The 144,179-nt window shown below is 37.3% G+C and overlaps 2 protein-coding genes, 1 non-coding gene and 1 pseudogene across 3 annotated transcripts; 2 read left to right on the forward strand and 2 right to left on the reverse strand.

The window, feature by feature from the left end:
• Positions 1-5,367: 5,367 nt before the first annotated feature.
• SLC30A7 (solute carrier family 30 member 7) lies at positions 5,368-98,005 on the reverse strand. Its single transcript, XM_052637549.1, has 11 exons — positions 97,876-98,005; positions 97,556-97,657; positions 82,568-82,681; positions 78,362-78,449; positions 77,594-77,720; positions 68,950-69,093; positions 64,222-64,272; positions 61,157-61,292; positions 20,091-20,181; positions 13,694-13,843; positions 5,368-5,469 (listed from the first exon to the last, which is right to left on the reverse strand). The coding sequence occupies exons 1-11, from the start codon at positions 97,953-97,955 to the stop codon at positions 5,422-5,424; spliced, it is 1,131 nt and encodes a 376-aa protein (XP_052493509.1). The 5' UTR covers positions 97,956-98,005; the 3' UTR covers positions 5,368-5,421.
• On the forward strand, positions 15,605-15,708 carry LOC128045851 (U6 spliceosomal RNA). Its single transcript, XR_008199185.1, has one exon. It is a non-coding gene; the product is annotated as a U6 spliceosomal RNA (small nuclear RNA).
• Positions 98,006-106,143: 8,138 nt separating the features above from the next.
• EXTL2 (exostosin like glycosyltransferase 2) lies at positions 106,144-115,446 on the forward strand. The gene is made up of 4 exons (XM_052638040.1): positions 106,144-106,274; positions 110,767-111,194; positions 111,838-111,908; positions 114,958-115,446. The coding sequence occupies exons 1-4, from the start codon at positions 106,144-106,146 to the stop codon at positions 115,444-115,446; spliced, it is 1,119 nt and encodes a 372-aa protein (XP_052494000.1).
• Positions 115,447-126,469: 11,023 nt separating this feature from the next.
• On the reverse strand, positions 126,470-127,054 carry LOC128045143 (60S ribosomal protein L9-like; annotated as a pseudogene).
• Positions 127,055-144,179: the final 17,125 nt, after the last annotated feature.

Raw genomic sequence — 144,179 nt, forward strand, 5'->3', positions numbered from 1 at the left:
TGACTTTTTAAAAAAAAAGGCCATAGTGAATATAAAGTCACTTATCTGTGCAAAAATGCCAAAAAAAAGTTAAGATGTCTTCTGTAATAAACAGTAAATTACTGGTTTTTCCTTACCTGTGTATCCACTGCTTACTACAGTAGTTACTCACTGGTTAACCAAACATTTACTGAGCATGTAAGTGTAAATTCATGCTAAATTTGGTGATAATAGGATGTATGAGACAAAGACATTCTTTTCTTACAGACTTTCCACCATAATCAAAGTTACAAATATTAAAATTTTCAAACCCATGGGAAGAGTTCACAGTTAAATATTAAGTTTAAGCATAGATTAATACTAATTATGAAATATATTTCTTCCTTTTGAAGAGCTATAAAGTCTATAAAATGTAATGTAAATCAAATTGTACACATCCCTCTCATGCAGTGCAAAATCATCTGTACTTCTTAGAAGACAACTTCCTACCAATTAATTTAATGTCTCTTGGCCAGGAAGTGTTTCTCTTCACTCACACTGGCACTTGACACTTTTAAGCAGTTAACTCTGTATCAAGAAAACATTTTACATTTTTCCAAAAAATGGTCTTAAAAGTGCTTAAAGGGCCTCTGATTGTTCATTTTAGTCTGCAGAGTTTAAGTTAGTAAGGTAGTAAGCGCAGGAGAGGATCCAAAGAAGGAATGAGTCTAAACAAACATATGTGCTGTGCTTAGTCGCTCAGTCGTGTCCAACTCTTCGTGACCCCATGGACTGTAGCCCACCAGGTTCCTCTGTCCATGCGATTTCCCAGGCAAAAATGCTGGAGTGGGTTGCCATTTCCTTCCCCAGGGATCAAACCTGCGTCTCCTGCTTGGCAGGAGGATTTTTTACCACTGAGCCACCTGGGAAGCCTCATGATTTTATAGGAGAGTGTATTTAAGTCTAATATAACTTCCTGGATCTTTAAATCACTATAGGATGACATACAAAAACCAGAGTAGTTGTCACCAAAAAGTACTCGATCTAGAATCAGTGCTCTACTACTGGCCATTCCCCAGTCAGTTCATTTACATGCTCTCAAAACAGCATCCTCATCTGTAAAATGGAGTTATGAATTTCTTCCTCATAAGCATATTAGGAGAATCAGAAGATAAAATACATTTGAAAAGATCTATCAATCAAAATCATGCAACATTCTTTTTTTTTTAATGAAAATATAAGGATTTTACATGTGATAACATGAAAAAGGCCATACAAAGAGCCTGATACATAAACACTTAATAAAAGAGTGTTCTTTCTGTATAATCTGTAGTTATGAAATGGTGAAACATAAAGACACCTTCATCAAAGACACATTGATTTATAGTGAATAAAACTATACTTATCTGCAAATACTTTTTTGGCAGACTTTTTCATTGTCTTGATTCTGTGGCAGAGATCTAGATCATGAAGACTTGTGGGGGATCATGTCTTCAAACAGTCTTCTCTGAGTAACACTTTTACTGAATGTTCTTCGAAGAGTATAATCATTTCCTTTTTTGGGGGCCAAAGTTCTTGCGAATTAAAAAATAATTTGTTTTGAAGACAGTGACAAAAAGAAAAAGTTTAACTTTCTCAAGGTAATGCTTTTAATGAAGAGCTGAATGTTGCAATTTAGCATTTGGGATTCTCTATAAGACTTCAAAATTCTACCCTGTTAAAATTTTTGGTTTGTTCTATACAACATTTAATGCCCAATTTTGTGTGGCTCTGAGAATAATGTTAAGAATTCAAGATCCCTCCAGTGGCTGAAAATTTAAAGTAATAAGAATGAAATGATATGATCTGTGAATTAGCCTGGTTTCTAAAAAGTATCAATTCACAGAACATAAACAAAATAAACTAAGCAGGCCTTAAATTGGATTTAGTCTTGAGCAATAAACAGAAAAATTTACTCACAAGTTAAAAGTATCCAATGGAGAGATGTCACTATTTAAAAAAAAAAAAATCAGGAACTGGTTACACAAGAGTAGAAAAGTAAAAAACAGTAAAAAATTAATTATATCTTTCATAAAGAATACTATGGAAATAATATTCTAAACCTCATAATTAGCTATGAAAAATAACACAGTAAAACTCCATTTATAAAGTGCCTTAATGTACCAAAAATGGAGGTCAGATGTCTTTTATTTAAAAATGCTTTTTCATTTACATAAAAGCAAATATTATTAGATTGGAGACACAGCACAGAAGAGTAGAAAGAACTCTTGACTTGGAGTCAGAAAACCTAGATTCTGGTCTTGACTTTGCCACTATAATTATTTCTGTGACCTTGAGCAAATGACAGCATTTCTGGGCTTCAGTTTTCTCATCTGTAAAATGAGAGGTAGAACAAGACTGCTTCTACGGACAGTCTCCTTGTATGTAAAATTCTAAAATTCTATGTTCAGCGATGAATTATTTTTATTCTTAAGCCCCAGAATTATATGAGGATGCTACCATATTAATAATATCTATTAAACTGATTATTCTGTAGGAGGTTAAAAAAAATTACATAACTCTGATCAACTGCATCTGGAGTCAGTGATTTGGCTGTTTAACAAAGGTGCACAAAAGTCACAGTATTTTGGCTACTGGTGTATACAAACAGGCTTTGAAGAATGCTGGAGCATTCCAGGTTTACGAGAAATGCCAGTTACATCTGTTTCCACTTCCTCACGTCTCTGCAGAAGAGGCTGTGGGATGCATGAGGAACACTGAGCTACAGATAAACTAGATACCGTCATTCAACAAAGCACACAAGGAGCCAGCAAAATACAGGAGCTGTGAATAGGTTAAGCCCTTCATCTCGATCAATATATTCGTAGATGTAAAAACACAAAACTAGGTATATAGTCTAGGTATATTTCTATTTGGGGAAGTTTACTTGGCAAGGTAAACATTCCCTGAGCAATACAAATTTGTTCTCCAGAGTATATTTTGGTTCTTAAAATATTAGCAAAATTATATCAGATTTTTTTCCCCCAAAATTAGCCCAACATTAGAATCCCCAATAGGGACATTCTAAATGTATTTTATAAGAATAGTCAAGTAATATTTCTCAGTGAAATTATCTACTTTAGCAAAACATCTGTGTTAGAACACTGAGAGGACAAAAGTATTTCCTAAGAGTAAGAAAAAAAAATTGTTTTCCTGTTGTACACACAGATTTAAGAACATTTAATTAAATCATAAATGTTAATGCCAATCTGTTAAATGATATGAATTGGATATCTCTTATAACAGGTGCAAAATAAAGAGTTTCATCCTGGTCAAATGTCCTAAAAAAACCACACTCATGCACTTGTGTACTGAGTGTAAAAGTTAAAGTGATGCATATTTTGACAGAAAACTTCACTTGGAATAGAGGACTCAGTGAAAGGCAGAAGTGGATCTTCAGTGTGCACTGGTAAATTTTATAGGCCAATGCAAATATTACCTCTGTATGCAAAGTATCAGTACAGTTTCACATAATTAGTTTTTAAAGGTACACATCAAAGTCCCTGCCTTCATGCAAATCTGTCAGTTTCCACAATATGCCAAAACCTAAAGAATATCTCAGGCTTGGCAGTGGATGCAACTTCCAAGTGACTACTTATACTTACAGTGAAAAAGTAGTACTGTTATCAGGACATTTCCTTTAATATATCCCTCTTGAAACATCTTAACAATTGTTTCAGTTAAAAGCATTCTGTTGACAGGAATTTTTAGCTTCAGAACTGCCTGGCAATATGTAAAAATACTTTGAAAATACTACATAATCTGCAGATAAAGGAGAATATCGATAGTTCATGGCAATCTGCAGTGGTTTAGAAAAGCATAAAGAAAGCAGTCTGTAGTTTACAGTATATTTCATAAATTGTAGGTCAGAAATAGAGCAATAGGTACTCTGAAACTTAAGACAAAATCAACAGTGATTTCTGCCACATCAGTGAAAAAGTGCTTATTACTTATCTTCATTCTAAACATTCATTTCCATCCTGCAGGGTTCCCCCCCAAGAAAATTAAAATATTTTTAAACTTTTCCCTTTCAGTTAAAAGGGAATGTACATTATAAGAAAATGAAGTACAGTGGGAAAATATCTATGCAGATCAATTTCTTCATAAAACATAGAGAATATTTAAGTAGAGTGTTCAAGCACTTATCTCAAATTGCAATTTTATTTTTCAAATAAACAAGAACCTAGAAATCAACTTATTTATGAACTCCCAAGATACTTGTGTTAGGAGTTCTATATTACCACATTTACTCCATAACTTCCAATACTTCAAACTCAGTAAAATGCCACTTTAGGATTCCTGAAAGCAATTGTATTTTTGCAATGCTTGCATAGGAAAACAATTATAGGACTTGGCATTTGAAGAACGAAAAAGCAAAATAACATTGTCACAACCTTTTCTGCTTTCACTCTACATGCTTTTCCCTTTCATTAAGAGAATCTAAAAACAGCAAAGAGATACAGGAAAGTTTATCATAGACACAGTAGCTTTTTAGAAATTTGAAATTTAGCACATGTGATAAGTAAAAACACCTGTCTGTATAACAGAAGCATCTGCAAAGTTTTGAAAACACAGTCCACAAAATAATTTAATATAATAACTGAATTTGATTTAAAAAGCAAAATAACACCTTTTATTTTTTGACGAGAGAGCAATAAAAGGCAAATTTTTCTGTATCTAAACCTATGCTTGGAGTACACAAAAAGACATCTGTAGATGTTACTAACAAGAGTCTTATTTTGTACAGAATACAGAATACCCATTAAAAAAAAAAAACATATACATGACCTTTGATGGAACATTTCTATGCTGGCAAATACATTTTCTGATACAAAGGCACTTTGAAAACCCAATATGGTTTGGTTCATAAGTTTGCAAGGTACAAACAATTTCACAAACATATGATTATATTGAAAAACGTCAACTACTGTGACATTACATATAAAACAGATTTCCATTTCTTATTTTTTTTCCTTTTTTAAAATAACACTGGTTTTGTGGGAATGAAAGCAGTGGTTTCCAGCAGCTTCAGTGAAGACATTCCAGATGATTAGAGACCCACAGTCTGAATTTCTTACTGGCTAGCATGAGGGGTGGGAGTGAGGGCATTTGAAATGAAAAAAAAAAAAGGAAACAATACCGAGAAAACAATACCCTGGAACAAAACTAGAAACCTCAGAAATCAAAATGGTTTGGTAAGAAGAGCACAAAGACAAGACCAGAAGTCCAGGAGAGATCCTCTTACTTCTGACCGCTTAGTTGTAAACTCCCGGCAGAGCACGAACAGTGGACTCTACCTGGTCTACTTGGTGCTGGAGAGTTGTAGTGATGATTTCTCTTTTTAGAAAGCTAGGTACAATGTTTAGGATTGTACAGTACCAGAAAAATTAGGTCCCCCCAAAAAGCATGGTTTCTTTTCACTCATTACATGGCCGCAAAGTCAATCTGTACATAAAGCTGTCTCACTCCGGCCTGAAAAGTTAAAAAAAAATAAATAAATAAGAACATTAAACAAATTATAACAGACTATATATTTCTGAAAAGTAGTAGGAAACTTTTTTTTTCTTTCTTTTTGAAAAAGGGAAGAATTATTTTTCTCTTCTGTCTTTGGGAAAGAATTCCCCATTTTTCATCATAAAGTGCCAATAATTTTATTTTAGAAACAAGTATGTTAATAAGTTATAAAAACAAACAAAAATATTCTCCATATAGCTCTACAAAAGAAAGCTGTGCTACTAATTACATGCCTTGCCCAAGTGAATTTTGGAAAAATGAGGTTACCCATCTACCTGTATTCTCCTAGAGAGAACACCACAGTGATTGACGAGTTGGCTATTAAAATCAGAAGTCAATGCCATCTATATCTTCCTATGATAAATGATTTGTAAACACTGAAATAAGTAAAACCATCTATTAGTTATTGATTCCATTACACATCCATTACAATTTCCTTCAATTTTGGATACAAACTTGCTATTCAAGGACACTGCTCTCAAAATTGCCCCCATCTCTTCTGTATCAATTTTTCTATATTTCCTGTCTACAATTCCTTTACTCTACTCTCTCTTGAACCCGTTTCAACCAAACTTTTGCTGCCAACCACTTCCTCTAAATTGCTCAGACCAGTGCTCAATTCTCAGTCCTCATCTTAGTAACTGGTCTATACAGGGGATCAGTTCCTCCTGCTAAAACACTTTTCCCACTCTTAGCTTCCACAGAATACTCATTGGTTGCCCTTTTACCTCACTTATCAGTCTTTCTCAGTCTCCTTTGCGGGTTCTGCCTCCTGTCTGAACACTAAACACTCAAATACCCAAAGACTCAATCCTCAGATCCCTTCTTTTTTGGTACTTCCCTCTAGATGGTCTTACCCAATATTCAGACTTTCAGTACCATCTAACATTCTCACACTTTTTGTAGGCTGAAACCTACCTACCATCTACTTGACAGTTCTACTTAAGAATGTCTGAAAGCACCGAAACACAGCTAAGCTGATCACTATCTCCTCCCCTCAAACCTGCTGATCAGGTATCTTCTCCAGCTCAATTCCTCCCTCAATGTTGCAACCGCCTTTCTTTCTCTCACTCCCAACCCATTATTAGCAAAACCTGTTTGCCTTACCTGCAAAATAATGAAAATCTAGAGTTTTATCACTTTACGGCACCTCCACTGCTATCCCCTGGCCTGAGTCACTATCATCTCTTATCTGTATTCTGTAATGGCCTGTGAACTAGTTTTCACCCTTTTACCTTTGCACTTCTTTGGTCTGTTTCCATCAGAGCAACCATGGCGCTGTCACTGTATCACTCAAACCAAACAACAGTTTAATCTCCCTTAGTCCTTTGGTCTGAGTCCTTACAGTGGCCTTTAAAGCTCTCCCATGATCTGGTCCCTGATTCCCTCTCTTGTTTTATTTTGTGTTCCTCTCCCTCTGGTCACTCTGTTCCAGCCACAACTGGCCCTTCTGCCTGGAACAATGGTCCTCAAGACTGCCATGTGACATATTCCCTCTCTTGTCACATCTCTACTCAGATGTCAGTAAGGCTTGCCCTGACCACCCCATACCAAATGCAGTCAATTCATTCATCCAACAAATACGTTTTGTGCATCTCTTAGATTCCTGGTACTGTTCTGTCCCCTGGGAATACAATAGCCAACAAAACAGGTATAAAATACCTTGTGTTCAAAGAGTTTATAAGCTATTGGGAACTAGGAAGGAGAGGGAGATGATAAATAATCAAGTATATATAGTATGTCAGATGAGATGATGAGATAGATATCATCTATCTATACATCTATCCATCCATAAAGAAAACAAAACAAAAAAGCTTGGTGCAAGAAATGGTAAATGCTTCAGCACCTCTGGTCTCCCTACTCTGCTCTCCTTATCTTGAACACTTCTCACTTTCTAATATATCATAAAACTTCTTTGCTGTGATACTGTTTATTATCACTCTCCATTGATAATGGACTCTCTCTGAAATAAGATTGTCTATTTTTTCACTGCTGACTCCCAGAACCTCAAGTAGTGCCCATCACACAGTAAGTGATTAACAAACATTTGTTGGATGAACTGAAATTCTACTAATTTCCTTCTTTCAAATAAACAACTTGAAAAACATTTAAGCATACCATCAGTTACAATAAGCACTCTGTCAGTAACACAGAATGAAAAGTAAATTAGAACATTTAAAAGAAAGGAAAATCCAGAGTGGGGGGATACAATAATAATACTAGCTTTTCATAGGAATTTCTGGGCTCCTCAAAGCATTGCTTCCAGCATGGCTTTCTTTCCCTCTAAGCATTCAAGCTGGAGGGCTCTGCCCAACACTATGAATGCCCAAAGAGGCAGGAGCTGCTCTAATGAAATAAAAAGCCCGATAAGACCCTAGTGCCTTTCTAGCACAGAAAACATGTTAGCTTTTTTGTCTCATTAAAAAGGAAAAAAAAAAAATCCTTACTGTCGTAAAGTTAAAGTTCTCTGAAAATGCATTTAATAGCATGTACCTTAAAGAGGTCTGTGGCAGAAAAAAGATAGAACTTAATATCTTATGATTTTAAGCTAAAAACTGAAACAGAATCTCAGATTTTCTAATTTTAGAATTGTGGATAAATATCAATCCTACCTATCTCACAAAACTGTTGTATATTCATCCAGTATTTGACATTTAATAAATCCTTATTACGTAACAGGCACTATTGTAAGAATCATGTGTGAATATATGAGAATGATTCTACATGCTATAAAAAACTTATGATTGATTATATTTGATTTACTCAACCCACATGGACCCAAAATAACTATACTTAGGAAACCCTTTTGCAAATTTCTTGTATATCAAGCTCAAGTTGTTTATCAGTGGTCAAGTTGTGTCTAACTTTTTATTGCCCAAATAAACTGGCTTAATTTCTTTTCAACAAACTTGTTAATGAAAGTTCAATGGACAAAATAAGTTGGTCTCCCATTATTATCTCTGCCACTTTCCTAAATCCTGGCCCAAATACAGTGAAGATGGTAATAAGAAATGAGGTAGCCCAAGGCAATAAAAAAAAGGGGGGGAGAAAAACAAAGAGGCTAGGTAAATTGATCTTTGCATAATTATGAGTTAATTACTCAAGCTGGTATTTTTCCCCTGAGGGACCACTGCTTCATACAAAAGCTGTGTCTAACAGGAAAAGTGATGTGTTTCATCCATCTGGCTGGATGGGCACAGCTTTAAGTCTTCCAGGTTCCCATTTTCCTTTCTCAATTTCCTTCAAAGTAGAGAGAAAAGCGAAATTTTCAAAGACTCCTATAGTATGTCACCTACTTTCTGAACGCAAACTAGGTTTCCTATACAGTTTATTCTCATGACAAATACTCCAGATCAAAACGGTGCTTGGTTCCCTTAAATATTCTACTATTGACATTAGCACTCAGAGGCCTGCTGAGGGTTGTCCTTCAAAAAAGTGAAAACCATAGAATACTTGTATCTAATATCCTGAGAATCATGTACAAACCATAAAAAAAATCAGTTAAAACTTTTTAAAATGGGAAAGACAGTTATTTTTGACACCTATGCTTCTAAGAAAATAACTGTTAATGTGATGTCATAGACTTAGAATATTTGCCATAAATATTCATTGCTGTGGCAAGGAAAATAAATCAGCAATAAAAATTTAGAAAAATAAACAAGACTATGGCTATAGAAGATTACTGATTGTTTGTACTTCTCTCTCAATTCTCAAAAACTACAGAAACTTTCTACTTTAGTTTTTGACTGAATGTATTATATTAATCTTTACCCTATAAAAATGAATTTTTAAAAAACTGCCTTAGTCTTTCATGTGAAAACAAAATCATCTAAGAATTCATGAAATAGTGACTGAATACGATGAAATTACAAGTCATGAACAATCACGTGGGTCTGGACTCCTTTTTCTATAAACTGGGGCTAATAAATACCCCACCTGTCTTGTAAGGATAGACTAATACATTAGGTACCCATCACAGTGCTTGGCATGTGGAGGGCTCTCAATAAGGCTAGCTGCTGATGCTGTTGTTATTTCCACCACCATCAACAAATGAGCATTTAAACCCTGTGGATTAATGAAAAACAACCAATACTTACAAAAGATAACCACCCCCCCCACAAACAGCAAAGGGTGGAAACACAGCTGGCCACCTGGAAGGCTGGATAGCTTTTTCCTCCTTTCTGCTCTCCCCTCCCAGGAGACACAACAAGGTGGGGTGAGGTCTGCTGTCAGAAACACTGAAGGGGTTATGCATGCAGGAGAGTGGTGGAGGCAGGAGATTCTGAATCTTGGGGAACTCTCAACTGGGCTAGTGAGGAGGCTCTTCAGCTTCCTTCTGGGTGTCAGTGTTAACTTCTCTTTTGAGCCTAGAGACTAGAGCATAGAAGGCTGAAGCAGGAAGCTGAGGAGTTAGGACTTAACAGGCAGAAACAGGCCAGAAGAGAAGAAAAAATGGAAAATACCAAAATAGAGGTTCTATTGAAGAGTAAATAACATGCATTAAGTTAAATCATCTTTTCTGCTTTGTGGAGCTGAGAAGGGTTATGAGCCCAAGCATATTCTAGATTTTTCTTCTAACATTATTTCTAAACAAAAGTGTGTCTGAAAAATTAACAGATGATATCAGCCAGTTCAAAACAAGAAACATAAAACGATAAACTGCCTTCCTCATCCAGTTTCCCAAGTCCACATCCTGTTCAAATACTAAATGTAAATAATGTTTTCTAGTTCATCAATTCCCAAAAAATACATCATTTTTAAAAAGTTAGTGCATGCAGTGAGGAGAATGGACTTTTTCAATGTTAACAAAAGCCTTGTAGTTTAAAACGGGATTATCACTTAACTAATAATCCCAAAGAAATATAAGTACTGAAGAGACTTCTACCAATTCTCTTGTGTTATTCTACATTTGTGACAGCAACCCAGTTGCCGTAAGCATTCATGATTAAATGATAACTATGGAAAATGAGAATAAAAATACATGCTTAATGCACAGTTCCAAAGAGTCACAAAGCTTATAGATTTATAAACAAAACAAAAAGCCATAGTTCTCAAATTTAATGTTAACCTCAAAGTTATCTCCATACAAATTTTAACAAGAACAACCTAAAAAAAATTTTTTTTAATCAATTTAAGATCAGCTCTAAGAAAAATACATTAAAGTATTATAGAAGTGCCAGGTATTGAGAAAATTCTTCTTTTGGTCTTTTGGAACTAAGGCCACCAATATTTAAAGTCTTTCTACAAGAAAAGTACTTAAAGCATTAGTGTAACTTTTTTCTAAAAACTGAAGCTAAGTAAAATCTATGATTAAGATATAATTTAAATTTTTTAAAAATGTAAAAAAACTTAAATTTCAATTCACGAATTGAAAATGTTACTGTAAGCCCTAGGATATACTCATAGCATAATGAATATGCGTGATGAGGGCATAAGCAGAAAAGGAAAAAAAAAAAACCCTTCAATTTCACATATTTCAGAACCAAAATAACTATCACACATCAACTTACAATCATTAAATGTGTGGAATCAAAGTTATGAGTAGGGTGACTTTACTCTCCCCACTGGGAAAAATGTGTTGAACCATTTTCACTGCAATCTAAGACAGTCCCTGGTCTCTGCAAGGAATGAAATCAAGTTGGTTTGACCTTAGCTGATAAAAAGGCTTAAATATGTTTTAGAGCTGCAAATTTTCAAAACCAAAATACAGCTTCCAAAACCAAAGAAGCAGCTGAGTAAACTTTCAATTTCAGCCATTTTCAAAGCCAAGATTTCTACGGTTACCAAAAGAACCTCCCTCCACATACTTCAATTACAACTTCAGCACTTCTTAGCACAGACACCACTGCTTGTGCATCTCTAAACCTGTAAGTCACACTCCTTTCTCAGAGGGAGAACTGTGATTTAAGTGCCAAAGTTTTAGGACAGCACGAGGTATTCCAGAGCTGGACAGACGCCCATGCTGTGAGGGTGGAAGGACATGGTATAACTAGGAGAAAATCAATAGACTGACGGAAAGAATCATGATCTAGAAATGGCAGTGGAAAGCAAGGTTGTTGAAGGCTACTGAAGGCTAGCCACGCTCTCCTTTTTGCCTCTGAAAAAGGGAGGAGGTGTGAGGATTCTGACTTACTGTGAAGGTTTTTACATGCTGCATTATGAAACTCATAATAGTATAGATTTCTTACCGCATCTGCTAAGAAAAGACTTGGTTCTTAAAACTCTAGGATAAATAAATGGTACTAGTATATTGTTTTGCAGTAGATAAGTCTTGCTGTTGCCTACGTTATAAGACCATTTCGTTAATTATTCCAAAGGAACATAACCATACATCTCTCTTTTATTAGACAAGAGAAATCATTTAATTTATGCTAAGGTACTGAATTCAAACTGTCCATCTGTCCCTCTCTCTTTCTCTCATTTGTATACGAGGCTTAGAGGGTCTTTAAGGCTTTAGAGAGAAAGCAACAATCGAATTGGACCTTTACATTAGAGTAGGATTTTTGTCTCATACAGATAAGTAGATAGTCTAGTGGGGCTGCAGTATGATGTACAGGCAGTGAATAATAGCAGTAGAGAGGCTGAAAAGTTAATTGGGTCATGCTAGATAGTCTGGGCTTTATGCTGGTGGTAATGAGGAGCCACCGAAATTTTATTTTTTAACTTTTTATTCTGAAAAGACTTAAAGACAAAAGAAGAGCACAATAAATACCTATCTACCCATCACTTATATAAACCAATCACGAACGTTTTGCCATATTTGCTTTTTTCTCTGTATGTGTATTTATTTGTAATCCTTTTCACTTTTGCTGAAGCACTGAAAAGTTAGACATCCTGATGCTCTGCCACTAAAGCCTTTGGCATGTATCTCCTAAGAACATGAGTATTCTTCTAGAGCCACAATACCATATCATACCCAAGAAATTTAACACCTACACAATTATGTGAGCTATTATGTATTTATATTTCAATTTCCTGATTATCCAGCAGTTTCCTTTGTGATGTTTCTCCCCAGTTTAAGGTCCAATCAGGCACCACACACTGCATTTAATTGTGAAAGTGAGTGAAAGTGAGGTCACTCAGTCGTGTCCGACTCTTTGCAACCCCATGGACTGTAGCCTATCAGGCTCCTCCATCCATGGGATTTTCCAGGCAGGAGTGCTAGAGTGGATTGCCATTTCCTTCTCCACTTTAAAGTCTTCACTTTAATTGTGAAGTCCCCTCTAATTTAGAAAAAGCCCCTATAATTCCTTTTATTCCTTTCATGACACTTTTTAAGAATGCAGGGTGACAGGCCTCAAGCTAGGTTTGTCTGGTTGTTTACTAGTGACTGGATTTACATTAACCGTTTCTGACAAGAGTACCACACAGGCCATGTATACTTCCCACTGCATCACATCAGGAGGTTTGGGTCAGTTTTTAAGCACAGATTTTTATGGCATCAGTGGAATCAGTTTCCACATTAGGTTATGTGTTAGATAAATTTGGCAGCAGTGTCAACATCTACATTTTCTGACAAATATTTCCAGCAAACCAGACTCCTCCTCCAAAAAAAAAATCTGTGGTCTCTCTCTCCTCAGATATTCTTGACATGATGTACTTATTTTCCAGTAGGTTCAGAATAACCTAGTAATCACTTTTAGTTTATCAGTTACTATGTCAACTCATGATGGCATAAACATTACCTGATATAATTTGGTTGCAGCCATGAACTGACTAATTCATGATTCCATATATAGAATTAAGAAAAACTCAAGAGCATCTTAAGTCATTAAATCACAAAGAAGGAGTGGTGGCTTTGCTATCAACAAAAATGTTAAGAGAGTTTGCTCTAAGTTAAAGCGACTGACCAGGCATTATTCTTATTCCAAATACTATCTTAGAATTCCTAGCTTCAAATAGCATTTAACATGTCTTATAAGGAGTATACAGTAAGGGAGAATCTACTTTTTCATAAAGGAGCTCAAATCAGCTCAATGATGAATAAACAGGACTATCTTCATTAAGAGTATTCACTAAAGCAAGGATCTCCCAAATTTGACTCTGTGATTGAAAAAATCTTTTATATGTACCCCACAGTATAGAATATATATACTTAATATGTTAAATAGTAAATATTTTTAAAACTAGTAGATACAATAAATTCTTAGACCCTTAAAAGAGGTTAGTAAAAATATCATACCTGAGTAAAAATGTTATGCGTTTGGCTTAAAATCCACCTGGCATCAGCATCAGGTGCTACTACTAATTTCAAGGTCCCAACATAAACATCAGAACATAAGGTCCAGAAATGCTGTTCTTGTAAACTGTAAACTCCTTGCAACTGCTGCACCTAAAATATGAAGAGCAGATATTAACATGACATCAAATATAAGTGGATGCACCTTAAATCATTACACAACACATCAGTAAACATGGATTCTACCCTCTAAGGAAAAACGTGGGCTGGTGGGGTGGGTTCGAACTGATTAAAATACCTATTGAGTACTTACTATGTGCTGGTACTATGACAGGTGTTCAGGAAATATAAATGAACACATATCAAAATTTGTAGGGCATAGATGAGAGAGTGCCTAGGGGAAATTTACATTTTCAAATACAGCTGACTGGAGAACAGTGCAGGGGAAGGGACGCCAGCCTGCCTCTCAGTCAAAAATCTGAGGATGCAACCAACCATGGATCATGTAGTACCATGGTATTTACTACTGAAAAAAAAAAAGATTCCATGTATAAGTAGAACGTGCAGTTCAAACCTGTGCTGTTCAAGAGTCAACCATACATCGATCAGAGGATAAACATAAATACAAAAGAGCTAAGAAATTAGGAAAAGAACAACAAAGTCAACTTAAGAAATAAAAAGGAAAGAAATAAAGGATGGGAAGCAGAAATGTGGAAATGATGGAATTCTCAATGTCAAAACACTACTTCTTTGAAAAAATCAGTGAGCTAGAGAGTCAGTGTTGATACACAGTGGGGGCATATTTTAGACAGGATGAGTCTTCATTGTGTACAACTGTCAGAAACTACAGGATCTTTGCACTCCCAGGACCCAGGAAACTAAATGCCAACATATACCCTTCCCCAGCTCATGTGACAACCAAAAACGGGAGGGATGGCTCTAAGTCTTTCCAGTGGCTCCGTAAGTGTTCCTCACCCTGAGGTTGAGAACCAGTGACAAGACAAACTCTGATGGAGTTAAAAAAGTAAATAAATATGTAATTAAACAAAGTACAAAATGAAAAAGGAAAACTACCAATAATCAATTTAAATAACCATAAAAGGGAATACTATATGAATGCATCAACATACAAGTATACAATATATCACAACCAAGTAGAATCCTACACTTCTCACCATCTCTACTGCTATCAGTCCAGTTAAAGCCACTCTAGTTTGATTAAGCGGTCTCCGTATTGCTAGCCTTGCACCTCTTCATCTAGTCTCAAAATAGGAGCCCAAGTGAGATTCTGTTGCTTTAAGTCAGATGCTTTCATTCTGCTCAAAATCCTCAGTAGATTCCCATCTTACTCTGAATCAAAACCAATGCTTCCACAATAACTCACAGGGACCCATGTGATGTGGCCGCTTGTCATGTACCACATTCATGAGATGATCTCCTCCTCCTCCTCCCCCGCTTGCTTCCTCTTCCCCAGCTATAGCAGCATTCTCACCACTCTGTGAAGAGTCTGAAACACTCCTGTCTCAGGGTTTGCAGCATCCCCTTTGCTTGGAGTGTCCTTCCTTTCACAGTAATGACTGGTCTACTTTATGTGGGCCTTTACTCAAACGCCAACTTCTCAGGAAGCCTTTCTACTGTTATCCCAGATAAAACAACGTTTTCATTTTTACATTTCTCTGCTTTGTTTTACTTTTCAGCAGCTAGTGACACACGCCACATTACTTATGTTATTTATATTGTTTATTGCCTGTCTACTCTGACAGAACTCAAGCTCAATAAGAGCAGGGATTTATTTTTGAGTTTCATGTTTGTATCCTGAACACCTAAAACTATAAGCATCTAAGCCTGGCCTGCAAGTAAGTGCTCAGTAAACAGTATATGTATGTATATAAAATGAATAAACACTCAATTTTGGTGTTTGCTTTGGCAGCACATATACTAAAATTAGAATGATACAGAGATTAACTTGGCCCTCGTCCAAGAATGACATGCAAATTTGTGAAGTGTTCTCAATTTTTGTGGTGATCATTTCACAGTGTACATGTATATCAAAACATCAAATTGTACACTTTAAATATATATAATTTTAATTTATCAATTTTAGCTCACTAAACCTGGAAAAAAATAAATAATAAAATCAGAAAAACAACAAAAAACACAATTTTAAGAAACTAGACAAAAATGAATAAATTTTGGGAAATTATTTCAGAAGATACAGAAAATCCTGTAATATAAGAAAAAAAACCCAGAAAATATGAAAGGACCATTAAAAATTGAAAAGGTAATAAAAGTTCTCTTTCATAAAGCCTCCTCAGCCCTGTCAAGTCCCAGAGGGAAAACTTTCAAGTAACTTAACCTCTTAGTTTTGCCAGAAAATAAAAAAGAGGCGCTACCTCATTTAAGGAAAAATAATCTTGATCCCCAACCAGATAAAGACAGTAACATATAAGCTGAATTCTCTTATGAATTAAGTAAGCTAAATCCAACAGTATATTAAAAAAACAACGTATCATGACTAAGTTAGGTTTATCCCAAGAGGGAAACAATAAACATCAGAAATTCTATTACTGTTATTCTTCAATTAATGAAGCAAACGAGAAAAATCACACAATCATTTTAATAAAAGAATTGCAATTACTTAATAAAATTCAACCCCTATTTATGCTTAGAAGGACACTTCCTTAACTTACTAAAAGCTATCTACCAAAAATGTATAGAAAACACTTATGGAAAAAAACATCAGATGTATTCCATTGAAGATCAGGAAAATCTTTACAAAGATGCCCAAACTATTGCTATTGTTCAGTATCTCTGTAGATAGTAGATCTGGAAGAGATGAACTAAGATCAGAACACAGAAATTAAAAGAGGCTCAATGTAAAAAGATCTTTATAACAATTAGATCAACTTTAAAGAGAAAGAGGTTACTCTGTGAAGAGATTAACCACTGGTTCCTGGAAATGGTCAAGAAGCTGGATGACCAACTAAATGTTGCAGAGGAGATTCTTGCAACAGACAGAAGTCTGGACCAAGGGAATAATAAGATCTTTTCAAATTCTGAGATTCTCTGATTCTTAGGTAATCTATTTGAGATGTTAACTACGAAAAGGTTGAACTTTTTATCAAAATATTTATTTTTATCAGAATCTGATGCATATAGGATTACCTTCTTTCAGCTCCAAGACTCCTGGTGGGAAATTGAGACAATACCTACTGTGCTCATTTAAGAAAAAACAAAACTGCTTTTACTGGGGAAACAGGGCAAGGTGGACTTTCTCTTCCTCTTTCAGGACTCTGATGACAGAGCAGTTTGAAGTTGATATCCTCTACATTTTTCTAAAGAGTATCCTCACGAATGGTGTGCTGCTGCTGCTGCTAAGTTGCTTCAGTCATGTCCAACTCTGTGTGACCCCATAGATGGCAGCCCACCAGGCTCCGCCATCCCCGGGATTCTCCAGGCAAGAACACTGGAGTAGGTTGCCATTTCCTTCCCCAATGCATGAAAGTGAAAAGTGAAGTCGCTCAGTTGTGCCCGACTCTTCGCGACCCCATGGACTGCAGCCTACCAGGCTCCTCCACCCATGGGATTTTCCAGGCAAGAATACTGGAGTGGGGTGCCATTACCTTCTCCCACGAATGGTGTAGTGAAACACCAATGCTAGTGAAACAACATGCTGACTGAAGAGATTTCTCCTACCTCCATAGAAATAGCAGTATAAGTACATTCTTGCAAGTTATTCTAAAGCCTAAGTTAAGGAATGACTCTTACAGAAATTGGCATTAACTTTCCTCAAATTAAAAATGTGCAGAAAGTGTAGTTACAGATGAAAGTCTATGTTGCTCTCCTTGTTCTGACAGTGTGGTGTAACAAAAAGAGCAGGAGCTTCTAAAGCCAGAATTATATGGATTAGAATCCTGATTCAGCCGCTACCATCTGTGATCTTTGAGTTATTTAAATCTTCTGAGCCTCAATTTTACTCAATTTTCCTAAGGAAAGGAATAGGAAACTTAGCCTGTATGGTTAATTTGAAGAACAGAAACAATATATGTACATCACTTAGTATAGGGGCCAGCTTAGAGTAGGCATTCACTAAATTGTCCCTTTCTCTTCCACAATTATGCTGACTGGTCCTCCCTTAAAATCATAAAACCACAAAAGTCAAACGGGCAGCATTTCACTTTCCCTATGTCAGAAAGAACTATTCTACACTTTCTCTTTTTTCCTCTCGTCTTCTCATTTCTCTGTATGATTACACTGCCCTGTAAGTCAAAGAGAAAATAGAGCCACACAGAAAAGCTCTTCTGACTCACCAAATCTACCAGTCAACCCTCATCTATTTCAGCATTCTCTGTCTTCCCTTGTGGGATACAGTACCCCTGGCTCCTAGCTACAATTAATTCCTCCATAACTCTTTGGATCCTATCCCTTCTCACCTTCTCAAGAACTTCATTCCTTCATTAAATTAATCTGCTTCACTACCATATCATCAATTTCTTCCTCTCAGATGGCATGTTCCCATTAGCAACACACATGCTCCCAAGCTGCACTGTGCAATACAGAAGTCACTCGACACACGTGGCTAAAATGCATGAAAATGTAATGAAATCAGAAAACTAGCTGCACTAGCTCAAAATCCTTAAGCTTCAAATGCTCAGCAGCCACAGGTTCCTTGTGACTTCCATACTGGACAAGGTAATTACTGAATACCTCCATTACTGGGGAATGTTCTATGGGATGCTGTTTTAACAAATTCTCTTCCCCTTCTTACTATATCCATAGCCAAGCTTTCAGCTCATTTCTCTACTCCCTTTAACAACACTTCTTAAAAGAAGTGACTGTAACCACTATCTCTACTTCCCCCATTCATTTCCACCCTAATCTACTATATCAAGCTTGCACAAAGTCTACTGAAAATGTTTTTATCAAGGCCATTAATGCCATTCATGATGCCAGTCAATGGTCACTTCTTTGTTTCTATTAGAATTGCCTCACAGAAATATTTGGCACAGTTGATTACTTCCTCCTTCTTCAACTTCTGGGTTTTCCAGCTCCCTTTCTATCTATGCTCTAAATCTTGAGAGTTGAAACTTGAGCTAAAGAATAGAGCGGAATCCTTCCATGGCAATCTCATACAATCCTAATGTTTTAAAGGCTATTTATATGTTGATGAATCAAAACTCCTCCTAGTTCTAATCAGTCCCTAAAATTCCAGATTTGCACATCCAAGCACTTCAGTGACATTTCGCTTGCAAGTATAGTAGGCATTTCAGTCTTAACATATCCAAAACAGAACTCTTGATATGGGAGGATTTTCCACTCTTACACCCCCATCAACCTCAACAAATAGTATTAGGATCTAGCTAGTTGCAGTTCAACACCTTTTCTCCCCTCTCCTAATATAATCTATCTCTCAAAACTTATCCAGAATATCTACTTAGCTCCACTGTCACTGCTACCACTGTAGTCCAAGCCATAACTTTTCAAATTAAATGATAATAGCTTCTTAATTGGTTTCCTTTGCTTTCATTCTTCCTAGTTTATTCTCTAATAGCAAGCAGAATAAGCTTTAATATTTAAGTTCTGTGACACTCTCCCAGCATAAAAGCTTTCTAATGCTCCCCACAGAATCAGAATTAAATCTAAACCTCTTAGTAAGACCAGCACTTCTGTATCATCTGTCCCCTGTCATTCTCTCCAGCCTTTCCAGCCACTTTTCCCTTTATCTATTATGCTTCAGCCACAATGGCTTTTCCTCACTGTTTTTCAAATACACTAAATTAATTCCAGCCATAGAACTTACTGCATTAGCATTTTCCTTTGCTTGGAACACTCTTCTCCAAGATTTTCATGTCTGGCTCCTTCTAATCAACAACATTTCAGCTTCCTTGAATATGACACCCTCAATAAATCTGATGTAGCCATCCATGTCTACCACCTCACTTTGTTTCATTTCTATTATAGTAATCATCACTGGTATTTCCTTATTTATTTCTTGTTTAGTGCCTGCGTTTCCCCACCAGACCATAAATACTTTGATAGACCCTGTCTATCCTGTTTACCATTACACCCCTAGGACCTTAGAAGAATATATGGCATAAAAGATGGGGGGCTCACAAAATATATGTTGAAGAAATGCTTATACCATCTGCTATTCATATTCATATTTTAAAAGAGCTGCTGGATTTCTAGACTAGATGAGGACAATTTCTACCACATTTCTTTAGTGAAGCTCAATATTTTCCAATGATTTTATTCTGGTTTAAGTGGCTTTCATGGTCAGCTTTTAATCTTGGAAGAAATACTAAATTATACACACATGCTACCCATATTTATAAAAGTTGAAACCCCCAACAATTTGGAAACAACTAAAACCCAATGGTTTGGAAGCACTGAAACTTACCCTCTGATAGCACTGAGGTAAAGTATTTTCCAAAAGTGGAGGAGTTCTCTGCATTAATATTCCAACAGACTCTCTTAAGAGAGGAATAACACTATAGAAAAGGAAGACAACAAACTTATTAGAGCCACATTCTGATCACCCCATCCTGCAAGAAAGTAATAATATCCCTCCTGACAGCAGAATATAACAAAGATTTATCAGAATAATATGAGGAAAAAGAATCCAGTCACTGTTCCAAATTTTTCATGGGACAAAAAAGTTATTATTTAAGGTAAAAAGTAGAAGACTTAAATGAAATATATCAGGGTATCAAAAAAGAGTTAAATGAAATATTTCAGTGTATGAAATATTAGTATAATACTAATATTATACTACTGAATAGTACTGGAGCATCTAAAAATCTAAACACAAGCAGTCATTTAACTACCATTTAAAATATGACTTCAAATGGCTAGAATCTTCCAAGATAATCTATAAAGCATATCATGGCCGCCTGGTCCTTAACACTTATCAAACATCTATATGCATTTATCTGAACAGTTCTGTAAAGGAAAATACAAAAAAAAAATTAATACAGTATATTAGGTTCATTCATTCAATGTTTTTCCAATCCAATTATGTATCAATCTTCTTTGATTATTAAAAAAAAAAAGAAGCCTGGATATTACCACATATCTAGTGAACAATCAGCACCTCTAGTGACAGGGCCCTAAAGACTGTATGAATTGATGTAATTAGTCTGTAACTGGTATTTGGAAATTATAGCTTTAGGCTATTTAGATGGTTAAATGCACACAAAACAGTTAATGGTACAGGTGACTCTACTGCAACAGTTTTCTAAACTAGCGACACATCAAATTCACCTTAAGAGTGTGGTTTGTTTTCATTCCTAACATACTGAATGAGAATCTCTGAGGCAAAGGTGAAGTATCAGTATTTTTAGAAAGCCCTCTAGGGGGAGTCCAGTAAGTTACTGAAGTGAGCAGACACTCACTGCTCTAGTGCTTGATGCTGATTGAAAGGCAAGGTCAGGAATAGCTTCATTACACTTAATAGCTGAAGCCAGTGCTTTGTTTTAAACTTATAGAATCTCAATGTTTCTAGAGAAAAACCCCTCCTGATTATAGCTAAAGGTATGTGTGCATGCTCAATGTTGTCCAACTTTTTGCAACTCCATGGACTGTAGCCCTCCAGGCTCCTCAGTCCATGGAATTCTTTAAGCAAGAATACTGGAGTCAGTAGCCATTTCCTACTCTAGGGGATCTTCCCGACCCAGGGATCAAACTTGTGTCTCCTGAATTGGCAGGTGGGCTCTTTACAACTGAACCGCTTAGGAAACCCGAGAAATCCAATAGCTGTAGGAGATAAAGAGAAAACAAAACAAAACAAAACAAAACATACACCTTTTAAGGAAGGTAGAAGGTGAAGTGGGTAACTAAAAAGATTAGTGTTATTTTTGACAGATAGAAAGGAAAGAGAAGATATTAATGATTAGAGGATTAGGGACAATGCTTGTCTTGCTGTTATATTCCCAAGGAGGCCCAGTAAAGTGCAGTTCACAAAGTGGGCCTACAATACTTGTTGGTTAAATGAAAGATAAATGTATCTAGCAATTAGATGTTTTAGAATCTAGATTAAAAAAGGAAAGGCCTCAGAGAAGAAATTAAGAAACTGTTCCCACACTTTGTGTACAGAGAGAAGTAGCTGGGTAAGGAGGGTAAAAGTAGGAACAGAGACAAATAGGAAAATTAAACAGGCACTGAGAGATATTGAGATACTGGGAAGCTGGAGTCCAGGAAAGCAACACCAAGGGCAAGTTTAGAAACCTAAAAGTGTGACGAGAATGGCAGTAATGCATATAAAAGCTCAACATGGACAGGAGTTGACGACACATTCCAGCGAAAATATTCTTCAGTCAGATAGTGATTTGCTAGTCAAAAACAATTAGATGCCACCTTTAATTGCTTCTTCTCCCTTAAAACCTTCATGCTCTAAATCACCAAGTTCTCATGACTTAACCTGCTAAGCATTTCTTGTCTCCACCACCCTCCTTCTTTCTATTACTTACGTCTACAATAATCTCCATATCATTTCACTTGGATTATCAAATAGCCTCCTAAGTGGTCCCTTTGCCTCTAGTCTTATTTTCTTAAGTTCACTGTGACAGGCGGCTTCAAAGATGGATCCCAGAGACCCCTGCCTCCCTAGTGTGCATGCTCTTGTGTCATCCCCTCCCCTTGAGAGTGGTCTGGATCCAGTGACTTGCTCCTAATGCATCAAGTATGCAAAAGTGATGCTTCTAAAGTAAAAGACTCTGGCTTCCATCTTTTCCACCCTCCTTCTTGCTCTCTCGCTTGTTCAAAGCTGCCACACTGTGAGCTGCCCTAGGCAGAGGCCCAAGGCAAGGGGAACTAAGAGATGCTTCTGGAGAGGAAACGGGACCCTCAGTCCAACAGCCCCAAAGAAACTCAATACTGTCAACAACCACTTCAGTGAGACTGGAAGTAGATTCTCCCCCAGACAAGCATTAGCATGACTACAGCCCTGGCTGACACCTTGACTGTCACCGCTTGAGGGAGCCTGAGACAGAGAGCCCAGTTAGCCATGCTCAAGTTCCTGAACCAAGGCAAAGATAATAATGTGTGTCATTTTAGCTATGCTCTTTTTGTGTAAGTTGTTATCTTACCAAGGATAACTAACAGAACCATTCTGTATCAAGCTATTAGGCTAATCTAACTGAAATCAGAATCTGACTCTATACTTCCCTCAAAAAAAAAAAAAAAAAAAGGAAAATCCATTAGCAGCTCTCTACTGACTGGTGTGCTGCAGTCCACGGGGTTGCAAAGAGTCGGACACGACTGAGCGACTGAACTGCCTGGGGAATTAAATGTAAACTCTGGCTTCACCTCCTATCATTCCTGCTTCACATTTTAAGCTCTCTAAAACATAAACCTGCTTGTACTTCACTTTCTGCTGTTTCTTCCTTTCACGCTGTCGCATGCTGTAACCTCTCTAGATGTCCCTAAACTGTCCTTTAATCTGGCTTCTAGTCCTTCTTTAAAATCTCAAGTGTCACCCCTTGTAGGGGATATTCCCTGATCCCAAACTGTCCTCCAAACTCTATGAAGTTCTTCTCTGTGCTCTTACAAAAAATCTGTGATATCTAGAGTAAGGCTGAAGGAAAAATGGTGGAAAGCAACTAGAATTGGGGTTAAGGATTTTGACAGTGAAAGAACAGTGGTTATCCCTTCATTCAACCTGAACAGTAATGTCTGTTGCTATCCACTGTGCTGTTATTAAAAAGGTGAAGGTTCCCTGGAATTACAAAACGGCAAAGAAAAACCTCATAGTAGAATAACAAGGCATAATTCAATTATGACATTCTTCTTTCCTCTCTCCATCCTCATTTCTCAGGAAAAATAAAGGATCCATAACTAAATGCTTTTATACATCTAACTTTAACAATTTTTGTTTTCCTACTTTCCTTATTGTACTTCTCAAGAAATGAGGCATTAAAGTAGTTCCCCCAGAATAACTGTTTGAGAATAAGAAAAAAGTATTTTTTTCACGTGCCCATAAATTTAGCTATTTTGATCATTTCTTCTTCAATCTTTATCTCAAGAAACTGCTAATAATGCCTGGAGATACCTGATGTGGAAAAATCACTCAAGTGTAAATCATACAACCTAGGTTCTAACTCTGCCATTAAACAGCTTTAGACAAATAGTATAACCTTCCAAAACATCCGTTTTCTCATCTATAAAATAAGGGAATAGATTAAATTTCTAGGTAATTTCTTCCATCTTTCTTTTCATTCAGTAAGAAAAAAATGGTCAAAGTACAAGGAATACTAGAGAGAGAATATATTTGGAAATGAAATATAAGTTGCCTTTGTATACTAAAAAGCAACAACATGCCAGTATCATCAACTGAGATATACTTTGCAAACCAATCTAATCCATTACTAATTAGGTAAGTCTGCAAATAGATTTTATTATGCAATCAATACAAATAAGCAATAAGTACTACATGCTTTGCTTGGTATCAGATCTTCTAGAATCAGATGGAATCTTAGTCTAGAGTTGTGGAAATGGAGACTTGGTGCACCAAAGCAACTTGCTTAAGGTTAAAGCTAGTGAATGGGAGAGCTACAATAATAACAGGTCTTCTGACTCCAAAATCAATTTTGAACAGTTCAAGTCTACAAACATTTACTGTTTATTTACCATGTGCCCGGCATGTGCTAGGCACCAGAAATAAAAAGATAAATAATTCACAATGCCTTACTTCAAAGGAACTCAACAGTATTGAAAAAGCCTGTAGAGATCAATGGAAACTACACAACAAACATTTATTGGATTGACCCACCATTTGGAAAAAGATGCACATGAATACAAAACAACTGTAGATTAAAAGCCTGTATCCGTTTTCATTTCCCAGGAACTTCTGGCAAACAGTTTTTTAATTAGTATGTTGATAACTTACTCTTAAACATACCTTTAAAAATAAATAATACATCTTTCCGACTTTCCTGGTGGTGCAGTGGATAAGGATCTGCCTGCCAATGCAGGGAACATAGGTTTGACCCCTGATCCAGGAAGATTCCACATGCTTCAGAGCAACTAAGCCCATGCACCACAACTACTGAGCCTGTGTGCCACAACTACTGAAGCCCATGCACCTAGAGCCTGCGCTCCACAGCAAGAGAAGCCACTACAGAGAAAGCCTACCACAGCTAGAGATAGCCTGCACAAAGGCAACAAAGACCAGGAGCAGCCAAAAGCGAATTAAAAAATAGATGCCCTTCAAAACAATGTGAGGAAGAAAGGAACAGAAGAGAACATGGATTTCACTGTAACAAAAGCCATGCAATATGAGCAGTGATATTACTTAAATAAAATATTATCTTGCAAAAAACTTTTAAAATCTTTGTTTTAGTATACCTAAAGCTAGTTTAAAACTTTCCCCCAAAAGAGCTAAAGCACAATTAATACAAGAGAGTTAAGTCCAATCTAGATTAATCCTTAAGGAAATCACTTTTAAAACAGTAAACACATTTCTTTAATACAGTCTCCTAATAAGTCACCAAATACATGGGGAAACAGTGACAGACTTTATTTTGGGGGGCTCCAAAATCACTGCAGATGGTGACTGCAGCCATGAAATTAAAAGATGCTTACTCCTTGGAAGGAAAGTTATGCCCAACCTAGATAGCATATTCAAAAGCAGAGACATTACTTTGCCAACAAAGGTCCATGTAGTCAAGACTATGGTTTTTCCTGTGGTCATGTATGGATGTGAGAGTTGGACTATGAAGAAGGCTGAGCACCGAAGAACTGATGCTTTTGAACTGTGGTGTTGGAGAAGACCCTTGAGAGTCCCTTGGACTGCAAGAAGATCCAACCAGTCCATTCTAAAGGAGATCAGTCCTGGGTGTTCTTTGGAAGGAATGATACTAAAGCTGAAACTCCAATACTTTGGACACCTGACACAAAGAACTGACTCATTGGAAAAGACTGATGCTGGGAGGGATTGGGGGCAGGAGAAGGGGACGACAGAGGATCAGATGGCTGGGTGGCATCACTGACTCGATGGACATGAGTTTAGGTGAACTCCAGGAGTTGGTGATGGACAGGGAGACCTGGCGTGCTGCAGTCCATGGGGTTGCAAAGAGTTGGACATGACTGAGCGACCGAACTGAACTGAATGTCACCACGAACAACCATCTACAAATTTATCCAAATCTTTGTTCAAATGTTTATGTGTATCATCCATGGTGTTGCCTCTCAAAGTCTGCTACTCTCTTTGTAAAAACAACAACAATGAACAACAACTAGTACTTCTCTTTTTCTCCTAAAATTTACTTTCATATGTGGCCCTTAGTTTGAGGATTCTGGAACTGGTAAAGCTCCATGATCATAGACAACACAATATTAGAATTAACAGAATTTAGAGATCCCCCATTTTAACACAATTCAAAAACCATAATGCAGAGAAATATTTTAATAAAATTAATATTAGAAGCCAGCATCTATTTTAAAATAATTAAATGAAAGCTATAACTGATATAAGACAATAATATATAGAGAGACCAATGAGGTTTTTACTGACTCTGCTACACTATAAAATTTCAAATGGTTGTCTACTTAGGTAGAATTTTAATAAAATGTCTACATTCAAGAGCAGCAAGCATTTCACCAAGGCACATGGAAACATCAGGCTAATTTTCTCCAATAATAATATTAAAATATTGTTAAGAATTTCAGCTGTAGGAGCTATAGCTAGGTCATGAAACTGGGGTGGGGAGAAAAAAGTACTTGCTAAATCAAGTGTGGTGATAAGCAATTTAAAATCAAAGTCAATTTCTATAATAATCTCAAAGGTTATAAAAATGTAAAAGAAACCTGCAGAAACTCTATTTTTGTTTTTTAAAATTGTGTTTAGCTCAGGAGTTTGTGCCCATATTTTTCTGATTAACTAGTGTAATAGGGAATCATAAAACAGATTTTAGCATGGATCTATCTAGCCATAATGAAAGGATATGGGGAAAAAGACAAACTTAGCAAATTCCTGACTGAGCTAAGACTTAGAGCTGCATCCAAACCCAAAAAGTAGGCATCTGGAAACAATTAGAGGTTCACTTCTGGTTGACTAACTCAATTCTAGCTTTAACAATGAAATACCATTTTCCTAGCATATTTAAAAAGAATGACTCATTAGGTACATGAGTTTACCAGTAAAACATGCTAATATTTTTATTCCTCAAAAGCTAAGTCAAATTTACAGTCATATAATCAGAAATTTACAATTAATATGAAAGTGTATATGATCACAGATTAAATAAGCAACAATTAGCTATTACTCTTTATTGCCAGTAACTCTGCAAATGAAAATTTTACTTCAAAAGCATTTAGTGAAAGTCTAACCATTTCAACAGTAAATAAAATTGTCTAGCAATAATTATAAATAAATCAAAGAAAAGGATATACATTATGAAAACTTGAAGAACAATCAGACTAGCAGTAGTCATAATCCTTAATAATAAAGAATTCCAGAGAGCTGAAACCATCATTTAAATCTGAGAACAAATACCTATTAATAATAATTAAAACATAATTACTGATTCAACTTTTTTGAACTGGCTAACGGACTAAGTCTTCCTGCATGTTATCAGTGGTTTTTATAATCCACAAACATAAACACAGCTGTACTTTATAAAAGAGCCTATAAATCTGAAGTATTTTCTAGCATATGTCATATACTCAAAAATGTTTGGTGGACAAAAGAAGCCAAAGAAAATTGACCCTGAAAGCAATGTATTCTACATTTAGGCATGGTGATCCTGTTGATAAGCTGTAAAGATACAGTCATATTTGCACAAATACAATTATTCCACTGTAAAAAACAATTACCTATAAACCCAGAATTTCATAAGCCTAATACAGAACAGAAAACCTAAAACCACAGGGATTGTGATTTACCTTATAATTATACTGAGTTTCTGAAATCTATTGTTTAAATCAGTGCATATTTACAGAATACCTATTTTACTCAATAACAGAGACAGTATGATATCCTAAAACACCCCTAGAACTTGGAGCCAACATCATGAGAAAGTCACTCTTTTCTCTAAAGTTCTGGAACTTAGTTATAACACTTAATGCATCTGGTCTCTGGACCAAAAGCATTTGTAAATAACGTCAAATTAGCAGATAATAATGTCTTTGTTTAAACAAAACTTAATAGTTTCTTTAAGTACTATTAATAAAGTACTTTAAGTACTTTAATAAATTTTTTTCCAATTTGATCCTCACAACAATTTAAGTAGCTTTACGAAAATGTTGGAATAAGAGATACAGACAAGATCATAAGAGCTTATTTAGACCAACTCCCTCATTTTATAGAAGTGAAAACCATCTCAGAGAGATTAAGACAACTTGCTCTTTGTTACATATTGGTAAGCAACAGAACTAGAGGTAATAACTCCACACTGAAGCTTTCTTCTCTACACTGCAGTGTCTCATGAAGTCTGAGTCCTCTGGGGTCAGAGACCAGGTTGTACTCTTTTTATTCCCAGTGCCACGTACAGTGCATGGAACATAATAAGTGCTGGGCACATGTCTGCTGAATGTACAGTCTATTGTAAAATTTCAAACACTAGTGGAAGATTATTAAAATGTCGAACAACCCTTGTTTGATATGGCTTTCAACACTTCACAATAACAGCTAAATAACAAAGCAGTAATAAGGCCCTTAAAAGAATCATTCCCCCAAAAGAATCTCTAATAAACAGAAGCAGAAGTATCTTATCCTCTATTCAAGTACAGGTGACAAAGAATTAATTATACTTAGGCAGGAGCAATCTGCATTCCCAACTCTTAACATCCAACTTGTTATCTTAAGATAAAGGCTTTTCATTCTCTTGAGAAAGAATATTCTCATGAATAAAAAACTAAAATCACACTAACAATATCAATAGAAAATAAAAGTGATAACATATGTATCCAGGAAGCACAAGGTGCAATTAAGTATGAAAAATGAATGAGAAGTCATGCTAATATCCTCTCAAGAGGGAGGGAAATGGGGAGAGACAATGGAATAGAAGTAAGAGGGCAAAGAACACCACAAGATACAGTTTTGAGAGAAGACTGGAATAAATCTTATTATTCGTATTAAATATGGTAACATTTGCATCTAAAAGCGAATGAGAACTGGAGGCACCTCTCTACTGCCTCTGTGACCCACTGAAAGCGGTGGCTACGCTAACATGGACAAAGGCAGGAGATGAAGCTCTTTAAGGAAATCTGCCATTTAAAAAACGGTGAAGAAACAGGACTTTATTTCAAAAACCAGATGAGACGGCAAGAAATATTTATATATTAATACTATAAAAACCAACTTATCATTAAATGGCTTCAGCAATTACAAGTTTTAACTCAAAACAAAAAGGCCTTAAGATCAGTGAGAAAAATTGATCAGGGTGCTGATCAATACCTAGGTTCAATAAGGCTATTAGTAATCTGAGTTAAACTGTGTCTAGCTACTTCCAGGTTAAGCAGTTAACACTTACACAATGCCTGCCAAGAGGCAGGTCTGGTGTAGACTTAGTATATCTTAACTTACTTAGTCCACATATAACAAGTTATGAGGTAAACGTAACTGTCATTTCCACTTTCAAGATTAAAAACTGAGGTTACGTGACTTGCCCAAGGTCACACCGACAAAAGTCGAAACAGGATTTGAACCCAGGCAGCTATGTGCAGAAGTAAACACTCTTAACTGCTCAGTAAGACTTCTTCTAATTAAGTCATCAAGGTGGCTCTGTTAGGGCTACCAAGGCACCTTTACCTAAAGGAGAGCTCTGTCATTAGGAGAAGCTAGCCTTTAAAGTCAATTGAAGGCCTGGATCATAAAAAGAAATTTAAAAGCTCAGGAAAAGATGAACAGTAATAAAAATATGAAAGTCTTCTGCCATCTGAGAGGTGACTGGTACAGTCAAAACTTGAACAGAAGCAAACCCTGACACCTACTTTCTGTTCTGTGCCCATACTCAATGATAACTTTCAAAGTCAGATGTCTGTGGGAAGCAAACCTAACATAGGAAATGAAAAGCAAAGGAAAAAGTACCCTTATTTGCTTATCCAAATTAAACCTAAAATATCACCGTGGGAGTATATTTTTTATTAAATATCTCAAAGTAGATTTCTAATTGCTACACTGCTACACTGGAGGCTGACTACTTTAAAATATTTAGCTGATGAGGTAGGAGTAGAAATCATGTTTTCAAAGAATAAATAAAGCAAGAGAACAGAGTAACTTAAGTGCAGGCTATACCTAGTGGTGGAGAATTTCAAAGTAATTACATGTGAATTAACAATGAACACTGAAAATGTATAATCAAAAGGGAGTAATATTTTTTCTTTTGGTAGGTATAAATTAAGAGTTGAAAAAACTGAATGTACTTTCAACCTTTTAAAATTTACTTTTTTAAAGGCTAAAAATGTCTATGATTCCAAAGCCAAACGTATATTAAACATATAAGTCTCATTTCTAATCCCTTCCTCAGTCTAGAGGTAACTATATTTATTATATTTGTTTTCAATTTGTTCTGTGAACATGCAGATTATATATGCATCTTTCCTTACGGAAAAGATAAAGTGCTACTTTTTAACCTGTCTTATGCTGTACTCTTACATATCAGGTGCTACATATCAAATGCTATTTTGTTTTCTTAACAATATAGCTTGGAAACAATGCCTCATACCAAAGCTAGTGGGGGTGATGGAATTCCTGTTGATCTATTTGAAATCCTAAAAGATGATGCTGTGAAAGTGCTGCACTCAATATGCCAGCAAAGTTGGGAAACTCAGCAATGGCAACAGGACAGGAAAAGGTCAGTTTTCATTCCAGTACCAAAGAAAGGCAATGCCAAAGAATGTTCAAACTACTGCAAACAGCACTCATCTTACAGGCTAGCAACGTAATGCTAAAAATTCTCCAAGCCAGGCTTCAACAATATGTGAACTGTGAACTTCCACACGTTCAAGCTGTATTCAGAAAAGGCAGAGGAACCAGATATCAAATTGCCAACATTCTCTGGATCATTGAAAAAGCAAGAGAGTTCCAGAAAAACAACTACTTCTGCTTTATTGACTATGCCAAAGCCTGACTGTGTGGATCACAGGAAAGTGGAAAATTCTTAAAGAAATGGGAATACCAGACCACCTGACCTGTCTCTTGAGAAATCTGTATGCAGGTCAAGAAGCAACTGGACATGGAACAACAGACTGGTTCCAAGTAGGAAAAGGAGTACATCAAGGCTGTATATTGTCACCCTGCTTGTTTAACTTATATGCAGAGTACACCATGCAAAATGCCAGGCTGGATGAAACACAAGCTGGAATCAAGATTGCTGGGAGAAATATCAATAACCTCAGATACACAGATGACATGACCCTTATGGCAGAAAGCAAAGAAGAACTAAGGAGCCTCTTGACTGAAAGTGAAAGAGGAGAGTGAAAAAGTTGCCTAAAACTCAGCATTCAGAAAACTAAGATCATGACATTCAGTCCAATCACTTCCTGCCAAATAGATGGGGAAACAATGGGGAAAACAGTGAGAGACTTATCTTTGGGCTCTAAAATCACTGCATATTGTGACTGCAGCCATGAAATTAAAAGATGCTTGCTCCTTAGAAGAAAAGCTAGACAGACCTAGACAGCATATTAAAAAGAACACATTACTTTACCAACAAAGGTCCATCTAGTCAAAGCTATGGTTTTTCCAGTAGTCATGTATGCATGTGGGAGTTGGACTATAAAGAAAGCTGAGCACTGAAGAATTGATGCTTTTGAACTGTGGTGTTGGAGAAGACTCGAGAGTCTCTTGGACTGCAAGGAGATCCAACCAGTCCATCCTAAAGGAAATCAGCCATGAATATTCACTGGAAGGACTGATGTTGAAGCTGAAACTCCAAAACTTTAGCCATCTGATGCAAAGGACTGTCTCATTGGAAAAGACCTTGATGCTGAAAAAGACTGAAGGTGGGAGGAGAAGGGGACAGCAGAGGATGAGATGGTTGGATGGTATCATCTACTTGATGAACATGAGTTTGAGCAAGCTCCGGGAGTTGGTGATGGACAGGGAAGCCTGGCGTGCTGCAGTCCATGGGGTCACAAAGAGTTGGACACAACTGAGAGACTGAACTGAACTGAATCATATAGAGATCTTCCTTATTTTTTTTTGTTATAGTAAAAAACATATTACGCTAAATTTAAAAATGTATAATTCAGTAGTGTCAAGTAACACTGTTGTACAAAAGATCTCTAGAACATTTTTCATGTTGCAACACTAAAACTCTTTACCCATTAAACACTAAATTTCCCATCCCTCCTGCTCCTAACCCTTGGCAACATCCTTCTACTGTTTCCATACTTCTGACATACTTTATATATGTCAATATGATTCGACTCATACAATATTTGCTCTTTGGGACTGGCTTATTTAGTTTAGTATAATGTCCTAAGTTTCATGACGAAGTGTATGACAGAATTTCCTTCTTTTTAAAGGCTACATAATATTATACTACATGTATATACCACATTTTCTTTATACATTCATCTGTTGATGGAGATGTGGGTTACTTCTACCTCTTATCTACTGTGAGTAATGCTGCAACGAACATGGGTATTGAATATCTCTTTGCAATCCTCCTCTGAGTTCTTTTGGACATGTACCCAGAAATGGAATTGCTAGGTTATATGATAACTCTACTTTTAACTTTCTGAGGAACACGGATACTAATTTCCACAATGGCTGCACCATTTTACATTCCTTCCAAAAGTAAACAAAGGCTCCAAATTCTCCACATCCTTGCCTACAGGTATTATTTATTCTTTTGATAGGGGACAACCTGATGGGTGGGCTTCCATGGCAGCTCAACTGGTAAAAAATCTACCTGCAATGCAGGAGACCCCAGTTTGATTCCTGGGTCAGGAAGATCCCCTGGACAAGGGATAGGCTACCCACTCCAGTATTCATGGGTTTCCCTGGTGGCTCAGAAGGTAAAGAATCCACCTGCACTGTGGGAGAGAGACCTGGGTTGGGAAGATCCTCTAGAGGAAAACATGGCAACTCACTCTAGTATTCTTGCTTGGAGAATCCCCATGGACTGTAGCCCAGCAGGGTCTGGACAGGACTGAGCAACTAAGCACAGCATGGTATCCTGATGGGTGTAAGGTGATGTCTTGTCATTTGGATTTGCATTTCCCTAGTTATTAGCAACATTGAGCATCTTTTCATGTGCTTATTGGCAGGTATAAATCTTTAGAGAAGTGTCTATTAAAATCCTTTGCTTCTTTTCAAATTGGTTTGTTTTTGTTGTTCAGTTGTAGACCTTCTTATATAGTCTGAATATTAACATCTTACAAGATATACGATTTGCAATTGTTTGCTTCAATTCCATAAACTGACTTTTTTGACAGTTCCAAAAATCACTCTGCCAACTGTTTCTTTTGATGAGCAGAAGTTCTTAAGTTTGGCAAAGTCCAATTTGCCTATTTTTTATTTTGTTGCCTGTCTTCTTTGGTTTCCATCAAAAAAAAAAAAAAAAATCACTCCAAACACCAATATCCTAAAACTTTTCTATGTTTTTGCCTAGGGTTTTAATAGCTTTAGATCATATGTTTAAAGTCTTCAATCCATTTTGAGTTAATTTTTATTGTGGTGTAAAGGTCTAATTTCATTTTTTGCATGTTGATATCCAGTTTTTCCAAAACCATTTGTTGAAAAGACTGCTTTATCCCCATTGTGTAGTCTAGGCACTCTTATCAAAAATCACTTGGCTATATATATGCAAACATTTATTACTGGGCTCTCTATTCATCTTACTGCTCTCCATCTCTGTCTTTATGCCAGGACCACACCATCTCAATCACTGTTGCTTTGTTGTACATTTTGAATTCAGGGACTGGGAGGCCTCCAACTTTGTTCTTCTCTCTCGAGGTTGTTTTGGCTATTCATAGTCTCTTCATATTCCACACAAGTTTTAGGATTTTTTAAAAATCTATTTCTGCAAAAAGATGCCATTAGGATTTTGAATCTGTAGATCACTTTGGGCAGCATATACATTTTAACAATACTAAAGTCTTCTGATCCACAATCATGAACTATTTTTTCATTTATTTTTATCTGCTTTTATTTCTTTTAGCAATATTTTATAGTTTTCAAGGTATACATCTTTCACTTCCTTGGTGGAGTTATTCTTAACTTTTTTATCCTTTCTGGTGCTATGCTAAATGGCATTGTTTTTAAAATTTCTCCTGACTGGCACTTGTTAGTGTTTAAGAATACAACTGGGTTTTGAGTGTTGGATTTACATTTTGCAACTTTGCTGAATTCTTTATTAGTTCTAATAATTTGTATATGTGTGTGTGTAGTCTTTAGGATTTTCTACATGTAAGATCATGTCATGTGTGAACAGGGATAATTTCTTCTGATAATCCCTTGTATTTTAATTAATTTTTAAATTAAAGTATAATTGCTTTACAATGTTGTCTCAGCAGCCAGGACATGGAAGCAACCTAAATGTCCACGAATAGATGAATGAATAGAGGAGATGTGGTACATAAATACAATGGAATATTATTCACCCATAAAAAGGAATGAAATTGGGTCATTTGCAGTGATGTGGATGAACTAGGGTCTGTCAAAGAGAGTGAAGTCAGAAACATAAAAACAAATATCGTATATTAATGCATACATATGGAATTTGGGCTTCTCTTGTGACTCAGCTAGTAAAGAATCACCTGCAATGCAGGAGACCTGGGTTTGATCCCTGGGTTGGGAAGATCTCCTGGAGAAGGGAAAGGCTACCCACTACAGCATTCTGTGCTGGAGAATTTCATGGACTGTACAGTCCATGGGGCTGCAAACAGTCAGACACAACTGAGCAACTTTCACTTCTATATGGAATCTAGAAAATTGGTATTGAAGAACTTAATCTGAGGGAGAGGGTAGGATGAATTGAACAAGGATAATTGTAATTCTTCATTTCCAATTTCAGTGTCCTTTATATATTTTTGTTGTCTGATTGTTCTGGCTACAACATTCAGTATTTTGGTGAATAGCAGTGGGAAAATCTTTTTTTTTTTTTTTCTGGTGTAGGGGGGTGTTAGTTCTTGAAGGTCTTGTAGGTCTTCATAGAATCATTCAACTTCAGCTTCTTCAGTGTTACTCATTGGGGCACAGACTTGGATTACCATGATATTCAATGGTTTGCCTTGGAAACGAACAGAGATCATTCTGTCGTTGTTGAGACTGCATCCAAGTGCTGCATTTCAGACTCTTTTGCTGACCATGACGGCTACTCCATTTTTCCTAAGGGATTCTTGCCCACAGTAGTAGATATAATGGTCATCTGAGTTAAATTCACCCATTCCAGTCCATTTTAGTTCGCTGATTCCGAGAATGTCAACATTCACTCTTCCCATCTCCTGTTTGATCACTTCCAATTTGCCTTGATCCATGGACCTGACATTCCAGGTTCCTATGCAATATTGCTCTTTATAGCATCGGACCTTGCTTTGATCACCAGTCACATTCACAACTGGGTACTGTTTTTGGTTTGGCTCCATCCCTTCATTCTTTCTGGAGTTATTTCTCCACTGATCTCCAGTAGCACATTGGGCACCTACCAACCTGGGGAGTTCCTCTTTCAGTATCTTATCATTTTGCCTTTTCATACTGTTCATGGGGTTCTCAAGGCAAGAATACTGAAGTGGTTTGCCATTTCCTTCTCCAGTGGACCACATTCTGTCAAGTAGGAAGTCAAGAAACACCTGGAGTAACAGGCAAATTTGCCCTTGGAGTACAGAATGAAGCAGGACAAAGGCTAATAGAGTTCTGCCAAGAGAACGCACTGGATATAGCAAATACCCTCTTCCAACAACACAAGAGAAGACTTTACACATGGACATCACCAGATGGTCAACACCAAAATCAGATTGATTATATTCTTTGTAGCCAAAGATGGAGAAGCTCTATACAGTCAGCAAAAACAAGACCGGGAGCTGACTGTGGCCCAGATCATGAACTCCTTATTGCCAAATTCAGACTTAAATTGAAGAAAGTAGGGAAAACCACTAGACCATTCAGGTACCTAAATCAAATCCCTTATGATTATACAGTGGAAGTGAGAAATAGATTTAAGGGACTAGATCTGATAGATAAAGTGCCTGATGAACTATGGACAGAGATTCGTGACATTGTACAGGAGACAGAGATCAAGACCATCCCCATGGAAAAGAAATGCAAAAAAGCAAAATGGATGTCCGAAGAGGCCTTACAAATAGCTGTGAAAAGAAGAAAAGCGAAAAGCAAAGGAGAAAAGGAAAGATATAAGCATCTGAATGCAGGGTTCCAAAGAATAGCAAGGAGAGATAAGAAAGCCTTCCTCAGCGATCAATGGAAAGAAATAGAGGAAAACAACAGAATGGGAAAGATCAGAGATCTCTTCAAGAAAATTAGAGATACCAAGAGAACATTTCATGCAAAGATGGGCTCGATAAAGGACACAAATGGTATGGACCTAACAGAAGCAGAAGATATTAAGAAGAGGTGGCAGGAATACACAGAAGAACTATACAAAACAGACCTTCAGGACCCAGATAATCACGATGGTGTGATCATTCACCTAGAGCCAGACATCCTGGAATGTGAAGTCAAGTGGGCCTTAGAAAGCATCACTACGAACAAAGCTAGTGGAGGTGATGGAATTCCAGTTGAGCTGTTTCAAATCCTGAAAGATGATGCTGTGAAAGTGCTGCACTCAATATGCCAGCACATTTGGAAAACTCAGCAGTGGCCACAGGACTGGAAAAGGTCAGTTTTCATTCCAATTCCAAAGAAAGGCAATGCCAAAGAATGCTCCAACTACCGCACAATTACACTCATCTCACACGCTACTAAAGTAATGCTTAAAATTCTCCAAGCTAGGCTTCAGCAATACCTGAACCGTGAACTTCCTGATGTTCAAGCTGGTTTTAGAAAAGGCAGAGGAACCAGAGATCAAATTGCCAACATCTGCTGCGTCATCAAAAAAACAAGAGAGTTCCAGAAAAACATCTATTTCTGCTTTATTGACTATGCCAAAGCCTTTGACTGTGTGGATCACAAGAAACTGTGGAAAATTCTGAAAGAGATGGGAATACCAGACCACCTGATCTGCCTCTTGAGAAACCTATATGCGGGTCAGGAAGCAACAGTTAGAACTGGACATGGAACAACAGACTGGTTCCAAATAGGAAAAGGAGTACATCAACACTATATATTGTCACCCTGCTTATTTAACTTCTATGCAGAGTACCTCATGAGAAACGCTGGGCTGGAAGAAGCACAAGCTGGAATCAGATTGCCGGGAGAAATCTCAATCACCTCAGATATGCAGATGACACCACCTTTATGGTAAAAAGTGAAGAGGAACTAAAAAGCCTCTTGATGAAAGTGAAAGAGGAGAGTGAAAAAGTTGGTTTAAAACTCAACATTCAGAAAAAGAAGATCATGGTATCCGGTCCCATCACTTCATGGGAAATAGATAGGGAAACAGTAGAAACAGTGTTAGACTTTATTTTTGGGGGTTCCAAAACCACTGCAGATGGTGACTGTAGCCATGAAATTAAAAGATGCTTACTCCTTGGAAGGAAAGTTATGATCTACCTGTATAGCATATTCAAGAGCAGAGACATTACTTTGCCAACAAAGGTCCAACTAGTCAAGGCTATGGTTTTTCCAGTGGTCATGTATGGATGTGAGAGTCGGACTGTGAAGAAAGCTGAGCACCAAAGAATTGATGTTTTTGAACTGTGGTGTTGGAGAAGACTCTTGAGAATCCCTTGGACTGCAAGGAGGTCCAACCAGTCCATCCTAAAGGAGATCAATCCTGGGTGTTCATTGGAAAGACAGATGCTAAAGCTGAAACTCCAATACTTTGGCCACCTCATGCAGAGTTGACTCATTGGAAAAGACCGTGATGCTGGGAGGGATCGGGGGCCAGAAGAGAAGGGGACGATGGAGGGTGACACAGCTGGATGCCATCACCGACTCGATGGACGTGAGTCTGAGTGAACTCCGGAAGTTGGTGATGGACAGGGAGGCCTGGCGTGCTGGGATTCATGGCGTCACAAAGAGTCGGACACAACTGAGAGACTGAACCGACCAAGTGGAAAAATTGGGCATCCTTGCCTTGTTCATGATCTTAGAGGAAAAGTTTTCAGTTTTCCCCAGGTGTAGTTTCTCCTATATGGCTATTATTATGTTGAGGTAATTTCCTTCAATTCTTGGTTTGCTGAGTGTTTTTAATCATGAAAAGGTGTTGACTTTTGTCACTTTTCTGCATTGTTTTGAAATGAATACATCCTTTCTTCCTTCATTCTACTCATGTGGTGTATTATACTGACTGATTTTCATGTGTTGAACCATCCCTATTTTCCAAGTATAAATCTCCCCTAGTCGCAATGTATGATCCTTTTTATGTGCTGAATTTGATTTGCCTAATGTTTTGCTTAGGATTTTTAAGTCAACACTCATCAAGGAGACTGGTCTATAGTTTTCTTGTCATGTCTTATCTGAAATTGGCATCAGGTTAACACTGGCCTCATGAGTTTGGGAGCCTTCTCTTGTCTTCAAATCTTTGGAAGAGCGTGAAAAGAACTGGTGCTAGTATTTCTTTAAATTTTTGGTAGAAATCACCAGTGAAACCATCTGATCATGGTCTTTTCTTTGTTGAAAGGTTTTTCATTACTGCTTTAATCTTCTCACTAGTAGTATCTTTGTTCAGATTTTTAAAATTTCTTCATGATTCAGCCTTGGTAGGTTACATGCTTCTAGAAATTTAGCAATTTCTTATAGGTTATCCAATTTGTCTCCTACAAATCTTTCTATCTCTCTGATATCAGTTGTAACATCTCCTCTTCCTTATTTTAGGTAACTGAGTCTCTTTCTTTTTCTTAGTTGGTTTAGGAAAGTTTTGTCAATTTTCTTGATCTTTTCAAAAAATTAACTCTAGGTTTTGTTGACTTTTTCCTATTATTTTTCTATTCTCTATTTCATCTATCTCTGCTCTAACCTTATTGTTTCCTTCCTTCTCCTGACTCCGAATTTAGTTTGTTCTTCTTTTTCTAGTTCCTTGAGTTGTAAGGTTTAAGGTTAGATTGTTGACTTGAGATCTTTTTATTTTTTTAATGTATGCATTTATAGCTATGAACTTCTCTCTTTGTACTGGTTATGCTGAATTCCATACATTTTGGTATGTTGCGTTTTTCATTTGTCTCCATGTATTTTCTGAATTTTCTTGTGATTTGTTCTTTGACCCATTGGTTGTTACAGAGTATGTTAATTTCCCCATATTTTTAAATGCTCTTGCTTTCCTTTGCTATTGATTTCCAGTTTCTTTCCACTGTGGTCAGAGAAAATATTTCATATAGTTTCAACATTCTACACTGTTAGGACCTCTTTTGTGACACGACGTGTCATACTTTTGGGAGAATGTTCCACATACACTTGAGAAGAATGTGTACTCTGCTGTAGTTAGGTTAGTCCCAACTGGTCTGCAGTGTTCAAGTCTCCTCTTCGCTTACTGAGCCTCTAATGATAGACTGGTTTATTTCCCAGTTGCCCTAAGGTATTGAAGTTTCCTACTATTACTATGTTACCATTATTTCTCCCCACCTCCTCATCAGTGTTCCATTTATATATTCATGAGATCTCATGTTAGCAGCATATGTACTCACAAATGTTGTATCTTCCTGGTGAACTGACCTTTTTATCCTTATCATTTTCTTCTTTCTCTCTTGTGACAGTTTTGGTTGTCTGTTCTGGCTAATATTAAGTATGGCTACCACTGCTCTCTTTAGACTCCTGTTTGTATAAAGTATCTTTTCCTACATTTTCACTTTTAGTCTCGTTGAGTCCTTATATCTATAGTGAATCTCTTGTTGGCAGAATAAAGATGAATCTTGTTTTTTAAAAAAATCCATTCATTCAGCCAGTCAATTCAGCCTTTGAATTGATATGCTTAATCCCTTTACATATAAGGTAAATACTGGCATGAAAGGACTTAATATTATCACTTTGTTCAGTTTTCTATCTTTAGCTTTTTCATCTGTTTCCCCTCTTTTGCTGTCTTCCTTTGTGTTTCACTGATTTTTTTTTGTAGTGATATGTTTTGATTTCCTTCTCATTTCCCTTTGCATGTATTTTATAAATATTTCCTTTGTGGTTATCATTGCATGTGATAAGTTGCTTTTCTCTTTCTGCTTTCAAGATCCTTACTTTATATGTAACCTCTGACAGTTTGATTATGATGTGTCTCAGTGTGGGCTTTTTTATTTTTATATTTATCCTAGTTCAAGTTCTTTACACTTCTTGAGTTTCTATATCCACTTTTCTTCTCAGATGTGGGAAAGTTTCAGCCACAGTTTCTTTAAATAGGTATTCTGCCCCCTTTTTTCTTTACTTTCTGGGACCCACAATCCACAAAACATATGTTATTCTGCTTATCTGTAAACCCTCCAGGATTCACCCCCCAGCTTTTTTTTTTTGCTTCTTTTTTATGTTCTTCTGCCTCAATAGTTTTTGTAAGTCCTGCCTTCAAATTCACTGATTCTATCTTTTGCCTGGTCACATCTGCTCCTGAGGCCCTCCAGTAAAATTTTTAATTTGTTTCTTCGTTTGTTTGGCTCTTGTCCATTTCTGTCTCTTTGATATTCCCATTTTGTTCATGCACCATTTTCCTGATTTTGTTTAGTATCTACCTGTGCTTTTTTAAAATTATCTGAGCATCTTTATGACAGTAATTTTGAATTCTCTACCTGGCAATTCATGTGTCTCCTTTTCTTGAGTCTGGTTTCTGGGTATCTAACTGTTTCCATGATTGGCTGTTTCTTTATATGTCTTATTTTTTATTGTTGGAAAGAATACAAGTGTACATTAGTAAGGGTAGTACATTAGTTGATCTGAAGAATCAGTCAACTCTCCAAACTTTGTGGTCAGATTTCACGCAGGGAGGACTTTCTCTGCATAATTTGGCTGGAGATTCTGAATTCTCAAGTGTTTTCTGGTATGTGCTCTCTCTGAGTTTGCGCATGTAATATCCTATTTGAAAAAGTAGCGGGCTCCTACTCGTGAGCTCCTCCTGGTGTCCATCTGTAATACTGCTGCCTCCTGGACTTGTAGTAAGGCACAGTCCTGGGGTTCCACCTAGTGTCTGTCTGTGGTACTGTATCCCATCTTCCCAGGCAGCTCAGTGGTGAATGCTTGCCCAGCAGATTGGGTTGGCTCCTTGGATAGGGAAGATCCCCTGGAGAAGGGAAATAGCAACCCATTCCAGTATTCTTGCCTGGTAAATACCATAGACAGAGAGCCTGGTGGGCTACAGTCCATGGTGTCAGAGAGAGTCAGACATGATTTAACAACTGAACAGTATCAACAGCAACCTAAGCAGGCACCCATTTTGGTCAGTACTTGAATACAAGCAAGGCAAACCTCTCAGGCAACCCTGCTAAAAGTCAGTTTATATTAAACTCCTTTCCCTGCCCTGGAAGAATATGGGGATTGTGGCCTACTTCCCAAACAGTCTACCACGTGCAGGAAAGTAGTAAGTGCCATGAATTTCCAATCAAGCTTCCATGTGGTTAGATTTCATTAGCCTAGTGTGCAGAAACCTTTTAACTAGTTTGCTCAGTTAAGTCTCCATGGAGGAAAGAGAATCTAGGGCTTCCTATTCTGCCATCTTGCTGATTTTACCCCCCCTTCGTGTGTGTGTGTGTGCGCACGCGTGTGTGTGTGTGTGCGTGCGTGCGTGCGTGCGTGCGCGCGCGCGCTGTTTTGCAACCCCATTTTACTTCCCTGGCTCCCCCTTCGTGTGTGTGTGCATGTGCGCTGTTTGGCAGCCCCATGGACTGTAGCCTGCCAGACTCCTTTATCCACGGGGATTCTTTAGGCAAGAATACTGGAGTGGGTTGCCATACCCTCCTCCAGGGGATGTCCCGAGCCCAGGTCTCTTGCATTTCAGATTCTTTACTGTCTTGAGCCACCAGGGAAGCCCCCCACCCTTTTTTAGGGGATGCAGAGAATTCCCTTACTAATGTACACTTGTATTCTTTCCAACCCAAGCACATAAAGCCACAAAGAATGGCCTTAAAAATAAATCTTAATAGATTTTTGCCAATTTATCTCTAGGATACATTCCCAGAAGTAGGATTGGTTAATCAAAGGTAAACATACATTATGATAGATGTTTGTAAAAGTTTTCTCCACAGAGATAGTACCACTCTCACTTCTATCAGCAATGTATCAGAATACTTATTTTACTATGCCGTGCCAAATATTATGCAAGTTTCTGAATAATTATTCATCTGATTGGAGAGAAGTGACATTACAATGAAGTTTTAGTTTACATTTCTTTTTTTATGAGTGAGGTTAAACTACTTTTACCCATTTAAAAGTCATTGTATTGCTTTTCCTTTGAACTAAATGAATGTTTTTTACTTTTGCTCATTTTTCTTTCAGGCTTTTAAATTTTTAAATTTAATTTTAGGAGCTCTGTCTATATTAGGGAGATTAGTCCTTTATGATCTAAGTGGCAAATATGTATCCCAGTTTATTATGCTTTTTGACCTCCCTCATGGTGCTCTTTTTTCTTTTTCAATGTAACTCAATTCATCAATCTTTTCTCTCACTGATTCTAGGTTTTGAGTCATGGCTATTCCCCTAACACACTCATGCAGTAAAAGTAATTCAGACGTTGAGTTTATGTTTTACTTTTAGAACTCCAATCCATTTGGATTTATCTGGTATAGAGTATGAAGTACAGTTCCAATTTGTCTTTTCCACATGATCCAGTTATTAAAAAAGAGCCCATCTTTCCCCCACTGACTCAAAATGCTGCCTTTATCCCTATAAAATGTCTATCTGCACATAAATCTACTTCTATAATTCTAATCTGCTCCATCTCACTATTTTAATTATAAGGACTTTATATCTTTTCTAAGGTTTTCTTGGCTATTCCTGCTGCTTCTTTGTTTTTCCTTATAGACTTTAAAATCAACTTTTATTACCTCCTCTCTAAAAAAACTTTTTTGACTCTTCAAGAACACCAAGTTGTTGTTGTTGCTGTTGTTCAGTCACCTAAGTCGTGTCCAACTCTTTGTGACCCCATGGACTGCAGCATGCCAGGCCTCCCTGTCCCTCACTACTTCCCAGAGTTTGCCCAAGTTTGTGTTCATTGCATTGGTGATGCCATCCAGCCATCTCATCTTCTGACACCCTCTTCTCCTTCTGCCCTCAATCTTTCCCAGCAACAGGGACTTTTCCAATGAGATATCTGTTCACATCAGATGACCAAGATACTGGAGCTTCAGCTTTAGCATCATTCCTTCCAGTGAATATTCTGGGTTGATCTCCCTTAAGATTGACTGAGTCGATCTCCTTGCTATCCGAGGGACTTTCAGGAGTCCTTCAGCACCACAATTCGAAGGCATCGATTTTTTGGCATCTGCCTTCTTCACAGTCCAGGTCTCGCAACCACTGGGAAGACCATAGCCTTGACTACATGAACCTTTGTCAGCAGAGTGATGTTTCTCTGCTTTTTAATATACTGTCTAGGTTTGTCATCGCTTTCCTGCCAAGAAACAATCATCTTCTGTTTTCACGGCTGCAGTCAGCGTCTGCAGTGATTTTGGAGCCCAAGAAGAGGAAATATCACTTACACCTTTTCCCTTTCTATCTGTCATGCAATAATGGGGCCGGATGCCATGATCTTAGTTTTTTTTAATATTTAGTCTTAAGCCAGCTCTTTCATTCTCCTCCTTCACCCTCATCAAGAGGCTCTTTAGTTCCTCTTAGCTTTCTGCCATTAGAATGGTATTATCTGCATATCTGAGGTTGTTGATGATTCTCCTGCCTATCTTGATTTCAGCTTATAACTCATCCAGCCTGGTATTTCTCATGATGTGCTCAGCATATAGGTTGAACAAACGGTGACAGCAGACAGCCCTGTCTTACTCCTTTCTTGATCTTGAAACAATCAGTTCCATACAGGAAACTGCTCTTCTTGACCTGCATACAGGTTTCTTAGGAGACAGGTAAGATGGTCTGGTATTCCCATCTCTCTAAGAGCTTTCCACAGTTTGTCATGATTCACTCAGTCAAACGCTTTAGCATAGTTGATAAAACAGAGATAGATGCTTTTCTGAAATTCCCTTGCTTCCTCTATAATCCAGCAAATGTTGGCAATTTGATCTCTGGTTCCTCTTCCTTTTCTAAACCCAGCTGGGACAACTGGAAGTTCTTGGTTCACATAATGCTGAAACCTAGCATGCAAGATTTTAAGCCTGACCTTACTAGCATGAGAGATGAATGCTATTGCCTGATGGTTAGCACATTCTTGGTACTACCCTTCTTGGAAACTGGGATGAGGATTGACCTTTTCCAGTCCTGTGGCCACTGCTGGGTCTTCCAGATTTGCTGACATAATGAATGCAAAACCTTGATAGCATCATCCTTTAAGGGTCTGAATAGTTCTGCTGGAATTTTATCGCATCCACTAGCTTTATTAACAGTAGTGTTTCTTACAGCCCACCTACTTCGCACTCCAGAGTGTCTGACTCAGGGAGACTAACCACACCATTGTAGCAATCTGGCTCATTAAGATGTTTTTTATACAGTTCTTCCCTGTATTCTTTCCATCTCTTCTTGATCTCATCAGCTAGGTCTCTACCATTTTTTTCCTTTATTTTGCCCATCTTTGGGTGGAATGCTCCCTTGATATTTCCAATTTTCCTGAAGAGATCTCTAGTCTTTCTCCTTTTGGTGTTTTCTTCTATTATTAAGCACTGTTCATTGTAGGCCTTCTTGTCTCTTCTGGTTATTTGTTGGAACTCTGCATTTAATCTGTTGGTATTTCTATTAGAATTTATAAAATTTATAAATAACATAAGAATTAACATGTTTATAATGTTGCCTCTTCAAAAACACCATAACTGAACAAAAAAAGATTCTGAAGGTCTACCCTGGTGTTTTTCAGAAGTGTTTAAAATTTTTCTCCTACAAGTTTTATACATTTTATCTCTAGATTGTCTTTGTTATTGCTACTGAAAAGGTGTCTTCTCTTTAATTGTATCATTCAACTGGATTTTGCTTATATATATATATATATCCCTGGATTGGAAAGATCTTCTAGAGTAGGATATGGCAACCTACTCCAGTACTCTTGCCTGGAAAATTCCATGGACAGAGGAGCCTGGTGGGCTACAGTCTATGGGGCCACAAAAAGTTACATATGACTGAGCACACACCAAGTGCACTAACTTTGTACATTAATTTTGTATCTGTAACTTTACTAAACTGTCCATTTTTCCACTGATTCTTAGGGGGGTTAAATAAATATATTTTACATCAAAGAATAAGCTCTTCTTCTTAGTTTTTCAGGCTCAAATACTTTATCTTATCTAATGTTATTGGTTTATGATCATTAATACATTATCATACTTGCTCTATTCCTTCTAGTATTTCTAAGACTGTCTACCAGCCTTTCTTAATTAGGATTTCTCCTCTGAACCACTGGACACACAAAATGATTTGAGTGACTATTCTCAATTCCATCAAGTGTAGTACAGGGCTTCCCTGGTGGCTCAGAGGTAAAGCATCTGCCTGCAATGCAGGAGACATGGGTTCAATCCCTGGGTCAGGAAGATCCCCTAGAGAAGGAAATGGCAACCTACTCCAGTATTCTTGCCTGAGAAATCCCATAGACAGAGGAGCCTGGTGAGCTACAGTCTATGGGATCACCAAGAGTCCAACATGACTTAGCAACTAATGACAACATACTTCATATCCAGTACTTTCCCAGATGTGTAGGTGAGAAGTTATTAATAATAATTTGATACAAATGGATACTTCAGGGCATTAGGGAATTCTCTGCAAGAATGCTGCATGAGAAAAGCTGTTAGATCAATCAGTATTTATAAATGCTCTATTGGTTTTACATATAATTAAAAAATACAATTACTATGCATTAATATTCCCATATGTTCAATTTTACAAAATGGATACTTTTTACTTGGGGAACTGTTTACCTTTATCTTAGCCTCCAAAAGTATGGTTCACAAATTATAACCACTTGAAAGACAAACCGCAAAGGAAGTTGTTAGGCAACACCCAAAACCATTCTTGAAAAAAATCCGTAATTTCTCATATATATTAAACTATTTGAAGATATGGTAGATACTTGTTTTTAAAAAATGCTTATTAAATTTAATATAGGCTACAAATAATTACCTATTTAACCACAAGATCAACAGGCTTTATCAAAATTAGTATCTGATCCAAATCCTGTATTCATGTACAATGATAATCATCAGGCTAATCATTCCAAATTTGGAATTTATAAATTTAATTCATTATTGCATAATCTTTCCATTGCAAACCTCAATTTATGCCATTACTTGTCATTTCTAAGGCCTATACCTCAGTTTGGAGAAGGAAATGGCAATCCACTCCAGTACTCTTGCGTGGAGAATCCCATGGAGGGAGGAGCCTGTTAGGCTACAGTCCATGGGGTCACAAAGAGTCGGACACGACTGAGCGACTTCACACACACACACACACGTACCTCAGTTTGCTTCTAAAAGTTGGGCTATTTTTGTTTTCTATATGATAATAAATAAACATATTATTTGAAATACTTTTGCATCTAACAAAAACACATTTTATTTTATTAAATAAGCTTTTCTTTGTATTTACAAATGATTACAGTGAAAGTCACAGAGCACCACGAGATAATAACTTTTGTTAGTTGCAGAAAACTGATTTTGAGAAAAAAAATAAAAAAACAAAAAACTCCAGCAAGGCTTCAAAAATACCACACCAGTAACCAAGCTTTTTTCTGCATCCTGTTTATATATTTTTTCCCATAATGCACAGGTGCCCCTTTTAGTTAAGTGAATCAAGCATAAAGCTACAGATTTATGTAGCTTTTAAATTAATATGGTTCTCTTGGCTAATGGAACTATAAATAATTTTTTTCTTATTCTTTTTTATATTTTTACCAAGTTTATCAACATAACTACTTTCAAAATTTTAAAAAACTACTTCTGAACATGCGATTTCCATTAAATCATCGGTCTCTCCTCTGAACAGCCATAGCATGTTGCTACTCTACCTGAAAACTGGGTATTGCCTGAGGAAAATCTTCCCCACAGCATTTTCTCTTCCATACTTCCTGCACTACCGAGGCTTGTGGGGAGGTAAATGTCCTCCTCACTTATCACTACAACTGTTCCTCCTAAACCCCCCATCACAGTTCCTTTAAGGCCCACACCATCAGATTATTCCACCCTTTCTCTTTCTCTCTTAAGAGTGTGTGCTCAGCTGTGTCCAACTCTTTGCAACCCTCTTTGCAGGCTCCTCTGTCCATGGAATTCTCCAGGCAACAATACTAGAGTAGGTAGCCATTCCCTTCTCCAGGGGATATTCCCAACCCATGAATCGAACCCAGGTCTCCTGCACTTCAGGCAAATACTTTACCATCTGAGCCACCAGGGAACCCCCACCCTCTCCCTCTATCCATCCTAATTAATAGAGATACAATTCTTTATAGCTCTCCTTCAGACACTAAAGAGTTTAGCAACAGGATTATTCTCTTTCCACCTCTATCCTTTTCACTACTCTATTAAACATCCATGTGAACAATGCATTCCAACATTTGGCCTTATATGATGATCCTTTGCTGAATCCACCCCTAAGATCAAACCTAGATCTTAAGATCTCAGTTTCAAGCATCTCACAAACCTTCCTACTTCTGGATTTCTTCCCCTAATCCATCCTCCCTAACACTTCTCAGAACTCCAATCCAGTCCACTCCTATCACTTTTACCTTAAGAATCTATTATTACCTTTAAATCTTAAGTTTCCCACCCTGCCTTGCTCCTTTCTCACTCTGTCAGTACTCATCCAACAAAACCCAAAACCTTTTAAATCCAATTCTCTGCCTACTATGTCCTTTTTACCAAGTAGCTAAACAAGAGTAGGGGGGAAAAAAAATACAACTGCTGGTTGTTTTCACTTTAAATTCATGACCACAAATCTCACAGTGAGATTTAGTGATCTCACAGTGAGACTTTAGTGTTGCCAGCAGTCACACTGCTCTGCTCCCCTTTACAGTAAAGAGCTTTGAAAAGCGGTTGACTACAGTTATACAGATAACTACTACAGTTATCTCTGTTTCTTCTCTGCCAAGCTCTCTTAAAGCTACTCTGATCAGGCTTTTATTTTCATCACTCTTCTGGGCATCTTATCTAAGTTATCAATTATCAGCCCCACAGCATTTAAGAAGATTAATCATTCCTTGTTTACAACACTTTCTCTACATGGCTCCTAAAGCAAGGCATGCTCATGACTTTCTTCCCGCCTCACTGGCCACTCCAGTTTACTCTCCTCTGCTGGAGTTGCCTCCTGTTCCCCATCTCCCCTAGGGCTCAGTCCTCAGGCTTCTTCTCTCTATTTATACTCATTCTCTGGGCAAACTCATCCAATCTCATGGCTTTAAATACCATACACAAATGGAGGACACCCAAATTTCTATCTTCTACCTCACCTCCTTCTCCAAACTCTAGATATACCTACCTGCCACCCCAATGCTGGAAGACTGAAGGCAGGAGGGGAAGGGGATGACAGAGGATGAGATGGTAGGATGGCATCACCAACTCAATGGACATGAATTTGAGAAAACTCCGGGAGTTGGTGATCGACAGGGAAGCCTGGTATGCTGCAGTCCATGGCGTCTCAAAGAGTCGGACACAACTGAGGACTGAACTGAACTGAACCTGCCACTCTCTACCCTGCTCACTGCCCTCCCCTGTCACCGTTCCTCACAAGCCAGCCATGCTCCCATCTCAGTGTGTTTACTTCAAGTTCCCTCTATCTGGAATGTTCTTCTGACTAGTCGCAAGTTCCTCTCCTACAGCATTAAGGTCTCTGCTCAAATGTCACCTCATGCAGACTTTCCAAGTCCTTCTAAAATATAGCCCCTTCGCCTACTTCATAGAATTTATCATCATGTGACATTACATTATCTACCTGCATGTTCATCTGTTTTATTGACTCTACCCTCCTTAGAACGTAAGCTCCACTTCAGTTCAGTTCAGTCACTCAGTCCTATTCAACTCTTTGCAACCCCATGAATTGCAGCATGCCAGGGCTCCCTGTCCATTACCATCTCCCAGAGTTCACTCAAGCTCATGTCCATCGAGTCAGTGATGCCATCCAGCCATCTCATCCTCTGTCATCCCCTTCTCCTCCAGCCCCCAATCCATCCCAACATCAGAGTCTTTTCCAGTAAGTCAACTCTTCACATGAGGTGACCAAAGTACTAGAGTTTCAGCTTTAGCATCATTCCTGCCAAAGAACACCCAGGGCTGATCTCTTTTACAATGGACTGGGTGGATCTCCTTGCAGTCCAAGGGACTCTCAAGAGTCTTCTCCAACACCACAGCTCAAAAGCATCAAGTCTTCAGTGCTCAGCTTTCTTCACAGTCCAACTCTCACATCCATCCATGACCACTAGGGTAAAGTATCTGCTACGTTGTTTACCAACTAGCACAGAGTGGGCACTAAAACATTTGTCAAATGATTTAAAGATAGGGTAAAGCTGTCTGCTTTATCTCCAAGTGGTGGGATTAAGAGGATATTTCAATAGACAAGTTGTACATTTCAGTAACATTTGAGTTTTTTACAATCAACATGTATTACTTTTGCTAACAGAAGAAAAGAACAAGTAAAAGAATAACAAAATGAAAAAGAATCAAATTATATGAATTTGAGACTATGTATTTTTGTAAACTACTGAGGAAAAGTTTTATAAACAGGTCCATAAGGCTTACACAAGGACACATAGGTTTTATAGGTTCATCTCGAAAGCCAACTGTAGTTGATTGGTTGTGGCTGCCTGAAGCAGTACTCCCTGAAGCTAAACTGGGTTCAGCAGAAAAGATGGTGGCTTTCCAGGAAAATGGAAGTGGTAGGAATTGTGGCATTCATGCCACATAAATGGCACTCCATGACTTTATATGTGAACTACTGGGTTGGCCAAAAAGTTCATTCAGGAAAAACGTCTAATGAACTTTTTGGCCAACCCAGTATTTCCAATCCTTTATATTCAGCTGAGTGCTCCCAAGAATTCCATACTTTTACTTGCACCACCTACCTGAGATCTCAAATCAAGCAACAACCAAAACAGAACTTCTGATCAGCAATGCCTTTGAAACAGATAAACTCTTCCTCTAGTTTTCCCTCTTTATCAGTAAAGGCACCTTCATTCACTCAGTTGTTCACATAAAAACTCTAGGAAGTATCCTTAATTTCCCCTCTTTCACTCAACCCTTCACCTAAACATTTGTATCTATGAGCAAATCTTATCAGCTCTAGGCCCAAAGCATTTTCTAACTTTAGCTAGTCTTTCCAACTCCTCAATTATTAGTAGCTTAGACCAAGGAACCCAGGCCTCTTATTTGTTCCACTATATCAGCTTTCTAGCCAATCTGCCTAGGTGCCCTCTTTCCCCCCTTTAATCCTATTACCTTCACAGCAGCCAAAATCTATTTTTTCAAAATCATTTTTAATGATACAAATTGAATAATGTCACCCCTTATGGTTTCCTCCTCCACCTGAAATAAAAATCCAAACTCCTAACCCTGGCTCATTTTCCCAGGCCTGTCTCCCCAACTTTATTTCAAAGCACTCTCCCCTCACTCCCTATGCTTCTGCCATACTGACCTCCTTTCAGTGCTAACATTCTTTTCACTACAGGGCTTTTACACTAGCTGTTCCTTAGGCTAGGGTGCCGTCTTAGACATTTTGACTCAAAACCCTCCCTCTTCTGAAGTCTTCCCTTATGACTCAATCTAAAGTGGTATCTCGAGGGGGCAGTCCTGAGATGGCGGAGAAACAGGACAGGGAGACCACTTTCTCCCCCAACAAATTCACCAAAAGATCATTTGAATGCTGAGCAACTTCCACAAAACAACTTCTGAACACTGGCAGAGGACACCAGGCACCCAGAAAGGCAGCCCATTCTCTTCAAAAGGAGGTAGGACAAAATATAAAAGACAAAAGGAGAGACAAAAGAGTTAGGGACGGAGACCCGTCCCAGGGAGGGAGTCGTGAAGGAGGAGAAGTTTCCAAACATCAGGAAACCCTCTCACCAGCAGATCTGTGGAGGGAGTTTTGGAATCTCAGAGGGCATCATAACCGGGAAGAAAAAAAACACAGAATACGTGCCTAACCGCAACTCCCAGTGGAGAAGTAGCCCAGACACTCGTGTTTGCCACCAGCAAGTGGGGCTGAACAGGGAGGCAATAGTTGCATGCTTAGGGTAAGGACTGGGCCGGAATTCCCTGAGGACAATCTGAGGGTGCTAACAGGAGATAACAACCTAAACGTGGGATAGCCAGAGAAAGAAAAAAAAGAGAGAGCTTTCCGATGAAAAGCTCTAAGGGCTCCAAAATCACTGCAGATGGTGATTGCAGCCATGAAATTAAAAGACGCTTACTCCTTGGAAGAAAAGTTATGACCAACCTAGATAGTATATTCAAAAGTAGAGACATTACTTTGCCGACTAAGGTCCGTCTAGTCAAGGCTATAGTTTTTCCTGTGGTCATGTATGGATGTGAGAGTTGGACTGTGAAGAAAGCTGAGCACAGAAGAATTGATGCTTTTGAACTGTGGTGCTGGAGAAGACTCTTGAGAGTCCCTTGGACTGCAAGGAGATCCAACCAGTCCATTCTGAAGGAGATCAGCCCTGGGATTTCTTTGGAAGGAATGATGCTAAAGCTGAAGCTCCAGTACTTTGGACACCTTATGCAAAGAGTTGACTCACTGGAAAAGACTGGAGAAGGGGACGACTGAGGATGAGATGGCTGAATGGCATCACGGACTCGATGGACGTGAGTCTGAGTGAACTCCGGGAGATGGTGATGGACAGGGAGGCCTGGTGTGCTGCGATTCATGGGGTCGCAAAGAGTCGGACAAGACTGAGTGACTGAACTGAACTGACTGAACTGAAGGCACAGCCTGACCTACTCACAGAACAAAGGATTGAGAGAATACCAAAGAAGAGCTAGCTGCCCATCCTCCTGCTGGAGACAGAGAGGCAGGTGGGCAACAGCCAAAGCCAGTGGGCGAGGGGCAATCTAGGCCCCAGAGATGGCATCCTCCACCAAACTGTAAGCAGACTCCCAGTTGCTAACTAAGTCTTCCTGGGATCTTGGAGGGTTGACCTCTGCCAGGAGGGGCGCAGCCAGAGATCAGCGCCCCAGAGGAAACACAGGGCACACCTGAGATGGCACTCTTACGGCACTCTTATGGCGAACCCGGGAAACCGAGCAGCCAGGACTGGGGAGGTGATTAAGAAGCACAGCCCACCTGTGACAGTGTGCTCGTCAAGCACCTGGTCGCCTGAGCTGCTCGGACCTGGGAAGGGTACAAAACGCACACCTAACCAAGTCTGTGCCTTTGTGGAGTACCCAAGAAGCTGAGCAGCTTAGATCCAGGCAGTGCATGAAACCCAGGGCCAGCTTTGGACAGTACCCCTCCAGAGCAACCTGGAGCCTGAGCAGTGTAGACCGGGAAAGCACACACGACATAAGCTGGGGCAAACGCAATATGGTCCATACACTGCGAGCACTCCTCACACACGCCAGTGATATTTGTAGTGTTCCTCCGTCCCCACAGCACAACTGAATAAGTGAGCTTAAATAAGTTACCACCTTTGCCCCATTGTGTCAGGATGGAAATTAGACACTGAAGAGCTTGCAAACAGAGAAAGAAGAGGGAACTGCTTTGGAAGTGACAGGTACAACAGATTAAAAGCCTGTAGTTAGCAGTGACTAAGCATTGGAAAGGGCCTATAGACCTTGAGAAGAACTATAAGCTGGAACAAGGAACTATGTGAAACTGAACTGACCCCACACTGCCTACAACAGCTCCAGAGAACTCCCTAGATATATTTTTACTACTATCATTTTTTAATTTTTTTTTAATTTTTAAGTTTTAAGTGCTTCTTCCAGCCCAGTGTTTCTCATTATGTACTCTGCATATAAGTTAAATAAGCAGGGTGACAATATACAGCCTTGACGGACTCCTTTTCCTATTTGGAACCAGTCTGTTGTTCCATGTCCAGTTCTAGCTGTTGCTTCCTGACGTGCATATAGGTTTCTCAAGAGGCAGGTCAGGTGGTCTGGTATTCCCATCTCTTTCAGAATTTTCCAGTTTATTGTGATCCACACAGTCAAAGGCTTTGGCATAGTCAATAAAGCAGAAATAGATGTTTTTCTGGAACTCTCTTGCTTTTTCCATCCAGTGCATGTTGGCAATTTGATCTCTGGTTCCTCTGCCTTTTCTAAAACCAGCTTGAACATCTGGAAGTTCATGGTTCACGTATTGCTGAAACCTGGCTTGGAGAATTTTGAGCATTACTCTACTAGCGTGTGAGATGAGTGCAATTGTGCAATAGTTGGAGCATTTTTTGGCATTGCCTTTCTTTGGGATTGGAATGAAAACTGCCCTTTTCCAGTCCTGTGGCCACTGCTGAGTTTTCCAAATGTGCTGGCATATTGAGTGCAGCACTTTCACAGCATCATCTTCCAGGATTTGAAATAGCTCAACTGGAATTCCATCACCTCCACTAGCCATACCTGCACTGAAACCGAGCTCCACTCAAGAGCCAACAAGTTACAGACTAAGACATACCACGCTAATTCTCCAGCAATGCAGGAACATGGCCCTGAGCATTAAAATACCAGCTGCCCAAAGTCACACCAAAAGCACAGACACCACAAAATTCACTACCAGACACTTCATTGCACTCCAGAGAGAAGAGATCCAGCTCCACCAACCAGAACACTAATACAAGCTTCCCTAACCAGGAAACCTTGACAAGCCACTAGTCCAACCTCAGGAAGCAACCTCCACAATAAAGAGAAAGCACAAACTTCCAGCATACAGAAAGGCCACCCCAAACACAGCAATCTAAACAAGATGAAAAGGCAGAGAAATATTCAGCAGGTAAAGGAACATGATAAATGCCCACCAAACCAAACAAAAGAAGAGGAGATAGGGAGTGTACCTGAAAAAGAATTCAGAATAATGATAGTAAAGATATTCCAAAATCCTGAAAACAAAATGGAGTTACAGGTAAATAGAGACAAGAATTGAGAAGATGCGAGAAATGTTTAACAAGGACCTAGAAGAAATACAAAAGAGTCAATCGATAATGAATAATGCAATAACTGAGATCAAAGGCACCCTGGAGGGAACCAACAATAGAGTAATTGAGGCAGAAGATAGAATAAGTTAGGTGGAAGGTAGAATGCTAGAAATAAATGAAGCAGAGAGGAAAAAAGAAAAAAGAATTAAAAGAAATGAGGACAACTCAAGAGACCTCTGGGACAACGTTTTAAATGCCCCAACATCCGAATCACAGGAGTCCCAGAAGAAGACAAAACGAAAGGCCATAGAAAATATTTGAGGAGATAATAGTTGAAAACTTCCCTAAAATGGGGAAGGAAATAGCCTCCCAAGTCCAAGAAACCGAGAGTCCCATACAAGATAAACCCAAGGCTAAACAGCCCAAAACACATATTAATCAAATTAACGAAGATCAAACACAAAGAGCAAATATTAAAAGCAGCAAGGGAAAAGCAACAACACACAAGGGGATTCCCATAATGATAACAGCTGATCTTTCGATAGAACTCTTCAGGCCAGAAGGGAATGGCAGGACATACTTAAAATGATTAAAGAGAAAAACCTACAACAAATATGAAAGAGAAATCAAAAGCTTTACAGACAAGCAAAAGCTGAGAGAATTCAGCACCACCAAACCAGCTCTTCAACAAACGCTAAAGGATAATCTCTAGATGGGAAACACAGAAAAGGTTTATAAACTCGAATCCAAAACAACAAAGTAAATGGCAATAGGATCATACTTATCAATAATTACCTTAAACGTAAATGGGTTGAATGCCTCAACCAAAGGACAAAGACTGGCTGAATGCATACAAAAACAAGACCCCTATATACGCTGTCTACACAAGACCCACCTCAAAACAAGGGACACATACAAACTGAAAGTGAAGGGCTTAAAAAAGATATTTCACGCAAATGAAGACCAAAAGAAAGCAGGAGTAGCAATACTCATATCAGATAAAATAGACTTTGAAATAAAGGCCGTGAAAAGAAAGAAGGACACTACATAACGATCAAAGGATCAATCCAAGAAGATATAACAATTATAAATATATATGCACCCAACATAGGAGTACCACAATATGGAAGGCAAATGCTAACAAGCATGAAAGGGAAAATTAACAGTAACACAACAATAGTGGGAGACTTTAATACCCCACTCACACCTATGGATAGATCAACCAAACAGAAAATTAGCAAGGAAACACAAACTTTAAATGGTACAATGGACCACTTAGACCTAATTGATATCTATACGACATTTCACCCCAAAACAATTAATTTCACCTTTTTCTCAAATGCACATGAAACATTCTCTAGGATAGATCACATCCTGGGCCATAAATTCAGCCTTGATAAATTCGAAAAAACCGAAATCATTTCAAGCATCTTTTCTGATCACAATGTGGTAAGATTAGATGTCACTACAGGAAAAAAATGATTAAAAATACAAACATATGGAGGCTAAACAACATGCTTCTGAATAACCAACAAATCACAGAAGAAATCAAAAAAGAAATCAAAATATGCATAGAAACGAATCAAAATGAAAAAACAACCCAAAACCTATTGGATTCAGTAAAAGCAGTGCTAAGGGGAAGGTTCATAGCAATACAAGCTTACCTCAAGAAACAAGAGAAAAATCAAATAAATAACCTAACTTTACCCCTAAAGCAACTAGAAAAAGAAAAAATGAAGAACCCCAGGGTTAGTAGAAGGAAAGAAATTATAAAAATTAGGGCAGAAATAAATGAAAAATAAACAAAGGAGACTATAGCAAAAATCAACAAAACTAAAAGCTGGTTCTTTGAGAAGATAAATAAAATAGAAAAACCCATGAGTCATTAGCCTGACTAATCAAGAAAAAAAGGGAGAAGAATCAAATCAACAAAATTAGACGTGAAAATGGAGAAATCACAACAGATAACACAGAAATACAAAGGATCACAAGAGACTACTATCAGCAACTATGCCAACAAAATGGACAACTTGGAAGAAATGGACGAATTGTTAGAAAAGTATAACTTACCAAAACTAAACCAGGAAAAAAATAGAAAATCTTAACAGACCCATCATGAGCACAGAAATCGAAACTGTAATCAAAAATCTTCCAACAAATGAAAGCCCAGGACCAGATGGCTTCATAGGTGAATTCTACCAAAATTTAGAGAAGAGCTAACACCTATTCTACTCAAACTCTTCCAGAAAATTGAAGAGGAAGGTAAACTGCCAAACTCATTCTGTGAGGCCACCATCACCGTAATACCAAAACCAGATAAAGATGACACAAAAAAAGAAAACTACAGGCCAATATCACTGATGAACACAGATGAGAAAAATCCTCAACAAAATTCTAGCAAACAGAATCCAACAACATATTAAAAAGATCATACATCATGATCAAGTGGGCTTTATTCCAGGGATGCAAGGATTCTTCAATATTCACAAATCGATCACAGTGATATACTACATTAACAAATTGAAAGATAAAAACATATGATTATATCAATAGACGCAGAGAAAGCCTTTGACAAAATTCAACATCCATTTATGATAAAAATCCTTCAGAAAGTAAGAACAGAAGGAACATACTTCAACATAATAAAAGCCATATATGATAAATCCACAGGAAACATTATCCTCAATGGTGAAAAAATGAAAGTATTTCCCCTAAAGTCAGGAACAAGACAAGGGTGCCCACTCTCACCACTACTATTCAACACAGTTTTGGAAGTTTTAGCCACTGCAATCAGAGAAGAAAAAGGAGTGAAAGGAATCCAGATTGGAAAAGAAATAAGACTCTCACTGCAGATGACATGATCCTCTACACAGAAAACCCTAAAGACACCACCAGAAAATCACTAGAGCTAATCAATGAATACAGTAAAGTTGCAGGATATAAAATTAACACACAGAAATCTCTTGCATTCCTATACACTAACAATGAGAAAACAAAAAGAGAAATTAGGGAAACAATTCCATTCACCACTGCAATGAAAAAAATAAAATACTTAGGAATAAATCTACCTAAAGAAACAAAAGACCTATATATAGAAAACTATAAAGCACTGATGAAAGAAATCAAAGATGACACAAATAGATGGAGAAATATACCATGTTCATGGATCGGAAGACTCAATATAGTGAAAATGAGTATACTACCCAAAGCAATCTATAGATTCAATGCAATCCCTATCAAGCTATCAACAGTATTTTTCAGAGAACTAGAACCAATAATTTCACAATTTGTATAGAAATACAAAAAGCCTCGAATAGCCAAAGCAATCTTGAGAAAGAAGAATGGAACTGGAGGAATCAAACTGATTGATTTCAGACTATAATACAAAGCTACAGTCATCAAGACAGTATGATACTGGCACAAAGACAGAAATATAGATCAATGGAACAAAACAGAAAGTCCAGAGATAAATCCACGCACCTATGGACACCTTATCTTTGACAAAGGAGGCAAGAATATACAATGGAGAAAGAACAATCTCTTTAACAACTGGTGCTGGGAAAACTGGTCAACCACTTGTAAAACAATGAAACTAGAACACTTTCTAACACCATACACAAAAACAAACTCAAAACGGATTAAAGATCTAAACGTAAGAGCAGAAACTATAACACTCCTAGAGGAAAACATAGGCAAAACAGTCTCTGACATAAATAACAGCAGGATCCTCTATGACCCACCTCCCAGAGTAATGGAAATAAAAGCAAAAATAAACAAATGGGACCTAATTAAACTTAAAAGCTTTTGCACAACAAAGGAAACTATAAGCAAGGTGAAAAGACAGCCTCAGAATGGGAGAAAATAACAGCAAACGAAGCAACTGATAAAGAATTAATCTCAAAAATATACAAGCAGCTCATGAAGCTCAATTCCAAAAAATTAAACGACCCAATGAAAAAATGAGCCAAAGAACTAAACACATTTCTCCAAAGAAGACATACAGATGGTTAACAAACACATGAAAAGATGCTCAACATCACTCATTATCATAGAAATACAAATCAAAACCACAATGAGGTACCATCTCACCCTGGTCAGAATGGCTGCTACCAAAAAGTCTACAAACAATAAATGCTGGAGAGGGTGTGGACAAAAGGGAACCCTCTTACACTGCTGGTAGAAATGCAAACTAGTACAGCCACTATGGAGAACAGTGTGGAAATTCCTTAAAAAACTGGAAATAGAACTGCCATATGACGCAGCAATCCCACTGCTGGGCATACACACCGAGGAAACCAGAACTGAAAGAGGCATGTGTACCCCAATGTTCACTGTTTACAACAGCTAGGACATGGAAACAATCTAGATGTCCATTGGCAGATGAATGGATAAGAAAGCTGTGGTACATATACACAATGGAATATTACTCAGCTATTAAAAAGAATGCTTTTGAATCAGTTCTAATGAGGTGGATGAAACTGGAGCCTATTATAGAGTAAAGTAAGTCAGAAAGAAAAACACCAATACTGTATATTAATGCATATATATGGAATTAGAAATATGGTAATGATGACCCCTATATGCAAGACAGCAAAAGAGACCCAGATGTAAAGAACAGACTTTTGGACACTGTGGTAGAAGACAAGGGTGGGATGATTTGAGAGAGAGCACTGAAACACGTATATTACCAAATGTGAAATAGATTGACAGTCCAGGTTCGACAGATGCATGAGACAGGGCACTCAGGGCCGGTGCACTGGGACAACCCTGAGGGATGGGATGGGGAGGGAGGTGGAAGCGGGGTTTAGGATGGGGATACATGTACACCCATGGCTGATTCATGTCAGTGCATGCCAAAAACCACTACAACATTGTAAAGTAATTAGCCTCCAAAAAATAATTAATTTATATTAAAAAAAAAGTGGTATCTCAGTCACTACAACCCCATATTAACTCTCTGCACATAACTGCTTGATACTGGTTTATTGATTCATTTGTGTCTCTCTCTTCTGCTATAATGTAAGATCAAAACAGTAAGTATCTTGTCCTTTCACTACCCTGGTAAGAAGTACTTACTTAATAAATATTTGCTGAAAATAACTTGTATAGCTTTTCAATGTGTTATATTTCAACAACAACAATAAGGTTTTCTTGTCTCGTGTGTGTTTATTTATTTATTTATTCATGGAACAACTGAATGGGACTAGAACTAAGTAAGAATTCCCTATTTAGGATTAGAGAAAGTCATTCTCTGAGACTGGAAAAAACACAAATTAATTTGCATTCAAATCAAAAAATGTATCAAGTTTTACCTGGCACAGTTATGTGCTGACTTTACAACCATGAAAAAAGAGTCTGCCCTCATGGAGCTTAAGGGAGAAAATAAGAGGCTCTCAGTAAATGCTGCAAGAGGAGTAGCAGGTGGTGCTCCAGGTTTACCTAACCCCTCCTGAGATGCAGGGAATCAGGAAAGGCTTCCTCAACGAAGTGCCATTTAAACAGAAAGATCTATGCATTTGTGAGGGTGCATGGGAAGTGAGAAGGGCACTCAATGTAAGGGTAGTTTATTTTGCAGAGAAGAAAGATGAGAAAGCCCCAGAATCCAGAGAGCTTCTAACATGTTTCCAGGGAATTGACAGTTACTTACTATGGCTGGAGAATAGATATAAATTGAGACAGGGTGAGAGAAAGACTGAAGAGATAAATGAATCCCAACATGAAGGCCTACTAAGGAATTCAGACTTTATCCTGAGGGCAAGAAAGCCACGGAAAGATTCAAAGCAAGATAATTTTTCCATGTACCATAATCTTTATTAAAGAAAGATCACTTTGGCCACAGTGTAGAAAATAAATTAGAAGGAAACAGAAAGGCCAACCTCTTCCAAGCAACAAAGGATAGAATTAAGAAATAAGACTGGAGACAAAGAAAAGTTGAGATTAAGATCCAACTCTAAGAAGTATTAGAAGCAACCAACAATTATACCACAAAATAAAATGAACACTGAACATGCAATAAAGAGGAACAGGTATCAGAAACCGAATCTATCAGAAGTTAAGTTTCATAGAATATGTGATATCTAACCTGAAGAACTTTCAAGGACATATAGTAAGATTTCCAAAGATGCAGAAAAGAGATTCAAAGCTTTATAAAAGATTTTTACACAGCAGAGATGCTTCCTAGTACAAATAATTTAAATAAAATTTAAAAATAAGCTGCACGTTTAAAATGTATATCCTATCTTTTATGAAAAAACTTAAAAATCTACATTTATGACTAATTTATGATTATAATTTCATTGTAATTTTTAAAGTCTATTTTATTCAACTACAAGCTCTAAAAATCATCATAAGTCTACCCGCTAACAGGTCTTTGTTATCATTACAAAGACAGCTTTACTAACAGTAAAATCATATGGATAAACTAGACAAAATCAGTCCAATCAAGACATATCTATGTAAATAAGTCAAGACTGGGAAATAAAGGCACAACTGTTCCATTTTTCTGATAAAAATTAAAATAATAAATTGACAGAAATTTAAAAGACAGTACAGAGGTTAAAGCGTCTGCCTCTAATACGGGAGACCTGGGTTCAATCCCTGGGTCGGGAAGATCCCCTGGAGAAGGAAATGGCAACCCACTCCAGTATTCTTGCCTGGAAAATCCCATGGATGGAGGAGCCTGGTGGGCTACAGTCCATGGGGTCGCAAAGAGTCGGACACGACTGAGCTACTTAACTTATCTTCTAGTTCAGACAATACTTATTGAGAATTTATACACAATCACACTTTTATATAAACATTGGTACCATGACAGGCAATAGAGAGCCAAAGAGCTAAAAGACATCCTTCCTCAAGAATTTAAAATCTCGATAGAGAGGAGGACATAAATATACTTCAGTAAGCATTTTTATAAGACTTCTACAACAATAATGTGAATTTATACATTAAAGCTAGTTCTAGAAGAGATTTTAGTATTCTTTTACACTTGATGGTACAAAATGCAGATGTCAAAGGAATAATATTCTAACATTAATACATTTTATATTTCCAATGTTCTACTCAAAAATATAGTGCTGGATTAAAGAAAATTACTACTGATTTGATTTAGAAAAGACCAATCACTAAATACAAAAACGAAATATCAAACCTGGGGTAACACAAAAAAAGTAAAATGAAAACAGAAACAATCTATGTAGAAATCTGTTGAAGACCAAAAAACCCCCAACATAATAATAATTTAGATCTGTAATTTAAGTAAGATGTTTATCACCTCTCATTTTAGTATCTAAAGTAACATACCAACACTTACCTTATAACTATGAGCATGGCTATCAGGATTGAACAAATAGGATCTGCTATCATCAGACCAAAATTCTGCATCATGATGGCAGAGGCAATTACACCAATACTCCCTAGTGTATCTGCTAGAATGTGTAAAAATACACCTAGAAATAAAGCATAATGAGAATCAAAATCATATTTTCTGATCAACTAAAAATGTAAATTTTCCTTAAAACTGTATTATTGGTTTTATATATTAAAAAACTAAATACCAATTTGAAAATCAGTATGAATGCTGATTCACTGTTTAGTAAAGAAGTAATAGTACCTCTGGGAATTAAAATAATCTTTTTTCTTAAAAAGCAGGAGGAGCTAAAATATTTGACTTCTAAGTTATACTTGCTCTTCATGATCCTTAATATTTTGCTATAATATAAATGAAGAAGTGAAGAAATACTTGACTAAAAAAAAAAATCTTGTGCACATTCATTTCTGGTTGAGTCCAGAAGTTAAGCGATAATTTGTTAGGAGAAAACTGGATTAGGCTGAAAGAATCAGTCAAGAAAACACTCTTTATAACTACAAATATATGTACACATAGAGCCCTCTGCTGGTAATCAAAATTATTACCTTTTAAGATTAAGATTTTATTATGGACCATAACTCTACTAATAAACTGGTAAACTAATTATCCTGAAGGTATTGTTAACTAAAGTTACATACTAAACTCAAACCTGATATGAAAGAAAGTAACGGTCTGAATATTTTAAAGAGGATATAAATATATTTTTAACTTATAATAATTAAATATGACATTGAAAGTGAAAGCATTGATCGCTCAGTCGTGTCCGATGCTTTGCAACCCTATAGACTATAGCCCGCCAGGCTCCTCTGTCCATGGGATTTTCCAGGCAAGAATACTGGAGTGGGTTGCCATTTCCTTCTCCAAAAATATTACAATGGTAAGATACTAATACTCTAAGTGCCCATGAATCTATATGTATGAACATTTAATAACTGATACTTGAAAACAATTTAAAAAGTCAAAAAATTCAGTTTAGTATACATATTTAAGAAAATTTTAACTCATGAACAATTACATAGATTAAGAAGCCTTGGGATCACTTTAAGTTTTAAAAATAAAACTTAAGGAAGATACACATATAAGTGGATGAGGGTCCCTAACCTGCAAAAGTCTGAAGTGATATGATAAAGACTTTAAATCTTTATATATTCTTTAATCAATGTTCTGGTAGGATCCAAACTGAAAACAGCTCTAACCACTGAAAGGAAAAGAAAAGAACTCTTTGCTCTTGATTTTCCTTTGAGTGGCAAGTCCCTGGCTACATCTTATTTGCTGACCTAAAAACCAGTTTCATTAGCAAATGTCCTTAACTAGATATGCCCTTCTTACTTTCCAGTAATCTTTTCAAGAAGAAAGTTCCTAAAGAAGAAATCTAAACTAGTATGTTTAACTCATATAAAAGCCAGAAGTCATACTGAAAATGCAGCAAATAACTGACAAATTCAGTAAACTTGGTTTTCACCTGTGAGTATCTATGTGGAAAAGTGTTAGTATCCGGCAGTTATCCTATGGGCTGCTTCAGCCACTATAAGTGGACCCTCAGAAAATATTAGTTAATTTTTACAACAGCTTATATAAAAGATAATTAGGAAGGCAAATCTGACCTCCCTTTCCTCAGTTTGTGATGATTTCCATGACTAAAACTTAACTCTAAGGCTAAATGTACAGTATTACATATGCATGACTACAAGTTATTTCAACAAATGCTGCCCTAAAACAATTCTCTGTATTTCACAATTCTCTATATTTCACAAAAGGAAAATTAGTGACTAGAAGGCACATTTAATCCTCCTGAAATGAGCTCCTCAGGATGAAGGAATACAGTCCCAGGGAAAAAATAAAAAGCAAGAGCTGTATCAAAAAATAGTGGAGAAAATAAAAATAAGCACAGTAGAAATAGGATCACAAGCTAGTGAGAAAGTTGGACTGTGGTCAAAAGTTAACAAAGAGGACCTCCCTGGTAGTCCAGTGGTTAAGAAACTACCTTTCAAAGAAGAGGATGTGGGCTTGATCCCTGGTCTGGAACTAAGTTCCCACATGCCTCCAGGCAACTAAGCCCACACTCCTCAACTAGAGAGCCCAAGTGCCGCAAGGAAAGATCCTGCATGCCACAACTAAGACCCGATGGAGCCAAAAATAAATAAATAAGTATTTTTTAAAATTAATAAAGGCAGGAAGACGGGCAGCTGGAAATTAGGAACTTTGACAATGAAACCTAAATATAAATCCAGAGCCAAAGATCAGTTCACATCCCAAAAAAGAAACTGCCATAGTTCATGGACAAAACAGATTGTCTCTAGCTTGTAAAATTTTGTAATGTATCATTTTACGTAACCTGTAATCTCCTGTTTACGTTTTACCATTTGATGCTTATGTAAATGCGAAAGATCTCCTTTGCATCACATTTTTTTGAAAATATGACATTACTTTTGAGGGCAGTTTTAGGTTCACAGCAAAATAGGTGGTGGCAGATACAGAGATTTCACTTATACCCACTGTTCCAACTCAGGCACAGTCCCTCTCAGTATCAATATCCCCCAACAGAATAGTGCATTTGTTACAAATGATATATCATTATGACCCAAAGTTCATAGTTCATATTTGGATTCACTCTTGGTGTTGGATGCATTACATTTTTAGCACTAAATTTTTCTACAACATAAATTCATACTGAATATTATTTTTAGAAAAATTATTTAATAATTCTACAAAGGCAAACATACTATTATGGTGTTAACGAGAGTCAATGGCATAAGTATATATATTTAAACAGTCTAGTTTCTGAATATTTTAATCTTCTTATTAAATGTTAAGAAAATAGCTCAGTGACAGTTAAAAGAACAACTGCTAACATACCTACTAGTACATATTAAAAAATCAACTAGGAAGGCTAACATTTTAAACACAAATACTATGTTATTCGTTTTTCTTAAAGGAAAACTACAGTTAGCTCAAAACTATGAAGCCAGTTGCATAAAACTGAGAAATACACAAATAGCTTGTCATACCTTGTAAAATCTGTCTACTGGGTCCTGTTGTTTCTTTTAAGGAGGGGCCATCTGTAGAGAGTTAAGTTAAATTATTTTAAAACATGTCTTCAATTCCTGATTCAATTTTTGCAATTCAGAGTACTTTTCATTCAAATGTATCGTGAAGGATGCATGATTACATAGCCACATCAGACCTACAAAATTATTTTTAAAATTTAATATGATAATTAAATGAAGATAGACATAGGAAATTTCAAAATGCATCAATAGTACAGAGTATTTAGGAAATTATTATATTAGGCAATTTGGTTAAAAAAAACAGTAAATTAAAAACATTATGAATTTTCTAATATCCGTAGCATACTTTACAGAGTTTACTACATCAATTTACAGTCAGAAAATTCAGAAAAAAACAAAACTACTCCTTGATATTATCAGAGGACCAAGAAATGAAACCAGGACATTTTCCAGGAAAACTGGACTATGGCAAACAGTTTCCCAATAGCTTCTAGATGAATGCAGAAAGATTTTCATACAGAAGAGATAAAAATACTTTTTCATTTTGCCTTTTTGATGAAGAAATAAAAATATACTGCAATTTTTATACTAAATAGTTGGAACATCACTAATCAACATTAACGTCGAAGCAAAAATACAGGTAAACAATGTAAATGATCAGCAGTATTTGTTGTAAGGGGAGCATCAGGACCACTGATGAGCTTTCTGAATATGACTAACAGAGTCCTAGTTCTTGGCCCACAGTAATGAAGAGTGGACCTACCCTTGTCTACTACAGCTTTGATGGAACACTGTGACAATGCCAGAAGAATTATAAAAGCAGAAGGTTATACAATGATTTTGGTCTAAATGTGGTACTGCTGCATGGGGAGAAAGATGTAGTCATCTTAAAAATCCTGAGAGCTAAAAGTGTAACTGTTCTAAATATCAGGCTCCTGATCAGGGCATGAGATTACTATCTATACACAGTTAGTCCAGAAAAAGACAGTCATTTTTTTTCTTTTCTATTATGGTTTATTATAAAATATTCCTGTGTCATACAGTAGGACCTATTTATTTTATATATAGTAGTTTGTATCTGCTAATCTGCTAGTATTTTAGATTTGTAAGTGATAAATATCATATTGTGTTTATCTTCCTCTTTCTGACTTACCTCAGTTATTATGATAATCCCTAAATCTATTCCTGTTGCTGCAAATGGCATTATTTCATTCTTTCTTATGGCTGAATAGTATTCCACTGTGCATATATACCATATCTTTTTTATCTATTCATCTACTGATAGACATTTAGGTTGCTTCCATGTCTTGGCTATTTGGCTATTGTGCTGTGAATACTGGGGTGCATCTTTTTGAATTAGTTACACTCCAGGAGATGGTAAAGGGACAGGGATGCCTAGCATGCTGCAGTCCATGGGGTCAGAGTCAGACACAACTGCGGGACTGAACAACAACACTCTCCAGATATATGCCCAGGAGTGGGATTGCTAGATCATATGGCGACTCTATTTTAAACAGAACCTCCATACTGTTTTCCATAGTGGCTGCACCAGTTCACATTCCTGCCAGAAATGTAGGAGGGTTCCCTTTTCTCCACATCCTCTCCAGCATTTATTTGTATACTTTTTCATGATGATCATTCTGACTGGTGTTAGGTGGTACCTCACTGTAGTTTTGACTTGCATTTCTCTAATAATTAGAGATGTTAAGCATCTTTTCATGTGCCTATTAGTCATCTGTATATCTTCTTTGGAGAAATGTCTATTTAGACCTTTTGCCCATTTTTTGACTGGGTTGTTTGTTTCTATGTTATTGAGTTGTATGAGCTGTTGGTGTATTTTGGAAATTAAGCCCTTTTCGGTAGCGTCATTTTCAAATACTTCCTTCTAGTCGGTAGGTTGTCTTTTCAGTTTGTTTATGGTTTTCTTTGCTGTGCAAAAGCTTGTAAGTTTGATTAGGTCCCATTTGTTTATTTTTGTCTTTATTTCTATTGCCTTGGGAGTCTGACCTAAGAAAACACTGGTATGATTTATGTCAGAGAATGCTTTGCCTGTGTTCTCTTCTCGGAGTTTTATGGTGTAATGTCCTGTATTGAAGTCTTTAAGCCACTTTGAGTTTAGTTTTATGTATGGTGTGAGAGTGTCATCTAACTCACTGATCTACATGCAGCTGTCCAGTTTTCCCAATATCAGTCACTGAAGAGAGACAACAGTCATTTTTGACATAATTATTTTAAAACATATATTCACCTATACTAATATAACAGTTGTATAAAATAACTCCCACTGATGTAAAATCTGACAATCCTTTTGGATATAAAATTTGTTTTCTGTGGCAGACATTAGCTACCTCCTTACCAGACCCATTTCTTTTTCCTCTCTGATAAACAACTAGATTTCCCAGGCCCCCTGAGTTAGGGATCACCTGAGTTAGGTGGTGTATGTGACTGAGTCGTAAACAAAGAAAATACAAGATGTAAATTATTTCCAGGCTCAGCTCACAGAATATCCTACATGCTCTTCTATATATTCTATCTCCAGCTAGATGCAAAGAATCCAGTGGTGGAATCCAAGGGTTAAGGATCCTAAAGATGGAAAGAGCCTGGATTCCTGAATGGCCATGAGGAACAAAGCCCCTACCCTCTACCCAATCAATCCAAGATATAAACTTTTACTGTCTAAGTCACTAAGATATAAGCACTTAAAACAAACAAAAACCCATCTAACTTCACTCCCAGTGCAGCATTCCAATAAATACAAAGTTCACAGTACTGCATAGTGAGACTATAATGGTTCTTACAGGCAAAATGGAATAATGGCTCTCTTACTTTTGCATCCTCAGACTGTCCTATAAAATACTGAAGGCAGAATAACAGTTAACAGCAGATTTTGAAGTCAGATTCCCTGTTTGAGGCCTGGCATTTCTATTTACTAGTTACTATAATTTCTTTGTGTCTTAAAGTCATTTCCAAATCTTTTCTTTTCCCATAGAAGGGCTAATTTTCAACTATCTAAAAGCTTATCACAGTGTATTCCCAAGAGTATTAGAAAAATTCTAGGACAACAAACAAGGGGTCAATTGTAAATGTTGGTGGCAGTAATTCTAAAGATTGGCTAGCAAATCCTTTTGTAAGTAACACGGTTACTAATTCTTTGCTTCTAATAAAAAGTAGGGATTAGCTAATAAAACTACCAATTAATAGATCATCAAAAATATTTAATGATACACTATGTAACTTCTGGCATATAATTCTGAAGGTAATCAAAGAAATGACAGAAACTGCTACAACAGAATTCCTTCTATTTAAGGTTTCTTAGAACTTACATTATAAAGATGGAAAATAGGAACAGAATTGATGTCAAAACCTATTTTATGCTAATACGTTATTTATTCATAAACTAATTGAGAAAAAGTTTCAATCATCTCATTAAGATATGTATTTCAAATACAATGCTGCTTTTTAATGATTATATATGTATCAAAAATCAAAACATAATTATCTTAATTGACTTTATACGAGTAAAAGCTACAATAATTCCATCTGAATGAAATGTTTAAATGCTGTCTTATGTTCCTAAAAGAAAAGATTTTAATTAATATACCTATTTTATTGCCAAGAAATATTAACAGATGACCAATTAAAGCCTTAACACAAGTATATTCCACTTTATAAAATTCTGGAAAGGAGGCAGAATAGAAATAAAAATTCAAGGAGAAAGGATGTTATAAAATTAACAACTGTTTAAATATTTTTAAATAGGTGACAGTGGGTCTCAAATCACTAAGGTATTTAGAGTCCACTGACTATGTTCAATAAAATAACATGGAAGTTTCATTCTAAAATATAAAGTATCATATTATATTCTCTGCAATTAAACAATAAATTTTTTTTAGGAATCATCCTAAGAATGTGAATATACAGTTTTTATCAAAATTATTTTGTGATGCGTGTGAGCAAAAAGCTTATAAAAGCAAGGTGTTAAAGCAGACCAGTTTAATAAATAGTTTCAAAAGTATAGCAAATATTAGAGACTGAAAATATTAGGGGCTTAGTACTCAATCCCTAAGGCCCATTTCATCTTTTCAGATTGAAAGCTTTAGGATTCTGCCTTTGTGGCAAGCACAGACAATCTTTAGCATATAACTTATTTAAAGATTAATCAAACTGTATCACCCAAGCAGCTTCTATTAGATTAATAATATTCTAAAATTTTGTGAATAAACTAAATAAAATTTTAAAATAAAATGTTAAGTAAGTTGATAAATACCTTATAACTTAGTATCCAGTACTATATAAGTTAACATAGAAAGATTTCTAAGGGAACTGGAGGTAAACATCAGGTGATATCTGTTAAAATTACAATAAAAATGTAGAAAATGGAAAACTGTTATATTTTTATAAGCCTATATATGGCACAAAAAGCCTTATCATAATTTAAAAAAAAAAAAAACTGCTGAAATGCAATAGCTCCCCATTCTCTGACACTCATTTAAAATAGTGGCATTTTATTATGATAAACTCACTGGAAAAAAGCTACATTCACTGCCTTATGCCAAGTTAATTTCATTTTATACTGAAAATAAACTAGTCTTAGAAACCATTTAGTCCAATTTATTAGAAAGAAACTTGACTGCAATATTTTCAACAGATTATTTCAACTTGAAAAATTAACCTATGCCATTTCTGTTTAAGAAACTGTTCATTTGAAAGTATTTTTGCTGTACTCACCATGAGAGTGAAAGTGTCCGTGTCCATGAGCATGATCGTGGCTATGTGCGGCACCATGTTTCAATTCATGACTATGGCAGTGATCTCCATGGCCATGTGTCTGGTCCAGAGCACCATTAAAGAGAGAATGACTGTGTCCATGGCCTAAAAACAAAGTGTGTAAGAACAAAAGGTATGTAAAAATGTATTACTTAATGGTTACAATAATACTGACATTAGTGAAAAGAATTAGTGCTAAAACCAGATTCAGTTCAATAAACATTTATTTGTAGAAAGTGCTAAAATGATGATGCTCAGTCGCTCAGCTGTGTCCAACTCTTTGCAACCCCATGGACTGTAGCCTGCGAGGCTCCTCTGTCCTCGGGATTTTCCAGGCAAGAACACTGGAGTGGGTTGCCATTTCCTATTCCAGGGCATCTTCCTGACCCAGGGATCAAACCCATGTCTCAGACATCTCCTGCATTGGCAGGCAGATTCTTTACCACTGAGCCACCTACAAAGCCCCATGGATTCATTAAAACAATACTGAGTTCTTAGGACAGAGTTCAGGAAGGAAATAAAAGCACCATAAGAGGTGGCAGACTCTACTGGTGATAAAAATAAGTGAGAAGTACGCAGAAGGATTTAAAGAGATTAGATAATGTTGCTCAGTCATTCAAGAAGTACTTAGTTGGAACACATTATGTTACAGTACCATCCCAGGCATGGGGATAAAACAGTGAACACGGACAAAAATCTTGGCCAAAACTTTGTCAAATACTATCATACATATTAAAGAAGGAAATGGCATTAATACTAACAAAGTTAAAGTAATATATGAATATGGTTGCATTAAGGCAGAGGCAGGGAAACGGCTACATTTGGTAAAAGGACCAGTAAAATTAAAGCAGGTAGAATCCTTAGGGGAAAAAAGGCACAAAACAGTGGGGAATCATTTCTCCACAGCAAACCTAAAAACTACCTACCCATGATAGAAACATCTTCTACAAACTATTTCAAAATATAGAAAATGACTGAATGCTACCTAATTCAAAAATATCACTTATATTTATAAAAATCCTAAATACCCTAAAATCAAACTCAGTAGTGCATTATATGAAAAATTATGAACAGGGAGATCAACTTCCAGAATGGTAGACAGAGGCTGTTGGCAAGCTAGCTCTCCTAAAACAACAAATACATGGGAAACACAAAAACTTTCAGAAGTTTGATAATTAACCAAAACCACAAAAGGAACTGAAAACCATCTATCCAAGAAACTACCAAATCTCAGTAAGACAGCAGAGTCTTGATGTTTTAACTTGGGGTTAGTTACATTCCACTTCCTGCCTAAGCTCAATTGAAATTAGCCAAGTCAGCAGCTTTGCAGACACTGGAGAGATCTGACTTCTTCTGAGGCTCTGGTAAAAGCAACATGTGCAGATCACAGTCAATATTTTGTCCAAACTTTGCAGTTCTCTGAAAAAAAAAATCTTTATTCTCAATGTGGTAACTATCAGATTCAGAGCTCAGCTTCAAGAATTCAATGGACATATATTGCAGGACATGAATCAATACAAGGAAATCACGCAGTAGGATAAATAACTATGATAATATCAGGAACAACAAACTTTGAGAGGAGACGGTGAATTAATCTGAGGACTTCCCTGGTGGCTCAGATGGTAAAGGGTCTGTCTACAATGCGGGAGACCAGGCTCAAGCCCTGAGTTGGGAAGATCCCTGGAGAAGGAAATGGCAATCCACTCCAGTATTATTGCCTGGAAAATCCCATGGACAGAGAAGCCTGGTACAATACAGTCTATGGGGTCACAAAGAGTTGGACACGACTGAGCAACTTCACTTTTACTTTCAATGTCATTTTGGAGAAGGGGATGACAGAGGATGAGATGGTTGGATGGCATCACTGACTCAATGGATATGAGTTTGAGTAAACTCCTGGAGTTGGTAATGGACAGGGAGGCCTGGCGTGCTGCAGTCCATGGGGTCACAAAGAGTTGGACACGACTAAGCAACTGAACTGATACTGAATGTCATTTTAATATTAAAGGTCCAGTTTTCAATAAACAATTATTAAGATATTCAAAGAAAGAGAAAAATATTCCATATACATAGGAGAAAAACCAGCCAACAGAAAATGTTCCTGAAGGGGACTCAGATTTTTGACTTTATAGACAAAAACTTTGATCAGCTACTACAAATACGGTCAAAAAAAGAAATCACGTCTAAAGAATCAAAGTACAATAATGATTACTCATCAAGTAGAGAATATTAATAAAGAGATAGAAGTTAATAAAGAACCAAACAGAAACTTTGGAATTAAAAAAACATTATAACTGAAACAAAACATCCACTTTAGAAGGGCTCAACCACAGATCTGAGCTGCAATAACAGTAAGCTTGAAGACAGATCAATAGATTATACACTCTGAAAAACAGGTGGAAAAATGAAAATCAAGAAAAATGAATCTTAGAGACCTATGAAAACATCAAGTCTACCAAATTAATTATAAATAAAGTCTCAAAGAGAAAAGAGGGAGAAAAAGAAATATAAAAAATACCTGAAGAAATAATAGGTGGCAATTCCCCAAATTTGACAAAAAATATTATCTACATATTCAAGAACTTCAAGAAACTCCAAGTAGAATAAACTCAAATAGAACTATATGTAAAGACATCGTAGTCAAATCGAACATCAAAGAGAAATCTTAAAAATTGTATAGCAAGATGTATGTACAAGGGATCTTGAATAAGATTGAATGCTGACTTCACAACAAAAATCAGAGAGGTCAAAAGACAATGGGATAACAAATTTAAAATAGAAGATGACTCAATCAAGAATTCTAAATTCAACTAAAGTCTCCTTTAAATATAAAGGAAAAGTCAGGCACTTCCACATAAACAAAAGTATTTCCTACAAATGAAATGAAACACTAAATAGTAATTTAAATCCACATAAAGAAATAAAGAGCACCAGTAACAGTAATTTAGCAAGAGAAGATAAATATATTTTTAAATTTACAACTTGTTTCTTCTCCTGTATGTTTTAGAAGACAATTGCATAAAGCAATAATTACAAAACTGTACTGATGGGCTTATAATATAAAAATATGTAATCTGTCTGACAACGGTAGTATAAATAAGGGAGGTGGGAACAGAGGTATATCTGAGCAAAGTTTTTGTATATTATTAAATTAGTACTAATCTGAATTATTACATTACTATTCATCTGCTTTAAATTAAGATGATGTTTGTAATCCCCAGGGCAACAATTAAGAAAAGAACTAAAAAATATATACAGTAAAAGAAACAAGAGAATTAAAAAGGTATACTAGAAAATATCTATTTAATTTAAAAGACAAGCATCAAGGATCAGAGTAACAGAAAGGACAAAAGATTCAGACAACAAATATCAAAATGGCAGATGTAAATTCTACCTTAGTAGTAATTAAATGAAATGTAAATTTTTTTTAAACCTCTAGTCAAAAGGCAGAGACTGTAACAAATGGACTAAAAACAATGATTCAGCTATATTCTGTCTATCAGGGGCAAATTATAGATTCAAAGACATAAATAAGTTACAAGTAAAATGACAGAAAAATATACCAATGCCATGCAAGCAGTTAAAAAAGACAGAGACAGAGAGAGCCAGAACGGCTACCCTAATACCATAGGCCAGAAATTACTGTGAGAAAAAAAGAAATGTTATTAGCAAGTTCTATGCCTCAGGAAGATATCCATGATTACAGAAATAAATGAACTGAACAACACAGCTCCAAAATACATGAAGCAAAAACTTAAAAAATCAACTGGAAAACTTACAACAATATTACTTGAAGATTTCAATACCCTACTTTTAGTAATGGATAGACAAGGAGGCAGAAGATCACGAAGTAACAGAAGACAGAACAACTATGAACAAACTATACCTAACAGACAGCTATAGAACCTCCCACCCAACAGCAGCAGGATATACACTCTTCTCACATGCACGTGGAAGATTCTTTAAATGTGCATTAAAATATGAAACGACAAAATAAAATTTTTTAAAATTTGAAATAAGAAAAGATATGTCATCTTATCACAATGGAATTAAATCAGAAATCATAAACTGAAGAAAATTAGGGAAATTCACAAATATGAGAAAGTCAAAAAGGATACCACTAAATAACTAATGGGTCAAAGAAGAAATCACAAAGGAAATTTAAAAATACTTTGAGATAACAAAACTGAAAACATGACATACCCAAACTTACATTACAGCAATGCTTAGACAAATATTTATAGCTATTAAGCCTCTGCTAAAAGGAAAAAAAAATTCAAATCAATAATCTAACTTTCCACCTTAAAATATTAGAAAAAAAAAGACAAAACTAAATCCAAAAGCAAGGAAAAGAATGTATAATAAACATTACAGCAGAAATGAAATAAAGATAAGAAAAGCAACAGAGAAAAACCAAAAGGAAAAAATAATTAGACCACAAAAAGCAAAGTAAAAATTACTAAAATCATTGCTGACCTTATGAGAAAAAGAAAAGACATACTTTTTAATACATATCTAAAATCATTAGTAAGTCATTTAGATGAAAGAGACAAATTCCTAGAAACACACAAACTGGTGAAATGACTCATTAGGAAACAGAAATCAGATAGACCTATAACAAGCAAAAAAACTGAATTAATAATTTTAAAACTGTCAACAATGAAACGCTTGGTCTTCACAAGCAAATTCTGCAAAACATTTAGAAAGAATCAAGACTTCACTAGATATCTCTCATCTATGCCCCCCAAAAAACAGAAGAGAAGGGAATACTTCCCAACTCATTATACAAGGCCAATGTTACCCTGATACCAGCACCAGCCAACGATAACGATACTAAAAGAAAACTGCAGACAAATATCCCTTAGGAATATAAACACAACAAGTGTGGAAAGTGTTAGTCGCTCAGTTTTGTCTGACTCTTCGTGATCCCGTGGACCTCCAGGCTCCTCTGTCCATGGGATTTTCCAGGCAAGAATACTGGAGTGGGTTGCCATTTCAAGGGGATCTTCCCAAAGCAGGAATCGAACCCGGGTGTCCTACACTGCAGGCAGACTCTTTACCATCTGAACCACCAGGGAAGTATAAAAGTCTTCTATAAACACACAAGTCTTCAACAAAATACTAGCAAACCAAATCCAGTAATATGTCAAAAGGATTACAAACCATGGCCAAATGGGATTTATCCTAAGAATGCAAAGGTGGTTTAATATCTAAAAACCAAGCAATGTAACACACTATATGAATAGAATAAAAGAACCAACTGATTACCTTTGAAAATGAAGGAAAAAAATCATTAAAAAATCCAATACCCTTTCATGATGAAAACACCCAATGAACTAGGAATAAAAAGAAAACTTCCTCAATCTGATAAGGAGCATTTCTGAAAAACCCATAGCTAACACAGCTAAAATCATATTTAATGAGGAAATATTGAATGCTTTCACCCTAAAATCAGGAAAAAGAAAAGAATGTCCACTCTCACTACTTCTATTTAACTGTAGGATCTAGCCAGGGCATTTAGATTTGTTTGATGCAAGCAGCTGCCACAAACCTCCAATTGGTAAAAAACGCAGAACCTGCAAAGCTCAATAAAATAAGGTGTGCTTGTATATAGAAAATTCTAAACACTCCACTAAAAGCCTGTTAGAATAATAAACTACTTCAGCAATGCGGCAGGATACAATATCAATATATAACATATATATACAATATCAATATACTATATATATATATATCAATATGAGCTATATTCCTATACTAGCAATGAGCAATCCATATATGAAACTAAGAAAACAATCCTACTTATAATGGCAGCCAAAAAAAAAACCTCTACTGGTAAAGTTAACAAAAGAAGTGTGAGATAGTCACTCTAACAACTACAAAACACTGTTGCAAGAAACTAAAGAAGCTAAAAATAAATGGAAGGGCATCTCATGTTCATGGATCAGGAGACTTAAGATGTTAAGATGACAATAATTCCCAAATTCATCTACAGATTCAATACAGTTTCTATCAAAGCCCCAGCTGCCCTTTTTGGGCAGAAATTGACAAACTGATCCTAAGGTTTATATGGAAATGCAAGAAGCGACCCAGGGTAACTAAACTAACCTTAAAAAAGAATAAAGTTGGACAATTCAAATGTTTTAATTTCAAAACATACCCAAAAGCTACATTAATCAAAACTGCATAGCAATGGACAGACATACAGATCCACGAAATAGAACTGAGAGTCCAGAACTAAACTCTCAATTAATTGTTGACAAGGGTGCCAAGACAATTCAATGGGGAAAAACAATCCTTTAAAAAAACTCTGTTCAGACAGCCACACATTTACATACAAGGAAATGACATTCAACTATACCTCATACCATATACAAAAACTGACATAAAATGGATCACAGACCTAAGTTTTAACTCTCAAATTAAAAGATGGTTTCTCATGAGAAAAATCTTATCAACGTAATTACCAACTTTAACAAAAGCAGGAAAAAAAATGATTACTTCAATAGATGCAGGGAAAAAAAAATATTACTAACTTAGTAAAACAGTTTTATCAGAAACAGACCACAAACATCAGACTCATTGGTAAAACTTCAGTAACATTTTTTAAATAGCAATGGTTCTGAACCTGCACATTAAAGTTGACTGGAGAGCTTCAAAACATGCTGATGTTGGGGTCTCTTCCTCCAGAGATTCTGATGTAAATATTCTGGGATTAAATCTGGGCATCAACATTTCTTTAAAAATTACCCAGGTGATTATACAGGTTGACACAGTGATATAAGCCATAACTATTTCTAAATACTGTGATATTCTGGCCATGTAATTAAGACAAATAGGAAAAATAGTTTTTATTCTTAATCAAAAAAACTTTTCAAATACCTAAAAATGAACCAAAGTGACTAAGACAATTTCAAAATTTAAGATGCTAATGCCCCAGAATTAAATGTAAAGGCAACGCATTCCCAATCAAATCACAAAAAGATTTTTCATAAAACCTGACAAGGTGATTAAAAATACCAAATGAGCAAGACAGACCTAAACAACTCTGGAGGAAAAAAAAAGAGAGAAAGATGAGACTAACCCTTCCAGATGTTAAAACATAAAGTTTATAGCAATTATTCCCGTGTGATTCTGAAGAGGCCAAAAATAATCTGATATTTAAGGTAATTTAGGCTAAATGTGTCCTTTTATATCAGTGAGGTAATGAGCAAATTAATAAATGGTGCTTGGAAAACTGCTTATTCACACTGAGAAAAAAAGTCCTAACTCTTCTTTACAAAAATATATATAAATGAAGGACCACATAGTTGGGACAAAAACCAAAATTTTCACGGTATTAAATACTAAGACTATTTTTAAGATTCAGGGAAAGAAACTCCTTAAAAAAAAGGGGGCAGAAAACATACCACAAAGTATATAAGACAAAAAAAAAAAAAAAAAAGAAACTAGACTATATCCAAATTAAAAACCCCTAAATAAAAGTTTAAACAGAGAAGCCACAGACTGGGAAAAGATATCTGTAACACATAAAACAAAGAATTATTATACAAAATACATAAACAAAAGCTTGTAAATGGATTAATAATAAGACAATAGAAAAATGGGGTGTTAAGGGGGGAAGGGAACATTCCAGAAGAGGAAAAAATCTGAATGATGGCCTAAAAACATACAGAAAGATTTTCAACGTCACTACTAGTCAAAAAAATACCAAATAAAATGAGATATCATTTTTATTAAAATATCAGCAATGGTTTTAAACCCATAATAGTAAGTTCTGATATGGGTGAAAGAATCCTAGTACTTACATTTTATGCTGGGGTAAATGTAAATGAGTCATTTGGAGGGCAAAGTGCTAATGTCCATTGAAACTAAACATTATATATCCTGTGTTCCAGCAATTCTATTCATATTCGAGAAACTCTCAATTCAAAGAATCTTCTGTGATGATGGAAATTGTCTATATTTGCTATCCAATATGGTAACACTATGTAACTACTGAGCACTTGAAATGTCATTAACTGAATTCTTAATTTTATTAAATTTCATTAACTGTAATTTAAACTTAAATAGTCACATGTGACTAACAACTACTATATAGGACAGCACAGCTCTGGAGAAACGTTTGCATGTGTTCATAAAAATATGCTTCATATGGAAGTATGACAATCCATAGAAGACTGTTTAAATAAACCACAATAACCCACACCATGCAGTTTTATGTGTCTGTGAACAAGATAAGGTACACTGATGGACACCAGGTGGAAGGATCTCAAAGACAGATTATATTATAAATTTCATACCCCCATACACTGATTTTTTAATATCTAAATTTGTATTGTCATTTTGGTATTTGCTTTATATAAATGTTATCGTACCAAACAGATGAGCTACAGAGGTCTTGAAGTAGCCACACCAAACTGATACTATAACTCTGAGAAGCCACAAAAGGGGAAGGTTCAGGAAGATATTAACATGCGTCAATTAACATATTGTTCTTGTTATTAACAATATAGAGTTAGACTTTAAAAATCATCAATTTTCAAAAGTGAATAATTATGACAGAAACCAGAAATGAAGAAACAAAGGGTTCTAACCATCATACCAGAGCCATGAGAATGTCCATGACCTCCATGCTTGAAAACAAATATTCCTACTAGGTTTACCACAAACCCAAGAATTGAAACAAGAAGCAGTCTCTCATGATGTACATCTGGAGGGGCTAATGCTCTCTAGAAAACACAGAATACAAACAAACTGTATTGATATATTTTCAGGCTAATCAACTGATAAAAAGCAATTAAAAAAATTTATTTTCAGAATTAAAACCACTCCAAAATTGTCTGCCAAAACAGTTAACAGAAATAAAACCATTGCTCACATATTTCAGAAAAGGTAACAATCATTATTTTTAAGCAAGTACACTTAAAGGCATGAATATTTGGACTAAAACCATCCTTCTTTAGAATCTTAAAATACTGTAATTAATTTTAAGTTGATTAACTTTTACATTTTTACTTGTTTTAAACATCAAAATATTGAAGATTCATTGGCAAAATCCTCAGATTCTATCTTAAGAACTATTTCCAATAGAACTCACCACCAGGATTGTTGTGTGTTTACCTTTCAGTGTCAGAACATCATTCACAGCTTACAAAGGACTACTATTGTTTTCAAGTAGTTTCACATAAAATTTTCCAATTATTTTATAAGTTCCTCTTGTATACACATAATACTTTATTCAACCCAAGACTGGCCTCAGTAAATACTCAATGATAGTGTGAAAAAACAGCTCTATTACATGTATCTTTAGTTAATAAACATTTTCATTACAGAAATGTAATTTACTGGCTCTAATTATTATCTACTATACCTCAACTCCTTCTGAGAAAATAAAAAAAGCAGTGAAGATCAAAAACAGGCCATTGACAAAGCCAGCCAGAACCTCCGCTCTAACATACCTAGAGAAGAGCAAAGTAAACAACTGAATTAAGTTATTTCTTTAAAAGAAAACCAAATCATAAACTTACATATATTCAGAGGTACTAAACCATACTATACAGTTATATGTAGCCAATAAATTCCCAGTGTTTATAGTATAGCATTTTTATTGTACATGTCATAAAATTGAGAAAATAAATTTAATTACTAAGAGTTATGCTTAAAGAAGAATGCCATAAAATACAGAGATATCTACAAGCCAACCAAAAGACCTTTTTAGAGTAAGCAGTTTTCAAGAGACCTTTCAGAGAAATGTAAATCTCAAGCTGCAACTGGAGAAGGAAGAATAGGACCAGGTAAGTGGGCAAAGAAGGAAGGATACAAAGATAAAAAGTTGAGGAAGAGAGCTTGAAAAAGGGTATTGGTAACTTATTAATTCCTTCTTTTCTAAGAACTCCTTATGCTTTTTGCTTTGTATCTTTCAGCTTTCAAATCTCTGGCAAATAGAGCTTTGATTCGAAGGAAAAATAAAATTAGTTCAGAATTATCCCAGAGACAACTTGAGATTTATATTTCTATCACTCTCCTTCTAAAGATGAATAAATTTAAGAAAAAATCTTCGATTACCTAAATTTTAGAATCAATTCTAGTTTCACATAATTTGAATTAAACTATTTTTAAAATACCTGTCTTTTGTTCCATGGACTTCTGAAGCTTTCTGCTTCCTACCTGTGTGAAGCATTGGGGAAAGATTTTATTTTTTCATGAGCTATATTTGGCTTAGTTAAAGTTATTAGAAACAACTTTAACTTGGCAGTTTAACATGTTCAGACATTATTCAAAGGGTTCTAACAGCAGTTAATCACTCTGGTCCTTAAACAATGTAATAGGAGCATCAAAAATATGATTTTTTTCAAGCTTTCTATGTTAATTTCTAGATAACACAATTTTTACTGCAAAAATATTTTAAATTAAATAGAACAAACTCTTTAAAATATATTCCATACAGTTATGCTGGAGTTTGCCCTAAAAAGCACATTTCAAAGTAGTATATATATATCAATACTCAGAAATAAAGCATATGTCTACCTTCTAGTATATATAAGTGAATTAATATATTATTTGTCAAAGCATATACTTTTTTTATTATTAAATTCAAAGAATTTACTGCCTGCTTTCCACAATCCACACTTAGGAATTTATATGTATCAGCAGGGTTACTTCTCCAAAATAAAAAAGCACTTTCTTTTAACCCACTCTTCTAATCTCATAGCTAACGCACGATTTAAAGCCTTTTGTCCTTGAGTTCCACTAGATTTCAAGATCAAAGGCAAGATCAGTTTCCAGGTATCTCTTTGTCCCTACTGCTTAGTAGGTGTTCCATAAATTCTGATAAATAGCTGGGTTAAAGTGATTTAATTGGGTTTAATATATTTGCTAAACTTGATTGCTGGATTAAAATGAAAAACTTGAAAAGTACAGACACACTTGCTTTTACAATTGACTGTGTTTAGCTGAACACTGTCTGGGAATTGAAATGTATGGTCCATTAATGTAATATTACCTATTTAAGAATGATTGCACCTGTATTCCTTAGCCAAAGCAAAAAATATACAAGTATATGTACATATGTATATTAACATGTACGTATGCATCCACCTATCTATCACGTGTATTACCTTTATTCTGGCTTTACTATTTCAAAATTAGGAGTGTGACGAGACACAATGGTGACATCACATAAAAAAATACTGAAAAGCTTTTGCTGCCTCTGAGATTCCTCCTATTGTTTCTTCTATTGCACTCAGTCTGCTACTGTGATCATACCGAATTGGAAATTTGGGGATTCATCACTGACTTAGCCTGTTCAGTGACATTCTGATATACTGGCAAAACAGCAGTTTATTTCTACTCTTGCTACTTACTACTATAGCAATTACTAACAGTTTCAAATGTTACATCAGCTTTTATTCCCTAATTTTTCCCTTCTCAAAAGAAAAAAAGAGCAAAGAAGAAGACAGAATAAACAAAAGGTAGCAAGAATAAATATTACTCTCATATATTTTAGTTAAAGTTGAATTAGTAAAACCTGCTATGGTACTGAAGGTATTCAAAGCCATTTCTAAAAACCATCTTATACCAGGAGATTATGCATTCTAAATAGAAAACACAGGTTTTCTATTTCTTAGGGTTTTCATACCCTAAGAATTAAGAATTTTTACTTACTGTCTATCCAGAAATGTTGCTTAATAAGACATTCTGATTTGATTTCTTATATAAAATATGTATGAATTACTAATTTTCCAACACAAAATTATAATCTCACACAAAACCTTTCTTTAGTAATTCAAAATATACTTAAGAATCTTTGATTATATAGTGACATGGAATAGGTTCTTTTCTGAGTTTTCAAGCTTTTTGGATTTGTAAACAGGATCTCTTGCTCTATACTATAAAAATATAATTTGTTTTTTGTCTCACTTTTTATAACTTTATAAGTAACCACATCACCTGGGTTATACTCCAGATCAGAAAGTTCTGTCACAGAATTTCACATATCTCTCTTTTAGCACTTGTCACACAATGTATAGTTATTATAGTATTTTTACAGAACTGTTTCCCCATCAGACTACAAGTTCCTCTGAGGCAGAAGTCATACCTTATTCCTTTTGATATCATTAGAAGTAACACAGTATTCAAATCATAGTGGATCCTCAATAAACATTTGAAGAGAGCAAAAGCTCATGCAAGCAGTATGTGCTCACTCAAGAACAAAAACGCTAGAAAGAAAGAGGAAGCAGTGGAGGACTGCAAGTAGAAGAGATACAAGAGGCAGTTCATGTAAGAAGGTGGATCTGAATGGGAGAGGGAGTGAATGGGAGAGGGAGTGCATGGGAGAGGGAGCGATGAGAGAACCTGCACAAGAAAGGGAGTTCTCAGGGAAGAGGAACCTGTGAAAGAAGGAGAGAGCCTGAAAAAAAAAAAAAAAACTACAGCTGAAGAGGTTAAGGGGCGGGAAAAAAAGAAAGAACCTGAGGGGTCCAGTGGTATAGTACAGAGGGACAGAATAGAAGAAAGGAAAAAACAGGAGAAAAGATGTGAGGGAAGGAGAAAGAATGAGAGCAGAAGGGAGAGGAAGAGAAAAAACCTGAACACAGACCCAAGTAACTAGAAAGAAAGAACAGAAAAGGAGAAAAGGGAATTCAGGAGAAACAAAGGGGAGAGAATGAGTAGGAGGATGGGGACAAGAATGAGAGACGGAATGAAACAGGAAAGACAGCAAAGAAAGGCGAGAATGTGAGACAGCACTCAAAAAAAAGAGGGGAAAAGACTTAGGGCAACTGAACAAACAAGCAGGTGAGAGGGAAGAAGGAACAAGGAAGTAGGTGGAAGAGAGACAAAGCGTGAGTGCTGCCAATACATAAAGATAATTACATTGTAAAATATTCTGGACTCAAAAAAAAAGAGAAAGAAAGAAAGAAAACACTCAGGCAGTATAAATCAAATAATGGAAACCCCATTGTTCCCCCCAATCAGAGATGCATAAAGGAAGCTCTGACTCTAAGGTTACTAGGCTCAGAAGTGAGACCAAATGTTCAGAGCAAGTCCCTTCAGCATAAAAACACTTTCCTAATATTTGATTAATTGTCTGAATTCAGCAAAAGAGAAATATTCTACATAAAGGCAGAGCTGAAGACAATATGTAAACAAAATATCAACCAAAAATGAAAAATAAAGAAGCATGATCATATTCATATTCTGAAACTTTTTCTTTTTCCTCTTCTCTCAAACAAACAACAAAAAAGAAAAGGTTAAAAGCTGGGAAATTCCCCTATCTAGTAACAATCTCACCTGAAATTCTCTGGTAAAATCAAGATGCAAAAGAACTTAGACGCAAAAAAAATTTACATATTATAGATTCTAATTATATATTGTCCCAAAACAGGCAAAACTAACCCATCGGATCAGGAAAGTGGAAGGTGAGTGTTAAAGAACTAGAAGGAGACATGGGGGGGTGGTTTCAAGGGTTCAAGTTACATAAGTGTGTTCAACTGTGAAAATTAAGAGAGTTTGAGATTTATATATTATTTTCTGTATTTCTTATACTTCAATAAAAACGTTTTTAAAAAGGTCTTACCCATAAGAGAAAGCATCATTATCTCTCCATTTTGAAATAACAGATGCTGCCAATCCAGCCAAAATGGCAGTGCTATCGAAAAACATGTGAAAAGAGTCGGAAATCAAACCTAAGCTGGAAAAGAACAAACACATTGGCATATTACAATAATAATCAAATAGCAGTCATCCTCTAAAAATCTAAGATTCAGCCTCTGCTTATCAGGAACTAATCTTATAAAAGGACAACACTGAAATATGATACACTGTAAAATATCTAAGATAATTTTCAAGTGTCTAAGAAAACACCCTCACACCCCCTACTAAAGGAAGAGCCCAGCTGCTACTGCTGAAAGAAAGGTAGGAATATGCCCACCCTCTGGTGACTAGCAAAGGTCGACTGGAAAGAGAAACAGAAAAAAATAGCTATTTGTTACTGGGGCCAAGGCTGAAGCCAGCTTGGGCTCAAGACCTTACACAGATACAAAGCAAAGGTCTGCTGTCAGAAGAGGAGCAAGGCCCTTTCTTCTTTTTTTGATACAACTCTGGCAAGAGGGATGAGAAATGGGGCAGGAACATTAACAACACTCACTCCTACACTCAGGGGTAAAGGGCCTCAGTATTCTGAGGCTGCAAAAGGAGAACCAAATACCCATCCCCCCACTTCTCCAACCAAAGCCCTGCCTAAAGCAAAAGACAACAGCAATCTACCTCTGAGAGCCAAGAAAGAGCAAGACTCCTCCCTTATGGTGCAGGGATGCAGGACTTGCTGAAACCTGAGAATGTTAACTAGTAATACCAAAACACAATAGCCCAGCTCAACTATTGACCAGATAGATTCAAAACTCCCACACTAATGGCCTGACCAAAAGAAGAAAAAAAAGAAAAAGATGTGCACACCTCTGGTCATAAATACTAACCTCAGTCTCTACTGTTCTTTTAGACATAACATACAGCACTCAATAAATATTTATAAGGCATATTAACAAGATCGAGGAAAAAAAGGTAATAAGACCTACTGTCAAAAGCTACAACAGTCAAAAGAAGCCGAATCTGAAAAGTCCCAGAGATTATATATAATAGGAACTATAAAATGTGATTAATATGTTAAAGGATGTGTTACAAAGCTGGGGAAAATTTATGATCAGAGATAGAAACTAGAAAATAATCAAATGGAAATGATAAAAAAATTTTAATATAATATTGAAGATTAAAAATAATATACATGGACTTCTGAGCAGACAGGACACAGAGAGAAGAATCAGTGAGATCAAACTACATTATCCTGAGTAAAACACAAGAAAAGGAATGGAAAAACAAGAACAGAAAATTCAAAATCTGTCAAAGCATCAGACAGACATGTATTTGGATTCTCAGCTATGGGAGAGGGAAGAATAAGGTAGAAAAAGTATTTAAAGAGAAAATGATTAGAGTTTTCCAAAATTAATGGAAAAAACAAACAAACCAACAACAACAACAAAAAAACAAATTTCATATCCAAGAAGCTTAATAAGATCCTAGCAAGGCAAAACCCTCCAACTCACAAATTGCTGAATACCAAACAGAAAGAGAAAATTCTGAAAAAAGTCAAAAAAAAGAAAGAAAAACTGGATACATAAAAGCAAAGCTAAAGATTAACAGCATATTTTGCATCAGAAACTAGTCAAGGCAGAATGCAATGAAATAATATCTTTAAAGTATTGAAAAACAAAAAATGTGTCAACTAAAATTCTATATTGTATAAAATATCTTTCAAAAATGAAGGCAAAACAGACTTTTTCAGACAACCGAAACTAAGAGAACTCACTGCTAGCAGGTCTGAACTACAATAAAAAGTTATTTAAGTACAAATATGATACCACATGGAAACTTAGATTTGTATGATAAAGATCACTGAAAATGATAAACATGTGGGGAGATATTAAATATAATTTTTCTAACTTTTAGTACCTTTAAAAGATACTTTTAAAAGTAACTTTAAAACAGAAAAGGTACCTTTAAAACAGAAAAAAGGAGGACAAAACAATAAAGTTGGTTCTTTGAAAATATCAGTAAAATTCACAACCTTTAACTAAAGTGACCAAGAACAAAGAGAAAGGGCTCATTATTACCAAAATCAGCAATGAAAAGTGACACACTACTACTGACTTTAGGGAAAATAAAGATTATAAGAAATTACTATGAACAACTAAATATAAGCCAACTTATATGATATATACAAACTCCTAAACAATCTAGCAAAATTGAGTCAAAAAGAAGTCTAAACAGATTTATAGAAAGTAAGCAGATTACATTAATGCTTTTAAAACTTTCAACAAAAAAAGTCTAGGCCCAGATGGCTTCACTGGTAAATCCTACTAAACATTTAAAGAACAATAAATATCAATTCCTAGAAGATGAAGGAATACTTCCCAATTTATTGTGTAAGTCTGATCCCCAAATCAGACGAAAGACATCACAGAAAACTAGAGACCAGTAGTTTTTGCAAACACACACACACAGAAGAATCTTCAACAAAACACTAGCAAATCAAATTCACCAAAAAAAAGGAGAGTACAGACCACAACCCACAACCCACAACCCCAACAATGCAAGGTTGGTTAACTACATGAAAATCAATCACTATAATACATCATATCAATGGAATGTGAGACAAAAACCACACTATCATCTTAATAGAGGCAGGAAAGTATTTGAAAAAAACCCAACATTTTTATGATGAAAACATTCAACAAACTTGCAGTAGAGGGAACTTCCTGAACTGATAAATAGCATCTACAAAAAACCCGCAGCTAACATCAGCATCATTGTAACGGCCAAAGATTGAATGTGTGAGTGTGTGCTCAGTCATGTTCAACTATATGTGACCCTTTGGACTGTAACCTGTGAGGCTCCTCTGTCCGTGGGATTTTTTCAGGGGGTGGGTTGCCATTTCCGCCTCCAGGGGATCTTCCTGACCCAGGGCTCCAATCCACGTCTCCTGTGTCTCTTGCACTGCAGGCAGACTCTACCACTGAGCCATCCAGGAATCCCCAGAGTGAATGCTTTCCTCTCAGATCAGGTACAAAATAAAAATGTCCCCTCACCATGTCTATTTAACGCTGTACTAGAGAGTATAACAAGGCAGGAAATGAAATAAAAAGCACCTAGACTGGAAGGGAAGGAGTACAAACTATCTCTATTTGCAAGCGGCATGATCTTATATATGCAAAATCTTAAGGACAATTTAAAAAACTGTTAGAACTAATAAATTAATTTGGCAAGGTTGAAGGCTACAAGATCAATATACAAAAATGAGTTATATTTTATGCATTAGTGATGCACAAAATGCAATTTTAAAAATTTCCATTTATAATAGCATCAAAAAATACTAAAGAATAAATTTAGCAAAAAAAAAAAAAAGTGCAAGACCTACACCCTGCAAACTATAAATATTGTTTTAAAAAAATAAAGAAGACCTAAATAAATGGAAAGATATCCATGTTTACGGATAAGACAATACTGTTAAGATGTCAATACTTCCCCAATTGATCCACAGATTCAATTTATTCTCTATTAAAACCCCAGCTGACCTCTTTGGAGAAACTGACAAGTTGATCTTAAAATTCATATGGAAACGCAGGAAATCTAGAATAGCCATAACAATACTCAAAAGGAAAAGCAAAGTTGGAGAACTCACACTTTCCAATTTCAAAACTTATTATAAAGCTACAGTAATAAAAACAATATGGTACTAGGATAAGAATAAACACAGAGATCAATGGAATAGAATTCAGAGTGTCCAACAAATGATGCTGAAACCACTGGATGCCCACATGCAAAAAAAATTATTTTTGACCCTTTCTTCATATTATACACAATAATTAACCTAAAATGGATCAAAGACCTAAACATAAAAGCTAAACTAGCAGTCTCAACCTTTTTGGCACCAGGGACTGGTTTCACGGAAGACAATTTTTCCACAGATGGGAAAGGGGTAGGCATGGTTTAGGTGGTAATGAGAGCAATGGGGCAGAAGATTCAGGCAGTAATGCGAGTGAAGAGGAGCACAGGGAGCCGCTCATCTCCTGCTCTGAGCCTCGTTTCTAACAGTCCATGGCCCAGAACAAGTCCAGTGGTTGGGGAATTCTGAGCTAAAGCATTCACAACCTCAGGTTCGGCAACGGTTTCTTAAATATGACATCAGAAGCATAAGCAATAAAAGAAAAAAAGAGGAACACAGACTGAACATCATTGAAATTTTAAAACTTTCATGCTTCAAAGGACAATATCAAGAAAGTGAAATGACAAATATCTGCCAATCATATATCTGACAAAAGGCTTGTATCCAGAATATATGAAGAATTCTTAAAACTCTTCAAAGACAGAAAATATCCATTTTAAAAAAATAAAGGATCTGAATAGACATTTCTCCAAAGAAGATATACAAATGGCCATCAGCACTTGAAAAGTTACTCAACATCATTAAATGCAAATCAAAATGATGATAAGTAACAACTTCACGTCCACTATGATGACCAGAATAAAAAAGTCCTTGTATACCTATGGCTGATTCATGTGGACGGATGGCAGAAATCAACACAATATTGTAATTATCCTTCAATTAAAAGTAAATAAATTAAGAAAAATAAGTCCAATAACTACAAGTGTTGGTGGAGAAACTGCAATTCTTTCATACTGCTGAAATATTATTTGGCAATAAAAATAAATGAAATACTGATACACGCAGAACATGGATGACCCTGGAAGCCATATGGTAAGTGAAATAAACCATCACAAAGGATCATACACAAATTATTCCATTTATATAAAATGTTCAAAACAGGCAAATACATAGAGACAGAAAGTAGATTAGTGATCACCTAGAACTGGGACGTATCAGGGGACAAGGGGAATTGGAGGGTGATAGCTAGGGCTTTAAAGTTTCCTTCTGGAATAATAAAAGTGCTCCAAAATGGATTGTTGTGATGATTTTACAACTCTATAAATACATTAAAAGCCATTCACCAGTACAACATAAATGGGAGAATTTTAAGGTATTTAAATTGTATCTCAATAAAGCTATTTTTTAAAAAGATATCTGACAGTCTAAGGCAAGGTCAGCAAGCTATAGGCCACAGGCTAAATCTGGACCACCATCTATTTTTGTAAATAAAGATTTGCTAAAGCACAGTTATGCTCATTTGTTTATATATTGTCTATGGCTATTTCTGTGCTATAACAGTAGAATCGAGAAACTGTGACAGAGATTTTATGACCCTTAAGGCCTAAAATATTTACTATCTGCTGTCAAGAGGAAAGGTTTATTTATTAACCTCAGGTATAAAGTGAAAAGAACACTATATTGTGGGGTTTACATAAAAGTGAAATGTATGACAGTTAAAGCACAAAAGATAGAATGAAATGGAAGTTTATTATTATAAAGTTCTTATAAGATACATGAAGTGATATATTATCTGTGATGTTAAAGATATATATTATACATGCTTTTAAGAAAGACACTGAAAGAGGAGGGTAGAGCAGGAAACTCTTTCGGGCAGAGGATTCTGTACCAACACAAAGCAGATGTTCTGCTAGCAAGAAACTCACTTTCACCCAAGACTATCCTCATATATGTGACAGACTTTCACTGTCATGAAGGGAAGAGTAAAAATGTAAAAACAAAAACCATCAAATGAAAAGCACACCCTCAAGGCCCAGGCTCAAAAGGCCTGCCTAAGACTGAGGCTTTGTCAAGATAATGAATGCCCCTCTGCCCTCACCACAAACCTCACACAGAGTAACAAGAGATAACCATCTAGAGCTTGGCAGGTGAAGGGCACCATGAGCACAAAGAGAGAGCTTCTGTGACACACGCATACAAGAATACTGGAAGTGAAAGGCCTAACCAACTAACAGACTGACAGAGGACACATACCTATTCCTAGTAATAAATACTATTACCTCAGCGTCTACTGCTCTTTACTCGTAACGTCCAGCCTTTGATCAAAAATCTCAAGAAACACAAATAACAGGATGAAAAATTACTCGTAAAGAGATAATGCAGTTAACAGAACCAGATAACAATATTGACCCAGATACAGGAACTATCAAAACTATAAGTAAGAAAGGATCTATGGGAAAAGTGAAGTCGCTCAGTCGTGTCCGACTCTTTGCGACCCCATGGACTGTAGCCCACCAGGCTCCTCCCTCCATGGGATTCTCCAGGCAAGAGTACTGGAGTGGTGTGCCAAAGGTGGGGGAAAAAAATGCATGAATCAGTAAGAAATTTCAGCAAAATGGGAAGTACCAAAAAAAAAAATTTAACAAAAAATAAGGTGTCAGAGATGAAGAATTCTTCCAACTGGCTTAACCACAGACTGGAAAGAGCTGAGCATCATCAGAGAACTTTAAGATAGGTCAACAGAAACATTCTGAAAGCAAGCACATCAGCAGTTCAATCCTTAAAAATAAGAAGTATCAGAATGGTTAAGAGCACTACTTTTGAAGTCAGAGTATCTGGGTTCAAATTCCAGGTCTACCATTTACTAGTTCTGTGACTGTCAACTTGCTTAACTACTTATTTAGCACTATTTAAACAGGTAACAGTAAAAAGTGTCATAATTGTTATAACTGAATTATAGTTATGCAACATATCACAGTGCTTGTCACATAAACCCACATCGATATTCCCATTATTTCTATTATTATCAATAAATTACTGCATTATTACTAATACCTAGTATTAATATTAGTATTAATATCTAGTATTCCCAGCATGATCCATAGCTCTTAATATTTGGATATATGTCAGAGCTTTCTTCAGTTGTAACTGCTACAAACTAAAAGTCAAAAACCTTCTTCACTGAAGTAGAAAAAGCAGTTTTTAAATTTCATTATAATTTAGGATAATTATAAACTTAGAAACTGAGGTAAAGCATATCACTCACCCACACAGAAAAGAACAAAAATTTACAAGTTTCTCAAAAATCATTTTGAAAAATGTCTTAAATTTTATCATGAACCTTGTATATTTTATTCAAATATACAGAGATGCATAAAATAGTTTTAAGTACTGTCTACACTTACCTGAATCCCAACTCAAAGCAGAACAAGAATGAGTGAACAAATGAAAAGGCTGAATGAGAAAATCAATAACTGAGGGGGACAAAGTAAGGTTCTTGCCAATCAAGTAAGCCTCTAAGATTTATAGTTATTTTAAGATTTTTCCTTGAACAGATCACTACACACTTGACCCTTAACACTAAAATAATAATTTAAATTTTGAGGTACGAAGACCAATTTGAAGAAAATCTTTGTAATGTGTTATAAAACCAATAAAGATTGTTTATGATTTTGTTTTCTTTGTTCTGATATGATACAGTAAGTTATTTTTAAAATTTGGTTTCAAAAAACTCTCCATTCTGATAAAACAATACAGTTGACAATGAGAATTTTTACCCACTCTGCCTTGATTTCATGAGATTTTATAACTAAATCCAAAAGTCAATTTCAGTAATAACAGTAGTCTACATATTTAACTTCCCTGGTGGCTCAGACGGTAAACTGTCTGCCTACAATGCGGAGACCCAGGTTCGATCCCTGGGTGGGGAAGTTCCTCTGGAGAAGGAATGGCAATCCACTTCAGTACTCTTGCCTGGAAAATCCCATGGGAAGAGCCTGGTGGGCTACAATCCATGGGGTCGCAAAGAGTCAGACACGACTGAGTGACTTCATTTCACATATTTAACAGGTTTATTTTTACTCTCAGTATATAGTTTTAAATGTTTTTATTTCTTAATTGGAGGGTTTTATTGTATATATGACTTTTATTCTAAGTAACTGTAAATTAGTTATAGAAGGCGGCAAGGTATTTATGCTAAATAAATATAAACTTTAAAATTCACTGATTTATTGATCTACATATATAGTTACTAAAATCTTGTTATGGGTTGAACTATCAGTTCAGTTCAGTTACTCAGTCGTGTCCGACTCTTTGTGACCCCATGAATCACAGCACACCAGGCCTCCCTATCCATCACCAACTCCTGGAGTTCACTCAGACTCATGTCCATCAAGTCAGTGATGCCATCCAGCCATCTCATCCTCTGCCGTCCCCTTCTCCTCCTGCCCCCAATCCCTCCCAGCATCAGAGTCTTTTTCAATGAGTCAACTCTTCGCATGAGGTGGCCAAAGTACTGGAGTTTCAGCTTTAGCATCATTCCTTCCAAAGAAATCCCAGGGCTGATCTCCTTTAGAATGGACTGGTTGGATCTCCTTGCAGTCCAAGGGACTCTCACGTGTCTTCTCCAACACCACAGTTAAAAGCATCAATTCTTCAGTGCTCAGCTTTCTTCACAGTCCAACTCTCATATCCATACATGACCACAGGAAAAACCATAGCCTTGACTAGACAGACCTTAGTCGGCAAAGTAATGTCTCTGCTTTTTAACATGCTATCTAGGTTGGTCATAACTTTTCTTCCAAGGAGTAAACGTCTTTTAATTTCATGGCTGCAGTCACCATCTGCAGTGATTCTGGAGCCCCAAAAATAAAGTCAGCCACTGTTTCCACTGTTTCCCCACCTATTTCCCATGAAGTGATGGGACCAGATGCCATGATCTTCGTTTTCTGAATGTTGAGCTTTAAGCCAACTTTTTCACTCTCCACTTTCACTTTCATCAAGAGGCTTTCTCCCCCAATTTCTAAGTTGAAGTCTTACATCTCCAGTAACTCAGAATGTGACTTTATTTGGAAATAGGGTCACTGCAGACATAATTTGTAGAGATTAAGTCAGTCAGGTGGGCCCAAATCCAGTGTCTGCTCTCCTTATAAAAAGGGATCTCTGAAGACAGACGTGTACACAGGGAGACCGCCAAGTCAAGATAAGGCAGAGATCAGGTGATGCTTCAACAAGCCAAGGAACACAAAAGACTGCCAGCAAAGCAACCAACCTTAGACCTCAGAAGGAACTAATCCTGACAGTACTTTAATCTCTTGACTTTTAGGCTCCAGAACCATAAGACAACAAATTTTTGTTGTTTAAGTCACCCAGCCTGTGGTACTTTAGTTACAGCTGCCCTAGAAAATCAATATATGCCACCTCTTTTATAACAGATTTATTTGTATTTGGTGTCAATAGACACCAAAGACTGCCTCAATAGTGGGAAAAAAATGATAAACCTCTTTTGTATAAAGGAGGAATACAGATTCTTTTAGATTCCTCTGATAGAGGAATCAGATTCTTTTCTAACAATTAAATGTAGCGTGGCAATTTTAATACTCATCAAAATGATATTTTAATTTTATTTAAATTTTAAATAAATTTGTCATTAAAATGGTTTTTTTCCCAACATTTCATAAAAAATGATTCTACCAAAAAAAAAAAATACTCCCTCTTTTGAGGTGGCAGAACATGATGTTCTCTTAAAAGCATTGTGATTATGAGAGCGTGAACCCCGCATCATGATTTGAAAATTACTTAGTTGCATCTACGTAGGCAAACTCATGTGAAATAGTCTGCTTCTAGTTCTCTGCTCACCTATCATATATCAAAACAGTGTTCATGGGGAATGTCGATTTTACTGCTTATCTTCAATCAGCAAATGATTCTGATTATGAATTATCACTTAAACTACCTGGCACAAAATCCTTAGAAAACAAAGGTAGCATAGAGAATTCTTAAGGCTATATGATTTACACACAAAATGCAACTTGATTTAAAAAACCAGTTGCTAAAAAAAAAAAAAACCCGTTGCTAAAAGCAGCATACTTGTTTTTGGCTCTGATCTTTAAACACTAAATATTAAAGTGTATTTTTATACTTTAAGTGACCATGTTCTACAGGTATTTTAATAAAGAAAACTTCTTAGAATATAAAAATGGAAACGTGATCACTAAAGGAAAATATAACAAATGTGAACAGAACATCTGGCCAAAGAAACTTATGAAAGGGATTTTATCTAAGGTCTACTGAAGGAAAAGACAAAGAAAGAAAGAACCGATAAACTGAGACTTAAGAGACATATTAATCAATACCATAGATCTTGTTTAAATTCTGATTTGTAAAACCAACTTCAAACAGAATGTATGAGACAATAAGGGACATATGAACACTCACTCACTGGACATTTGATATTAATAAATTACATATTTTCATAGGTAAGAATAGCATTGAAGTGAAGTGCAAGTTGCTCAGTGTGTCCGACTCGTTGTGAACCCATGGACTGTAATCCACCAGGCTCCTCTGTCCATGGAATTCTCCAGGCCAGAATACTGGAGCAGGTAGCCATTCCCGTCTCCAGGGAATCTTCCCAACCCAGGGATTGAATCCAGGTCTCCTGCAATGCAGGTGGATTCTTTACCATCTGAGCCACTAGGGAAGTCCAAGAATACCGGAGTGGGTAACCTATCTCTTCTCCCGCGGATCTTCCAACCCAGGAATTGAACTGGGGTCTTCTACATGGCAGGTACATTCTTTACCAGCTGAGCTACCAGGAAGTCCAAGAATAGCATTTGCTAAGTCACTTCAGTTGTGTCCGACTCTGTGTGACCCCATAGACAGCAGCCCACCAGGCTCCCCTGTCCCTGGGATTCTCCAGGCAAGAACACTGGAGTGGGTCGCCATTTCCTTCTCCAGTGCATGAAAGTGAAAAGTGAAAGTGAAGTCGCTCAGTCGTGTCCGACTCTTCACAACCTCATGGACTGCAGCCCACCAGGCTCCTCCGTCCATGGGATTTTCCAGGCAAGAGTACTGGAGTGGGGTGCCATAGCATTGGATTATAGTAAAAACGAGGACTCTTATCTTTTAGACCCAATTGAAGTAGTTATCTATATGGAAGAAATCATACTGTAGCTGGTATCTGCATTAAAACAATTCAATGGTGACCGATATAACAGATGAAACAAAATAGGCCACATGTTAATGAACATTAAAGGTGGGTGACGGAGACACGAGGTCCACTGAATGCTCTACTTTTACATACATTTTCCGTAATAAAAAAATGTAAAGGTCTATAGGTAACTAAGCTAACAGCATATTTATAGTGGCTGTTAGAGATTAATTTGAAATTGAACACAGGGAATCATCAACTTGAGTTCCATGAGATGGAAAGGGGGAAACTATTTACTATCAATTAATTAGCAAGAAAATAGAAAATCCTTAGAATCCTGATATTTGTGTAAGTTGTTAAACTAATGAGAGTTATGGTGAAAAACCCACAACTCCACTACCTTCCATATAACCCCTTCCTGTAAGGTAGAATTCTCAGCAAAATGGAACAGGAATCTATGTTTTTAAAGTTAAAAAAAAAAAGAAAAGCAAAAGAAGTCATCACTGTAACCTGGTAAGTAATGTCTTTTCAGAAGGGAAAAGCCGATAAAAATTCAAGATATTTAAAATCTTTAATGCCATAGAAAAAACGTTACTAGTAGAAGCATTTTTCTTTACCAAGGAATTACTTTACAAACATATGCTGTGACGTATGATACAGAAGTAGGACAAAAGCAGTGACTAGTAGGGCCTAAAACATTTCTTGAACAAGTAATTACTTTGCTAATACAAAGACATTTATCTTTAGAGTTAGTTGAGTTTCCTCTATGCCTAAGAGTAAAATGGTTGTTAACAGTTCTGATAGAAAATATCATTGAAAATTAAAAATTCTAACAGTGAGGTAAACATAAAATAGAAGAGCATTAAAACAGAAAAAAAAAAAAAAAGCAAACTTTATTAAGATACTAGGAGAAAAAAAAATCACTGTATAGTAGAAAATACTTGGGTAACTGATGCATCTAAGCTCTTCTACTATCCTGCAAAGTAGAAAACTCCCTGGGCCTTTTATACTATTCCACCTGTAGAAGAGTTCCCACTTTCTGAGCCTACATATTTCATCACTGGTAAAAAAAATTCAGGACTTTCAGAATACCTGGTTGACTGGAAAAAAGATGGCATCTGCAACTAGACATGAACAATGCGCTAAAGGTTTAGCCACTGAAATGCTGGTAAAGAGTGCTGTGTGCTGGTGTCCAAACAAGCCTCCTTAAAAGACACTGTACATACTTTTTATCTCTTTTTGTCTCCATTCTGGATATTCTGCTGCTAGGGATGGCTAGAACTGTAATAGCCATTTTGGAAATAAAGTTTTATTTTGCTCAGGCAATCACTAATTTGGGGTTTTCCTAAAACTGAAGAAAGAATTTAATCCTAGATGGTATAAAACCACATTGTTATATATACTATACTATCTCAAGATTACTCAACAATAAATAAGCAAATGAAAATAAAATACTAGAAAGAAAAGAACCATAGAAGAAAAGATCACATATGGTATTCCTACCATTTTGCTACCAATAATAGAGAAAGAAGGGGCTTAATGTCCTTCCCTGCAACCCTGCCCCAAACAGCGTAGTTAGCAGGGTTAGTATTGGTGGACTAAATCCATATATTCATTATTCCTTTGTTCTTTCATTCAGCAAACATGTATTAAACATATTATGTGCCATGTACTAAGGTGCCTGAATAAGATAGAAAAGATTCCACTTTAATAACATTTACATTCTAGTGGAAAGGTAAAAAGTAGTAGATATTTAATAAGCAAAAATATACAAAGAGCTTAGCTATTCTCCACTGATGACACAGTCTCATCATCAAAAATACAAATCAACTAAAATTAAGTTCTTATTTAAAATGAAGGTGCTGAATCAGAACCAAAACTATTTAACATTCATTCCAATGAGGTCAAATGTTTCTATGACCCTTTATTCATGAAGAGAAAGTGTGTTTTATCTATCTTTTAATTCCATAATGGAAAAAACTCTTGACATCTCATAACATCTTGAAACTACTTTTACAGAACACAAAGGAACACAGAAATGACTATGACAAAAACAGAAAACAAGTTTTGGTAAGGAATTTACTCAAGGAACTTAAAATCTAATCAAACCTTCAGGAACAGAGATAATTCAGTCATGTAAAGAAACTGCTAATCAGTCTACAAAGGGGCTCCAAATTTGTGGTGTCTAAATAAGACAAAAAGTCAGGTTATGAAAAGGCCCAAGCAACTTCTAGGTCCACCAAGGCTTCAACAGAAACATATTTGTACTCCCAATCAACTGATAAAAATTAGCATTGGGGTAAAAATAAATAATTGTGGGTGTGGAGGTTATCATAGTAATGCATACCTTCTAATTAATCTAGGCATGACAGACAGTAGTTTAGAGCTAGACTGCAAAGATATAACACAAAGAAAGGGAGTAAACTGGAGAAGAGGCCTAAAGTCAAAAGAACAAGCCACGTGAAGGCAGAACAAGCCATGCACCATTGATGTTTTCTTTATACCCTGATGAATACTGACTAATCGCTCAGAAAACAATGGTCTCAGTGATTTCCTCAACAGATCTCTACAGATCAAAAGAATTACTATATACCTAACCTTCCATAGACAGGTGGTTTAGGTACTTCAACTATTAATCACTTGAACAAGACATCTCACTTAGTAATTTATGCAATGGAAGGCCACAGTGAAATGTACTGTAATATAACATAACTATAGCAAAACTGTAGACAGGCAAACCAAGATAGAGCCTTGACAATAGTCAGCACATACGCCACAATATGGCATAACTTAGGAAGAGGAAAATGTAAAACATAAATATTGCATATTTATATGTAAAAGAACATATTTATTACATTGTATATTATATGTAATATTACATATTTATAATAAAGTACAATTATTTCAATACAAACTAAGACAATATAATGCTTTTAACATTTACAACATATCAAAGGGTATTAATATTAAAGGACACATATATCTGATCCCCAAATGATTAAAAACAGTCATTACATACACCGAGATTTTGTTTCAATATGCCTTTTACATTTGAGTGGTGACTAAACCAATAACTGACATAATCTGCTGAGTAGTTCTGATAAAACTAAATTGACATTTGAATTTAAAAGTCTACCTTTTCATATAAAAGTATACATGCCACAAAAACTGGTGGTATCACCTAATGTCATTGTTCAATCTCAATAAAGACCGAAAACAACAACTCTCTCTGAAAATGGACCTTAAAGGACAGAGACTTAGTTTATTAATAGAAAATAAAGCATAGATGGCATAGGTTCTTAAATTTGGGGTCCAAGATCTATTTCAAGGAATCCAAGAAAAAAACTGAAATTTTATATAAAATTTTGAAGTGTTGGCTATTATAAGACAAGTATGATATTTAAAGAGGAATCAATACACCCAGAAGTGAGATGATCTTTTCCCTAGCTCAACAATTTTACTAGACCTTAAGAATTCAACTGCAAACACCTGGATAACGTTACTGCATTTCCACAGAGTTACACTGGATAGACCTCTTCCCAAAGCAGTTAAAAACAAAAACAGAAAGAATCAAAGGTGACACCAAAAACCACCAACTCAAGAGATGAAAACCTTTTAGAAAACTATGTGGGATCTTTTAGCACAGTCAAGACCAGAAGAAAACCTTGAGAGTTTCAGCATAAAAGTAAAGAGAATGAAACGTTTCTCCAGATATCCCCTTTATAAACCTTTCCCTCGTTTCAAGACCCAGTATCAAATTAAGTATAAGATCTCAGGTATTCTCTCCCACAATTTTAATGGTCAATTCCTAATACCACTACCCCACAGAACGGGAAGAAAAGGATTTCTCCCAATTCCAAGAAAGTGGGCAGAGCTAAGGTGTGCAAAAACAAAAGACTCTCTCCATCTGTCAAAATGAGGAGGGGACTTGTCACCCTGGTTTGAAGGAGGCGTGGGTGGGGGGTGCTTGGCGAAGGAGGCGGGGACCAAAATCTTAACTGCTGCACGTGATGGCCTCGGCTCTTAAGAAATGTAACCGTGCCAGACTGGTGTGGATATGAAAAAGCAACTGAGTAGCATAGGTGCTGGCAAAGGCAAGACCTGAGCCTCCGGGTGAGGTGCTACGTGGCACTAAGCAAACAGAGCTTCGTCTCCCCCACCCCCTGCTTCCGCCCCAACCCTTTTCCCTTTTGGTTTACCAGTTGCTCCAGATGCCGTAGAGTAGTTCAACAAAAGCGAAAGAGAGGTTCAGGCACAGGAAGAAAAACAGGTTCCGAGACGTCTTGTCCGACAGGATAGACCTAGGCATGATACAAGTGGGGAAGAACCGGGAAAGTCAAAGCAGTGCCAGACACGGAGGCTGGGTCCCCTTTCAAGACCCTCCCAGTCCACACGTTCTTTTCCTCACACGAACGAGGATGTCCCAGACGCTCCCTCCCTGGACCTCGGGCCATCTTTAGATTTGGGCCTTCTCCCCTTGTGCCGGGCACCCACTTCCCGCAAACACAGTTCCCCGCACCTAAACCAGCCTGAGATCTTGCGGAACAGATTGAACTTGGGTGGTTTGTATTCATCGTCCTTGATGGACAGAGGCAACATCTTCTCTGCCCGGCGAAGGGCCGGGTCTACTCCCCTCTAGTAGTGGCTCCGTGGGAGATGGTAGCGATACAGGTGACGCTTCAGATGTGAATCCCCAGTGCCTGTCCCGGGCCGCGCGCCGCTTCCAGACACAGACTCAGACACACACCCGGGAACCGGGCGACTTCCGGCCCGGGCCGCGCAACGCGTCCTGGGACGGGAAAGGGGGAAGGCGGGGCCGAGGGCGGGATTTGCGCGGTGGGGCGGGGCTTAAGACGAAGGCGGAGTTGCGAGTTTTACAGTAGCCAAAGAGAGGTGGCATCCTGTAGGTGGTCTAAAGGGCCGACTAAGACTGAAGTCCCTCCACCTGTACTCAGGAAGAAAATCCTGAGGTAGCAATCCTGAGGTGGCCACCCACGAATTGGGCTGGCCAGAAGGGGGAGAGCCCGCTCACGTCCACTCCGACTGCCTATCACTGCGGTTCTCGGATGCGCTGGCATCCTGCGCCTGCCCTTTCGCCATTGCCCTATCTATTAGCATCAAATCCCGATTTGTTCGGTAGCAGTGCTTAAAAATCCAGTCTGCAGGAAGCGCAAATGATGATGGTTTTGCTGGGTGAACCCTATGGGTACCCAAATCCTAGTAATCCACCCAGCCCCGCGCCCCTAAACAGCGCCTGACCTTACTGTACTGTCACGCAGGAGGCAAATACCTTCCGAAAGAATGTTAAATGTATTTTAAAAGAGTTCTTTTTGAAAGGAGTGCCTACGAGACCGTGTTGAAATTGAGATTTGGTTAAGGCATTGACTGATTCCCCGACCATCTCAATCCGCTGTTAACCCCAAACTCGAGCTTGTACACGTCCCCTTTACTTCCAGGTCATCCCAGAGGCCGGAGCCGCGGCTCTGATTCTCCTGAGAACCCCGTTGCCCCTTTCAGGGAAGCTCAAGGAAAATTGACTCTCTGGTGGGACACGAGGGCTTGCGGAGCGCGGAGGGGCGAGCCTGCGGACCAATCTTGGGCCCCCCGGTCGCCGGAACTCCTCTTCGATGTCTTTCCGGGAAATTGTTTGGGTATGGGTAAGGTCAGGTGGTCCATCACCTGAATGATTAAAAGTTGTTACGTTGAGGGAGAAATGGGGGGAAAGACTGGCTTTTGGAAGTGAGCTAGAAACTACAAAACCGAGCTTCTTGGGAACAGCCTTTTAATCTAACAGGAAGTGGAGCATCACTGAAAGGGAGGGGCGGCCACCCGATACTGTCCCTAGCTTTAGGCTCTCTCTTTGTGGACAGCGTTTCATCCAGGTTTTCAATCCAGTGAATGACGCCGGGTGAATGCAAACTGCTGGGTTTGAAGAAACAGCAAAAAATGAGTAAGCGAGACGCCCCTTGCGTTTTATGATAACCAAGCTGCAAGCAAATAAATTGCCTAGGTCTCATTGCAGTCTTTTCTGCAGGAGAGGTAAGGAAATAGCAAAATGCTCTCTGGTTAAAGAAATTTTTAACAATGAGGATATTTCTGTTTTGCTCTCTTTCTTGGAACTTTATGAGTTTGTGGGGTAGTGATTCTGTTTTTATTTTTGAAGATATAATGTATGTATTCTACAATTTAAAAAAAAATGTTTATGTTAATTAAAACTGCTGTGTAAAAACAGCTAGATTCCAGAAATTAAGTTCTGGACAGAGTATTTTGTCTTTGCCTTTCTTGGCCTATATTTCATTATTTTAATTTAAACAGAAAAACAGAAATATTTTCAGTTAGTAGCATTTATTTACATTTTTAGGAAGCTTTTATATTAGCCAGAGACTAAATTTTGCTCAACCGCACTGCTGGGGAAAGGTTAAAGGGGTACAAATTAGGTTAATATTTAAATATTATAGATATTTCGACTGCAGTTGAGTTTTTTCTCCAAAACTGCTTTATTTCAATATGATGTAACTAGGGACAGAGGTTGGGGTGGGAGGGTGGTTCAGATGTATATATGGAAATACCTAAATTTCAGCAACTCATTTCCAGCATTCTCTTAACTCATCCAGGTCAGCTGCAATTTGACCCTGTGTTTTTGTATTCTGCCTTTGAAAATAAATTCTTCATTTTGCCTATATTGCTACAGAGGAGAAATTGTTCAGTTGGTTTACGGAGAAGTCTGCGACACCGTTTTTCAAACAGTTTTGAAATAAGTTGGAGAAACTGAAATTTAATTTCAGTTACATTGGTTCTGGAACTCCAAAATTCCTACACTGCTTACTCCCAAAAACGTTTAAGATAGCTATTCCTGCAAAGAACTTCTTTCAAAAAATGGCAGTGCCACTTCACATTCTTTGATGGCATAATTACCAACTTCAGTTGTAAATATTTTCTTAGAAATATAATTGTTTATATCAATTTCCAATTTAGAAATATAAATTGGACACTAAATCAGGAGTGGAAAATGACGTCTGGTTTGTTTTGTCATCTTGAAATGATGTTTGTCCCATATATGTTAACCAATATATGTTATCATATCGAAGTGATAGTTACTTTCTTTCATTCATTCAACAATCATTTAATGTGTCTACTACATGCTAGGCTCTGTGCTAAGCAGAGAACTAAAGTTCCTGGAGGAATGTTATGGGACAAGGAAGTAGATGTGAGGACAAGGCAGATCAGTCCAGGATTTTAGAACTATGTGATGCTAAGATGTGCATAAGGGGTGCTTTTGGTATAGAGAGGAGGAACAAGTGTCACCTGATGAGTCTAGATACAGGCTAAGCCACCCCTTTGTCCCTTCAGTAACTGTATCATGAAAGAATATGAGTTTGAAAAATAAAAAATGATTCTTCAGCTCTATTCACATGGTCATTATAGATGCAGTATCTTGCAAGTCCAATCAGCTCTGAATGCCTTCATATTTTATGAGTTTATAAGTTTATGAGTTTATGAGTTTATTTATAAAATAGGTAGATATACTCATGAACATTTTTAAACTAATGAATGAATTTCTGCCCTGAACTTTTATATAGTTATTTAGATCATTGACTAATTAATTGTATTAGGTTAACTGTGTGGACTATATGGGGGGGAAAACTCTAACTTCTTAGACATGTAGTTGAGGACTGTGAGAAATGAAGGCCGAGAGGAGTAAGGGGCAGAAGGTCATCTCCAGCCAAAGTTCTGGCCCCCTTTGGGCAATAGTAAAGAATAGGAAGGATGCCATCTGTCATTCCTCAGTAATATAATTAATCCTGACCTTTACCTGCAGCTCTATTTTAAACCCTGTGTTTTTCTTTTAGTACTTCAGATTGAATGCCATATGAACCTTAAGTGAAAAAAGAGTTTTGATGATAGAAAAAACTACAGACTCTTAAAAGTCTAGAAATTCAGTACAAGTGCAGGTTGCTGTGTCTGGAGGCCTTTCTGTATGGCATATATGTTCTGGTTTCAAATGAGTAAACATTAGATCATCAGGATGATATGGATTTACTGTTTCTGGATACTTAAGGAAAAGATGAAAACAAAAATATAGCAATGTTAGCACGAACCTCAGGAAGATATCATCTCCCTAGTCACCTACATATACTTTTTAGAACACAGTATAGAAAATTTTAAGTTCTAAAAATAATTCAGTCTATGGACCATGGCATTAAAGCATTTTTTAAAAAATTCCTCCTGCTTGACAAAAACATGACAGGAAATTCTTTGATTTCCCTTAATAGTGCCAAGAGAGCCTGTTCCTGTCAATTACTGAAGCCATAAGGAAAAATTTTTCAAAAATTAAAACTTTACCATAATGAGGTAAGTACCAGTATTTTCTTTTTACTTTTTAAAAATTATGGTAAAATATACAAATCTGCCATCTTAGCTATTTTTAAGTGTGTAGCTCAGTAGCGTTAAGTGTATTGACTTTGTTGAGCAGTCAATCTCAAGAACTTTTTCATCCTGCAAAACTTAAACTCCACAACCATTAAACAGCTCTCCGTTTCTCTGTTCCCCGGGTCCCCGGCAGCCACCCTTCTACTTTTCTGTTTCTTTGAATTTGACTATTCTAGATCCCTCATGTAAGTGAAATCATATGGTATTTGTCCTTTTGTACTGGCTCATTTCACTGAGCATGATGTCCTCAAGGTTCATCCATGCTGTGACACGTGTCAGAATTTCCTTCATTTTAAAGGCTGAATAAGATTTCATTGTATGTCTATACCACATTTGTTTATCCATTCATCTGTCAATGGACATTTGGGTTGCTTCCACCTTTTGGCTCTTGTGAATAATGCTACTATGAACATAGGTGAAGTACCAGTATTTTTATCTGAGAAAAAATGTTTCCCATAGAGGTACTTTTGTTTCCTTGGAAATAAAGAGTTTTTACTTGAGCCAGGATCTGTTAGAAAATACTGCATTGCCTATTTTAGATCTTATCCATTGAAATACTATTCCAGACTATAACATAAAGTCAATAAAAAGTTTATTCCTGTAAACTAGAACAAAGCTGAAAACAGAGACTACACAGAAAACGCTGAAAATACAAGGTGGGACACATGGGAGGTGGGAGTTGGTTCAGACCTTCTACTCTTTCTGTGGCTCAGGAAACATGATTTAATATGCTCAGGCTCAGCTATCCTATCTACGAAATGGAGTGGATGTATTTTAATCCCTGTGTCTCTTAAAGATTTGAGATGTTAAGTAACACACAGAGGAAAGAGGTCTGACAAATTTTGTTGCTACTGGTAAGCTCTGTGAGGGCAGGAATTGGAGGTCTTACTCATTATCAACCCTAGTGTCTGACAGTGCTGGGCTGGGTAAGCACCTAGGAATGTTTGTTTGTGGGCTACCATGGATATCCTGACCTTCCTCTATTAAAGTTAGGAAGCTCACATGAATTCGGATTGCATTGATTTTAAATCTGATATCTAAAGCTATTTACAAATTATAATTCATACATATAAAATCTGTTTCTCTTCGAGAAATGATTTTGGAATGTGCATTATTGCTGAAAACCAGTATTGTGTAAAAAGTAAGAGGATTCTGTAGAACATTCCAAGGATCTGTCGCCCAGCAATCTTGCCTCCCCTCCACTTTCCTATGACTAAAACAGAGAGAAGTTCAAATGAAAAGCTTCAATATTCTGGAATGGTAAAAATAATGTATTTGCAGATACACTTGGTTTCTTTTTGACCCATTTCTTGAACTAATTTTGCATGACACTGTGCTGAGCTAAAAATGCTTTTCTATTTCTAGGCTTTTTTCTTAGGATGCATTGACTCCTTGGATCCTTATAAGTAGTGGATGTTCCTCATAGGAATGAGGCCATACCTTCTCCTGCTCTGATATATGTCCATAAGTTTGATCATCTTCAAACATCATCATCATAATTATCATCATAATAGCTACAGTTAGTTAGCAATTCCAAGAGGAAGATGCAAGGCTGGAAGAAACTTTCATCTAGCATAATTGAGACCTGTGCACTTTGAGGGCAGAGAAGGCTTCTGCCTCAGTAACAAATGGCTGGATTGACGGAGGCAGTGTTTTAAGAAGACTTTCTACATAATATTTATATGTTATTTCCTCTTTAATCAATGATGAGAAAGCCAATCTAGTTAATTGAGAGTAGCTGCCTAAAGAAGTATTGAGAAGCAATTTGATGATTTGTACAGGATGCCTTAGGAAGGGACAAAAATGCCAGGACTGACAAGCAGACTTTGCTACTGATAATAGGCGAGACTGGGGAGGAAAGTGGAGACACAGGTACTTGGTGTCTGCTGTCTGTGTTTTATGGGCTTCCCAGGTAGCTCAATGGTAAAGAATCTTCCTGCAATGTAGGAGACCCAGTTTCAATCGCTGGGTCAGGAAGATCCCCTATAGGAGGAAATAACAACCCACTCCAGTATTCTTGTCTTGGAAATCCAAGTACAGTCCATGGGATTATAAAGAATCAGACACTGCCTAGCAAATGAACACGCATGTGCACACACACACACACACACACACACACGTTTTTTAGAGTTCATTTGAACCTGATATACCTGTAAGGGAATGGCTCACTCAACCTGGCTGCCAGGAGGAGGACTTGCTTTTTAATGTGATCAATACAGAAATTCTTTCCTACAGCTTGCAGTGAGAAATGTCCTGTGGCAGCAACTTCTGTTTTTCAAATTGGATGTTATAGTAAATGCAGCTGTCTACCAATATGTTTTAGCAATTCAATTTCAGAACTGTAGACTCAAAAGGGCAGGAAAGGTCAATCTTAAGCCTTCTAAATGACAGAACTTAGATTGGCTGTCAGTGATCCTATATATGTTGTAGTCAGTTACACTGTTGATAAAAAAAGATGAATCACTTTAACCCTAAGAGCCAGTTCATGACACAGTAGATCCAGATTGTAGATATCTAAATCATCTGTTCAGATCACTGTACAGTTGGTTGTAAACACAGCAAAACCACAAGGTAAATCTGTGATACTATGTGGATCCTTTTATTATTTATTACTTTAAGTCTATTCATATTCCTGCCTTTCTTATTCCTATATAAATAATATCATTAACACAAAATAACTTATTTTGATTATCTGGACTCGTGAAAAAAAAAGTAATGAGAGTTAAGACTCCCTGATGGCAGTTAGGGAATTCTCTGGTGGTCCAGTGATTAAAATTTCATCTTCCAATACAGGGGATGCAGATTCGATCCCTGGTCAGGGAGCTAAGATCCCACATGCCTCATGGCCAAAAACCCAAAACATAAAACAGAAGCAATATTTTAACAAATTCAATAAAGACTTTAAAAATATATAGCTTATGTATTAAGAAAGGTGTTTCTTAAAAAGAGGAAGAACCATAAAAAAAAAAAAATAGATGGGTTCCTTAGAAGGAAAACTGAGGGAAAATCATTTAGGAATGAGAGGATATCATTGGTTGAAAATGAGAAAGCTGAATGGCATTTATAAAATACAATGAAAAGAATGAATTTCCTGAATAGGGGGAAATACAAAGGTAAAAACTCTTCTTAGAGTACTCTCTAGCACCTGGAAAAGACTCATAAGGAACAGTAGCCTTTCATGTACTATTTCTGGCATTCTGGATTTTGCAATGAAATAAATTCTAGTGTATGCTGCTTAAAACTAATGGAAGAGGCTTACTCTAAGCAATAATGAACTGACTTATGAGGTGTTCTGACTTAGTTTTCTGTTTCTGCCAATTGTCCTGAAGTCTCTCTAGGTTTTTTTCAGTTTCTAAACAAAAATTAAATTTTCATTTCTCAGCTAGCCAAGACTTCATTGTCTCTTTGTTTAAGTCATGTATGCTGCCAGATTAAGGATATAGCTTCTGGTTATTGTTACCAGAATTTACAAGGATGATATTATCTAATAAGTGATGGTTTTCTCCCAAGGCAATTCAGCTTATTCTCCAAGAACTTCCATAGAAATAGGGATGTTCAAAAGTATTTTAATGCAGAATACCTTTGAAAAAATCAGAGTTCTAGGACATCTTCTATAAAATAGTTTTGGCCACAGAACTTAAAGTAGAAAGGTGGCTTGTGTGGCTTGAGCTTTAAACTACATGTCTTGCCCTGGTCCCCAGATGGGGGATATCCCAGGTCTTTTATAGAGGAAATGGTTTCTTAAGTCTTGACTCAATCTTAATTTGCATTTAACTTGAATTTTTTTTTTTTTAATTTCAGGTGTTTTTTATTCATTGTGAAGTTTGTTGTTGTTATTTAGTCATTGTGTCTGACTCTTTGCAGCCCCATGAATTACAGACTACCAGGTTCCTCTATCTGTGGGATTTCCCAGACAGGAACACTGGAGTGGGTTGCCATTTCCTTCTCCAGGGGATCTTTCCAAGCCAGGGACCGAACCCGCATCTCCTGCTTTAGCAGGTGGATTCTTTACCACCGAGCCACCAGGGAAGCCCCATTGTGAAGTTTAAGACTGTTTAAATATAGATGCCCTCGCTTTTTTCAACCATAGAGCATTGTGAACCTTGCTCAAACAATGGCCAGGCACTGTTCTGCACTGCAGAGCCTGACAGAAAGGGCCCTCAATACAGTCGGAGTCAAAAAGGAGGCTCAGTCAATAGCTGTAATACCTGGAAACAAAGTCCGGTAGCACTGCGTTCCCCGTCCCCAGGATCACTGAGGATGGAGAGTGGTGAGAGAAACACTCACAGGGGAGGGGATGTTTGAAAGAGTCTTGCCCATAGAATGGCAGGGAGTAGGAGTCTGGTGCGCAGGGAGAATGGGTTTTGTAGTGGAAAAGAGCATGTACAACATGTGGCGTCATGGTCAGCCTGCTGGCTCTAGGTACCGTAAGAGGAAAGTCCTTTTGGAATTGGGTGCCACATGTGCCTTTGCCTCAGTTGGAACAGTGTATGTCCCCTGCATGCTGTAAACCTGGCCGGAAACTGCTCATCAGGTGTACGCTGATGTCTTCTGATTCTTCTGTCATGTTCACAGAAGGGAACCCCGGATTCTAAATTAGCCTCTGTGTCTTGGAATGTTTTTATCTCGTGGCAGTGAAGGGCTCCTTTCTGAGCATCTATATGCTATAATCATCAGTTTTTTCGGCAAGTGCGTATTTTGGAGGATGAGCCAGAGGAGAAAACAATCTGTACAATATGAGGCAAATCTCATAGTGAAGTGGCAGAATAGTTACTATTCTTCCACCATCTGTGGCATTAAAATGAAAATGACAGCTTCTCAGTGTATGACAAGACGCTGCTCATTGCTTTTCTGTCTTGTGAGTCAGAGGACATAACTAATCTTCATTCATGCCACGCTCTGGCTAAACTAGTCTTTGTTCATGCTCTGCTCTGGCTGTTTGTTTTCAGCTTTTGTCTAGATGATTGTTGCTTTTTAACCCCAAAGAACTAGCCTGGAGTAAAGAATTCATCATTCAGTAGTGTTCTTCCTGAGGAACTCTGGTAGAAGATGTAGTAAATAACTGAATAGCAGGTCTTTGAAAATTCAGATTGCCTCGTTCATTTAAAGACAAACACTAGAGAATTTGTAATTGTTGCTTCATTGTATTATTTACTTTCCTACTCTGTCTTATGTCCACATTTAAGAAAATTTCTTAAAATTTCAAATAATGGTTTTCTAAAAGCTACCTCACTTTTCAAATATTTAAAAATTCTGATATAATGACCTGGTCATTCCACTCCCAGGTACATGCCCAAAAGAAATGAAAACATGTTCACAAAAAAACATGTACATGATTATTTGTAACAGCAATATTCATAATAGCAAAATGTGGAAGCAACCCAAATGTCCAGCAACTGTTAACACAAACAAAATGTGGTATATCTGTACAATAGAATGTTATTTGGGGATAAAAAAGAATTAAGTATGGATATATACTATGACATGGGTGAACCTTGAAAACATGTATGCTAAGTGAAAAAAGCCAAACACGTAGGCCATATATTGTATGATCTCTTTTTAGGAAATGTACAGAATAGGCAAACTATGGAGATAGAAAGTGGATCAGTGTTTGCTTGGTGCTGGGGTGGAGAATGAGGGGAAATGGGGATGAGGAGCGACTGCTAATGAGTAGGTCTTGGGTGTCTTTTTAGAGTGTTAAAAATGTTATAAAATTAGATTTGGTTGCACAATTCTGTGTAGATACTAAAAGCTACTGAACTGTGTACTTTATATGGGTGAAGCTTACAATATGTGAAATAAATATTAATAAAGTTGTAAAAATGTACCAATGTACCAATATTAATATTTATATTATCATACAGGTACCTTAGTGACAGTCTTGTAGACTAATTTATGACGCATCCTTGCAGAATTTACCACAACACCATGGAAAGAGTCACAAACTGTGCCATCAGGGACCTCGGTCCTTTCTGGAATGAAGCAGGGTTTCAGAAAATACAGACAGATATCATTTTAAATTTTATTCTTTATTATTTGTGGCTGCCCTGAGTCTTCACTGCGTGCGGGGGCTTTCTCTGGTTGCAGTGAGTGGGGCTGCTCTCTAGTTGTGGCACACAGGCTTCTCATTGCCATCGCTTCCCTGGTTGTGGAGCACGGGCTCTAGGGCACTCGAGTTTCAGCAGTGTGGCTCCCGGGCTCTGCAGCACAGGCTCAGTAGTTGTGGTGAATGGGCTTAGTTGCTCCCCGGCACATGGGATCTTCCCAGACCAGGGATCGAACCCATGTCACCTGCACTGGTAAGCAGATTCTTAACCGCTAGACCAGCAGGGAGGTTTACAGATATACTTTCAAATTAAATCATTTTAATTCTTGATTCTTTCTAAGATGAAGGTTATCCAGGTGTATTCTTTCTCATATTCCCCATTCAAAACTCAAAGCTGTGAATTAGATGATATATTCTTCTCTTGACAATGAACAGAAGAAAGCTATACACTGAAATCCAAATAGCTAATGAGGTCATCACTCTCCAGTTTGTTCTAAGGCTGTTTCCAGTGCATCTACAATAAAGTCCGACTTCAGCTGATCTCCAAGTACAGAGATGCCATTTGCACTGCAGTCTATATAGTTCTTACTTTTCTATACAGACTATACATTTTAACTATCGGTCTGTATAACTGCACGAAATATTTGCATTGTCTTTCCAAAGATATAAATTTATTCATAACTCTCAAAACATTTTTGATACAAGGAAAATAGGGGGTTTGAAGCTATCTGACAGAGGAAATTTCTATGATGGATATGGAGGAAAACTCCCACTTAAAAGTATATTATTGGTAAAAGTGAAACAGTCATTCATGAATTCTCCTTGACAATGTCTATTTATAGTAGGCTATAGAGATGAATCTTCATTACTCTTTCTCCACTAAACTGGCAGATAGTTACCAGAATCTGCTTACTAGACTAGAGACACTGCTATATAAATTTTAAAATATGTTATTCCTACTCTGCTATAGAAAATGAACATTAAGATCTCAATCAGGGTATACTTTAATATAGTTGTCAGATGAATCTTAACTCTGAGTACTTATAACCAGCCATTTTTATGCAGAACTGAAAATATGCTTTATGAGACTTGCTTTTGATTCAGTGATAGAAGGATTATCAAGGTCTTTGAATCAAGACTATTAATTTATAATGGTTTCTGTTTGGTTTATCACATTAACAGTATGTGTTGTTTTAGGGAGAGGTTATATACAATGAAGACATTTGTACTCTCAAACCTTAAATTGCCCATCCTTGAAAAATAATCATAGTAAAGCTGAGGTTACCTAAAAAATAATCCATTTTATTCATTTCTTAGAGTGAGGCCAAAATGAAAGGAGAAACACAAAATTGCTTTTCTTAACAGAACAGGCTGCAGACAAAGTCCAGGAGAGAATATCCTTGAAAGCTCTCTGAAAAGATTACTACAAGGGAACATTGCTTTTCAAATCTGGACTTTTGAAAAGTGAGAGTTGCTGAGTGACATTGACCATTCCTTTGTCCTTATGAATAGGTTCATCCTTTGCTTGCACAGCGCTCAGTGCAAGCACAGTATGGGGTATGTTCTCCTTCCATCTTTGCAATTCTCCAGTACCCACTCTTGTGAACTTTAAAAGATGTTAAAGGCATGGTCTATATGACCTCTCTATGTCCTTGTTGACCTATATAGAGAAAACACAGTGACACCGCACACCTCACAACATGAAACAAGATCAGGGGAACTGTTGCCAAGTTTCCTCAGTGAAAAACAGAAGAGTAGTTGCACATAATTTGAACAGTGAAGTGAGATTTCATTTGGAATCTAATGCCTCCAGAATGATGGCCCAGCTACAAGTGCCCAACTGAAACCACAAGGTGTCCTTCTGATGTATTCTCTTCATTGCCACTCTCCTAAATTAACTTTGAGTTTATTTACTTTATCTGTCTCTCCCTACTATTTCCTCTGCTGTGAACAGCAGAGACATCGTCTATCTTATTCATTGCTATACGCACAGAACCTAAAATAGTGCTCTGTAATTATTTAATTTATTGAGTAAATAAGCAAATACTATGGCATGCAAAGCACAGAGTACAGGATCTAATAAGTAATAAACCATTATAATTGTTTGCTGCTGCTGCTCCTACCAGTTATCTGATTCATATATTGGATTCTGCATATGATTTCATTTGGAAACAAGTTTGCTGCCAAAGTTAAGTTTAAATTTAGTATACGTGTGTGTTTAAATTTATATATGTGTGTGTGTGTGTTTGTGTGTATGTCTATATATATATTAGAATAAGTTGTACACCTTAAATATATATAATTTTATGTGTCAATGATATCTCAATAAAGCCATTTAAATAATTAGTATACTACTAAGAGAAATATATACTAATTATTTAAATAGTTACTAAGAGAAATATAGGGCTTCCCAGGTGGCTCAGTGGTAAAGAATCTGCCGGCCAATGTAGATGTGGGTTCAATCCCTGGGTTGGGAAGATCCCCTGGAGAAGGAAATGGCAATCCACTCCACTCCAGTATTCTTGCCTGGGAAATCCCATGGACAGAGGAGCCTGGTGGGCTACAGTCCATGGAATCACAAAAGAGATACGACTGAGTGACTAAACAACAACAACAAAAGAGAAATATAATCCAATTTGAAAATAATAGTCTCATTTCCAAATTTTTAGTAGCAAAGTGAGGGCAAATTTTAAAATATGCTGCTTAATTCTTCCTGTGTATAGATGTTCTTTTGTCTGCAACTGCAGAGCAGTCAGGGAAAGGAAGGTTTATTCACTGCACTTTTTGTCTTAGGCCAAGTCAAAAAGGCAGGAGGAACTGAACTTGAATAACTAAATGGTGATTAACCTTTCTCTCCTTAAAAAAGCAGAGGCAAAACCATGGTAACTATTAAGAATGCTAAGATTCTGCATTTTACTTCCATTTCCACCGCAGGTGTTGCCATATCTGCAAGCTCCCAGGAAGAGTGATGGGAATTCGCGTGCTTCGTCTCTCTTTGGTGGTCATCCTTGTGTTATTGCTGGTAGCTGGGGCTTTAACCACTTTACTCCCTAATATCAAAGAAGACAAGATGCTCACTTTGCGTAGGGAAATAAAATCTCAGGGCAAGCCCACCCAGGATTCCTTTACTCTGATAATGCAGACGTACAACAGAACAGATCTCTTATTGAGACTTTTAAATCACTATCAGGCAGTTCCATATCTGCATAAAGTGATTGTGGTATGGAACAATGTTGGGGAGAAAGGACCAGAGGAGTTATGGAACTCCCTAGGGCCTCACCCTGTCCCCGTGAACTTCAAAGCACAGACCACAAACAGGATGAGAAATCGACTCCAGGTCTTTCCTGAAGTGGAAACCAAAGGTGAGTTGCAGCTGGGTTTTTAGTCTGACAGGGCTGCAGTTAACCAGAACTGGGGACTCATGTGTGGCTTTGGGGCCTCCTACTTACCTTAATTGTCTGGAGAAAATAGGGAAATTTAATCATGAGAAAGCATTTTGAAAAACTTAAGAGGCAGTTTCCCAGATGTCAACATGTCTCCTGGGGAGAAATCACATATATCTTGCAACAGTGATAAAGAGGTTAATTAATATTGTAAAAGAAGACATGCTATAATTACATCTTGTTGCATCACAGAAGTTAGTAAAATGCTATTTAACTTATGCTTGATGTGTTTTGCCACCTTCTTTTCCTCCCACTCATAGCAGTTACATGAGCTTGTAATTTGCTTAAAAGAACCTTGGTTTTATTTATTTATAGGTTCATTAGTTTCTAGGATAGTGGATGATAACTACATGATAATCTCCCCCTTTGGAAATTATAAAATCAATTATAGTTCAAGTAAAAACTTTTTCTGCTAGATAAATCTTTAAGAATACATTTTTTATTTACTGATTTCATTCAGAAAATACTTCATCTGAATGACCTATAAAGACACCACTGTGTCTTACAACTTCTGTCTTCACTTCCAAACTGTTTGATTTAAATTTTTTTTCTTTCATTTCAGCGGTGTTAATGGTAGATGATGACTTGCTAATTAGCGCCCAGGACCTTGTTTTCGCTTTTTCTGTGTGGCAGGTAATGTTGCTATATGCTTTATGAAATCATCATATAAAGTCTGATCTAGTGTTTAACCAGAACAACATGGTTTAATGTGGGAGTTACCCAGATTAGTGTAGACAGTATTTATCTAAAAAGGAGATTACTTTGTCATAAAGTACAGTGGCACCCCACTCCAGTACTCTTGCCTGGACAATCCCATGGACGGAGGAGCCTGGTGGGCTACAGTCCAAGGGGTCGCTAAGAGTCGAACACGACTGAGCGACTTCACTTTCACTTTTCACTTTCATATACTGGAGAAGGAAATGGCAACCCACTCCAGGGTTCTTGCCTGGAGAATCACAGGGATGGGGGAGCCTGGTGGGCTGCCATCTATGGGGTCTCACAGAGTCAGACATGACTGAAGCGACTTAGCAGCAGCAGCAGCAGCAATCAGATTTCCTGAGCTCAGTTAAGCTAACTGACAGTTATGGTACCTTTTATCTATACTTGATTTGTATTTGATATATTGGGGATAAGAGCTAGAATTGCCTTCCAAAGAACAATGAGGAAATTATCTGGTATAGGACAGAGCAAAGACTAAAATCCTGAGACACTTTCCACAAGGCCACAGACCTGTATCTCAAATGAGAAGTGTATTTGTGTATTAATGCTGCATAGAGCTTCCTTTGAAAGAAATAATTAATTATATCCACAAAATTTAATTCTGAGACCATTGTTTAAAAATTAATATTAATAATAATTCTACATGCACCACTGTGGTGGCAGACTTTTCCCCCCTTAAATCCCAGCTGGTATAAATAGGCATTAATTGCCTGGTATTCTATAAAAACACCTTTTTCCTGTTGAATATTTGTTCATAGTAGCCAGCTTTTTACAAGTTTCACTACAAGTACCTGAAAGCAGAATTGCATACAAATACTCTGAAGCCTGTCCAGTAATTAAACACTGTGCTACCCAACAAATGGTCTAATTTGCACTGTAGGAACTCTCCTTGATTAGCAACTTGAGATGTGACAACATTAGGTATTAATGGTAAGTGGCCACAGTACTCTACAGATACCAGCATTTTCAAAACTTCAGTTTTCAGCTTCATGCCTAGCGTACTGATCAACATGTTTTTTCCATATCAGCAATTTTACTAGCCCCATAAATAAAAGCTTCCCAGGAGAAAATTTCTAATGTAATACTCCAGCTGTGAGATTTCTATCACAGATGAAAAAATCAATTTTCTGAAAATGTCAGGTTTGGGGACATATGAGAACTATGGTTAATTAGGACAAGTAAATCATGATTAAAGATGGATAAATATAATTTTAAGTTTCATCCATAAAACTGTCAAGAACAGTTTCAATCCATTGCCCAAGATAATCTGACTCCTAAAGTTCAGTCCCATTGTTGCCCCATGGAGTACAGAGATTTGGGGCATAGAGACAAGCAGGACCAGAATAGACACACGTCTGTGCCTTTGCACTTAACCGTGACCTCCGTTTGCAGTCCTTCTCCTTTTCCTGCTCTAGCCATCTGTGAAATCTCTGTCGTCCTCCTAGGTTATGTAAGTGGTGCCTTTTCTCTGAGGCCTCCCAGCGTTTATGCTCCCAGCCCCTGACATTCCCCTGTACCTCACTGCATCCTCAGTGCTGTCCTGAGAATCCCTCCGCTGCGTTACAACTTCCTCAACAGTGTGGTCATTCCTAGCACCTATTTGTATCGCACTCTCCCTAGACTATGCATTCTTTGACACGGGATTAAATCCAGACTGATTTGTGTGTGTGTGTCCCTAGTTTAGCGTCTGTCGGTAAATGAGTGAAACTCAAGTTATTTATGAGATTGAACTAAACCTTTTTCAGTTCATATTTCTTTTCCATGACTCACTGCTTTTCTTTGTTTGCTGATTTTTATTTTTAGTCATTCTCATCCTACTATTATTGCTTTAATACCATCCTTTCTGCATAGATCCTGACACATCTCTTCATACATATGTGTATATATATACACAAGCACATATATATATGACCTCCCCCGTGGCTAAGCGGTGAAGAATCCACCTGCAGTATAGAAGATGCAGAAGACACCGATTTGTTCCCTGGGTCAGGAAGATCCCCTGGAGGAGGAAATAGCAACCTACTCCAGTATTCTTCTGGAAAAATCCCATGGGCAAAAGAGCGAGCCGGCTATGGTACATGGGGTCACAAAGAGTCAGACATAACTGAAGTGACTATATACATATATATATGCATATATATATGTATAGGTGTGTATATATATATATACACACATCCATACATATTGACCTTTGAACAACACAAGCTTAAAGCATACAGATCCACTTACACTCAGATATTTTCAATAAATACGTACCATATTACTACATGATGCGTGGTTGGTTGAATCTGTAGATGCAGAACCATTGATATTGAAGGCTGTCCATAAAGTTATACATGAATTTTCCATTATACTGTCAGTTGGCACCCTTAACTCCTGCATTGTTTAAGGGTCAACTGTATATGTGTGTGTGTGTGTGTGTGTGTATGACTTTTTTTTTTAAGAAAAGGGATAAAAATAAAACATTGTTTAAAACCAACAGTGACTTTCAAAAACATTGAAATCAACATGGAAAAGCAGTAAAATGGTATATGTACATCCATAATTTTATTTATTCTTAAGAGATTAAAACAGTTTTCCAAAATAATCATGTTATCTTCTTAATCTCCTATAATAAGCATTGTTCATATAATCAACTTCTTTTACAGTAAACTCTGAAAAACCAGACTCTTTGGTGACTAGAATTTATTAATATCAGATAATATGTGAATTGGGAGACTATTTGAGAGGTGGGAAATTTTTTAAAGAGATTTGGGTTATGATGGAATTTGAACTTTAAACTTACCAGGACATAGATTTATGAAGTTGGCTGGAGTAAAAGGAAGTTAAGATGTAGAAGCCAGGAATAAAATAACACTGACAAATCGGTTTAATTCTTTCTGTAATAAATCATTGCCTTTTTCACCATGTTAGCTCTAAAGAAATGCCACACTGAATTATTTTTTTTTTTTTATCTTTTCAGCAATTTCCTGATCAAATTGTAGGATTTGTTCCCAGAAAGCATGTGTCTACTTCCTCTGGTATCTACAGCTATGGAGGTTTTGAACTGCAGACAACAGTGTTTGGAAATGGTGATCATTACTCCCTGATCCTGATTGGAGCCTCGTTCTTCCACAGCAAATACCTGGAACTCTTTCAGAGGCAGCCTGCAGCTGTCCATGCTTTGTTAGATGAGACGCAGAACTGTGATGACATTGCCATGAATTTTATCATCGCCAAGCACACTGGGAAGACTTCAGGGGTATTTGTGAAACCTGTAAACATAGCCAATTTAGAAAAAGAAACTACCGGTGGCTACTCTGGAATGTGGCATCGAGCTGAGCACTTTCTGCAGAGGTCTTATTGTATAAATAAGCTTGTTAACATCTATGACAGCATGCCCTTAAAATACTCCAACATTATGATTTCTCAGTTTGGTTTTCCATATGCCAATCACAAAAGTAAAATGTGAGGGTGAAATAGACAAACAAAAGCAAACCTCAGAACTGCTTGTTATTTAAGTAGCTTCATGCTCTGGTTGGTCTTTTTATTATTTATTTTTAAGCAATATCACGGACTTTTTTCCTACTCCAGAAGTCTCTACAAAGGGGAAGAATGCATGGGGCTTCTAGGATGTACAGTTTACATGTGCTTCAAAACCCAAGAAGCTGATATTATCCAGATAGGTCTTGTGATAAGTCTTCATTCATGGATATATTCCTTGGTCAACAATTTTATTGTTTACATGCTCAGACTGTTTGACAATTTTTTTAAATTGAAGTATAGTTGGTTTACAGTGTCATGATAATGCCCTACAATTTTGTGTTTTGACTCCTGGCATTTGCCTTAAGGACCTTTAGCAAGCCGTTTCCAGGATCAAAATCTCCAGAGAAGTATTTCTCAGCTTTTTCATTCAAGGATGATTATTTTCATCTGAAGCCTGAAATGCCTCTTTCTCAAAAGACTGTGGTGTAGGGAAAAGCCATGTGAGGAGAGAATAGTCTCACTCCCATATAAAAGCAAGTGAAGATTTTGTGACAAGCAGGGTTTCTCTTGTGGTTCTTCCAACCAGCCCTTTCTAGGACTAGCTCTTCCCAGCATGGTTTCGATGCAACCATCAGTGCTTTCTGTGGTTAAGTCTGTTGTGACTGGTTGGGTTAATTTTAGTAGCTGAATGATGCCTAGTTGTTTGCTTGACTTTTGTGAACATTTACTGCATGGATCACAAAAAAGTGCATCCTGTATTTCTTATAAGCAGCTTCTATGCAGCAAGGAGTTAATGTGTTACTAGATTCAGGTCCTGTATTTTGGCACCGAATCTGGCTTTGAGATTGTACATTAATTTTTAGATTTTATATAAAAGATGTATTATTTAAGAAATATGCGTAAAATAACTCTTCTGACAGAGTGATTCAGTAAGACCAGGCAGAAATTAAAACCCTTACTATCAGATGATCTTTATTGTTATAAAAGCATAAATTATCTCATGAATACTAAAATGTTGTGTGTGTCACACACAAAGTCAGTCTCTTGGATTCTGAATTCCCTCTCCGAGCCCCTGCTGCCAAAAGATTCAGAGATCATGATGAAATTTGAATTACGTAGATGTGGAAAAAATAAAAGACCTGAGTCATAGCAGAGAAATTCCGCAGAGAGCCTGCCTCAGTTCATTGTTAAGTTGCCCACTCTCTGTTACATGAATTAGTGTCTGTTCCACACTGTCTGTGTTTGGTCCTTAATTCACTAAAGGAATACTTAATTAAGCCTCTTTCCACCACATTCTCCTCTTCCTATTCCCCCTCCTTCTCCCATATTCCATAATGATCTCAAAATGGCATAGCTATGAAAATAATCATGGTTAATGTTCCAACAATGAGATCTCTTGTGCAGTTAGCTCAGTGTATATTGTTCCTTTACATGGGCATGTTGTATGCGTCTTAATGCCATCTGAGAAAACCAGTAGAATTTGAAGCCTCACTAAAAATCTATAGTGTTAATTATCTGCTTTGTCAAACCTTGGTAGTGATTTTTTTTTTTTTTTTTGCCTCTTGAGATTGACAGGTAAATAAAATAAACTTTTACCATCCAGATGTTTTTGTTAATTAAACAGACTCGTGCTTTTGTTTTCCAGATTCACACACATTTCCAAATATTCTCATATTGCTTAGGGAATATCTGCTATATTCCCCAAGAGAAAAATTTCCAGTGGGAAAATACTCTCAGATTTTTTCATCTTCCATTCTTAAACATCTATTCTTCAGCATCACTTAATTTGCTCATATATTTTTCAGACGTTGTAGAGCAAGTATGAAAACAAAGTGAAGTTCAATCTGTATTACAAAGATGCTTGCATTGATTGGGACTAAACTTCTACACAGGTGGCACTAATGGTAAAGAACCCGCCTGCTGACGCAGGAGACATAAGAGACACAGATTCTATTCCTGTGTCAGGAAGATCCCCTGGAGGAGGGCATGGCAACCCACTCCAGTATTCTTGCCTGGAGAATCCCATGGACAGAGGAGCCTGGCAGGCTACAGTCCATAGGATCACAAAGAGTCGGACATGACTGAAGCGACTTAGCACACATGTACAATTTTCCCTTCATGCCTCTTATTCTTACTCCAGATGATCTGGAGCAAAGATGATGCTCAGGCTTAAAACTACACAGGAAAAGCAACATAGTTTAGAGGTTAAGTGTGCCAGTAGAGTACTTGGGCTCAAATCCTTCCTGTATCTCATACTTACTTAACCTCCTGGAGCTTCAGTTTCCTCATCTGTGAAAGTGAGAATATCTACATAGGGGTTTGTTTTAAGGAATAAAGGAGATTGCTTGTATAAATATAAGCACAGAGACTTGCCCATTTTAAAATGGTCAATAAAGGAAAGCTGTTGGGATGTGTATGGACAATGAGTGTATGCTTCGTCACGTCTGACTTTTGGGACCTCATGGACGGTAGCCTGCCAGGCTTCTCTGGGATTATCCCGGCAGAAATACCAGAGTGGGTTGCTATTTTCTCCTCAAGGGAATCTTCCCAATCCAGAGATTGAACCTGCATCTCCTGCATTGCAGGTGGATTCTTTACCACTGAGCCACCAGGGAACCCCATCATTGACAATAAGGGCAGTTAATTCTATGTTATCAGAAAGGCCCCTGAATCCACCAGGTGAGATAGTCAGGAAATTGTTTCTACATAAAAGTGTTCTACATAACCATGGCAGTTTTCATCTCATTTTCTTTATTTCAAATGCCCCTCTTCTTATTAAGATAGTACATACTCATTCTAGCAATTTTGGCATATTCAGAATGGGATAAGAAATTAAAAGCCTACCACATTAACAATTATTAAACATTTTTGTGTCTATTCCTTCTGACTTTTCTAGGCATACATTTTAATAGCATGATTTGTTTGGTATTTCATTGGATGGATAACCATAGTTTATATAATCAATCATATTGCTGTTCTGTTACATAATATCTTATTATTCTAACATTTGGGCAAGCATCCTTGCCTTGAACAAGTACCTTTGAGCATACCTATAATGATTTCTTTAAAATCAAGTCTAAAAAGTCCAATGCCTGGATCCATTTAGTAGTTGCATTTTAGGGTTTTTAATATATATATATGCCCCCAGAGGCATTCCCATAGCTACAGTATTTCTGCATCCGAGAGCACCTGTTTCTCATCAGACTTCCCAACATTGCATATTATTTAAAATATTCTTAATTTCATTTTCCATGCACAGAATACTCAAATGTTGCGGAATTTGGAAAGACTTTGGCCATGTTAAGAACTCAATGTTGAGAAGGCTGAAAAACAGGCAATCAACTGTCAGATGAGATATTCCAGGACAGTATAAACTTTGGGAATCTTCTGAAGTGCTTCCAAAAATTCTTTGCTCCTAGGATGGAGTATAGGCAATGAATTATTGGCTCTTTGCTGGTCCCAGGAATCAAAAACTTGGAAGCAGCAACAACAACAAAAATACACTGGTTCCTCTTAAAAAGACCTAGGGCTTTGACCACAAGGTCAGGAGTGAATAAGTGAGTATGTATATGCATGTGTGTGTGTGTTGTGTGTGTGTGTGCATGTGCGCATGCACACAGGCCTACACACACCTACATGCACACGTGTGGCAGCAGAGGGCAGGGTAGGAGGCAGGAGTGGCAAGGAGGGGGAATGGAGTAGAGGACAATGCTGTCATGGACGAGGAAGAGAGAGGTGCCCGATCCCATTGGTCCCCAGGAGGGCATGATGGTGAGATCTGATCATCCTCTTTCCCATGCTATTTCTTAAGCCAGTTTTTGTTTTTCTGCTAGGGTTCCCCCAACTTTCTCCCCTTCCACCTCTTCTCCTTTCATGAAGGTTCTGTCAATATGAAACCCAATTTTTTTTTTTTTTTAGTTTCTTACTTTTATTATTCTTTAGTGCTTTCTCTCTGGGAGAAAAAATAATAAGCCTCCACCTCTGCACATTTCAAGCCTGTACCTTCTTTTTTTTAAATTTTTTATTGGAGTATAGTTGCTTAACAGTGTTGTATTAATTTCTATTGTACAACAAAGTGAATCAGCTATACATATACATATATCCCCTCTTTTGGGGGGGTTTCCTTCCGGTGGCCATTTCCCTTCTCCAATGCATGAAGGTGAAAAGTGAAAGTGAAGTCACTGAGTCGCGTCCAACTCTCAGTCACCCCATGGACTGCAGCCTACCAGGCTCCTCCGTCCATGGGATTTTCCAGGCAAGAGTACTGGAGTGGGGTGCCATTGCCTTCTCCATTTAGGTCTCCACAGAATATCAAATAGAGTTCCCTGTGCTTTACAGTAGGTTCTCATTAGCCATCCACTTTGTACATAGTAGTGTATATATGTCAATCCCAATCTCCCAATTCATCCCACCCATCTTAGTGGCCACACATTAGTTCTCTTTGCCTGTGTCTCTGTTTCTGCTTTGCAAATAGGGTAATCTCTACATTTTTCTAGATTCCACGTATGTGCATTTATATAAGATACATGTTTTTCTCTTTCTGACTTCACTCTGCAATATTTAAAAAATATACCTATTGTGGATGAAACACAAAGAACATTTGATTCATTGGAAACGTGCACTGAGTCTTGGACCCACTAAATTTCCTCATCTGCTGAATGAGGCTGAAAACACTTGCCCTAAAATCTCACCAATGGCCTTTGGTTTCAAAGAGCACAGTGAGTAGGAAGAACTTTAAAGTATCAAGAAAATGAAAGAATTTTTGAAACATCATTACAGATAAAGAGCAGCTCAAAAGAGAATGAAAGAAACTTGTTTGGGAATTACCAGCAGTGTCAAAATTATACCTTAGAGCATAAGAAAGCAAAAATAAGTATGCAAGCATCAACAACAATTTAAGGAACCCTTTTTATTAGCTCTGGTTCAGAATAAAGTATTTAAATGAAGTATTTAAACTAGAGATCACATGAGGCTCTTTCATATTTCACATGTCAACATTTCTTTTATTTGGAAATAAAAAAGATCATATTTTTGACTGGAATGCTTTTAAGTAGTTTTAAAAAAATAAATTTGAAGGAAACAGCTTTAATTTACAGCAGTGGTTCTTCATTTTGGCTCATTTCCCCCCTAGGGGTCATTAACAGTGTCTGAAGACACATTTGGTTGTCACAAATGGGAGCAGCCTACTGGGATATAAGAAGGATGCTGCAGCCCTCCCTCCACAAGAATTAGCCATCCCCAAATGTCAGTAGTGTTAAAGTTGAGGAAAAATGTACATGCCTCATATTATGGAATATTTGGTGATTTTTATGACAATGAAAGTTGCATTGCTAAAATTTTATACAACGGTGCCTATTAGAACAAAATTAAGGGGGAAAACATGTTTATATTAGAGAGTTCCAGAAAAACATCTACTTCTGCTTTATTGACTATGCCAAATCCTTTGACTCTGTGGATCACAACTAACTGTGGGAAATTCTTAAAGAGATGAGAATACCAAACCACCTGGCCTGCCTCCTGAGAAATCTGTATGCAGGTCAGGAAGCAACAGTTAGAACTGGACACGGAACAACAGACTGGTTCCAAATAGGGAAAGGAGTACTTTAAGGCTGTATATTGTCACCTTGCTTATTTAACTTATATACAGAGTACATCATGAGAAATGCTGGGCTGGATGACGCACAACTGGAATCAAGATTGCTGGGAGAAATATCAGTAACCTCAGATATGCAGATGACACCACCCTTATGGCAGAAACCAAAGAAGAACTAAAGAGCCTCTTGAAATTGAAAGAGGAAAGTAAAAAAGTTGGCTTAAAACTCAACATTCAGAAAACTAAGATCATGGCATCACTTCATGGAAAATAGATGGGGAAGCAATGGAAACAGTGACAGACTTTATTTATTGGAGGTCCAAAATCACTGCATATGGTGACTTCAGCCATGAAACTAAAAGACGCTTACTCCTTGGAAGAAAAGTTATGACCAACCTAGACAGCATATTAAAAAGCAGAAACATTACTTTGACAGCAAAGGTCCCCATAGTCAGAACTATAGTTTTTCCAGTAGTCATGTATGGATGTGAGTGTTGGACTATAAAGAAAGCTGAGCACCAAAGAATTGATGCTTTTGAACTGTGGTGTTGGAGAAGACTCTTGAGAGTCCCTTGGACTACAAGGAGATCCAACAAGTCTATCCTAAAGGAAATCAGTCCTGAATATTCATGGGAAGGACTGACGCTGAAGCTGAAACTCCAATACTTTGGCCACCTGATGGGAAGAACTGACTCATTGGAAAAGACCCTGATGCTGGGAAAGATTGAAGGCGGGAGGAGAAGGGGATGAGAGAGGATGAGATGGTTGGATGACACCACTGCCTCAAAGGACATGAGTTTGAGTATGCTCTGGGAGTTGGTGATGGACAGGGAGACCTGGCGTGCTGCAGTCCGTGGGGTGCAAAGAGTTGGACACGACTGAGCACCTGAACTGAATAGAACTGAAGACATCTGCTGCATAGTTGTGTGACCCCAAATCTGAACAAAGAGCCAGAAGTTTCCATGATTAAGGTTTATTTTTGATTCTATTTTTTTTTTGATCCACTTGCCTTTTTCTTTTTTCACATTTGAAGAAATAGACAGTGGAGCTTCAGTTTCTAGGAAGAAGTTACGCATACATATACATTTGTGAAGACCTACAAAACAATATTACATAATACAGTATGTATTTTCATAATACATGTCTAGTTAGAGAAAATAAACTAAGCACAAATTTTCAAATAATCATATTTGTGTATGTTCAAGCATTTTTGGTTTCAACAAACAATAAACAACTAGTCAAGACAATTTATACAGGAAAGAATCCTGGAATGAGAGAATTAAGAAACATTTTTTTCATATAGCTATGTAATGAATTATGTAAATTTATCTGGGGCTCAGTTTCCACATCTACGAAAGACATGGGTGAATTAAGTGATGAGGAAAGAAAATTCTGCGACCCTGAATCATTGTTGAATTGTGTGTTTTAAAGGAATCATGTTATACTTCCTGATAAGAAAACAAATCCCCTAAAGTTCAGCTCTGCTGTAGCTTACAACTGTCCCTACACCATATGCCTATTTTCCTAGGAATTCTTTCTCAAAGCGAAAACTAACTTAGTAAACATCACTACTGTTGTACTGCTTTTGGATCAAAAGACATCATCATGATGATGGGATGAAAAAGAAGTTGATGATGTAATTGTTCAGTGGTAAACACTGACTGGAAGAATTTATGACTTAAAAGATATTTTACTTCATAACTAAGCATCTGTTGCTACGTCCTTTAGGAAGATTCCCTCAAAATTTGCAACAGGTTGACAAACCACTTGAATCAAACTGAAGTATGAATCAGATATACAGCCGTTAACTTGTTAAACCCAGAATGCAAATACAAGTTTTTTTTAATTTTATTTTACTTTACAATGCTGTATTGGTTTTGCCATACATTGACATGAATCCGCCATGGGTGGACATGAGTTCGCAATCCTGAACCCCCCTCCCACTTCGCTCCCCAAAGACTAAACTATCCGATTCCTTTGAAATTAATGAAACATGATTTTAATGAAATTTTCTGTTTTACCAGCAGATGTCAGTGCAACCTAATTAACTGAGTAACTTTTTTTTTTTTTTTAAGCAGGTTAAATGCCTGCCAGTAAACTGAGTGAAAAGTCTTAAAATAGCAGTTTAAAAAAACCTACTGTCAATGTGTTTGATTAAGAATATCTTCCTAGGTGGAGCTATAGAGAAAAAGCCAATCCTTAAAAAGATATGAAGTTAAAATGGTCCCTTGCCTAGGTAAATCTATATTACGTAAGTTATAACACACTGTTATTATCATCATAATTTTTATGTGACATTAACATTTCTCAGTGACATATAAAGACATGATCTTAATTAAGTACAAAATGCTAATCTGTAAAGCATAAGAATGTGTATGTGTTAGTCTCTCAGTCGTGTTCAACTCTTTGTGACCCCGTGGACGGTAGCTTGCCAGGTTCCTCTGTCCATGGGATTCTCCAAGCAAGAATACTAGGGTGGGTAGCCATTCCTTCCTCCAGGGATTTTCCCGACTCAGGGGTCAAACCCCAGGTCTCCCACAGTGCAGGCAAACTCTTTACCATCTGAGCCACCAGGGAAGCTCCAAAACATAAGAATAACAGTGTTTTAAAACCCACATGCCACAGACGTTAGAGCCAAAGGACACTCATTTGTCTCTGGGTGACATTTTTACAGCTCCTGAAGAAACACATTAATTTCTAATGAAACCTGAAATATATATTGTGTGATACCATCTGTTTTCTAGAATGTAGCTTGTAGCAAAAGTTGTTAATCTAATGGCAGTAACAGCAATGTCTATGATGCATGTATGCATCTTTGTAACAGCCTGCAACTTAAATACCTGTGTCACTCACCTTTCAGGATTCAATAGCTGTTGTTCCAGGAGGTTAGTTAATTTGCCTAATAAAGAAAAGTTATGCAGAAAGTCAAAGTGACAGACCTCAGATGATTCCAAGGCGATATCCTTTCCTTTATGCAATTCTCCACTCCTCTAAAAATGCTATTTTGTGACACTGTGTAAAAAGAAGCTTCTTGTTGCATTTTTGTCACACATGGAACTCAAGCTATATTTTGTACAAAAGATTCTACAACAAATCTACAACAAAGTCCTGTCGTTTGGGACACGACTAAAATAAAGCTAAAATAAGGATAAAGTAAAGAAATACATGTAAAACCACTTTTATAAAGCAAAAGTCAGGTTTTTTTTTAATAAAATAAATGTGCAGTTACCATGTAATCTAGCAATTCCATGCCTGAGTATTTACCCAATAAATATGAAAATATGTATTTACACAAAGACATGCATAAAACTTTATCACAATTTAATCATAATCATTGAAAGCAGGAAACAACTCAAATTTCCATCAGTTAGTTAAAGGATAAATATACTGTGGTTTACCCATGAGACAGAATTCTTAGTAATAAATAGGAACCAAAGACTGATACAAGCAACAACATGGTAGAATATCAAACCACTAAGCCCAGTGAAGGAAGACCGACACAAACCTACATACTCTATGATTTCGTGTATACGAAAACGCAAAGACCTTCTGGAAGAGGCAAAACTGCAGAGATAGAAAACAGATCACTGGGTGCCAGAGCCTGGGAGTAGCGAAGAGGTTGACTATAAAAGAGCATGAGGACAATTTGGGGGATGATAAAAATATTCTAGATCTTGATGGTGACAGTGTTAATGGTACTATGTACACTTATCAAAACTCACAAAACTACAAACTTAAAATTGGTGAATTTTATGTAAATTTTACCTCAATAAACCAGACTTTTAAAAAAATTAAAAGGCATTGGGCACATACAATGTCTGAATAATCTCATAAATAGTAAACTTTCTGAAGAGTTGAGTCAAATAACAAGAGACAGAGAAGTTATCGACCTGAACCTCCCCTTGGAAGAGTTTGCCTAGTCTGGGAATGTAGGAGAACAGAAACCAGGGTGCTAGTGTTAGCTGGCCAAACCATTTGTGTGTGATCTCAAGTGCCGACCACTGCTGCTTGGTCGCTGAGTCCTGTCGGACTCTTTGTGACCCCATGGACTGTAGTCTGCCAGGCTCCTCTGTCCATGAGATTTCCCAGGCAAGAATACTGGAGTGGGTTGCCATTTGCTCCTCCAGGGGATCTTCCTGACCCCGGGATCAAGCTTACATCTCCTGCTTGGAAGGAGGATTCTTTACCTCTGAGCCACCTGGAAAGCCCTGAGTAGGATTACTTTTCTCCAAATTTCATTTAACTTACAGTGAAAAACATTGAATTAAATAAAAATTTTAAACCTTCTTGAGCTCAAGACAAAAACAAAACAAAACAAAAAAAGGACTAGATTCACCATTCCAAAAAAATCTTCCACTTGCTGATTAAGGATGATTAGAGGAAATTTAGTATATGAACCCTAAGCAGGGAAGCAGTGTTAATCAACTTTATTAATCTCCATTCCCTTGGAGAGGGAAATTATATAATTTGGCCAGCAGGTGTCATGCACTCATCTATGAAAAACTGATAACTCTTCATATCAAAATTCTTTCTTAATATTTTCCTGCTGCCTTCATTTGTAATGGGTATAAACATTTTTTCCTCTCTCTCTCTATATATACACATATCCTTAAAAGGAGGAGGATGTTTGAAATATTCAATCTTTTCCTCCTTTATTTCTCAGCTCTAATCAAGTATGATAATTAAATGTACATATCAAAATAGGAAAGAAATCACTCTTATTTCATTATGTTTAATGTTTCGAAGACTTTTTTTTAAATGGAGTAACAGCTTCACAAACATTATTTGCACAGTGGCAAACTCAGTCTTTTAATGGCATTCCCTTTATTGTTAATGTCATCTCTTGCGTGAAGCCTTCTTCTGGGATCTCATATACCATAAAATGTTCCATGATCTACGTAAAGCAATCGCCATGTTGTCTTGTAACTGTTTATGTAAAAGGTCTATCTCTCTTCTCTTTTGACCACTCCCCAAACTAGGAGTGTACGAGCGCTGCTTCTCCAGGTATGTAACACAGTACCTGTACTCAAAAATGTTTGTTGGTGGTAAGCAAGTGAGTGATTAAACCCTTGAATCAGTTTTGCCACTTCCAAGACAGTGGTTTTTCAATAACCAGGTGAAAAGTTAAAGGACCAATAGTTAGTTGAATCAATAAGAAAGTGCATAGAGGCAAATGGCTATTTTCCCTGGAGGAACGTTTAGGACAAGCGTGGCTTGCTGAAAAAAGGGCAGCAGCTTATAGAATCCAAAAACAGGATAATGGAGCAGTAGATGGCTTCTGTGATGGACTAGCAGGAAGGCTTAACTTTTTTAAAAAAATTGAAGATATTTTTATTGCCTCTTTAAAATACCACTATGGAGTCCATAGAACCATCTGGCATCTTGCTGTTTCTGTAGCCGGACCACTCAGATCTTATTAGTCAGCCTGCTGAATTGTTCCTTTTTAAGAAACATAGATGCCATCCAAAAATTTTCTGAAATCGTTGTTTTTAACTTTTGGTGGTGGCTTGCTGAATCAAAGCCCCTGAATTTGACACAAGTTCAATGACATTTCTTTCAAGAATCAACTCATCTTCCTGGACTTGAGATACTGAACGAGCAACCCCTGGCCTCATCTGAATCCTACGGATGTATTTTTCATCCCCAAAATAGCATCTCAACAAGAGAACCATTCTCCTAAATAGCAAAGTTGATGGGGAATTGGGCATACAGAGACCTCATCTTGTAATGGAAACCCAGGGTAACACCCTTGATCATGCTCTGTACATGACTGCAGATCGTGTGAACAGTTGCCAGTTCCTGTCTGTTTCCTCACCATTTGTCAACCCGGAGCCTCTGTTTTTTCTTTCCAAAGAGACTCAGTTCTACATTGATGTGATTGAAGTCCCTCTACAGGGTGCCTCTGGGGTCCTTCACAATAACTGTCCATCCCTTCAGAGTAACATCGACATTTTTCTGGAACGTCAACAGTCTGATCACTGAGAAAAGTCTTCATTCTCACAGTAGACGTGACAAAGAGCAGTCTTAACTTTTTAGTACCAAAAATTCTTTGACACCTGGGGAAGACTACAGATCCCTTCTTGGAAAAAATGTTTTTAAAGAATGTAAAACAAAACACGTAAGATTACAAAGGAAACTAATTACATATAAATACAGTTTTCAAAATAGGCTTAAACAATTTATTAATAAGATTTAGCAGTAGGCTTGATGACTACCATAATTTTTTTAAAGTAGTGAGTATAAATGATATTTTAAGAAATTTGTGACAACTGTAATATGATATGAAAATATATTTTTGACAGTCACAGGAACTGCTAATCTTTTGTAGTTTTTGCCTACATTCATAGTTGATGAAAATGCTAAATTTCAGGCTAGTAAAAGTAAAGTCATAATTTTTTTCTCCTTTTTAAATACATAGGCCCCTTAAATTCTATTCATAAACCACCTGAGGGGGTCTATGGACCCGAGGTTAAAACCTCTGGACAGGGCTTCCCTGGTGGCTCAGTGATAAAGAATCCACCTGCCAATGCAGGAGACATGGGTTCAATCCCTGATCCGGGAAGACCCCACATGCTGCGGAGAAACTAAGCCTGTGCGCCACAACTATTGAGCCTGTGCCGTGCCCAGCATAGACAAAACAAAATAAATAAATAAAATTATATTAAATAAGAATCTCTGGATGGAAGGGAAGTTTGGGTGATGGAAAATAGGGAATTATGAGGGAAGAGGAAGCAAAAGGAGTTTCCTTCTGCAGGTAGGTAGCCTTCTCTCTTTTCCTTCAGAAAGCTCACAGTATTCACTTCCTAGCCTCTCATTTGTTCTCTGCCCCGTTACAGTGAGGTTTGTACCCCCGTCCTTCCACAAAACCATCCTTCCCCAAGTCATGTCTGGTGTCGAGGCGGGACGCTGACCAGAGCGCACCTCGGTCCTTACTTCATTTGGTTTCTCTTTGGCTGTTGCAGTGTTGACTACTCTCTTTCCAAAGCTTCTCTTCTCCTTTGGCCTCTTTCTTTTCCTCATGTCTTTCTGGATCCTTTCCAGCCTCCCATCCTACTTCATCTCATGTCTATGCATGGGTCCCTGGAGTTCTAACTACCCTATACATCTGCTCTCCTTCTGCGTTCTTTCTCTGGATAGTCCTGCCAATCTAATCGACATCTTTAGCTGAAGGCTCTTTCCTGATCCTAGGTCCCTATGTTCAGCTATCCACAACTCTTCTTAAATATACTAGGGATCCCTCAGACTCAATATATCCCCCAATTAAATTTATTCTCTTCCCCTCTCTGCTTTTTCTCTTATGTTCCCCACTTGGGTGAATGACACTGCAATCCAAATCTCCCCAAATTAAAGCTCCCAAACAAAAATAACTGCCAAACTTTCCAGAGTAACTATCCTGAAGACTGCTCAAGTTTGTCCCTTTTTTTCCATTTTACTATGATTGCCTTAGACATTTAATAACTAGTAACAATTCATGTTTACACTTGGTACCCTGCCAAGTGTTTTGTATAAACTGTTTATTTAATCCTCATATCACCCCACCAGATAAAAATGATTATGCCTTAAATTACACATGAGGAAATAGAAGAAAAGGGAGAGAAGGAATTTCCCAAGTTTACAAGGTTTTTAAATGGCAAAGCCAGGGTCGGAACAGTGGTCTGTTGGATTCCAGAGCCATATGCCCAGCTGTTGCTCGTAGGGTCTCCGGGATTGCTCTAGTAAATTTTATTTACTATGGCACCACCTAAGTTCTCTCTCTCGGAGGCAAATCTTATTTGGCTGCCTAGGCTTTTCCATGTTCCCAAGACCCTCCCCCATGCAGCTCAATTCCTCAGCTAGGCTCCGAGAACTCACCCTGCTTATGTCTCTAGCCTCTTCTCTTGCAGCCACCTAGCTTCCATTCCACACCCAGATGCTTTTCTTCCCAGGGGCTTTTCTTCCTGAGCCCCACAAGACCAGTTTACTAAGGTAGTCATAATAATGTACCACAGACTGGGTGACTTGAACAATGGGAATACATTTTGTCACAGTTTCAGAGGCTGAAAGTCAGAGATCACAATGTCGGCAGCACTGTTTCTTTTGAAGTCTCTCTCCTTGACTTGCACATGGCCGTCTTCTCATTGTGTTCTCATATCACCTTCCCTCTGTGCTCATGCATCCCTGGTGTCTTTCTGAGTGTCCACGTTTTCTCTTCTTTCTTAGAAGGACATCAGTAAGATTGGATTAATGGCTCTACCTAATGGCCTCATTTTGACTTAATCACCCTGTTAAAGGTCCAGGGGGTATGGCATTACCAAATAAAATCCTGGAAGGACACTATTCAGTCCACAACACCCGCTCACATAGCTCATTTTGACTCATCCTTGTCAACTCATTCTTTCATGCCACCCTCTCTGGGAAGTCTTCTCTGGCTGCCTCAGGTCTGAGTTAAACGCTTCTGACATTAATTCTGTTATAATCCTTGAACTTCTTCCTGTTATATTCTGTATTGCAATTATTTTATTTCTCTGACACCCCCATTGAGCCAAGCTCCTTGAAGACAGGAACTCTGACTCATTTTTCATTTTTCTAGCCAAAGCCCAAAACCCAGTACCTGGATCATATGTGTATTTAATCAGTCAATTAGTTAACAATTTGATAGTTAATATTTTCCAAAAGCTTATTTTAGTCAGATACTTTTCAAGAAATTAAGGACACAGTGGTGAGCAAGACCAAAGAAAATTCCTCCTCTCATGGAGTTGACATTTAGCTAGCAGTCAATAAATAGGTGAAAATAAATGAACAGTATAATTCTGGTACTGCAAAAGAAAATGAAATGGAGTAATTTGGTAGAGAGAAGCTTTTGTTGTTGTTTAGTTGCTAAGTCATGTCCAACTTTTTACAACTCCCGTGGACTGTAGCCACCTCTGCTGACAAAGGTCTGTATAGTCAAAGCTACAGTTTTTCCAGTAGTCATGTATGGATTGTGAGAGTTGGACCGTAAAGAAAGCTGAGCACTGAAGAATTGATGCTTTTGAACTGTAGTGTTGGAGAAAACTCTTGAGAGTCCTTTGGACTGCAAGGAGATCAAACCAGTCAATCCTAAAGGAAACCAGTCCTAAATATTCATTAGAAGACTGATGCTGAAGCTGAAACTCCAATACTTTGGCCACGTGATGTGAAGAACTGACTCACTGGCAAAGACCCTGATGCTGGGAAAGATTGAAGGCAGGAGGAGAAGGGGATGACAGAGGATGAGATGGTTGGATGGCATCGCCGACTCGATGGACATGAGTTTGAGCAAGCTCTGGGAGTTGGTGATGGACAGGGAAGTCTGGCGTGCTACAGTTCATGGGGTTGCAAAGAGTTGAAAATGACTGAGCGACTGAACTGACTGACTGACTGCACTGTAACTCACCCAGCTCCTCTGTCCATGGAATTTCCCAGGCAAGAATACTGGAGTGGGTTGCCATTTCCTTCTCCAGGAGATCTTCCTGACCCAGGGATCAAACTTGCATCTCCTGCACTGCGGGTAGATCCTTTACCTCTGAGCCACCAGGGAAGCCCTAAAAGGCAGTGTTAGGGGACTTCTTTCATCGGGGGTCCAGGGAAAGCTGGAGAAGACATCTGAGACATTGCTTGAATGATGAGATGTAACCATGTATGATCTATAAGAAGAGAGTTTCAAGCACGAAACATCACAGGCAAAGACCTTGAGATGGGAATTAACTTGGCAAGTTTGAGGGACAGTAAGAAGTCCAGAGTGACTTTAGATCAGTGACTGATGGTGAGAGCAGAAGATGATGTCAGAAGCTCGAGCTGATTTCTAAGTACAGAGGAAGCCGCTGAACTGTGTTGAACCAGGGCTGGATATGATATGATTTGTGACCTTAATAACATTCCTCTGGCTGCTGTGTGCGGTGTATATTTTAGAAGGACGATGGTGGAGCTGGGAGTCTAGTGAAGAGAGTGCCGTCAATAATAGAACAATGGCCTCAGTTGGGAGTGATCTTGTACCCCCAAGCTCTCAAAGGGCATTTGGCAATGCTGGAGGGATTTTTGGTTTTCATAGCTGCAGGGCTGGAGTGCTACCGCAGTATAGTAGATAGAGGCCAAGAATGTTGCTAAACAGCCTCAAATGCACAGGACAGGCCCCAAGGCAAAGAATTATTTGCTCAAAATGTTAGTAGTGCTGAGACTGAAAAACTATGATTTAGAGAGAAATGACAGTGGTTTGACCCCAGTGGTACCAGTGGAGGTTGTAGGAAGTTCTTAGACTTAAGATATATTTGGAGGTAGCTGGTAAACTATACAGGACTTGTAGACAGATCAGATGTAGGCTCTTAGGTTTGGGGCCTGAGAAACGAGGTGGGTGTCAGTCATGTTTACTGAGAAGAGGAACACTGGGGGTTAGTCATTAGAGCATAGATGAAACATAAACCATGAGACTGGATGAACTCATTCAGGTAGATAATGTAGAGAAGGAAAGAGGCCTCAGACACTTCAGCACTGGAAATCCTCTTAGAGGAAGCGTAGCCAACGCAGGAGACAAGAATGAGGTCCTCAGAAGGCCAGAGAGGATGGGCTCCAAACTCAGGGAGGGTCACCCGAGAAGCAGGAACACTTCTTCCACTAAAAATGGGAGGAAGGTAAAGTTCATGAATGGCTTCTCAGATGTCTCAGTGATAAAGAATTGCCTGCCAACACAGGAAGCACAGGAGATGTGAGTCTAATCTCTGGGTCAGGAAGATCCCCTGGAAGAGGAAGTGGCAACCCACTCCAGTATTCTTGCCTGGGAAATCCCATGGACAGTGGAGTCTGGCTGGCTATAGTCCATGGGGTCACAAAGAGTCTGACATGACCTAATGACTAAGCATGCACAAAGTTCATGAATAGGTGTATAGGCAGGTGAGTGGATTTGGTAACAATAAGGAGGGTAGCTGTAATTGCATTTATTGCTTTTATTAGACTGAGCGACAAAGCATGTACATATTGTCTTATGAACTAAGGTCTGAATGTGAGTATCAGTTGAGTGTGAGTGTGAACGTGTGTGTAGCGGGGGGAGATATTTGAGATTTGAGAAGGGAGAATGTTATTTAATAGCAAAATTGGAGAGAAGGGAGAATGAAATAACCATGGAAATGAGATAGAATTCTCAGAGTTCTGAGCCATTTTAGCTTTGTGGTCAAAATTTAAAATAAGTCCAGTCAGTATAATTTCTGAATTAATAATTAATTAATAACTTGTATTGAATAAATAAAATGTCATAGTAACAATAATATCAACACCTACCATTTCTTGACCATTTGTAATGTAGCATGCTTCAATCTTTACAGAATACGCTTATTTAATACTCTCAAATAACCCCCATGAGATAGGCAACATTATACTGAAGTAACTTCTAAGGAAACTAGAGCTCAGAGATATTAAGTGATTTGTTCAAGCCTACACAGTAAATAAGAGAATCCAAAACTGTTTCCATCAAACCAGAGCTCATATCCTTCATTAGCATTTTATATCCTCCTTAGGCTGTTGTTGTTATTGCTGTTCAGTGGCTAAGTTGTGTGCAACTCTCTGTGACCCCATAGACTGTAGCCCGCCAGGCTCCTATGTTCATGAAATTTTCCAGGTAGGAATACTGGAATGCGTAGCCATTCCCTTTTCAAGGGGATCTTCCCAACCCAGGGATCAAACCCATGTCTCCTGCATTGCAGGCAGATTCTTTATCATCTGAGCCACCAGGGAAGCCCTCCTCAGGCTATGCTTAATGACAATCACTGCCCTGAGCAAAGCTTTGTCATTTCCCTACCTTTTAAAGGCCAAAAATGCTAATAACTTCAAGAGAAGGGGTGGGAATAAAGGGAAGTAGTGCTGAAAAAAATCACCAGTTTCCTTAAAAATGCATATAACTGATATTATGATATACTTTGTTGTGATGTGTCTTTCTCAAGATTCTTCTTGAGACTTAAGGTAAACCCAAGTGTCCTGTTTATCCGCATGGTTTCAGGAAGGCCTGTGGAGAAGGAACAAGACACCGGAGCGGGAACAACAGGCACAGGATGTGATTTGCCCTCAGTCTCCAACCTCCCACGGGACAGTCCTGAGTACCGAAGAGCCACTAAGATGACGTCTACCAAGGAACCATTCCGCCTTCCCCCATGCCTCCACCTTCAGCTGGAAGAAGATGTGAGGGTTGAGAAAGAGGTTATCTAAAACCTCAAGAGATTCTCTGAAGAGAATGGAGATTTTCCTTTGTAATTTGACTTCTACTGCACACCCAGCTCACCCCACATTCTTGACAATGATGTGGTTCACTTAGAGATTTAATGCAAAATATGACAGGTCCTTTCATTCAAAACCACAAAAGCAAAATGATGCATTGAGTTTCCCTCATTTTAAATCGCTGTCAGCCATACTGTTTATTTCCCTCCCTTCAGCAATTAAAATGTTTTAGCGCTCTTTTATTTTTAGGGCTCTTTTCTGCCAGAGGAGATAAGGATAGAAGTGGACAATTGCTAAATCTGATGAATTTCCATATAGCATTATTGATATAAATGTATATCCCATTAAAATTGGATTTATTCTCTCTGTTCCTGTCATATTTACCTAGCACTTGCCATTAACTATGCCAATGTGGCCCTATTAATAAAAAGTTGTTTCTAAAAGACCAACTTTTTTGATACCTTTGTTTAAATACTTACGAAAGATCAGTTAAAACTCAACATTTGTTTATTTATAGAGCTATTTATTATTTTTCTCTGAGCCTTGTTTCAACAATTTATTTATTTTGACTACATACTTTCTCACCTTGTCAGTCATGATGAAACATATTGGCTAAGATGGGGCACCCTACTTGACACTGGCAGAGTTAACATCTCTCACATGTGTATTAGGTTAAGCCCTGATGTAGCTGGTTCTTCCTCTCCAGGAAAAAATTTAAGCAATCTTTTAGCATTCCACAAATATTGATTATACACCTACTGCCTAGCACCCTGTTAGGTGCTTGAGATACAAAGAAAGGTAAGACCCAGTCATTGTTTTCAAGGAACAGAAAGAGACAAATACATCAAGTGTTACTGAGAGTATAATAGCTTCATCTGAAGGGCAGCGTGGGAGAAAAGAAAGAAACACACAACCTGCAGAATGCTCTGGCATTTCTATCCTAAGATGAAGCCATTGACCATCTTTCACTCTCCAGCTCCCTCATGGTTAAGAGAGCTCTGTGAAGTGAAGTGAAGTGAAAGTCGCTCAGTCGCGTCTGAATTTTTGTGACCCCATGGACTATACAGTCCATGGAATTCTCCAGGCCAGAATATCGGAGTGAGTAGCCAAGGATTGAACCCAGGTCTCCCACATTGCAGGCGGATTCTTTAGCAACAGAGCCACAAGGGAAGCCCAAGAGAGCTCTGGAGAGAGATTATCGGCTGCTACCACCCACAAGCAGAAGACTGGGCTTAGGAGTCAGATAGACCTTGTTCAAATACATATCCATCCATCACTTAAGAAGATGTGAATCTGGCAACTTTTTCAACCTCATTGAGCCCAAATTTCTTTATCCACAATGTCAGGCTTATTGTAAGGTATGCAATGTTGTGAAGTGCCTAAGGGGTAAAGGTTTGCAGCCAGGCTGCCCTGATTGAGCCAGGGGACCTCGGGCAATTAATTGAATCTCTCAGATTTACAAGGAAATGATTATCCTAATCTTTTGCAAACCCTTTGTTGCTTTTATTTGTAAAATGGGGACAATAATGCCATGTATCTCTTTGGTTTGGGGGTGGATTAAATGATTAAAGTGCATAGAATAGTGCATAGTACATTGTAACTGGTCAATAAATGTTAACTATCATTATTATTAGATCTGCCTTACAAAGCAGTTGAAAATTAAATGAAACAGTGTGTCACAATAGCTAGCACAGTTCCTAACCCTAATACTCCCTTACTAAATTCAACGGATGAAACTAAGTGAACTAAATGTGGCTTTCTCACTTTTCTTTCCTCAAGTCTCTGACCATGACTTCAACAGAGGGAGCTTTTAAAAAGTTAAATCAGTCCTATCACAGTTCTCGCAGTTCTCCAGGGGTTTCCTGGCTCACTCAAAATAAAAGGCAAAGTCCTTAGCTGCTGCTGCTGCTAAGTCACTTCAGTCGTGTCCGACTCTGTGCGGCCCCATAGACGGCAGCCCACCAGGCTCCCCCGTCCCTGAGATTCTCCAGGCAAGAACACTGGAGTGGGTTGCCATCTCCTTCTCCAATGCATGAAAGTGAAAAGTGAACGTGAAGTTGCTCAGTTGTGTCCAACTCTTAGCGACCCCATGGACTACGGCCTACCAGGCTTCTCCGTCCATGGGATTTCCAGGCAAGAGTACTAGAGTGGGGTGCCATTGCCATCTCCAAAGTCCTTAGAGCAACCTGCAAATCCAAAAACAACCTGGTCCTACCCTGCCTCCCTGACCTCCCAGCCTCCCCCTCCAGGCCTCACTCACGCTGCCTTAGCCACAGGGGATCTGGGTTGTTCTTTGTACATGCCAAGCAGATTCTTGTCTCCCACCCTGGCTGTTTCCTCTCCCTGAAAGGCCCTTCTTCCCTCAGAAACTGGCACAGCTGGCATCCTCTCATTCCTCAGGTTGTCTCCCGAGTGAGGCTATCCTTTACCCTGCTATTCCCTCGCGTGTGTGCATGCTCAGTCACTTCTGTCGAGTCTGACTCTCCACAACCCTGTGGACTGTAGCCTGCCAGGCTGCTCTGTCTGTGGAATTCTCCAGGCAAGAACACTGGAGTGGGTTGCCATTTCCTTCTCTAGGGGATCTTCGGGACCCAGGGATGGAAACTTTCTTTGTCTCTTATGTCTGCTGCCCTGGCAGGCAGGTTCTTTACCACTAACGCCGCCTGGTAAGACTTCTCAGCTTTGTATTTCTGCTTAGGACACTGTTATCTGCTGTGCCATATATCTTACCTGTCTATTTATCTAGTTCTGTCTTCCTTCACTAGAAGGTAAAGTATTCTTAACGTTGATATAAAAAGTCTAAATTTGCTAGACATATTTGTTCAAATACTTATCAGTGCTTATTTACAAAAACTGACTACAATCTGGGTCTTGTGGCTAAGCTTCACAAATTTCAAATTGTTCTCATACAAAGCATGTTCTCTAAACATAACTTAAAATAAAAAATAAACAATGAAAGACATGCAAAAAAATTTCATATGCTTGGAAAGAAGAAGTTGTATATTACAAACATTTATAACTAAAAATATTAAAATTTTTACATATTAAAATATGAGCAAACCAGCAAAAGTAGTTTTTAGAAAAAAATATGTAGCCTTAAATGTTTATATTAGCAAAGAATAAATGAGCTGTACTTGCAAGCTTAGAAAAAAATATTAAAGGAGGAATAAAAGTTAAAAACAAATTAATGGTTTAGAAAATAGAAAATATAATAGGATTTACAAAGTCTTTTGGTTCTTTGAAAAGACTGCTAAAATGCATAAACTGCTAGCAAGGTTGATAAAGAACATTAAAGATGGTGCAAATAAACAATGTTATCAATGGAAAAATAAAATTATTTCATGTTCAGGAAAATTTATAAAACATAATTTTGATTAATTTTATGCCAATAAGTTTGGAAATTTAGAGAAAAATATACAAACTTTAGAAGTAGTTCAACAGCCTATTAAGAACACTGACAAAGAAATTGAACATTTTCCCGTAAAGGAAACATCGAATCTCAGATAGTTTTATTGATGCATTCTACAAAATTTGCAAAGAAAAGTTTATTCTAATCTTTTGAAATCTCTTTCAGAAAATAGAAAAAAGAGGGAATATCCCTTACCATACTCTGTGGGTTTAATATAATCATGATGGCAACCAGACAAGGATTGTATAAGAAAAAAAATTGCAGGCCAACTTTACTTATGAGTATAAATTTAAGAATTCTAAATGAATATTAGATACATCATGATCAAGTTGGATGATCTCAAGAATTCAAGACTGATAAACTTTAGAAAATTCTAGAATGCTATTCATCAGAAGGATAGATTAAAGGAGGTATAACCTATGCATTTTTTTCTCGAATATTTGGTGTTATCCCAAGGAATATTTGAGAAAACAAAAAACAGTGAGTTGTTTGGATTTAAAACCGAAGTTTCTAAGTTTCCCTGGCTCTGACTAAACTGTTCTTTCATCAGCTTGCAGAATGAAGAAGTTAAAGAAAGAAAGAAAATTAGACTTTCATGTCTGAGTTTTGTCCTTAAAATATCCTATTTAATAAGCCTGCCACTAGAATGGCTTTATTTTCTTATATTGTGAATTTTCCCATTCAAATCATGCAAAGTATACAAGAAAAATCTTATGAGGAACTATCTTATTACTAAGTTTGGTGAGCAGCATCTCCTCCATTCTTTCATCTTGTAATTCATAATTTTAAAATTAAAAAATTGTTAATTGTGTAGCATGACTTGTGTCTGATTTTTTAATGACTAGAATAGTTTGTAATCAAATTTCTTTTGCCAGATTAAAATAGGAATAAAATAAAGTAACATATTTAACATGAGCTTGACATGCTCTATAGACATTGACTTGTAAACTCCTATGAGGTTACTGATGCTTGAAGAAGTGAAGAAACTGGCCAACATTCCCTGTTTCTAGCATAGAGTGTTATTGGAACTTAAGCAGTTTATTTGACTTTAGAGATCAGCCTCCATCTGCCAGACTTGGGAGGAAAAATGACATACTGAGACAGTTTTCTTGATAATTAGAGAGAATTTTCACTTTCTTTCACAGTTTTGTTTTGTTTTGTTTTGTTTTTTACTTTGGTGCTTTTGGTATGGAACCTTAACCAAATCATTTCTGCAATTTTGCTGGATTCTCTATTTATATATCAAAGTTTTTATTGAGTTTTGTATAGATTCCCATTTTGATAAGCTCATTACAAACTGTAGTAAAGGTAGTAGAAATTTAGTTTGATATCCAAAGGCACTGGTAAGTTTTTCTACTAGAGGAAATGTATTGGACTTCTATGTTTGATCTGGGAAAAGACTAAAAGGTAAGAGAATTTTTGTTTGACTTCATCGCATCTTCCAGGTTTCTATGGCTTCCCTCATTGTATTGCATTCTACTCTTTTTCTCTTCATTTTTCACACTCAATCTATGATTAATCATTTAAAAAAGACTCAAAAGCTCATGCAACTCTTCTGCCTCTTTACCATGAACCCACCCTGCCTGAGGATGGACAAGGAAATGGCAGCCCATCCAGAATTCTTGCCTGGAAAATTCAGGGGACAGAGGAGCCTGGAGGGCCACACGGCATGGGGTAGTAAGGAGTCGGACACAACTGAGCACATTACCATCAGACTTCTGCCCCAAGCCTGGAAACCCTAAAACAATCCTGCTGCTGCTATTCTGTTCTGGCAGCTAAATTCTAAAGAAGTTTCCCAATCATACAGACGTTTTCACTGTAAATTTATGTTCTGTAAATTTGCTGAGCACTCAATACTGCTTACCAAATTATTTCTTACTGAAGCTACAGTTAGCTATCTTAGTCTTCTTGCACAAGGCCCGGTAGCTTCATTTTTCTATTCAAGACTTCAGTGTGTTTCCTTTCTCTTTTTTTTTGGAAAATATTGAGGCCATTAGGTTATCATTAGACCCATGTTTTTAAAGATCTAGTTTGTTCATGCTTCCATCCTGGTTATCTGCTTATATTTACTTTTGTTTTCAAAGACATTGCCCAAATACAACACCATCCATGGAAGAATGTAACTTAGTTACTACCAAAGATGCTTTCTTTTTTTTTCTGGAAGCAGTGCTATTGTTTCTAATACTTTGCATTAATTCCTGTTCTCAGTGATTCTTCAAAACTCATTTTAAATGAATTAGTTAATATGTATACAAAGCCCTTAAGTATATTATAATTACAAGCAGGTAGATTGGTGGATCTGGCTATATCCTCATTGTTTTATTTACTATTGTTTTATACTGTTTAGAAAATATTATTTTTCAAGTGTTTATTCACTAATATGTTTGCTTGTAAGTACAGGCAAGTGTTTAACCATTTATTATAATTGACATGATTCTTTTTAAAAAATCATATTGAATAGGTCCAAAATAAATAATTCAGTGAATCTCAGTTGCTATAACTGTTCTATTCAGCTTTATATTGGGACCTACAGGAGTTTTATCTCATGAACATCATTAAAATGGCCTCAGGTAATCACAACAATGGAAATTTCAGACATCAGAATGATTACATGCATACACACACACATCTTTTAAAGGTAAACTAAATCTATAATGTAGTTTAAATTGTGAGCTGGACTAGAGAATATATCTTGTGCTACACTGTATGATTAGAGGGCCTAATGTAGGCCTGTGAACAGAGTACATACTCAGTACTTGGATGAATGAGTAAAAGGACCTGTGGTCATCAGTAATACATCTAGACACTGAAGCCAGTTGCTTACACATATAGCCTAGCTCCATTGCTCCACAACCATGTGATGTTAAGCAAATGATATGCATTCTCTGAACCCCAGTTTCTCAGTCATTAACTGTGGATAATCAATATATTCACCTCAAAAAATTTTCTTGAGCATTAAATGAATTAATAATACCCTACAGATAATAAGCATTCAGTTAGTATTAACTATTACTGTTTGGTACACTAAAATGGAGCCTTGTCTTTAATATGTTGTATGTAGATATGCTTTTTTTTAATTCATAGAACTTAAAAAATTTTTTTTTATTTTACATCTGGGTATAACAGACTAACAATGTTGTGATAGTTTTGGGTGACCAGCAAAGGGACTCAGCTATACAAATGCTTCATATGTAGATATTTTCTAAAACTATTACCCCAACAAGATCTGGACAGAATAATTGTTCAGTGAGGTTCTTGCTGCTGTGTGGGTTCAGTTCAGTTCAGTAGCTCAGTCATGTCTGACCCTTTGCCACTCCATGGACTGCAGCACGCCAGGCCTCACTGTCCATCACCAATTCCCAGTGTTTACTCAAACTCATGTTCATTGAGTCAGTGATGCCATCCAACCACCTCATCCTCTGTCATCCCCTTCTGCTCCCACCTTCTCTCAATCTTTCCCAGCAACAGGGTCCTTTCAAATGAGTCAGTTCTTTCCATCAAGTGGCCAAAGTATTGGAGTTTCAGCTTCAACATCAATCCTTCTAGTGAATATTCAGGACTGATTTCCTTTAGGATGAACTGGTTGGATCTCCTTACAGTCCGACGGACTCTGAAGAGTCTTCTCCAACACCATAGTTCAAAAGCATCAGTTCTTCAGCGCTCAGCTTTCTTCACAGTCCAACTCTCATGTCCATACAAGTCTATGGGAAAAACCACAGCCTTGACTAGATGGATCTTTGTTGACAAAGTAATGTCTCTGCTTTTTAACATGTTGTCTAGTTGGTCATAACTTTCCTTCCAAGGGGCAAGCATCTTAATTTCATGGCTATAGTCACCATCTGCAGTGATTTTGGAGCCTCCCAAAATAAAGTCTGCCACTGTTTCCACTGTTTTCCCATCTATTTGCCATGAAGTGATGGGACCGGATGCCATGATCTTAGTTTTCTGAATGTTGAGCTTTAAACAAACTTTTTCACTTTCCTCTTTCACTTTCATCAAGAGGCTTTTTAGCTCCTCTTCACTTTCTGCCATAAGGGTGATGTCATCTGCATATCTGAGGTTAGTGATATTTCTCCCAGCAATCTTGATTCCAGTTGTGCTTCATCCAGCCCAGCACTTTGCATGATTTATTCTGCATATAAGTTAAATAAGCAGGGTGACAATATATAGCCTTGACATACTCCTTTTTCTATTTGGAACCAGTCTGTTTTTCTATGTCCAGTTCTAACTGTTGCTTCCTGACCTGCACACAGATTTCCCAGGAGGCAGGTCAGGTGATATGGTACTCCCACCTCTTGAAGAATTTTCCACAGTTTATTGTGATCCACACAGTCAAAGGCTTTGGCATAGTCAATAAAGCAGAAGTAGATGCTTTTCTGGAACTCTCTTTCTTTTTCAGTGATCCAGCAGATGTTGGCAATTTGATCTCTGGTTCCTCTGGCTTTTCTAAATCCAGTTTGAATACCTGGAAGTTCACGGTTCATGTACCGTAGAAGCCTGGCTTGGAGAATTTTGAGCATTACTTTGCTAGCATGTGAGATGAGTACAATTATACAGTAGTCTGAGGATTCTTTGGCATTGCCTTTCTTTGGGATTGGAATGAAAACTGACCTTTTCCAGTCCTGTGGCCACTGCTGAGTTTTCCAAATTTGCTGGCATATTGAGTGTAGCACTTTCACAACATCATCTTTCAGGATTTGAAATAGCTCCACTGGAATTCCATCACCTCCACTAGCTTTGTTCATAGTGATGCTTCCTAAGGCCCACTTGACTTCACATTCCAGGATGTCTGGCTCTAGGTGAGTGGTCACACCATCGTGATTATCTGGGTTGTGAAGATCTTTTTTGTATAGTTCTTCTGTGTAGTCTTGCCACCTCTTCTTAATATCTTCTGCTTCTGTTAGGTCCCTACCATTTTTGTCCTTTATGGAGCCCATCTTTGCATGAAACGTTCCCTTGGTATCGCTAATTTTCTTGAAGAGATCTCTAGTCTTTCCCGCTCTATTATTTTCTTCTCTTTTTTTGCACTGATCACTGAGGAAGGCTTTCTTATCTCTCCTTGCTAGTCTTTGCAACTCTGCATTCAGATGGGTATATCTTTCCTTTTCTCCTTTGCTTTTCACTTCTCTTCTTTTCACAGCTATTTGTAAGTCCTCCTCAGACAGCCATTTTGATTTTTTGCAATTCTTTTTTGTGGGAATGGTCTTGATCCCTGTCTTCTACACAATGTTATGAACCTCATTCATAGTTCTTCAGGCACTCTATCAGATTAAGTGCCTTAAATGGGTTAAATAAATTTTAAATGGGTTAAATGAATGTTAAAGCCTAGTTTAGCTCCTGCCGCATGGTAGACATCAAGAATACTAGTTTTTCTCCTCCCTTTTTCTCCCCTGACTTACCATTTCTTTAACCTCATATTTCTTTCTGACCACTGCTATTCTTATGACTGTATTATAAATAAATTTTTGCATTGCTAATCCCACAACTTTGATCTCCAGACATCTATTATCCTCTGGGTCTTTTATGTTCATTTACAAGAAAACTTTGATTCTATAATCAGGTAAATCAGAATTTAAACCTTGATGTTACCACTTGATCTCCTCAGGCTTTATACACTCATCTGCAAAAAGGTCCTTAATCTACTTTACAGAGTTGCTGAAAGGATTAGGGCAGTTATATGCTCTGTTCCGATTATAATGCCTGGCACACAGTAAATTATCAAAATATATTACTCTAGTTCCTTCTCTCCTTGAACCGCTGCTGCTGCTAAGTCGCTTCAGTCATGTCCAACTCTGTGTGACCCCATAGATGGTAGCCCACCAGGCTCCCTGTCCCTGGGATTCTCCAGGCAAGAACACTGGAGTTGGTTGCCATTTCCTTCTCCAATGCATGAAAGTGAAAAGTGAAAGGGAAGTCGCTCAGTCGTGTCCAACTCAGCGACCCCATGGACTGCAGCCTACCAGGCTCCTCAGTCCATGGGATTTCCAGTCAAGAGTACTGGAGTGGGGTGCTGTTCCCTTCTCCACTCATTGAATTGACTTCCCTCCTTTTGCATTTTTCTGCTGTACTTTATTTCTCTAAAGGATTCAAAGGAAACTATTGACTCTGACCCATCTGTTTTCTGGCTTCCCTGGTGGCTCAAGTGGTAAAGAATCTCCCTGCAATGCAGGAGACCCTGGTTTGATTCCTGGGTCAGAAAGATCCCCTGGAGAAGGGCATGACAACCCACTCTAGTACTATTGCCTGGAGAATTCCATGGACTAGAGGAACCTGGCGTCATACAGTTCATGGGGTTAACAAAGAGTCAGATATGACTGAGCGACTAACACTTTCATCTTTTCTCACAGCATTTTGCATTTTGTTTTCCAAAAGAACTTGAACAGTTTTAGATTCGCCTGCCTCCTTTAAGGACTGTGCTAGGGCCTATCAATTCAGTTCAGTTCAGTCGCTCAGTCGTGTCCGACTCTTTGCGACCCCATGAATCGCAGCACGCCAGGGCTCCCTGTCCATCACCAACTCCCGGAGTTCACTCAAACACATCCATGGAGTCAGTGATGCCATCCAGCCATCTCATCCTCTGTCGTCCCTTTTTCCTCCTGCCCACAATCCCTCCCAGCATCAGGGTCTTTTCCAGTGAGTCAACTCTTCACATGAGGTGGCCAAAGTACTGGAGTTTCAGCTTTAACATCATTCCTTCCAAAGAACACCCAGGATTGATCTCCTTCAGAATGGACTGGTTGGATCTCCTTGCAGTCCAAGGGACTCTTAAGAGTTCTTCTCTAACACCACAGTTCAAAAGCATCAATTTTTTGGTGCTCAGCTTTCTTCACAGTCCAGCTCTCACATCCATACATGACCACTGGAAAAACCATAGCCTTGACTAAACAGATCTTTGTTGGCAAAGTAATGTCTCTGCTTTTGAAGATGCTACCTAGTTTGGTCATAACTTTTCTTCCAAGGAGTAAGCGTCTTTCAATTTCATGGCTGCAGTCACCATCTTCAGTGATTTTGGAGCCCCCCAAAATAAAGTCTGACACTGTTCCCACTGTTTCCCCATCTATTTGCCATGAAGTGGTGGGACCAGATGCCATGATCTTTGCTTTCTGAATGTTGAGCTTTAAGTCAACTTTTTCACTCTCCTCTTTCACTTTCATCAAGAGGCTTTTTAGTTCCTTATAGATAATACAAAAAAATTTCCCAGTGGAAAATTTCCCTGGTGGCTCCATGGTAAAGAGTCTGCCTGCAATGCAAAAGACACAGGTTCCATCCTTGGGTTGGAAAGATTCCCTGGAGTAGGAAATGGCAACCCACTCCAGTGTTCTTGCCTGGAAAATCCCACGAACTGTGGCCTGCCAGCTGCTACACATCACAAAAGTGTTGGACACAACTTAGTGATTAAATAACAAGAGGAAGTGGGGTCTGGGAAATTTTCCTAGCGACTTTGAACAATATCTTAATAATCTTGTTTCCCATCTCCATTCAAACACTTTCATTAACCCAGAAAAATTTTAAACTGTCT

Source organism: Budorcas taxicolor, chromosome 3, assembly GCF_023091745.1.
Source record: "Budorcas taxicolor isolate Tak-1 chromosome 3, Takin1.1, whole genome shotgun sequence".
In the NCBI taxonomy this organism is placed as follows: domain Eukaryota; kingdom Metazoa; phylum Chordata; class Mammalia; order Artiodactyla; family Bovidae; genus Budorcas; species Budorcas taxicolor.

What these genes read in the sequence shown, in the direction of transcription:
- SLC30A7 (XM_052637549.1), bottom strand. Translation starts at nt 97,955, where the DNA reads ATGTTGCCTCTGTCCATCAAGGACGATGAATACAAACCACCCAAGTTC. An exon ending in TTTTCTCAGAAGGAGTTGAG is followed by an intron (nt 77,721 to 78,361) that starts GTATAGTAGATA and finishes TGTGTTTTCTAG; the next exon opens with AGAGCATTAGCCCCTCCAGA. An exon ending in GCCATGCTCATAGTTATAAG is followed by an intron (nt 20,182 to 61,156) that starts GTAAGTGTTGGT and finishes CCTTTTCTATAG; the next exon opens with TGTTATTCCTCTCTTAAGAG.
- EXTL2 (XM_052638040.1), top strand. Translation starts at nt 106,144, where the DNA reads ATGGGTTTTGTAGTGGAAAAGAGCATGTACAACATGTGGCGTCATGGT. An exon ending in TTTGCCTCAGTTGGAACAGT is followed by an intron (nt 106,275 to 110,766) that starts GTATGTCCCCTG and finishes TTTCCACCGCAG; the next exon opens with GTGTTGCCATATCTGCAAGC. An exon ending in TCCTGAAGTGGAAACCAAAG is followed by an intron (nt 111,195 to 111,837) that starts GTGAGTTGCAGC and finishes CTTTCATTTCAG; the next exon opens with CGGTGTTAATGGTAGATGAT.